The 144,179-nt window shown below is 42.2% G+C and overlaps 1 protein-coding gene, 1 long non-coding RNA gene and 1 other non-coding gene across 4 annotated transcripts; all 3 read right to left on the reverse strand.

Annotated features, from left to right (window-relative positions):
• Positions 1–1,875: 1,875 nt before the first annotated feature.
• On the reverse strand, positions 1,876–8,025 carry LOC132538171 (uncharacterized). 2 transcript variants are annotated; one of them, XR_009549633.1, is made up of 3 exons: positions 6,256–8,025; positions 4,701–5,991; positions 1,876–2,294 (listed from the first exon to the last, which is right to left on the reverse strand). It is a non-coding gene; the product is annotated as an uncharacterized LOC132538171 (long non-coding RNA). The 2 variants fall into 2 exon arrangements; XR_009549634.1 differs by lacking the exon at positions 1,876–2,294 and adding an exon at positions 3,672–3,747.
• A 1,444-nt stretch (positions 8,026–9,469) lies between these two features.
• LIN28B (lin-28 homolog B) lies at positions 9,470–96,739 on the reverse strand. The gene is made up of 4 exons (XM_007523929.2): positions 96,610–96,739; positions 95,582–95,766; positions 54,183–54,367; positions 9,470–9,984 (listed from the first exon to the last, which is right to left on the reverse strand). The coding sequence occupies exons 1-4, from the start codon at positions 96,617–96,619 to the stop codon at positions 9,609–9,611; spliced, it is 756 nt and encodes a 251-aa protein (XP_007523991.1). The 5' UTR covers positions 96,620–96,739; the 3' UTR covers positions 9,470–9,608.
• LOC132538426 (U6 spliceosomal RNA) lies at positions 73,992–74,098 on the reverse strand. The gene has a single exon (XR_009549793.1). It is a non-coding gene; the product is annotated as a U6 spliceosomal RNA (small nuclear RNA).
• Positions 96,740–144,179: the final 47,440 nt, after the last annotated feature.

Below are 144,179 nucleotides of genomic sequence, written 5' to 3' on the forward strand. Positions count from 1 at the left end.
AATAAATGAGTGTCTGTACCAGAGTACTCTCCGATGCCTCCTTTCTGAATCACGCGGTCCCTGAGAGCCAGTGAGGGAGGATCAGAGACTTAGCCCGGGGCTGGAACCACTCTGTGAGTGCCAGCAAACCTGTATCCTTTTTCATACCTAGAAAATATTCACCATGTATGTGCAATATACACCACTCCACGGTGTGTGTTCCATTCATCTGTCACTGGGCACTGGAGTTGAGTACTTCTCTTGGCTATTGTAAAGAATGCTGTAATGCACCCAAAAGTGTTTACCTAAGGTGTGCACCTAAGATAAACCTGAAGTCGCTTTTTGGACAAACATGTTGCTGATGCTTTGCAGAGAAACTTGAGTAGAACTGCTGGGTCCTGTTGTGCTTCGACTTTTTACTTTCTGAGGAATTGCCACACTGTTCCCCATAGGGGCTAAACCAATTTCCATTCCCACCAGCAGTTCATAAGCCTTTTTTCTTTTCTTTTCACCAGAGAACTGCTCAGCTCTGATTTAAGGGGGTATGGGGGACTGAACCTGGGACTTTGGAGCCTCAGACATTTTTGCATAACCATTATGCTATCTATTCCTGCCTGAATTTTTTTTTTTCTTTGCAGGTATACTTACTGGTTTTGGCCTACCTGACATAGGCTGTTCTCCCAGTTGTAAGTGGTGTCTCATTATTTGAGACTTTGTGTTTCCCTAGTGGTGAGGATGAGCATTTCTGTGTGCCTGTCAGCTACCTTGTCTGGAGCTTCTATTCACTCTTTCTCCCCACACCACCCCCTTTCTTTTGATGGGATTATTGGGATCTGCTCTCTTGCCCCCCACCAGTTATATTGAAAGTTCTTCTATAATAATCACAATACTGAGTCAACTGTGTATTCTTTTTATAAGCCTTTTTTTTTTTTTTAATTGCGATGAGTAGCAGTTTAACCTATGAGTTTGTTTTCCTTTATGTCTAGTCACTGGGCCCTGTTTAATAGCAAGTGCCATCTTTTTGACTGGATATTGGACACTATTAATGAGAACTTGTGGAGTCCAGCTGACGTGATCTTCTCTCAATGAGGTTTACTTTGTTTATTCTTAGTGCCTAGGCAAGACATCATTGCCTCTTGGAGGCAAGACAATGCCTCCCAGCTTGCATTTTAGGTTGGAGAGCCGTTTTCTTTTGATTTTGTCCCTTAGTAGGTTCACTGGGCACGAGCCTTAGTCCTTCTGGGAATCCAGACAAATATTCATGGGTCTCATCTAAACCTTTGAGACTTCCAGTTTAATCTCAACCTCTCCAGCACTAGATGGCTGAAAAATTCTCCATGAATTCCTTCAGCCTTCTACCCAGAAGCCCATTGGGGCGAGACCGAGACGATACCTAGCACAGCCCAGGCGCTGCCACCATAGTTAGAAGTGTTAGATTCTCAGGCGTGTTTCTTGAGTTTGAGTCCCTTTTACCTCCTGGCTTTGTTATTGTTGTTTGTTTTTTAATTCCCTTGAGTTTTAAGATTCTGTCAAGACTTGACATAAATCTGCATGAAGATCTTAGAGGCTTGGGGGCCAGGCTGTGGCACACCCGGTTAAGTGCACAAGGACCTGTGTAGGGATCGGGTTTTAAGTCCCGGATCCCAACATGGGGGAGGGGGATGCTTCACAAGCATCTTTCTCTTTCTCTTTCCCTCTCTATCTCCCCCTCCTCTCTCAATTTCTCTCTGTCCTATGCAATAAAATGGGAGAAATGGCCTCCAGGAGCAGTGGATTCCTAGTGCTGACACCAAGCCCCAGCGATAACCCTGGAGACAAAAAAAAGAAAAACAAAATCGAGGGTCTCTACCTCTGAGCCGTTTGTCCTTGCGCTTTCTTAGTCCGGGTTGCCCAGAGTCTGTGTCTTCTGTTCAGTAAGGCTCCTATTTCCTGTTTGGGTTCTATCACCGTGACACTCAGTGATACCTGTAGAGAAACATGCTCACTTTTTGGGTGCTTTTTCAATTCTTCAAGAGTGAAAGTTGTCACATTCCTAGCTGCAGTGGTTATCTGCCAACATGTTGTGCTTCTGTGTCTCACCCCACCACATTCAAGTCTTTCCAGACCAAACAAGCACTGCTCAGTCTCCACTCTGGCCTTTATTTAAAGTATCTCGGGTTCTGTTCTTTCAGCCATTACACTAGGCCCTGCTGCACTGAATCTCATTTCCTCAGACACGTATGTTTATTTACATGTCTTTTCTTATCCTATCTGCTCTGGGCTGACTTTTCCAGATAAGAGAATCTCCACAGCCTCAGCAGAGGCTGGATTCAAACCTGGCTGCTGCACATGGTGAAGCCGGTGCACTCTCCAGGTGAGCTAGTTTTGTTTTTTTGTTTTTGTTTTTTTTTTTTGCCGCCAGGGTTATTACTGGGGCTCGGTGCCTGCACCACGAATCCACCACTCCGGGAGGCCATTTTTCCCCCACTTTTGTTGCACTTGTTGTTGTAGCCTTGTTGTGGTTATTATTATTGTTGTTGTTGATGTCGTTCGTTGTTGGATAGGACAGAGAGAAATGGAGAGAGGAGGGGAAGACAGAGAGGGGGAGAGAAAGACAGACACCTGCAGACCTGCTTCACTGCCCGTGAAGCGACTCCCCTGCAGGTGGGGAGCCGGGTCTCCAATCGGGATCCTTACGCCGGTCCTTGTGCTTCGTGCCACCTGCACTTAACCCGCTGCGCTACCGCCCGACCCTCGAGCTAGTTTGTCAGTTGTTCTTGATCTATTTATTTCCCAGAGCACTGGCCAGCTCTGGCTATGGTGCTACCAAGGGCAGGAAAGCCTAGCATAACCTGCGGTGCTATCTTACCAACCCCTAAAATGCTTCTGAACAATTTTTAATATAGTGAAACATTTTATGATGTCAAGTTCCAAAACAAACATGATTTTATTTTTTAAATCTACATATATGCAATTTATTGAAGAAGAAACAAAGATAAAATTTAAAGTGTTATTGGCTAGAAGAAGTTAGTAAATGTCACAGTAAATTAAATTTCACTATATTAATAACACATATTACTTCCAGGTGAGGGGATTATGTACTATTTTACCTTTCTTTGAAGGTTTTCCATACGCCACAGTAAAGTAGAATGCTTCTTTTATAAGAAAAAGCCAGTCTTTTAAATAGAAACTATATATATATATATATGTGCACACACATTTCTCTTTCTCTATCCAATGATGTATGTATATATTAGACACAGAGAGGAACTGAGAGAGGAGGGGAGGTGGAGAGGGAAAGAGACAGAGACACCAGCAGCCCTGCTTCACCACTCGTGAAGCTTACCCCCTGGCTCAAGACCAAGAGCCCTAGCTCACTGTAATGTGTTGCTGAACCAAGAGCACCACCTCCTGGCCCACTTAAATAGAAATTTTCAGTGGAAATAAGGATGGTGAAATATGTATGTAGAGCTTCATGTCCTAAAGTGAATCATTCAGCAATAAATAAAAGTGTGACTACACCCTTGAAAGTAGTTAAGATCTAATTAATGTGTCCTTGCTGCCGTTTGTATAAGTAGCTTGGGCCAGAGCGGTGGTTTTCTGGAGAGGTTCGTGCCCTGCCATTATTAACACGAAGCAGGTGTGAGCCCAAGCACCGCACAGGAGGGATGACACCAGAGGAAGCTCCGGTCTGTGATGTCTCTGTCTCTCAGTCTGTGTCTGAATGGAGGTGGGGAGGAATAAAAGTGGCCTAGAGCAGTGTTATCACACATTCTTGAGGACCCAAGCCTGGGGGAAAAAAGTAAGAGTCTTAAGAGACGATTAAAAGTAAATTTGCTAGGAATACAGCAGCCATAAAAATAAGCTGAACTATGAAGCTGGGCAGTTTATAGACTGAAACGCCTCATCAAGCTTTTTTTAAGGACACATTATTGTATTCAGTTATTTTGATAAAGACAGAAGGAAACTGATGGGGAGGGTGACTCACCTAGTTGAGCGCACAGGTTACCACTTGCAAGGAGCAGGGTTCCAAGGCCCCACTCCCCACCGGCAGGGGGAAAGCTTCACGAGTGGTTTAGTAGGACTGTTTTCTCCCTCTCTATCTCCCCCTTCTCTTTCAATTTTAGCGGTCTCTCTCTTTTTTAACCAGAGCACTGATTAGCTCTGGCTTATGGTGGTGCGGGGGATTGAGCCCGGAATTTCAGAGTCTCAGGAATGACAGTCTCTTCGGATAACCATTATGCTATCTACCGCCGCCCTCTGGCTGTCCCTATCCAATAAATAAGATAACAAAATAAAAAAAATAAATAAAAAAGAAAAGAAACAGAGGGAAGACAGAGGTAGAAAGACAGACACCTGCAGCCTTGAATCACCATTTGTGATATTTCCTCCTTGTGGATAGGAATTAAACTTTTTAAAAAAAAATATGTATTGATTGGAGACAGCCAGAAATAGAGGAGACAGAGAGACACCTGCAGCACTGCTTCACCACTTGTAAAGTTTCCCCCTGCTTGAACCCTGGTCCTTACGCACTGTGACATGTGTGTTCAACCAGGTATACCACTACCCGGCCTCTGAATTAAACTATCTTTTTTAGTACATCAACACATGCACTTAATTTGAGAAATCCATATTCATATTTCAATTTTTTTTCATAGGATAACCTGGTTTCATTTCAAACATTTTAAATTTCTTAGAAAATGATTGAAGAAAATAAAATGCTTCTCTGTAAAATAGCTCACCTGGATAGTGTATTTGCTTTGCCAGGCAAACAACCCAGGACCTCCACTGGCTGCAGGAGACTTTGGTGCTGTGGTATGTTTCCCTCTGCTTCTGTTTCTCTCTGAGAAAGTCAACCTGGAATAGTGACAACCAAGAAGAAAAAAAATAGAGTGTCTCCAAAAGACGTTTTTCCTGGCCAAACGAGGCTTGCATCTTGCTTTATTCACCAAAATTTGTGCGATTCTTGGTGGTGATACAGCCTGCTTCTAATGATCACAGGACCCAGGCTTCCTCTTTATTCACCAGGCTGAATTTATTCACCACCTGCACTTTCACAAACTCCCTATTTATAAACATTTTCTCTGAAGATGCAAGTAATCTATGTTCCTGTTTGTGTAAGGGTTGCCGGGAAGGGCCTTTAAACCATTCATTTAAACCATTCACTCACCAACTGTACATATCATGAAACAGCTCCAAAACTCATTGGGTTTTCTGTATATGTTTATTTTTAATCATGTAATTTTTAAAACCTCAAAACATCCATAATTGACAGAGTAAGACATCAGGCATAGAATGAGCATATAAAACGCACAGTCTGCAAAAAGGCGAGTAGTTCCGTAGTCCATTGAGATGACTGTGTAACTGAATATGAGCAAAGTGTCATTCCAAACACCTTTTTTTTTGTCATATAAAAAAAAAGTTCAATTTTTTTTTAAATTTTGACTTGTAAACAACATTAATCAAAACGGACAAAGAGGCAATCTAAACACTATGCAGGGTAACTTGTAAAAAAACCGCTCGATGAAACACCATATTAAAGACATGGAGAAATCAGTATTCACTTTGGTCTCTGGTACAGTTAAGAGCTGATCATATCAAAAAGCAACACACATGAGTCGTTAAAGTTGGCTTGGTGGTGGATGTCCACGGTTGACAGCTGTAATAATTCAAGAGGTAGTCAACACCACCATTTTCAAGCTGGCGACTTTCCCAAGTGCTAAGCCACGGAGGTGTTCAGTATCACAACAGTTCCTCACAGTGCAGGCCTTCTGGGAGTGCTCTGGGGGTACCATACACTCGCAGTTTTGTTCCAGACATAAAATGAATCATGGGTCACCTCTCACTCTGACGGAGCAACGATAACACAGACTAGACAATCTCCACGTCTTAAAGAGGCCGCTCACGGCCATGTAAGACAGAATTTGGTGCTTTTAACACTGTTCTTTTCTACCACAAATAAATCTCATTCAGACGTTCAGAAAGATTCAAGTCGGTGCAACTGCACCTGCACATTCTCCCCAGACTTTATAACTAGAGGGGAAACACAGACATATATTTTATGATAAACATTTCTTAGAGGAAAACAGATAAATTAATTTAAATTAACTTTAAGACTTAATGAGGTTTCCCATGTCCTGTATAAGTCATTTTACAGCGAATGTTACAAAGTCTATTAACACTCTTGGGCTTCTATTAACAAACTAAATACAACCAGCAGTAACTTGGGGCCACAATGGTGCAAAATAAAACTAGGCCAAAACGTGAAAACACAAATTCACAATAAAAACATCCTACCTTTGCAGGTGGAACAGTGATGATAAGTTGATGTTTCTTGATCTTTTCTCCTACATTGTACTCCAAACCTCCAAGTTATAAGCAGGTAAAAAAATCTTTCTAATGTAAAAATACACCCAAAGGCTTCCAGTATAGACTAAAAATGCAAGTATAAACGATGTTTCTACTATAACTTGCAATGTAGCAACAAACAGCTCACAGGGCTAAGGGGCTGGTAATGCATCTTTCTTAGGAATGACACTGGTGCTGACACAGGGGTGAGTTTAAGGGACAACTAATTCACAGACCTCCTGCCCAACCCACTACAATAACCCCTGTAAACTGACGCTTGACTCAGACCCTTCCCTTCAGTAGCTAGAAGTGGCACTGCATGGCCACTGTCAGTGTATTCCTTGGTATGCCAGTACTAGTTAGTTATATGCCGAGGGCCATCATGATGCAATATGCTTGGCTTCAGGGCAGCAGACATAATGGAGACTGGCATGTTTGCTACTGTTTGCCCAGCGCGAATGTACTCAGATACCAATCTTTCCTCATGCTAACCTTTCCCACCCCCCTCCTCACTCCCACTCCTCCCACCCTGACCTCTGGGCCAAGCAGCTGTTTCCAAAATTGTAGTTTAACTTTAAAAAAAAAAAAAAGAGTGCTCATCAGTCTTTGAACTACAGTACACAGTCACTTTAAAGGGATGTTTGGAGACTTCTTTAACTAAGTGAGATGCTTCATTATTCACGTGTGTCAGAAACGGGAAGTTGTGAATTGTTGTCTATAACACAGATTAAAGGATTCTGTACCAGAGAAAAGTCAGCCATTTGGAAGGCTGGAGCAGCAAGAAGGTGTGCTATGCATCAACCATGAGGTAGCCTATTGCTGTAAACAGATTAATATTTCACCCATGTAAATGGACACTGTGCTCATATCAGTGACACTGACATTCACATATGCAAGGAATACAGGAATTCTGCTGTGGGGCACTCTCCCCATGCTTGGAAATCTCGATCTATGTCAAACTCAGAGGTAGTTACTAACATCAGTACATAATACTTATATAAAGGTCTAAGTTATTTGGCTTGTTTTGAGTAAGCAGGACTGTAGACGACTCTGTAAAGAAACATTATATGATATGTTCCCTGAGCAAAGTTCTTTATCCTGAGTATGTTATGTAACAGTGATAATATTCTCATATAAAAAATAAATCCCAACTTTTAATCCATATACTAGGTTTGGTATGTGCTCTCAGTTCAGTCTGGTAACACGCACGGAATGATTCAAATTGCACCCAGGAAGTACAGAGTTCCCAAGTGATTCTGTTATTTGCTACGGTTTCAGCTTTCCACCATTAAATACGTAAACAGGGAATGCCCAATTATCAAGTCCCTGATTTCCTATTTCTAAAGGTCAAGGAACTTTGGTTTGAATTTTCAAAGTGACTTAACGTGTTTTGTATCTTAACCATTTAACCTGCTTATACTTACTACGAATGAAGCGCTGCCACTTTGATTTGTCTACATGATTTAAATAATCCTCACGGAAGGCAAGGAAGTACTTCTCTACAACTACGGCACATTCAATATCGTCAAAGATGAGCTCTGCATTGGCGCACAACGCTCTACTAGTATATCACGTGGAGATTCTCTTACACATTGCTGCAGTATTCAAGCTGAGTCGGACAGGAATGGTGGCTGAGCCTGAGGCATTTTCTGCTGACGGACGGCTTGCTGAAGCAGCAGCGACTGTGCAAGTCTCCCATGGCAGGACAGGGGGTGCATCTTCCTTTCTCTTCTTGATTATCTGAGCTTACACGAATACTCTCATACAAAACGACATGTGTACTGACGTCAAGCATTACAGTTAATCGGTACCTTCTTGAAAATATTCCAGAAATTTGCTTAAAACATCTAAAACCAGGATGGCACTAAAATGAATCTATTTTTCATGACTGAAACCAAAAGGGCCAAATGCTGTCACGATATGATTGGTCTCTTGCCAGTCTCTTAATGCAACTGGGAGCCAATCTGATTATTTCTGTCCCCATCACTCAAAGTCCATACTGAACTGGCTTTATGGGTTACTTCAGTAAGACTAATTCAGTAACATCCATAAAGTTAATTTTATCGTATAAAACGCTTCCAGTTCCCCTGCAGGAGAGGTCTTGATACCTCTCTCCAGGTGCGTCACTCCACTCTCCCACCAAACACTGCCCTTGTAAGGCAATGCAATATGTGAGCATCTATTTAATCTTAGTCCTACTGTATTTTACTCATAGCTGTGCTGTGTTACTTGTTTACTTTAGAAATAAGTTGGTAACTCTCCAGGAGGAGAGACAGTCAACAAAATACACCAAATAATCGGTTTTCTCTAAGCAGTAATCAAGGCGGGTCTCTCCTGCACTAGTGGTGGTCACAAGGGCTGACTTGGGGAAGCCACTCTTACCACAGCCCTTAAAAACCTAACATGTACAAGAGTGCGGTGAGCTGGTATCAAAACACCACCGAAGAGAACCAACAGGTCACGACATGTATACACTGCCCTCCCCTTCATTTCTCTTACTAAGTATCTAATTTACAATCAAAACACATGATTAAAGACATCAAAATATCAGCACAGTAATTAAACATTCATAGTCTTTTCTGGAATTATGAATCCCAGATTCAAATAAACTATGGCAATCAGAGGCATGTGGCTGGGGTCGGGTGAGGGCATACTCTCTTTAAAAAAGAGATTAAAAAAAAAAAAAAAAGGCAATTCCCAACTTGATGACTTAAAAATCTTTAGTACCACAGGTTTGGCAGCTCTGTGACTGGAAGTATCCTTTGGTTCACACAAGAGTTAATAGTTGTGTTTGTATTTTTAGGCAACATGAAAGAAGGGTGTCTTAATAAAAATGGCTGGAGTTATGTTTGAAACATAACTGTCTAACATACTTGGTGTGGGTTTCAAATTCTTGGGGATGTCCAATTCTGTGAGAGGACGTGTGCTTCCAATTCCACACACGTACACATACACGCACACACACACTCACACACAGACAGACCTTCTTTATATGCAAATGCCTACATGCCTCTGTAAAGTCCTGCCGCACAGATGCAGGCTTGCTCTCTCTCAGACAAGCACATATAGACAGCCATGACATCTGCTTCTCTGAATAACAGAAAACATGACAACCTGCTCACGTGTAATTTGCTTAGAGTGATTCGTCTGTTTTCTTTAAAAAAAAAAAAAAAAAAAATCACAGTTCCTCAACAGTAGTTAAACTCCCAGGTCAGCTGTTGTTTATGAAATACTAATCCACTGTACTCGCATGAGGTAGACATCCCATTTGAGGAGAGAAGATGATACGGTCAGGAGAAGGGTTATGTCTTTTTCCTTTTTTGAATGGAAGGCCCCTTTTTGCTTTGTTCTTCTGGTGCTGCAGATGGCTTCATGGAGGAAGCTTCTTGAGGCGACCTGCCCAGCCGTTCCGAGACCTCAGGCCTGGCCTCCTGAGGAAGCAGGGCTGATGATGTACAGCCATGCCCTGCCCCCGCCTCTCTGGGGAAAGTCGAAATGCACGGCTGCAACTCTGCTTCCTGTCTTCCCTGAGAACTGACAGGCGGCGGCTGCACAGCAGTCTTATGTGGGCAGTTTGCCACCATGTGCGTGATGCTCTGACAGTAATGGCACTTCTTTGGCTGAGGAGGTAGACTACATTCCTTGGCATGATGGTCAAGGCCACCACAGTTGTAGCATCTGAAACAAGAGCATTGACACATCTTAGAACTTGGGGATACGCATCATCAAATGCACGTTATAAATTAAGAGAAAAGATAGCAAAATAAACAGTGAGGTCAGTTCATTTTTTAATGTGTCTTCTTACTGTGTATGTGACTCATTTTAACACCTGTTGCCTTAAACTCTATCATCAGCAAAGTATTCTAAGCAACTTATAAAACTAGTTGTGCTGAACACAATGGTCAGTGAAACCACATGGAAATGACTTCTTTGTAATCTTGACCTCAGGCGTATTAAAAGAACAGTTTTGTCCACTAGAGGGCAGTCAATAGGCAACAAAAACTTCATAGAGTTTAAAAAAACAACTGACATAACGTGCAACTCCACAGTTGAGAAAATTATAGGCTGAGTTAAATTTCATGAGTTTGACATGTTAATTATATTGACTGTGAAAGTAAGCAAACTGGAAGAATTTTTTCCCTTTGTACAAATCGAGTTGGTGTCGTGAAATTCGATATACAAGAACATCTTCAATGGTGGAATATGGCAAACTACCAATTCTAGAAAAATATGTTACGTCTCAGGATCAGAAGAATGCTGTAGAAAATACCTCCAGAATACTCAGACTGGACTAGTAACAGAAGCTGACTCTAGCTCATTCATGGACTAGTAACAGAAGCTGACTCTAGCTGACTCTAGCTCATTCATGGGAACATTTTACTTTCCTGTCTTTTTTTTTTTTTTTTGCCTCCAGGGTTATTGCTGGGCTCGGTGCCTGCACTGTGAACCCACCGCTCCTGGAGGCCATTTTTCCCCCTTTTGTTGCCCTTGTTGTTGTACCCTTGTTGTGGTTATTATTGTTGTTGTTGATGTTATTGTTGTTGGATAGGACAGAGAGAAATGGAGAGAGGAGGGGAAGACAGAGAGGGGGAGAGAAAGACAGACACCTGCAGACCTGCTTCACTGCCTGTGAAGCGACACCCCTGCAGGTGGGGAGCCGGGGGCTCAAACCGGGATCTTTAATGCGCCTTGCCCCATGTGCACTCAACCAGCTGCGCTACCGCTCGACACCCTTTACTTTCCTTTCTCTGTGTATCAACCTAACTTGAAAAAAAAATATTTTGTTTATTTATTAATGAGAAAGGTAGGAGGAGAGAGAGAAAGAACCAGACATCACTCTGGTACATGTGCTGCCAGGGACTGAACTCAAGACCTCATGCTTGAGAGTCCAGTGCCTTATCCACTGCGCCACCTCCAGGACCATACAAAGTAACCTTTCTTTCTTCCTTCCTTTCTTTTTCTTTCTTAAAAATATTTATTTATTTTCCTTTTTGTTGCCCTTGTTGTTTTGTTAGTGTTGCTGTGGTTATTATTATTGTTATTGATGTCTTCGTTGTTAGGACAGAGAGACATGGAGAGAGGAGGGAAAGACAGAGAGGGGGAGAGAAAGACAGACACCTGCAGACCTGCTTCACCGCCTGTAAAGTGACTCCCCTGCAGGTGGGGAGCCGGGGGCTTGAACCGGGATCCTTAGCCGATCCTTGTGCTTCAAACCACATGTGCTTAACCCGCTGTGCTACTGCCCGACTCCCACAAAGTAACTTTTCTACCAAGCAAATTCTTCTCAAGAGAAGTAATTTCGTCTTAACATTTCTCTCCTTTTTTAAATGTGAGTTCAGGGCCTTAACTATGTGCGGAACTACTACCTTGGCTCTTTTTTTCCCATTCTTTATTTTAGACAGATGGGGAGAGAGTAGACACCATTCATAGGTTTCCCCTAGTGCCGTCGACGGTCTCCCACATGGTGCTGGGACCTCTCAGAGAGCAGGGAAGGTGTTATATGCAATAAACGATCTCCTACTTTAAGCTATGTTTATTACTGATTTAATAACAATTCACAAGATCATATGATTACAACATTAAAGTTCCACATGGCACTCACCAGTATAGTTCTCTCTCCCTCCACCACCTCCTGGGTCAAGAGCTATTTTAAAATTGCTTTTCAAAAACACTGATAACTCTAATTCTCATCATGATGCACAAAATCAAAGAGAGTGATGGCATGGCTGGAGAGGTGGTACAGTGAACGGTGCAAGATTTACATGCAGTACAGTCCTGAGTGGGTGCTTAGCACATCATACACCACAGTAACGCTCGGGGCGGGGGGGGGGGGATAGTGTATCGCTCATGGAAAAGACTTGCATTCCTGAGGCTCCCATGTCCAGTTTAATCCGCAGCATCACCTGAATGAAAGATGTAGTTGAGAGAGAGAGAGGGAGAGAGGGAGAGAGAGAAGGCAGAGTGATCCTCTGGTTTTCTCTCTTGCCCTCTCTCCCAGATAAACAAGGTGAAAGGAATAATGTAACAGAGGGCTGGCTAAGAGAGACAGTTTGTCCAGCAGAGCTCACACTTTACCATATGCAAGGTGCTGGGCCCAAGCCTCCAGCACCACAGGGAACACTGCACACAAAGGGAAACATCACAAGTCGGGGAGCAGAGCTATGGTTGGTCTGTCCCTCTCTCTCTCCACTTCTATCTGTAACTGAAAGGAAGAAAAACAAGCCTACAAAAAGCTGTGGAATAGAGCTGACACAAAGTCCCAGAGGCAAAAACAAACAAAACAAAAACACAAAACAAAGAGTGATAGCGAATAGGTGGTTAACACTGAGAATCAGACCGTAAGCACTGTGACAAAATAAGTATATGTGTATAACTAGCCTCCTTGAGCAATGCAGGGAGGACATTTACTATCTTATTTTCTGACATTAATTATAGACTTTTACAAAGATTTTATTTATTATATTTATTCATGAGAAATGATAGGAGAGAGAGAAAGAAACAGACATCACTCTGGTACGTGTGCTGCCGGGGAGTGAACCCAGGACCTCCTGCTTGGGAGTCCAGTGCCTTATCTACTATGTCACCTTCCGGACCACATGAAGAGATTTTGTTCTTTCCCAGAGCTCTGCTCAGCTCTGGCTTATGGTGGTGCAGGGGACTGAACCTGGGACTCCGGAACCTCAGGCATGAGAGTCTCTTGCGTAACCATTATGCTATTTAGCCCCACTTCCCTTTCTTTCCTAAGAGCTACCAAGGGACAAATCAAAGGTTTCATGCATGCATGCACGGAGCCACCATGGTCAACTTTCTACTATATGTTTTATGGGGGGGGGTGCAGTGAGGGTGAAAACAACAAACAAAGCACGGAGTCACCATTCCTGCCCCCGTTCCTCTCATGTGGTGCCCAGGATGGAACCTAGGGTTTCCTATATGCAAGGCCGCAGATCTGCCAGGCCACCTAAATATGCTATTCTGAAGACTCAATTGCACTCTTACAGGCCAGAGCGTTCAATATTGTTTCAGTCATGTGTTTTAAGAGATAATTCAACATTAAGCAATAAAACACCTCATCAACTAATGCTTGAAAGTCGGTACCAGTAATAACACCAAAAGATGGCACCTTTAAAAAAATGTGATAGTATCTTCTCACATAGTATTTCTCTACAGTGGACACAAGAATGCTTAAGTGGGCTGTGGAAACTGGATAACAGTTATGCAAAAAAGATTCTCATTTCCACCAGCTGGGGCCCTAATCAGGGAGTCTTGAGCCTCCCAAACAGACTTGATGGGCCTAAACCTCAAATAAATCCCTCTCTCCATTGTTACTGGTCATCTCTATCAGGAACAACACAATAGACCCATTTGTGGGCCCCCATAGGACCTTGCTCTCAACTTGGATCAACAATGGTAGAGAATGTTCCATCCACCGAAGGGAGGCTGGACAACATACTCTATGCTACACCTGAGGAAGATGGGTCGATACTGAGGCAGCTTGGAATGTTCCTACTCATGACCACAGAATGTGAGCTCAGATCTGCAGGGATGCAGAGGGCACACAGGCTCCTAAGCTAATTATGGGCCCCAGATCACATCAAATCGATGGAGTTTACAGTCAACAATATTTATACACCTTTCCCATATTAAGGAGCCACTCTCTTCCCTGATCCAGCTTTCTGGTCCTTATTCCAGCCATGACATCATCTCCTCAGACAATAATTAGGATTCACCTGCATATCAAATTTCAGGCTCAGGCAAAAAAACAAAACAAAAAACCAACCAAACAAACAAACAAAAAAACAAAACACTAGTATAGCTACAGGCCCTTTGAAATATAACTAAAATATGCCAACTATCTATCTACAAAATGGAGGACCCCCCCAACACTTCATCTGCACTACTCCAGCCTTTAGGTCCATAACTGTCCAACAGTTTGTTTGGCTTTTATATTAACTCTCTTTTCAGCTACCAGGTTTCAGATGCTAGCAGGATGCGACCAGACTTCCCTGGACAGACAACCCCACCAATGTGTCTTGGAGCTCTGCTTCCCCAGAGCCCTTCCCCACTAGGGAAAGAGAGAGACAGGCTGGGAGTATGGATCTACCTGTCAACGCCCATGTCCAGTGGGGAAGCAATTACAGAAGCCAGACCTTCCACCTTCTGCACCCCACAATGACCTTGGGTCCATACTCCCAGAGGGTTAAAGAATAGGAAAGCTATCAGGGGAGGGGTTGGTATATGGAGGTCTGGGGGTGGGAATTGTGCGAAGCTCAATTGTATCCCTCTTATCCTAAGGTTTGTCAATGTTTCCTTTTTACAAATAAAAAGTAATAATAATAAAAAAAAGACTCGCATGACTGAGGCTCTGAGGTCCCAAGTTCAACCCCAGTATAACCATCGTACAGAGCTGAACAGTGCTCTGGTCTTTATGTATCTCTCATTAATATAAAATAAATAAAATATATTTTAAAAATATTGTGTTGGGAATGGGTGGTGGCACACCTGGTTGAGCGTACATGCACAAGGACCTGGGTTCAAGCCCCCAATCCCCACATGCAGGGGGAAAGTTTTGCGAGTGATGAAGCAGGGCTGCAGGTTTCTCTCTCTCTCTCTCCTCATTCCTCTCGATTTCTGGCTGTCTCTATCTAATAAATAACTAAAAATAGTAATTTTTTAATATTTAAACAATTGTGTTTAAAAAGCACAAATAAGAATGCTTAAGTGAAATTTGCTCACCCATAAAATACCTTCCTTTTTAAATTCAATTCACTTCCATGAGGAGAACATTCACTCAGGAGTTCATTCATCCAAAAAAATAGGTTAGATGCTTCAGTGACAGAACAGGCTCTCCCAGTGACACGTCAACGCCACCAGCCACCGTGGTCTATGCACCGAGTTACCCAATCCAGGGAACCATTTTGCCGCTCGCTTACCAAGCGCCTGATACCAGGACTCTACTTGCACAAATGGGGTCTTCTCTCATGTTCTGTGTGTGCACTTACGATTACATTGAGGGTTCAAAAAAAGGGATTTTAAAGATGCTGCCTAAGTTTGTTTCCCTTGCATTTCGGTCTGCAGAGTTAATTCACATCCCCAGCTCTTCAGACAGGAGCTATCATTATGCCAAACTGCCTTCCGCGCTGAAAAGACTTGCATTTAGTGGGTATGTGCTCACCCTTAAAAGGGGCAGGCGTGGTATTTATTCTGCTTTTCTACCTCATCATCCAGTGTCAATCACTCTCGCTGAGTACAGATCGCACACCATTATGAGCCTTTTCTTTTCAAGGGACTGACACTGAAATGGCAGTGCCCAGCCACCTCCAGCGCAGAGATGATACTCTGGCATGTGCCACACCAGCTCCACACGCTGCTGGCCTCCTTCATTCACTCTTCACACCTCTCTGGATCAGCTGGCTCTTAAAGGTGTCAATGGATTTCACTTTGTAAAACTGACAATTTTACACTGAGTATAGAAACGGCATGCTTTCAATAATAGAAGGACCCAGGTTCATAAGCAAAAGATTATACACATAGAAAATAGAACCATACTTTGGATGTATTACCATAGTATATATCCCCATAAAGCAATAAAAAGTAAACTTAATCATGTTAAGTTCATTATGAAATGATGAAACAATAGCATAAAGGATGCTTTTGTCACATATTAAACATAAACAGAAATTCTCACTTTAAAGCTCTTACAAAATTTATAACACTTTAATTCTTTTTTAAATGTATATTTATTTATTTATTCACTTTTGTTGCCCTTGTTATTTTATTGTTGTAGTTATTATTGTTATTGACGTCTGTCATTGTCATTGGTTAGGACAGAGAGAAATGGAGAGAGGAGGGGAAGACAGAGAGGGGGAGAGAAAGACAGACGTCTGCAGACCTGCTTCAGTGCTTGAGAAGCGACTTCCCTGCAGGTGGGGAGCCGGGGGCTCGAACCCAGATCCTTATGCTGGTCCTTGTGCTTTGCGCCACCTGCACTTAACCCGCTGCACCACCGCCCGACTCCCAACACTTTAGTTCTAATGAGCTGGTATTACAAGTATTACTCAAGTTACTTCTAACAATGGGCATAAGCAATCAAACAGAAGTTAATTTAAAAAAAATTATCATCTTTATTTATTGGGTAGAAACAGTCAGGAATCAAGAAGGAAGGAGGTGGGAGAGAGGTAGAGAGACAGAGAGACACCTGCGGCCCTGCTTTGAGCATAAGCAATCAAACAGAAGCTAATTTAAAAAAAATTATTATCTTTATTAATTGGGTAGAAACAGTCAGGAATCAAGAAGGAAGGAGGTGGGAGAGAGGTAGAGAGACAGAGAGACACCTGCGGCCCTGCTTCACCACTTGGCAAGGATCTCCCCCTGCAGGTGGGGACTGGGGGCTCAAACCTGGGTCCTTGAGCCCTGTGACATGTGCATTCAACCAGGTGCACCACCACCCAGTCCCCAGAAGTCAATTTTTCAAGACTATCAAAATAAGATAAACAATTTTAAATGAAAGGAGAATTTTTCAATGACAACATCTCAAGTGAAATAATTCAACTGCATATCCCCAGATGTCAAAAAATGATTAAAATAAAAATTGGGCAGGGGCCGGGGCAGGGGCACACCCGGTAAGCACACACAGTATTAAGTGCAAGGGCCTGAGCAAGGATTCAGGTTTGAGTCCCCTGTTCCCCAACTGCAGGGGAATGCTTCCTAAGCAGTGAAGCAGGTCTGCAGGTGTCTATCTTCTTTTTTTTTTTAGGTGTCTATCTTTCCATCTCCTCCTCCTCTCTCTCAAGTTCTCTGTCCTATCCAATAAAATGGGGGGGGGGGAGGAAGGCCACCAGGAGCAGTGGATTTGTAGTGCTGGCATCAGGCCCCAGCAATAACCCTGGAGGCAAAAACAAAAAAGAAAAACCTAGAGGAGTGATACCGCAGACGGCAGATGTGCCTGCTGAGACATCTAATTAAAGGCACACGTCACTAGGTGTGAAGACCTAGGCTCAAGCATTCGGCCTCCACTTTGAGGCAAGCTTCTCCAATGGCGGGCTGCTGCTGTAGGTGTCTCTCCTCTCTGCCTATCTTACCCTCTCTATCTCTGCCTCTATCTCTCATTCTCTATCAAATAACTAAAAGCAGAAGAAATCTTTTGCTAGGAATGGGAGAGTTGTGCAGGCACTAAGCCCTAAACCCAGTGGTGTATGTAGGGAAAGTGTAATTGAAATATAACTTAGGTGGGCCAGGCGGTAGCACATTTAGTTAAGGGCACACGGTGCGAAGTACAGCGCAGGGATCCCAGTTCGAGCCCCCAGCTCCCCACCTACAGGGGGGCTGCTTTACAAGCAGTGAAGCAGGTTTGCAGGTGTCTTTCTTTCCCCCTTTCTGTGTTCCCCATCTCTCTCAATTTCTCTCTGTCCTATCCAACAACAATGATAAACAACAAAGGGCAGCAAAGGGGAAGGGAATACCCTCCAGGAGCAGTGGGTTCATAGTACAGGTACCGAGCCCAGCAATAGCCTTGGAGGCAAAAGAAGGGGAGACAGGAAGAAAGGAAAGAAGGTAGGAAGGAAGGAATGAAGGAAAGAAGGTAGGAAGGAAGGAAGGAAGGAAGGAAAGAAAGAAGGTAGGAAGGAAGGAAGGAAGGAAAGAAGGTAGGAAGGAAGGAAGGAAGGAAGGAAAGAAGGTAGGAAGGAAGGAAGGAAGGAAGGAAAGAAGGTAGGAAGGAAGGAAGGAAAGAAAGAAGGTAGGAAGGAAGGAAGGAAGGAAGGAAAGAAGGTAGGAAGGAAGGAAGGAAGGAAAGAAGGTAGGAAGGAAGGAAGGAAGGAAAGAAAGAAGGTAGGAAGGAAGGAAGGAAGGAAAGAAGGTAGGAAGGAAGGAAGGAAAGAAGGTAGGAAGGAAGGAAGGAAGGAAGGAAAGAAGGTAGGAAGGAAGGAAGGAAGGAAGGAAAGAAGGTAGGAAGGAAGGAAGGAAGGAAGGAAGGAAAGAAAGAAGGTAGGAAGGAAGGAAGGAAAGAAGGTAGGAAGGAAGGAAGGAGGAAGGAAGGAAGGAAGGAAGGAAGGAAGGAAAGAAGGTAGGAAGGAAGGAAGGAGGAAGGAAGGAAGGAAGGAAGGAAGGAAAGAAGGTAGGAAGGAAGGAAGGAGGAAGGAAGGAAGGAAGGAAAGAAGGTAGGAAGGAAGGAAGGAAGGAAGGAAAGAAGGTAGGAAGGAAAGAAGGTAGGAAGGAAGGAAGGAAGGAAGGAAAGAAGGTAGGAAGAAAGGAAGGAAGAAGGAAGGAAGGAAGGAAGGAAAGAAGGTAGGAAGGAAGGAAGGAAGGAAGGAAAGAAGGTAGGAAGGAAGGAAGGAAGGAAGGAAAGAAGGTAGGAAGGAAGGAAGGAAGGAAGGAAAGAAGGTAGGAAGGAAGGAAGGAAGGAAGGAAAGAAGGTAGGAAGGAAGGAAGGAAGGAAAGAAGGTAGGAAGGAAGGAAGGAGGAAGGAAGGAAGGAAGGAAGGAAAGAAGGTAGGAAGGAAGGAAGGAAGGAAAGAAGGTAGGAAGGAAGGAAGGAGGAAGGAAGGAAGGAAGGAAAGAAGGTAGGAAGGAAGGAAGGAGGAAGGAAGGAAGGAAGGAAGGAAAGAAGGTAGGAAGGAAGGAAGGAAGGAAGGAAGGAAAGAAGGTAGGAAGGAAGGAAGGAAGGAAAGAAGGTAGGAAGGAAGGAAGGAAGGAAGGAAAGAAGGTAGGAAGGAAGGAAGGAGGAAGGAAGGAAGGAAGGAAGGAAAGAAGGTAGGAAGGAAGGAAGGAAGGAAGGAAGGAGGAAGGAAGGAAGGAAGGAAGGAAAGAAGGTAGGAAGGAAGGAAGGAAGGAAAGAAGGTAGGAAGGAAGGAAGGAAGGAAAGAAGGTAGGAAGGAAGGAAGGAAGGAAAGAAGGTAGGAAGGAAGGAAGGAAGGAAGGAAAGAAGGTAGGAAGGAAGGAAGGAAGGAAGGAAAGAAGGTAGGAAGGAAGGAAGGAAGGAAGGAAGGAAGGAAGGAAGGAAGGGGAAAATATAACAGGTGTGGCCAGGTGCTGGTGGTACCCACCAACCCGGACGTAAGCCCTGCTCCCCACTTGCAGGTGTCTCTCCTTCTCTCTATCTCTGTTTACTCCTCACCTTTCAACTTCTCTGGTTTCAAATAAGTGAAGGAAGAAAAGATAGAAGGATGGATGGATAGAAGGAAGGAAGGAAGGAGAGAAAGAGAGAGAATGCACCACTAGGAGTGACTGATTTACCATGGGCATGGACTCCCAAGGATAACTAATGGCAGAAAGAAAGACAGACAAAAGCAGGGGACAACGGAAAACAAAGATAACTTAGGTGTTTTGAAGTATTAAAAAATGGTGATTTAGGGAGTTGGGCAGTAGCGCAGCGGGTTAAGCGCACGTGGCGCAAAGCGCAAGGACCGGCATAAGGATCCGGGTTCGAGCCCCCGGCTCCCCACCTGCAGGGGAGTCGCTTCACAGGCGGTGAAGCAGGTCTGCAGGTGTCTGTCTTTCTCTCCCCCTCTCTGTCTTTTCTTCCTCTCTCCATTTCTCTCTGTCCTATCCAACAACGACCACATCAACAACAATAATAACTATAAAAATAAAAGACAACAAGGGCAACAAAAGGGAATAAATAAATAAATAAATAAATATCCTTATAATCACTTTAGGAAAAAAATGGTGATTTAGTAAGAATTTCTATGGATACATACCCCAATTTTAGGTGGTGTGCCATGTGTGTACCAGTAAGCTTCAAGGGAAAGGAAACACTGAAAGAGTGTAAGTCGGACACTACCAGGGAGAGGGCACAGAAGAAGCAGAAGTATAAGCTACGGGGAAGAGAAGAGATGTAAATTCAAACATTGAGAGCAAAGATTGGAGGGGCTAAAGGAACATCACAGATCTGAGAGAAGTTTAGAAATAAATATGGAGGAACAGTAACTGACTCTCTGAAGAAACTATTAAAGTTGGCCCTGACCAGTCAAATTAAATTCCAGAAATGCTACTAGTGAAATCCATCAAGTCAATAACTGGCTATTAGTAAGTCTTAACAAATGTCATCCCGACACTCAGAAGAGGCGGATCTCAGTCTCGTGATGGAAGGTGAACAGGCATAACTGTCATCAGAAAACCCAGGAGAGCCGAGGGCAAGTGGGCAACCCAGACGATAGCTTCTGATGAAGGCGGTCTACCCACGCTGCATAGGTTCTGAGTGTGAGACAGAGTGCAACAGTAATCACTTGAAGGCCCCATTTTTTTCCTGACAGTATGTTAGCATTCTAAATTTACACCTGTGTGTAGTTTATTCACTTTACAGGAACTCCTTCAGTCTGCCAAGATGAGACTTAGAAAAATCTGAAGGATTGGGATTAGGCAGTGGTGCAGCTGGTTAAGCACACACATTATAGTGAGCAAAGACCCAGGTTCAAGCCTCTGGTCCTCTTGCCTGCAGGGGAAAAGCTTCACAAGTGGTGAAGCAGGGCTGCTGGTGTCTCTCTGTTTCTCTCCCTCCCTTCTCAATTTCTGTCTTTATCCAATAATAAGTAAAAAGATAAAATAATGATAATTTAAAAAGCTGAGGGGGGCGGGTAGCAGCGCAGCGGGTTAAGCGCACGTGGCGCAAAGTGCAAGGACCGGCATAAGGATCCCGGTTCGAGCCCCCGGCTCCCCACCTGCAGGGGAGTCGCTTCACAGGTGGTGAAGCAGCTCTGCAGGTGTCTGTCTTTCTCTCCCCCTCTTATCTTCCCCTCCTCTCTCCATTTCTCTCTGTCCTATCCAACAATGATGACATCAACAACAACAACAACTACAACAACAATAAGACGACAAGGAAAAAAAGGGGAAATAAATAAAAATAAATAATAAATAATTTTAAAAAGCTGAAGCAGGGGCCAAGCAGTGGCACACCTGGTCAAGCACACACATTACAGTGTGCAAGGATCCAGGTTCAAGCCCCTGGTCCCACCTCCAGGGGGAAAGCTTCACGGGTGGTGAAGCAGTTCTGCAGGTGTCTCTCTGTCTCCCGCACTATTTCGCCCTCCCCTCACAATTTCTCTGTGTCTCTATTCAAAATAAATAAAGATTAAAAAACTATATTAAAAAAAAGCTGAAGTATTGGGAGTTGAGCAGCGGGTTAAGCGCACGTGGCGCAAAGTTCAATGACCGGCATAAGGATCCTGGTTTGAGCCCCCGGCTCCCCACCTGCAGAGGAGTCGCTTCACAGGCTGTGAAGCAGGTCTGCAGGTGTCTATCTTCCTCTCTCCCTCTCCGTCTCCCCTTCTCTCTCCATTTCTCTCTGTCCTATCCAACAGCAATGACATCAATAACAACAACAATAAAATAAGGGCAACAAAAGGGATAAAAAACAATTTAATACTTCCCCCAAAGCTAAGCTGCTACAAAAACTATATTAACTATATTGCATTAATGAAAACTTAAGAATCAAGAGAATTTACATAGAAAAACATAGGATTGAAAATAATAAGCCTTACTGGAATTCTTATTCTCTAAAAATTCCATACTCAATATTTTAAAGTCACACACACACACACACACACACACACACACACACACACACACACACGAGTGAAGTAGCCTTTTCCTGAGATTTGAGTTACCACTTTCAGGGTTCTGTGGTAAATGGAGATTTTTCTTAGACTGCTCCTGTCTCCAAATGAAAGACTGGACTCAACAAGAAAACAAATAACCCCATCCAAAAATGGGGGGAGAACATGGACAGAATATTCACCACAAAAGAGATCCAAAAGGCCAAGAAACACATGAAAAAATGCTCCAAGTCTTTGATTGTCAGAGAAATGCAAATAAAGACAACAATGAGATACCACTTCACTCCTGTGAGAATGCCATACATCAGAAAAGGTAACAGCAGCAAATGCTGGAGAGGTTGCGGGGTCAAAGGAACCCTCCTGCACTGCTGGTGGGAATGTAAATTGGTCCAACCTCTGTGGAGAACAGTCTGGAGAACTCTCAGAAGGCTAGAAGTGGACCTACCCTATGATCCTGCAATTCCTCTCCTGGGGATAGATCCTAAGAAACCCAACACATCCATCCAAAAAGATCTGTGTACACATATGTTCTTAGCAGCACAATCTGTAATAGCCAAAACCTGGAAGCAACCCAGGTGTCCAACAACAGAAGAGTGGCTGAGCAAGTTGTTTTCTATATACATAGTGAAATACTACTCAGCTATTAAAAACGGTGACTTCACGGTTTCAGCCGATCTTGGATGGAGCTTGAAGAAATCACGTTAAGTGAAATAAGTCAAAAACAGAAGGATGTTATCATCACATTATTTGGTGATTGAGTTAACTTTGGAAAGTCCCTTTGTTAGGGTTTGGGGTATAATACCCAGCATCTTGTATATAGCTGTGCTACCGGTTGCTTCTTTTCTCCCTGGTCTAGGCTTTTGAGAGAGTCAACATATCAAAGACAGCCTATGTATTAAAAAGACAGTCTGTGTTTTAAGAAGTTCTAGACATATGATCAATTTTTCCCATTGTCTTCTTGAACCCTAAGACAACAGGAACCTCACATTTCCACTATAGAGCCTATATTTCCCCCAGTCCTGGAACCTTAGTGTGGGGCCCACTTTCCTGCATGCTGCTCTCAATTCAAATCAATAATAGTGCATCCGCGGATTGCAATCTAATCAACACAACGAGTGCCACCTCAGCATGCTTCACTTCAGACTGTGTCCCGAGACTTCAGGTGTGGAATGACAACCCTTCAGCTTCATCACTCGGGTGAGACCTTTCCTTTCATAGTATTCTCTAATTCCATTCCAGGTGTTCCACTCCCCAATAAAGTTCCCAAACCCAGATATAGTCCAGGTCCCCTGAGATAGAGCATAGGTTCACACGTACCCATAAACTAGGGAAAAAATATATACCTGAAAGCAGAAGTACACAAGAGTCTGCAGTGAGTACCCCCCAACACTTCATCTGCACTATTCCAGCCTTTAGGTCTATGATTGTTCAACAATTTGTTTGGCTTTCTATGTTAATTTTTTTTTCAGCCACCAGGTTCCAGATGCCAGCAAGATGCTGACCAGATTTCCCTGGACAGACGACCCCATCAATGTGTCCTGGAGCTCCACTTCCCCAGAGCCCCACCCTACTAGGAGGCAGACTGGGAGTATGGATCGACCAGTCAATGCCCATGTTCAGCTTCAGCAGGGAAGCAATTACAGAAGCCAGACCTTCCACCTTCTGCAACCCACAACGACCCTGGATCGGACACCACCATTAATTGAGCAGTGCTTTGTTGTTTTTTTTTAAAAGGTCTAGGAAGTGGAACAGTGGATAAAGCATTGGACTGTCAAGCATGAGGTCTTGAGTTCAATCCCCTGCAGCACATGTAACAGAGTGATGTCTGGTTCTTTCTCTCTCATTCTATCTTTCTCATTAATGAATAAATAAAATCTAAAAAAAAAAATTTCCCCATATGATTAAAATATACTGGCTCTTAATTAGAAAGTCACTTTCTTTTCCTTTATTATTATTTTTTTGCCTCCAGAGTTACCCCTGGGGCTCAGTGCCTACACCAGGAACCCACTACTCCTGGCAGCCATCTTTTCTCCATTATTGTTGCTGCTGCTGCTGTTGTTGGATAGGACGGACAGAAATGGAGAGAGGAAGAGAAGACAGAGAGGGGGAGAAAAAGATAGACACCTGCAGACCTGCTTCACCACCTGTGAAGTGACCCCCCACTGCAGGTGGGGAGCCGGGGGTTTGAACGCAGATCCTTAAGCCCATCCCTGCGCTTCGTACTATGTGCACTTAAACAGCGTAGAAAGTTACTTTCTTCTTAACCCGCTGTGTAATCAATCGCCCAGGGTCAAGAGACTGGCAGACTTTAACGATGACTCTTTAGTCACTGTCAGGCCACCCCATCAGTTGGGCCCCTAGTCAGGGAGTCCTGAGATTCCCACACAGACATGATGGGCCTAGACCTCCAATAAATCCCCCTCTCCACTGTTACTGGTCATCTCAATCAGGAACAACAATGGTAGAGAAATGTTCCATCCTCTAAAGGGAGGCTAGACAACATACTCTATGCTACACCTGAGGAAGATGGGTCCTGATATTGGGGCAGCTTGGAACATTTCTACTCATGACCACAGAATGTGAGCTCAGATCTACAGGGATGCAGAGGTCTCATAGGCTCCTAAGCTGAATATGGGCCCCAGATCACATCAAATCGATGGGGTTTACAGCCAACAATATTCATACCCCCTTCCCATATTTGGGAGCACTCTTTTCCCTGATCCAGCTTTCTGGTCCTTCTGCCAGCCATGACATCATTTCCCCAGACAATAATTAGGATCCACCTGCATTATCAGATTTAAGGCTCAGGGGAAAAAAAAACTAGTATAGTCAAGGGCCCTTTGGAATATAACTAAAACAGGCCTACTAACTACAAAATGAAGACCGCCCCCCCAACTCTTCATCTGCACTACTCCTGCCTTTAGGTTCATGATTAGTCAACAATTAGTTTGGCTTTATATGTTAACTTTCTTTTCAACCACCAGGTTCCAGATGCTAGCATGATGCCAACCAGACTTTCCTGGACAGATGGCCCCACCAGTGTATCCTGGATCTCTGATACCCCAGAACCCCGCCCCACTAGGGAAAGAGAGAGGCAGGCTGGGAGTATGGATCAATCTGTCAACGCCCATGGTCAGCAGGGAAGCAATTACAGACGCCAGACCTTCCACCTTCTGCATCCCACAATGACCTTGGGTCCATACTCCCAGAAGGTTAAAGAATAGATAAGCTTTCAAGGGAGGGGATGGGATACGGAGTTCTGGTGGTAGAGACCGTGTGGAGTTGTACCCCTCTTATCCTATGGTTTTGTCAGTGTTTCCTTTTTATAAATAAATAATAAAAAAATTAGATTTTAAAAAATTAAAAAATGTTACTTGCTAGTGGATATAAATGGAACGATCGTACTCTTTAAAAAATATCAATCATATATATTTTTTCTTTGCTTTCAGGGTTCTTGCTTGGGCTCCAACTGGGGGATCTGCACACCGGTCCTTGCGCCTCATACCATGTGCGCTTAACCTGCTGCGCCACTGCCAGATACCCCAGTCATGTAACTTAAGAAACTCAAATATTTGAACTACATTTTGCCTAACAGACAGCCACTAGTACAGTAAGTACAACTTACTCTGTTTTTCTATACCTAAGGAAAAGATAGTTCATCTTAAAGTGTAGCATTTCAGTATTATTGGGGGAAAGCACCTTAAATGTAGCTTTCAATATTACTTTTACAAAGCAAGATTCTGTCAGTCTAATTACCATTCAGACCTTTTTGGTGCATAATACACGATTATTAATGGTAGGTGTTTAAATGACCCTTATGCCTCTGCTTTAGACATAGAAAATAAGCAAGGGTCAGTCTCTTGTGGAATGGAATTAATATAGTTTCAAAATACTAAACCTGCTAGCAGTGAAAAAATGAGTACTGTGGGGGCCGGGTGGTGGCGCACCGGGTTGACCAAACGTTATAATGCACAAGGACCCAGGTTCGAGGCTGGTCTGCACCTGTAGGGGAAAGCTTTTCAAGGGCTGAAACAGGGCTGCTGGTGTCTCTCTTTCTATCACCCCCTTCCCTGTCGATTTCTGTCTCTATCCAATAAATAAATAAAAGATAATTTGAAAAAAATTAAAAATGAATACTGTGTCTTCTCTTCAAGATCTCAGTTTTCAGAGCACTCAATAGACTTGGATTGACACTGAGTGCAAAGGGTTATTTTCACTTAATAGTCATAACTATTAACCCTAACCCTAACCTCTTTCTAGGTTAGATGATTCCAACCAGAATCATCTGGTTCTATGATTGGCAGTTACCTAGAACCACACCTTTTAGTGGATTCAACCGCTTATTATACTCTCACAAACATTTTTTCTTTTTATTATTATTACTATGTCCATACTGTTTCATAAATTCACATGGAAAACAGAAGACAAGATCCAAACAGTTAAGAATTTCTACTAAGTTAAGAATTTCCAATACTGTAATATACACTAACTAAATAAATGTGTATAGTTGGAAGGTAAAATTTATATATCATGTTTTATCTGATATCTTCTGGGGTTTTTGTTTTTGTTGTTTTTTGTTGGTCTTTTAAAAATATTTTTATATTTATTTATTCCCTTTTGTTGCCCTTGTTGCTTTATCGTTGTAGTTCTTATTGTTGTTATTGATGTTGTTGTTAGATAGGACAGAGAGAAATGGAGGGAGGAGGGGAAGACAGAGAAGGGGAGAGAAAGACAGACACCTGCAGACCTGCTTCACCGCCTGTGAAGTGACTCCCCTGTGGGTGGGGAGCCAGGGGCTCGAACTGGGATCCTTACGCTGGTCCTTGCATTTCGTGCCACCTGTCCTTGCATTTCGTGCCACCTGCGCTTAACCCGCTGCACTACCGCCCGACTCCGTTTTTTGTTAGTCTTTTTTTTTTTAGAGGAAGATTTATTTATTTATTACTATTTATTTATTCCCTTTGTTGCCCTTGTTGTTTTATTGTTGTAGTTATTATTGTTGTTATTGATGTCATTGTTGTTGGATTGGACAGAGAGAAATGGAGAGAGGAGGGGAAGACAAGAGAGGGAGAGAGAAAGACAGACACCCGCAGACCTGCTTCACCGCCTGTGAAGCGACTCCCCTGCAGGTGGGGAGCCGGGGGCTCGAACCAGGATCCTTACGCCTGTCCTTGCGCTTTGCGCCACATGTGCTAAACCCGCTACGCTACCGCCCAACTCCCTTTTGTTGATCTTATGCATATTAGTTTGTGAACACTGTAATTCCATGGTCTACTGCCTGCATTGTAACTCCAGCAAAAAACCGCACCAAAGTATCTCAAGAATAAGCTAAAATATAGTAACAGCTATCTACTCGCAAAGCTTTTGTCTCTTATAAAAACAAGAAGACACACCCATAAACTACTGCAAAATATATACCTGAAAGCAGAAGTACACTAGAGTTTGCAGTGAGTACCTCCCTAACACTTCCTCTCCACTATTCCAAGCTTGGGATCCATGATTGCTCAACAAATTGTTTGGCTTCGTATGTTAACTCTCTTTTCAATCACCAGGTTCCAGATGCCACCAGGATGCTGGCCAGGCTTCCCTGGATTGAAGACCCCACCAATGTGTCCTGGAGCTCCGCTTCCCCAGAGACATACCTTACTAGGGAAAGAGAGAGGCAGACTGGGAGTATGGACCGACCAGTCAACGCCCATGTTCAGCGGGGAAGCAATTACAGAAGCCAGACCTTCTACCTTCTGCAACCCTCAACGACCCTGGGTCCATGCTCCCAGAGGGCTAGAGAATGGGAAAGCTATCATGGGAGGGGGTGGGTTATGGAGATTGGGTGGTGGGAATTGTGTGGAGTTGTACCCCTCCTACCTTATGTTTTTGTTCATTAGTCCTTTCTTAAATAAAAAAATTAAAAAAAAAAAACAAGAAGATAACACAGGCGCTGTGTAGAGCAGATACATGATGAGTGGTGGCGCAAGGACTGAGAGCAGTAAGTACTGAAGGAACATGAAGCATTTTAAATGAGTCTAGGAGAAGGAAGAGGAGAGGAATCATTGCAGAAACAGGGTAAATGGCACTTTCTTCAAACAAAGGGACTTCAGTCAGGTACAATTACAAGGCAGGCATTCGGGTGTTTTATTCCATTATGCTTCAAAGTGCTCAGATCTTCCAGCAACTCCACAAAACAATACGAACCATTTGCTCCTAGTATGCCACTTTGTACTGTAATTTAAAAGGAGTATACTAATGAATTATAGGTCAGAAGTTAAAGCTTTATTTGTAATAGAAATGTTATCTCTCTTTTAGGCGACAAGTAACATCCTAGACAGGTAATCTGTTCTAGTTAATGGAAAAGATGGAGGGGGGGAAAGAGAGAGAGAGATATCTACTCAAACACAGGTAACTTACTGCTTTCCAGTTGGTTATGAAATAAGACACAATCTTACATGCATAGACACTCTGCCAGCACACTGCTTTCAAGATTCCCACAAACTAAGGAGGGATTTCCAGGTCAGGAGGGACACGGACACACACACGGACACACACACACACACGGACACACACACATGGACACACACACACACGGACACACACGGACACACACACACGGACACACACACATGGACACACACACACGGACACACACACACGGACACACACACTACATATACTTTTTGTGGTAGCAGTAATCTCTCTTTCTCTCTGCACATGCATGTTTGTAGTATTATCACTCCCCAAACTGCAGGCTTAATTAAATCCGTGCTGGCTGGACTCCAGGCCCGTTGCTATACCATACTGGCTCATTCGGCTCTCTAGCTGTGAGGGTTTGGGTTGCTTAGTGCTAAGTATCAACATGAAGAAAAAGACATTTGATATTTAACTTACAATGAAATGGTTAAAATTAGGTGTTTGTTTAAATGAAGACTCAAATTACAACGTGTGATCTGAAACTTGCTTCATTTATCTCTTACAACAGTCTTGCTAGAAACTCAGCCCACAGGACGGCTTGCTTTTCATCTCACACACACCAGGGTTAGAAGTGTGCCACATGCTGTAGACACTCATCCGCTTGAGCTGAAGAAATACAGTTTCACGGCTACCTCTTTGATAACCTTTAGAAATGATCTTCTCTTGTTCATCACATCAATTATTTTAGATGTTGGCTCTATAAATAACCTGACTTCTGACAGGTGACCTGATTTTCCAAGTCATTTTAAGGTAACATTCTTCTCTTATATGTACTCTGAAGCGTGTTCCTATTAAATGTTTGATCAGAAGGCCAGGGAATATTAAAATAATTCTATCATAATCACCTGATAAAGTGAAGCAGGAATTCATTATCTTGTGTAATGGATGTAAACATCAAAACGATATAGGAAAAATGGAGACATTTATGTGACCCTTAGGTACACACAGTAGCGATCTCCAAATAAAAAAGAGACTGCCCCTATTTTTCATATACGCTTTGGTTACCACAGAAGAGACAGTATGGGAAATGTCGAAGGAAAGGTGTATAGAAACCAGAAACCAACCTTAAAGTCTCACGGATCGCACGGAGACGGATACGCAGCTCCTGATTACAAACAATTTGCAAGCCGGAGGCTAGAGGGCTAGGTTAAAAGAAGTTAATTGTGTTTTAGTCAAGTGTTATTATTATCATGCCCAACTGCTGTTATACTGAATTATTGTTAACCATATATTGTCATATATATGACTGAATTATTAAGAACTGTGTGCAAACTTTTCGTTTTGACAGTGCTCATATGGGTAGCGTTAAACTTCTTTCTAGAGGACCCACTGCATTTCAGAGCATGACGCTTGCTGTACTCTACGGAAAATGTATCCTCAGGATTCTGTCTCATACAAGAACCGAAAGAAGACTACCAAATCACTTCTTGTTTCTATAGTTACAGCAGACTCAGAAGGAGTTAAAACTATCTTGTTGAAACCACTAAGGAAAGGCTTCTAATGATCGATAAGTTTGATCTGTTCCAGCACCAGCTACTGCTGAGGAAAATGATGAGGTACAGATGAGAAATAAATGACCTAGGTCCATTTCTGCCTCTAGCCCAATTGGCCTTCCTGTGACTAACTAGATACTGTCCTTGCCAAGAATCAGCAGTTCTAAAAATTCACCATGTAGGTAGGTAAGTGAAAATTGAACAAGCAAAATTGCTACTATGTTCAGATAACTTCCATCAACTGTGATATTATCTTCTCTCCATGCACGGATGTTGAAAATTAAACTTTGCGGTAAAGTGAGGTAAGGTATTCTTGGTCTCATGGTTACTTCTCCCCCCACCCACCCCTTACTTGATGCAGCTGCCATTCACGTCATCCATCGAGCCCCAGCAACAACACTGGTGGCCAAAAAGAATTTTTCAAATAGGGAAACTAGACTTATTAGGAGATAACTGATTAGAGAAAAGTTACAGGGCCTCCCTAGCTTGACCATCAAGCTTCAGTCACTTAAAAAGCTGGCATGACTTCACCATTCCCAACAGCCATTGTTCTCGCTATATAGATGAGAAGAAGATAGGGAGGGAGGGAGGGAAGGAGAAGGAGGGAGGGAGGAAGGAAGGAGGGAGAGAGAGAGAGAGAGCGAGAGCGACAGAGCACGCGTGTGAGGAGAGACACTTGCAGCACTGCTTCACTGCTCTGGTATCCCGGGCTCTCACACACAGTACAGTGCCCACCTTACCTACTGCAGGAGCCAACACTCAGACCCCACTCACACACTTTCAAACTGTGACCCTGTGAGTACATGGCCCAATGACAGCCGTCTATATAAGAATGGAGGTATAACTTGACGTAAGTTTGAGAAAAGCAAATAAATCACTGAACAGTGCCAGGATTGTTATAAGCATGTCTGAATACTCTCAGCAAGTATTAAACTTTAGGGTTAGAACACACACATTAAGATATTTGTATATATATTTCTATTTTTGAATATATACATTAAAATATTTATACGAGCCCCCACCCAAAGGCTTAACATAGAGATAATTCTTTAATTGTCTTAAAGAAGTTCTTAACTCCTTTGAACAGTAACCTCATGCCTGTTAGAATGACTATAATCACAAAGAGGAGAAATAACCTATTGACAAAGAAATGGAAAAAAAAAAAGTTCACTATTAGTGGGAATGAAAATTGCTGCAGTCACTATGAAGAATTGTGTGAAATCAACTCCAAATATTTCAAAATGAACTACCATCTGAGGAAAGGGAGATATGGTTCACCAGATGAGCTCATGTCCTGAGTACACGAGGCCCTGAGTCAATCCTCGGCACAAACAAGAGAGAGAGAGAGGCAAATGGGACATCATAAACAGAAACCAGCGCACTGCTCTCACCTCTGTCTCTCTCATATATACAGCCTTAAAAAAAGAGTAACAGCTATTACACAACACAACAATTCTATTTCTAGGTATACATCCAAATATATATAATTGCCACCAGAGTTATTGCTGGAGCTTGGTGTCTGCACAAAGAATCCTCTACTTCCAGGGGACATTCGCATCCCCACCTCCTTCTTTCTTTTATTTTTTCCTCTTCGATAGAGATAGAAAGAGGGAGAGAGGAAGAGACATGCCTACAGCTCTGTTATACTGCTTGTAAAACTGCCCCCCACAGGAAGGGATTAGGGGCTTGAACACAGGTCCCTGACACGGCAACATGTGTGCTCTATTGGGTGTGCCACTGCCTGGCCCCTCCCTATATTTTTAAAACTAGCCTTTCATCTGGATTTCTACTATTTTCTTTCCACTTCTGACATTATTTGCATCTTAAAACCTTTCTGCCTTAATTACTTACAAATTTACGATCTGATATCACTTATAGATACAATACAAGCCTGAACAAAATATGCATAGTATTTTTCAAGGAAACAGAATCAATGTCTATGGAACCACAAGAGGTCCTGAGTAGCCGGAACAGTTCTGAGAGGAAAGAAGAAAAATGCAGACGTCATCTTTATCCCTGGTTTCAAACTGTTTTTAGAAAGTCGTAGCAGTCATAGTGTGTTACTGGACCAACAGTGGGCCCAGAGAGCAATGAAATAGGACAGACAGCCCAGAAACAAATCCCCATTGGTATGGATATGTCTAGTTAGTGACAAAGGAGCCGAGACCGTACAGCAGATTAAAAACAAGCCCATTTAATAAACGCAACTGGGCAACGTGGGCAGCATCTCTCCCTCCCCCCGCTCACCAGCACCAGAAGAGCTAACTCCCGGAGGCCGGGAAGAGTTCACGGTAGAGTGTGAGCCTCATCAGGCGCCAGGGCCTGGTCTCAAGCTGCCGACGCCAAACAAGGACACCACAGCCCTGAATAAGCTCTTCTTTGTTCTTTTTCTTTTCCCCCTTTATTGAGGGATCAATGTTTTAGTCGACAGTAGATACAGTCGTTTGTACATGCGCGACGTTTCTCAGTTTTCCGCAGAACAATGCAACCCCCACTCAGTCCTCTGCCCTCCTCCTCTTCCGAAGACACTTCTCCAAAGAGAAGGTACACGGGGGCCTTGGAGGCAGCTTCAACAGGGAAATGCAAGGGGCGTGATGGGTCCTGGGCCTGATACTTGACACCACATGTGTGAACAGAAAGAGACAGAACACGTGAAGGATAGTGAAGGATAGTCTGTATTAGAGAAATAAAAATCGGGGTAAGGGTGGTGTGTCGGCAATATATGCATGAGGCCCCGAGTTTGATTTTCTGCACCACATTAAGAAAAAAATAAAAGGCATACAGATGACCCGTAGCGACACAGCAAATGGTCCACTATCAACTACTAATACAGAAGCACGTGAATTATCACTACAGTGGGACGTCTTCTTATGTCTACATCAGAAAGACTGGACATAACAAGTGTTGGCAAGGATGTGGAGTGTAAAGAAACAGTCGCACACTGTAAACGGGAATGTAAACCGGAGCATGCTCCAAGGAAAATGCTATTGGGCATCCTTAAAAATCGTAAATACTAGAAGATACAGCAGGACCACTCCTAGATGTTTATCCAGAGGATCTGAAAACATTGATTTTATTTATTTACTTATATATTTATATTGCCTCCAGGGTTACTGGTCGGTGCCTGCACTACAAATCCACTGCTCCTGCCACTATTTCTTTTCCCCAGTTTTTATATAGGACAGAGAAATTGAGAGAGGAGGGGAAGATAGAGAGGGAGAGAGAAACACAGACACCTGGGGGCCGGGCAGTAGCACAGCGGGTACGTGCACATGGCACGAAGTGCCAAGGACCGGCATAAGGATTCCGGTTTGAGCCCCCGGCTCCCCACCTGCAGGGGGGTCACTTCACAGGCGGTGAAGCAGGTCTGCAGGTGTCTGTCTTTCTCTCACCCTTCTGTCTTCCCCTCCTCTCTCCATTTCTCTCTGTCCTGTCCAGCAAAGATAGCAAAAGCAACGAGGGCAACAAAAGGGAAAACATGGCCTCCAGGAGCAGTGGGTTTATAATGCAGGCACCAAGCCCACCAATAACCCTGGAGGCAAAAAAAAAGAGAGAGAGAGAGAGAAAAGAAAAGAAAAAGAAAAACAGACCAGGGGTAGGGACCAGGGGTTTGAGGTAATTAGGCTCATTGAAACAAACAAACAAACAAACAAAAATATGAATGGTAATTACCAGATGCTTTACTCAGATGGGGAATATGTTAATACAGCAGATGAACTGCAAAGAAACCAACTGCATTCTTAGACGAGATAAAAACTAGGAGAATACCAACTAGCGCGAGAGGGAAAGAGATGGATGGACAACATGGACAGAGAGTTCTTTCAGGCAGTAACACCACACCTAGATGACAGATATGGTAAGACATGCTCATACACATCTATGAAATGTCAAACTATGCCTCTGAAATTCTCTAGTATTGTAAACTATTGATAAATTAATGAAAGGATGTGAACTTATGAATACCTCTCATTTCGTCTTTGCAAAAGCAACTCAGGGCTGGCAAAATCAAAATCGCTCTCCGGACAGCAAGCTGCTTTGCCATGTATGTGGCCCAAGTTATCGCCCAGCCCCCTCCACAGTGAAGGAAGCCTGGGTGCTGTGGGGGGTCTGTCTCTCTCTCTTCGGCTCTCTATTCGCTCTCTAGAGCTCTCTCCTCATCTCTATATAAAGGGAAAAAGAAAAATCAATTCATTTCCTTTAAACAGTAGGTCTTTTGAAACAAAACTCTTTCTAAAGCTACACAACATATTCTTTTGAAACTCACCAGAATATAATAGAAAAAGTCAAGAAAAATAAAGGATGCAAATAAAATTATTTCAAAGTAATTATTTGACTTAAACCATACACCAATCACGCTCCCTTCAAAGCAGCATATGAAAATACCATATGGTATACCAAATGGTCATACCAATGGAAAGAGTTAAAAATGGAGTGTGAACTTTAATTTTTGAGCGAGCTGCACTGCTAGTCAATCAAGCTAGAAAGTGAGGACTGCTTAGAAGCAACACAATGAAGTCAAATCAAGATGGGGGGGGGGGGTGGCGGTGGTGCAGATCTAAACTGTGAACTGAAACAGACACACCCAAAGGCTTTTACAGAACATGCCAACCTTAAAGTTTCCCCTTGTAAACCGATGCTCTACCAGTTGAGTCACTTCCCCAACTCAAAGTCTGACCTAGTAACGGAGATGAATGAGCTGGGGGGTCAGGAAACAAAGCCCAGGAACTGCAAGGAAGTGGCGAGTCGAAGAGGATCTTGTACTTTGCTTACAAATTGCACAGACGATGACGATGTAAAGATACATTGTAAAGAATTTTACAGGAAAAAGGGTCTGACATGGAAACTTTTATAGCCTCCACACAGTGCTAGGAAAACAAATCTCCCCTCAAGCGTAAGATGTGGAGCTCCAACTGGGATTGTCGCATAAACTGGGCATTTATTCTAAAACGGCTGCTAGTTGGCACAAGTGCCACGTGGCAAAGTGGAGGGAAATTCCCTGGGGGAAAAATACCTTTCAAGCTTGGAGCACAAGAAACTTCCTACAAGAGCAACAGCATTTTTTTGTTTGTTTGTTTGCGTCCAGGGTTACTGCTGGGGCTCGGTCCAATCCACTGCTCCTGGAGGCTATTTTTCCCTTTTGTTGCCCTTGTTTTTTTTTTGTTTTTTTTTTTTTATCGTTGTTGTGGTTATTATTGTTGTTGTTGTTGCTGTCATTGTTGGATAGGACAGAGAGAAATGGAGAGAGGAGGGGAAGACAGAGAGGGGGAGAGAAAGACAGACACCTGCAGACCTGCTTCACCGCCTGTGAGGAGACTCCCCTGCAGGTGGGGAGCCGGGGGCTCGAATCAGGATCCTTCTACTGGTCCTTGCGCTTTGCGCCATGTGTGCTTAGCCCACTGCACTACCGCCCAACCCCCAGAGCAGTAGGAGTTTTTACAGCAGATCCATTAAGTTAAATACTCCCAGATGAGATCGCAACTAATTTGCTGCTAACAAAGCACTGTGGTCAGAGCTCATAGGGAAAACAATCTCTAATTACAGTTGAATCTTAATATCTTTCCCAGTAAGTACATCAATAGAGATATAGATTTCATCAATATTATAAACTCTGGAGGTAAATTAATTAAAAGTTTCTATATGCACTTAGTTGTATAACAGATTTGTCAACTAGTAAACTGTGTAATAGTAATTTCACAAATAAAGTCCTGTCAAAATACCAATGGTTTTACTTTGGTAATGACAAGAAGATTTGACAAAGTGGTTTATTCATCTATAAATATAAACGGGAATAGCTGTGAGGGTATTTTAAGACAGTAGTAAGGGGAGAGCTGATTTTTTAGACATTCAAGGGTATTACAACTATAGAAACTTAAAAATTAAGGAGGAGGACCTACTAGGGGTTGAATTGTTATGTGGAAAACTTGGAAATGTACTTGCATGTACAAGCTACTGTATTTTACTGTCAACTGTAAACCATTAATTCCCCAATGAAGAAATTAAAAAGAAAAATAATTGATGGGTGTGGCCAGGAATGTGGTTTAACTATAGAGCCCAGGATTGGCATGTGCAAGGCCTCAACTTCAATCTCAGCACTGTATATGCTGGGTGGTTACATAACTGTTCACAATTTTTTTTTTGCCTCCAGGGTTATTGCTGGGGCTCAGTGCACCACGAATCCACTGCTCCTGGTGGCCATTTTTTCCCTTTTGTTACACTGGGTTTTTTTTCTTAAATTGTTGTTGTGATTATTATTATCATTGCTATTGATGTCATTGTTGTTGGACAGGACAGAGAGAAATGGAGAGAGGAGGGGAAGACAGAGAGGGGGAGAGAAAGACAGACACCTGCAGCCCTGCTTCACTGCCTGTGAAGCGACTCCCCTGCAGGTGGGAACCCGGGGGCTCAAACCAGGATCCTTATGCCGGTCCTAGCGCTTTGCATCACATGCGCTTAACCCTCTGCCGTACCGCCTGACCCCCTATTTTCACTTTTAATATGTAAATAAACAAATCTTTTAAAACAACTTTTTAAAAATTAGTAGGAAAGACAAAGATATAAAGCTAAAGAGGCCTGAAACATGTAACTAGAAGAAATCCTATATCACAAAAGGGGCTTCACAAATCAATGTGGATCTCTTGTACAAACAAGAGACGCTGAGTCTGAGGGAAGACAGAATAGATCTTATTCTCTACTTTCAAAATCACAGGTATTTTAAAATTAATACATTAAATAAAGTTGGTAAGGTGAGGAGTTACAAACTACACAAAGCCACTTCTATTTAGTGGGAATGGTCACCAAATAAAAGCAGAAATGAATCGTTAACAGTAAACTCACAAATAAAGGTAACAGATCTCAGAGGACGGGTCTATGTGTATTCAAATGTACTCAATATTTATATTATGCTAAATCGATAGCATTCACCTTCTCTATCTTTTACTGAGCTTTCTCCTTACATGGTTCACGGGGCTCCTTTAGTAAGCAAAACGTGTTAGTCAATGAACAAAGGGAGATAAAAGGCTTGTGGCTGTTGCTTGTTATTGCTGTTTTATTATTTTTAATCATTCATCCTTCCAACTCTCTTAGTAGAAGGTTACCGTCTGGCTGTTTATTTCCCGTCCGTTTATAAGAGCAGAAACTACCCCTGCCACAGCTGAGTTTTGCCTCTGTTCAAAAGACAGTGAAAGTCATCTCTGTATTTTGGTTAACGGGAGAAAAACTTCAGCTGGTTAAAAAGAAAAAACAAAAACAAACCTCCTCAATAGCTTGTTGGGACAAAAATAACCCAGGGAAGTAAGATACACTCTGAGAAAATATGACTCTTCCTGAAAATTTCTGAAGAAAATTTAATAAATCAACTAGTTTATAAAAGGAGGGTAAAGGGTTTTCAATAATAAAAACTACATTTTGTAATTTCAAATATTAAAACTGAATAGGGAAAAAAAAAGGTGAAAGGAGATCGGTCATGTCTGCGAACTCAGTATTCCAGACGTTTAGGAAGAGCAGTCTCTCCACAAGCAAGTTTGGAGATGAAAACAATGAGAAAGACGATAATCCTCAGAAACACCAAGTAAAAGAAGCTACAGAAAGAGTAAAGGAATCAGGGACAGAAGAATCACACACACAAGTCACGGAAGGATAGAATTAATCTTTTATACCTTGTCGGTGGGTGGGCTCACCTCACTAATTAATTCAAAGGATGGGAAAATGGCTTGTGCCTAACAAATCACATGAATCCTAGGTTTTTCTTAGCGTTCCTGTTAACTTTATCCCTCTTGCCACCTGGATAGAGCACTTAAATTCAGATGTCTCTGAAACACTCTAATTCCTAGAATTATAAATTCAGTCAGAGAAATGCCTTTTTGCCCTTCTTAAGCCAGCCAGTGGATTGCCAGCTTCGCAGTATAGCAAAATTGCCTGAAGTTGTTATTATTCTTTTTTTAACCACCCAACCAACAAGATCACTGGGCTTCATATACCAGACTAAGTCTGGGTGAAGCCTAAGAATCTGCAGTTCTAACAAGATCCCATGTAATGCTGGCACTAGGGAATTATTGCCTTAACTCATTATGAATTGGTCCAGATGACTTAACTGTGAAAGAGCAATGGCCAACATAGTTCCAGTTAAGTGATGAATGACTAAATAAAACTTGAAGCAAAGTGAAAATTAAAACTGAAATTTGAAGTCACCTGGAAAATAACTAGAAATTCATATCAAAACCTTTCTTAAAGGAAAACTTATGATCTGAAGTTATTACTTATGAGAGATTGAAAGTACTTCTAACTATTCAATTTATCACAATCAATAACAAAACTATCCAAGACTAGAACAGGTAACATCTGAGAGAGTAAAACAAAAAACCGGGGCCAGGTAGTGGCACACCTGGCTAAGTGCACTTACTACCATGAGAAAGGACCCAGGTTCAAGGCCCCAGTCCCCACCTGCTAAAAAGTGAAATATAATATATATGTGTAATAAGTAAATACATAAAAGCACGGCCACCAAGAGCAGTGGGTTCATTATGCAGTCACCTAGCACCACGATAATTTTGGCAACAATAAAAATACACACTACAAAGGAGTCGGGCCATAGTGCAGCAGGTTAAGTGCACATGGCATGAAGCTCAGGGATCCCCATTTGAGCTCAGGACTCCCCACTTGCGGGGATTTGGGGGGGTGGTGTCCCTTCATAAGCAGTGAAGCAGGTCTGCGAGTTTCTTATTTCTCTTTTGCCCTCTGTCTTCCCCTCCTCTCTCGATTGTCTCTGTTCTATCCAATGACAGCAATGATAATAATAATAATAACAACAACGATAAATAACAAGGCCAACAAAAGGGGAAAAAAAATCGCCTCCAGGAGCAGTGGATTTGTAGTGCAGGCACTGAGCCCCAGCAAAAAAAAAAAAAAAGAACAACCATAATAACCAAAGATGGTTTAGTCTTCATGGGAGAGCAAAAGTCTATTTTTAGCTTTCCTACAGATTATGAACATTTTTTATGACCATTAACTAACAATCAACAATTAAAGGGAGTTGTTTATTTGATACATGTGCCCATAGTTATAAATAATCATACAAAAGCAAGAGTAAACTTAAAGCAAAATTTAGGGTTTTTTTTTTTGTTGTTGTTGTTGTTGTTATTTGTTTGTTTTAATTTAACAGGGCATTACTCAGTTCTATTTTATAGTGGTGTGGTGCCAGGGATTGAACCTGGACCTCAAGGACTTCTTTTGCATAATCACTATATAATCACTTCTTCTTCTAGCGTTTGCCCTTCTTCCGTAGCCAGTCAATGGCTTTGAAAGTGACTGGGATCCATGTGGATTCAGTCGGCTAGGAAGGATCGTCAGTTTCCCCAATGAATGGGTACTCACGGGATGCACCACGAGAAGGTCGATCCAATGCATCTATATAATCACTGAAGCCAGGGAAATACTATATAATAAAAATGCTACATAATAAAAAATTTAATTCTGACTTGACCTTGTGGATTGCTTCAAAGAAAAACCTGGCTCACAGTATTTTCCCCTTTCCAAAACATTTTCTAAATTTAACATTTGTCTTCTGCTTGTAACCAAAGGGCTCACATTTTAAATTATCCCTTTATTATGTTTACATGTCTAAACCCAAGAAGAGACACTGAGTGGGTTACTGAGGACTGAGAGGACTAACAGGAAATACTTTAAGGACAGATTTTGGAATCCACCTAGTAGAAAAAAAGAAGCTGAATTAACAGTGAAAATACTACTATGTTTTGAGATATAGTAAAACACTAAATATAGTAAATCTACCAGCTTATATAGAAATATTATTAATAGGAATTAATAGGACTTTACAAAAATGTAACCTGCTTTACTAAATTGCCACTTACTGATGAGTACAAGCAGACTTTAACTTGTATGTTATACAGATATATATGTTCTAAGTTAGGTAGTCCTATTTGTATAACAAAAAAAAAATTCTCTATAATAGTTGAAATCACTGTTCCTATTCTGTTCATTTACCCGGTTTCAGACGAGATTGGGCGTGTTCAGGGTGGGATGGCCGTAGACAACCCAGTTTCAAAAGAGAGATTCCAGGGTAAATTTGGGAAACATCTGCATGGCTCTTCAAGTTCCCCACTCTGTGGGAATCTGGCTCATCATCTTCCTTAGGAGTAGAGCAGTCTGGAGCTAGGCTGCTAGCAATTATGCGATCCCAGTATTATTACTGAGGTCAAAGCACAGGATTTAGTGGAGGGACTTAACAGTAGAAATGTGGAAGAGTAATTGTTGGTAACTCTTCATCAAAACGAGTCTTTATGCTGTTTCTAGAGGGAGGAACAGAGTAGGCACCGAAACAGATGTAAACAGAAATTTGTATCTCAGTTTCAAAATGTCATATTTACTAAAATTAACTATTCAAGGCTAAATCAACTTTTGAAAGAATCTCGAGATGATGCAATATTTTCTAGTGTTAACAATCATTCCCTTGGACTGAAAACACAGATCAGGATTCGACCCCACTTTCACCAAGACCATAGTTAAAGGAAGAAGACCACGCAGTTACTTTTTAATCCCACAACTCCGCTGGAATCCTACTGAATTTGCTTCTGAAACATTATTTCCTAAGAGAAATTATTTTACTGTTCACTAAAATAAAACAGCAAACAGAAAATCAATGTAAACGTGATTATCTGTCAGCTGGCTGCTGACCATTCTGATCAGTCATCTTGGGAGACCTATGCAGCTCGGAAGGAAGTTCGGCCTCACAGTCTTGTGAGGGTGGTGAGAATGGCGCACTGTCTGCCTGGTCTGAGGAGACCGCACGGCAGGGAGAGCATCTGCTAAGAAAACACCAACGATGGGAACAGCTATAATCGCCTCAGTAAGAGATCTCTGATCAAATAATCACAAGAAAGGATTTGGAAAACCACCCTAAAGTCCATAAGGAGGAAAAGTCGGGATAGAATGAAAAGTGCAAAAGTCCCTTCCAAGACTTGGGCCTCTGTTAGTCTGCCTGTCTGCTTGCTTTACAGATTACCTGAGTCACGACAAGGATGAATGAAAATGCGGATGCAGCAGCTCAGCAATTCAACTCTAGCATATGCCAGTCACCATAAGGAAACAGAAGATGCAAATTCACAGCGTCCCAGGATACAAATAAATGCAGAATAAAGGCTAGTGGACATGCTTACAAGGGATCAAAACATAGGCACTAAGAAGGATTATTTACTGATCTAGGTTTTAGAATTATAACAAAAAGCACACAACACTTGAAGGGGAAAAGAAGTAAAGTTTTAAAAAGACAAAGGAGAAACGCTTGATGTGATTTCTGCCCGGTCAACTTTCTTTCTTTTATTTTCTGCCTCTACCTTTGAAATACAGATATTTTATAGTAGTCAATAGTATATTATTACAACTAAATCTTCAGTCTATTTAAATGATTAACTGTATACATTTTATTCCATATTGTTGATAAACTGAAATATCTTATAGTAAAAATTAAGATAAAAACCATCCCAATTTAAATTTAGATTAATCATCCAAGCTGGACAGGAGCTTAAAATGTATTTACATTGTGAGAGATTATCTTTTCATTTCCTGAAAGGCGGAAGTCTTCCTTTGTGAACTTAATTTTATGTAAAAATTAAAATTTACTATCATATGAATAGGACCTTGAAGTAAATTATGATTTTTTTTTTTCTGATTCCAACACACATGGTAAAATTAGCTTGTTACACCCATAAGTCAGCTTTAAAATAAGCAAACCATTCGATGACTTTGATGTTTAGCACCCAAAATGTGCTGGCTAATTTTTCCATTCCATTCACCATTCCGGTCTTTAAACTGTCCTAATCTCCTGCCCTCAGATGTTGACCTCGTCAGAATAGGGGTCATAGGTCAGAGCAGACAGAACTCAAAGGCTCTGGACCATCAATTCATGCCTGAGAGATTTTCATTTCACAATAGGAACCTACTAAACAGCAAATTCCTAAATCTAATCACACAAGTATCAGGGTGAAACAGTTATTTATTGGAATTTGGTGATTTACATTTTTCAGATATCTCGAGCACCTAAAACATTTCCCCTTTTCAGGCTAAGAAGACTTCAGTGTGTATATATTCGCATATATCTAAATACACTCACATGTATATAATAGAAATAGAATCAGTAATTTTAATAAAATCTTATTATAAATTTAAGTACACCTTTATTAACTTCAGAAATACTATACAGATTTTAAAAATTGTATAGCACTAAAATTTCAATTTGTAAAGTACTTGGTAAACTTAAAATTGTATCACAGAAATAGTAAGTGGAAGAGGTTATATAGTTGTAGAGATAAGGGGGGGAAGAGATGCCACCAGTGCATTTGCTCAAAAAGTGAACGGAGACATGAAATACTTTCTCTAATAAAGAAATGAAAATATATACCCCTCCAATGAGGAAAGTCTCACATGATGAAAACAAAAGCTTAATGATTGCCAAAGCTATATTGTAAATTAAAAAGGGGGGCTGTAAAAACAACTGTACTGTCACACATCTTCACTTTATTTTTTTTAAAAAAGAGCAAGTCAGTTCTCAGCTGAAAATGAATTAAACATCACCAGAGTTTTACTATTACTAAACTTGTTCTCCTTAGCCATAAGTAGACAATACATCATATTGTACTGTTTTAATACTTAGACATACGGAATGTCAAACATCAGTCACTTTTTAAGTCTAAATGAAGGGCATTTAAAAATGATAAACTAGTCTTTTAATATGATTAAATAAAAGGAAGTCCTTATACTTCTACACTAAAAGTAGTTTTAAAAAAAATTAGCAATGACCTTCTTTTAAAACAAACTACATTAGAAATTCCACTCATGCAGAAAGTCAAAAAAGGGGGGTCGGGCGGTGGCGCAGTGGGTTAAGCGCATGTGGCGCAAAGCGCAAGGACCAGCAAAAGGATCCCGGTTCGAGCCCCCGTCTCCCCATCTGCAGGGACCCCCGTCTCCCCATCTGCAGGGGAGTCACTTCACAGGCAGTGAAGCAGGTCTGCAGGTGTCTATCTTTCTCTCCCCCTCTCTGTCTTCCCCATCTCTCTCCATTTCTCTCTGTCCTATCAAAAAATGAACAACATCAACAATGGCAATAATAGTAACCACAACGAGGCTACAACAACAAGGGCAACAAAAGGGTGAAAAAATGGCCTCCAGGAGCGGTGGATTCATGGTGCAGCAATAACCCTGGAGGAAAAAAAAAGTCAAAAAGGGGGGGGGGGTCAGGTGGTAGCGCAGCGGGTTAAGCACAGGTGGCGCAAAGCGCAGGGACCGGTGTAAAGATCCCAGTTTGAGCCCCCGGTTCCCCACCTGCAGGGGAGTCGCTTCACAGGCGGTGAAGCAGGTCTGCAGGTGTGTCTGTCTTTCTCTCCCCCTTTGTCTTCCCCTCCTCTCTGCATCTCTCTCTGTCCTATCCAACAACAATAACAATGACAATAATAATCACAACAAGGATAAAACAAGGGCAATGAAAGAAAGAAAAAAGCCTCCAGGAGCAGTGGACTCCTGGTGCAGGCACTGAACCGCAGCAATAAGCCTGAAGGCAAAAAAAAGAAAAAAGGAAAGTCAAATAAGCTTATTTATGTTAGTGCAGTGCTGCAAATGAAGTACTCTTATGTAAGACAAGTTCTATATAAATAGTATATAAATAGTATATATAAATACTATATAAAACATGTTTTACATAAATTCTATATAATATTATATACATTATATAAACATTATATAAAACAAAAGCAGGAGAATGTTCATATTATTTTCTAAGATATTTTTAAAATCTCAAATCAGTGGTCCAGGAGGTGGCGCAGTGATAAAGCTTTGGACTCTCAAGCATGAGGTCTTGAGTTCGATCCCTGGCAACACATGTGCCAGAGTGATGTCTGGTTCTTTCTCTCTCCTCCTATCTTTCTCATTAATAAATAAATAAAATCTCTTAAAAAAGAAAAAGATAAAAAAAAAAACTCAAATCAACACTACTGAAAAAGAACTTGCATTATTATAAATATCACTTCTCTGGACTGTGTGATTAGGTCAACAGATGTGGAAGATTAAGAACAAAGAATATAGTCAAAGTGGGGGGACAAAAAGGGGGTAAAACAATAAAATAAACAATTCTATATGTATACATCCAATAAATACCTCTACCCTGTAAAGTATTTTAAATGGTTTTGTTAAAACTCATTTACATTCATTCACAAATTATTCATTTAATCTACACCGATTCTCAGACCAATTGTTTCAGTTCACTTCTGCTCTTACAAATACTATGCATTTTTAAAAAATATTTTATTTATTTATTAATGAGAAAGATAGGAGGAGAGAGAAAGAAGCAGACATCACTCTGGTACATGTGAGGCCAAGGACTGAACTCAGAAGAGCCTGCCTGAGAGTCCAGTGCTTTATCTACTGCACCACCCCCTGGACCACAAATATTATGTATTTTTTAATGTAAACTAACAATTAGACTATATAAAATTGTTCATTCTATATTGTGGGTTGATATAATTTCATACAAATACTAAAAGTCGTTAGTGACAAACAAAATAATCACAGTATCTTTAACAAATTTATTGTCAAAATTTTTTTCTCTCTAATAAACTATGCATTTACTTTAGAAAATAAAAAGGTACAAAGTATATGCCACTACTAAGAAAGGTAAGATCCTTGTTTGCTTTTCTTTTTTTTTTTTAAGGCTTCATTTTCTTATGAAGTGTTTTAGGGGTCATTAAATTATGTTTTTCTTTTGAAATAAATACAAGTAAAAGAAAAAAGCAGCTTGGGAGATGGCACAGTGAATGAAGTGTGATTCTCTCAAGCACAAATCTGGAGTCTGACCCCTATCATCCTACGTGCCAGTGTGATACTCTGGTTAGGCATCTCTCTTTCTCTAACAAATAAAAAAATTCAGATGTGAAGGATTTCAAATTAAAAAATTAAATATTGTTTTGGGAAAATAAACACTAGAAAGTAAACACTAAATTCAACAGAATTTGAGGAAAGATGAAAAATTAATCCCACTTCCTTTTGCAGACAGTTCACTCAGAATGCATAAAAATGCATTTCATGGCAAATAGTCAAACATCTTCACAAAATGTGGCTCTACAAAATTGAACAAATATGTTCTCTTGAATGACTGAACTATTTTGAATGTGTTAAATATATTAACTCTTACTGCACCAAAGTAAAAGACTCTGGGGGAAGGGTTCAAGTCCTGGAACATGATGGCAGAGGAGGACCTAGTGGGGGTTGTATTGTTATGTGGAAATGTTACACATGTACAAACTATTGTATTTTACTGTTGACTGTAAACCATTAGTCCCCAAATAAATTTTATATATATATATATTTACTCCATGTAGCAATAACTTTAAATTGTTAACCTAAACTGACAGAAATTAGTCTTTCTATTTTTAAAACATTTTATGATAATCAGTATTCTTTCAACAGATTGAACAATTCATACTATGCAATATAAGCCTCAACTAAAATCTTACAGAACTCTGAATGGATCATACATGTAACTATCAGAAGTAAAAAGTTCAAGAAAACATCAGAGAAGGAAATTTTTCTGGGGGCTGGGCAGTTGCCCACCCGCTAGAGTGCACACACTATAATGTGCGAGGACCCAGGTTCAAGCCTTACTCCCCACATGCAGGGTGGAAGCTTCACAAATAGTGAAGCAGTGCTGCAGATGTCTCTCTCTCCTTCACTTGCTATTTCATCCTTACTTCTCTATTGCTCTGTCTCTATCCTAAATAAGTAAAAAATCTTTCTGACCGGAGGCTAAACTTCGAATTCTAAATACAACATCAGGGGCTGGAAGGTGGATCACTCGGTAGAGCACACAGGTTACCACGCTCAAGGACATGGGTTCAAGCCCCAAGCAACCATAAAGCAACCCTGAGAGGAGCCGTACAAGTGGCTGAACGGTACTGTAATATCTCTGCTCTTTATGTCTCTCATCTGTCTCTTCACTCTTATCTAGAGGAAAGGAAAGGAAAGAAATAGCCACCAGGAACAGCAGAGTTATTCATTCACTTCTTCTTCTTCTTCCCAGTGATAACTCTGGTGGCATAAAATAATGAAATAAAATAAAGACAACATCAGAGAAACATGACATAAAAATAAAGGTGGTTATATTATTTTACCAAAATAGAAAAAATAATTGCTGTAAAAAATGCTTGTAAGCTTGGAAAGAAGACACAGAGTGAGTAAAAACACTGGTACATGACATAACTGACAAAGAGCTTGTATCCATAATTTATACGAACAGTTCTCAAAATGCAGTATGAATACAAATATTCCAGCAGAAAAATGGACAAAAGACTTGAACAGACACTTCAATAAATAGGATATAAGGATGACAGAATGATATAAAAAGATGTTCAGTATCAGGGAAATAATAAAGTCATGATGAGCTAGTGCTCAAAAAACACTTCCAACACCAATGACGCAGAGCAGTTGGAGCTCTCAGGCGCTACCTGCTAGGAATGTGTTTACTGTGGAAAACATGTTCATAGTTTATAAAGTTAAATGTACGTTGTACTCCTGGACCAATGAAGATGTGTGTTTATACAAGAAGACTGTGGGCAAATGACAGCAGAAGCTCTACTCATAACTGCCACAGTGGGAACTACACAGATGTCCGTCAGAAGACGAATGCAGTGGAGGCGAGGCTACGGAGGAAGAGCAGCTGCACTGGCTCTCCCACTCACTGGGAATCGCAAAGGGGATCAGCTGAGAATGCAGCACGGTAGGACTAGGGTCACTTCGGGAACCCACCGAGCCGTGAGTGAGTGCTCATGGTGCGGCTCATGGAAGAGAAGGGCTTAAGGAGAGATTCCTTGGGCAAAAAACCTGTATGTGCTTGGAGCAGCTGGTATCAGCCTGGCTGTCTGCCAGTTGACGCACCAGAAGATGAACAGCAAGACAGTGTCACAAGCCCTCGTGTGTCTTCTCAGGACCTTGGCCTCACCATAGAGCAGCGGTGGTGGGGACGGCCCCAGTCTCTGAAGGGAGGCTGGGGTCTCCTGCCCTGCCCTGCCCTGCCCTGCCCTGCCCTGCCCTGCCACTCGAGGAGGGCTGGTCCTGAAAAGGGTGTAGCCGCACCGTTCCCAGCAGTGACCATGAGCCGCGAGCTCAGATCAATAGGGACTCAGAAGCTACACAGGCTCTGGGGCTAAATGTAAATAGATACACGGGCCCTGGGTAGGGGGATGGAAGTAAATAGTTAATTCTAGCCACAGAATTTTTAAAAATTAGTATTAATATTTACTTATACATTTTCCCTTTTTGTTGCCCTTGTTGCACAGAATTTTTTTTTTCAGGAATGAGAGCTACTTTCTGCCCTAGTCCAACTTTCTAGCCCTTTTCTCTACTCTGACACCATTTTCTCAAACAATACTTTTATCCAACTTCAGGCTAGCTATCAAACTCCAGAAACTACCATAGTCATGGACCCCTAGAAGCATGCCTAAAATGGACTTCCTCCGAGCTTTCTTCCCCCTAAAATCACTAATCTCATCTGCTCTGCTCCTACTTTTTGGTTCGTCTTCATTAACCATTTTTTCTCACTTTATGCCCTGCCTTCCAGACACCAAGTTGCAGATGCTACCATGGCTCCATCCTGACTTCCCTGGGCAGATAACTTCACCATTATGTCCTGGCACCTCCCCTCTCCAGAGCTCTACCTCACTAGGGAAAGATAGAAACAGGCTGGGGGTATGGATCCACCGGCCAATGTCCATGTCCAGTGGAGAAGCAATTACAGAAGCCAGAACTCCCACCTTCTGTACTCGAAAAACAACTTTGATCCATACTCCCATTGGGGGAAAAGTGATAGGAGGAAGAGGATAAGAGGGCTCTGAACTCCAGCTCCATCACCACCCAGAGAGAAAGAGAGAGAGAGAGGAGGAGGAATAAGGTAAGGACATTTGGATGTAGTGATACAGTGATGTGTGGAAGGGGAAGAGAGGCCTGGACCTGGAAGAGAAAGGGTGCAAGTATGTACAAATGTAGCCAGATAGTTGTAGAGATGATAGTTATTAATCCATGTCTGCAGCCTGATGAGAACCACTGGGGTTTGCAATGAAGGGATCGGGATTCAGAAGTCTGGTGGTGGGAACATGTGGAATTATACCCCTGCTGACATATCATTTTGTAAATCAATATTAAATCCCTAATTAAAAAAGAAAGAAGGAGTCAGGCAGTAGCGCAGAGGGTTAAACGCACATGGCGTGAAGCGCAAGGACCAGCTTAAGGATCCCAGTTCGAGCCCCCAGCTCCCCACCTGCAAGGGAGTCCCTTCACCGGCAGTGAAGCAGGTCTGCAAGTGTCCATCTTTCTCTCCCCCCTCTGTCTTCCCCTCCTCTCTGGATTTCTCTCTGTCCTATCCAACAATGATAGCATCAATAACAACAACAATAATAAAAAACAAGGGCAACAAAAGGGAAAATAAATAAATATTAAAAAAATTAAAAGGAAGAAAAAAGAAAGAAAGAAAGGAAGGAAGAAAGAAAGAAAGGAAGGAAGGAAGAAAGGAACACACTGTTATATCTGGGTGAGCAGAACAGCTCAGGTGGACACTACTTTGCCATAAGCCCAGTCAAGGCTTGAGCCAATTCCCCACCACATCAATGGAAGCTTAGATGCTATGGTTTCTCTTCTTTCTTTCAGTGTTGCTCTTTCTTTCTCTCTCTCTTTTCAGTATTATATAGAGACAGAGAGATTTAGGAGGCAGGTGGTGGCACACCTGGTTAAGCGCACACCTTACAGTTCAAACCCCAGTCGCCCTACAGAGGGAAAATCTTCATTTGTGATGGAGAGCGGTAAAGCAAGGCTGTAGGTGTCTCTCTGTCTCTCTCCCTCTCTGTCTTCCCCTTTCCCTCTCAATTTCTCTATCTCTATCCAATAAATAAATAAATATAAATTGAGAGGTGTGTGTGTGTGTGTGTGTGTCTGTGTGTCTGTGTGTGTGTGTGTGAGAGAGAGAGAGAGAGAGAAACAGAGAGAGAGACCTAGAGCACAGCCTCACTGCTCATAAAGCTTTCCCTCTGCAAGTAGGCTGGCCAGGTTCCTGTGCACTGAATCAGGTGTGCCACCACCTAGCCCCAGTCTTGCTCTTTCTACCTGAAAAAGTTGACCCAGAGTGGTGAAGCCAGAGAGACAAGCAACACAAAGAAAAAACAATAGTATTGCACTCATAGGATGGGGTTAATACTTGGCAATCAGTATAAATTAACTCAGGATATTCTCACTGCCTACGTGAATTTCAAATGCATGATGAAGGCAACAAGCCAGTGTCAAAGACTAGAACCAAAGTCCAAGGAAAGAGTCTTTCCAAAGTCTAGGAAAGAGAGGATAAATATTTGGCAGGGGAAACGAAACAGAGACTTAAAGGCCAGCTGCTGGCACACCTTACACAGCACACATGACTGTGTACAGGCACCCATGTTCAAGGCATGTTTCACTAGAGGAGAGCAATGCTGCAGGTGTCTCTCTTTTTTCTTTCCTCTATCTGCCCCTTCCCTCTCAATTTCTGTCCCTATAAAAAAATAGTAAGATTAAAAAGAGTTGGAAAATAGAGCTGAAAGACAATAGAATAATAATAATGATAAAGGCAAGAGCTTAAGGTTTTATTTATCTACTGCAGAGCTAGGGCCTCACATACATGTATTTAAACATTCCCAGGTCAATTCTGATCTCCGTTCAGTTGTAGAGACAGAGAGGAAGAAACACCATAGCATTTGAGCTCCCCTCATTGCCAAAATACTCTCATGTGCTGTGAAGTTTCAAACATGGACAGCACATGTGCCCTGTCCAGTGAGAGATCTCACGGGCCAATGTGTGTCTCACCGTGCTCAGAGTTTTGCACATTTAGTATTCCATGACTCACCCAGTTCAGGGGAGTCCATGGTTGTTCTCACTAGCACAATCAATCCCAGACTTCCATATGCCAATTGCTTTTATAAGACAATAAATAAATTACAATAAAATATCCAAACAAACATAAATCTTCTATACAGAAAAAGAGAGGGAGAGAGAAAAATCAAGATGTGACAGTGTGGTCCGCATCAATGCATTGGACTCTCAAGCAGGAGGTACCAAGTTCGATCCCCCACAGCACATATACCAGAGTGATGTCTGGTTCTTTCTCTCTCTCCTCCTATCTTTCTCATCAGTCCATTAATAAATAAAATCTTTTAAAAAATATTTATTTATTTTCCCTTTTGTTGCTTGTTGTTTTTCATTATTGTTGTTGTTATGGATGTCGTCATTGTCAGATAGAACAGAGAGAAATGGAGAGAGGAGGGGAGAAGACAGAGAGGGGGAGAGAAAGACAGACACCTGCAGACCTGCCTCACCGCTTGTGAAGCGACTCCCCTGCAGGTGGGGAGCCAGGGCCTTGAACCGGGATCCTTTCTCAGGTCCTTGTACTTTGCGCCATGCGCACTTAACCCGCTGCGCTACCGCCCGACTCCCAATAAATAAAATCTTTAAAAAAAAGATGTGACAGTGTCATCTGAAACAATAACCGAGACAATGATTTTCTCCCTAAACTTTTAAAAGGGTTCAAAGGCTGTCCATGGCCTTACTCCTTTCTGTCATGTTTATTAGTCACATCTATTTCTTGAGACAGTTGAGTAATAAGAAAATAAGCTGTGCTTTGATTCAGATTTTCTTTTTTTTTCTTTTGCCTCCAGGGTTATCGCTGGGGCTCAGTGCCTGCACCATGAATCCAATACTCCCGGAGGTCATTTTCCTTTTGTTGCCCTTGTTGTTTATCATTGCTGTTATTGCTGCTGCTGTTGTTGGATAGGACAGAGAGAAATCGAGAGAGGAGAAGACAGGGAAGAAGAGAGAACGATAGTCACCTGCAGACCTGCTTCACTGCTTGTGAAGTGACCCCCCCTGCAGGTGGGGAGCCAGGGACCGGAACCGGGATCCTTGTGCCAGTCTTTGCACTTTGTGCCATGTATGCTTAACCCGCTGCACCACCGCTAGACCCCTGATGCAGATTTTCATGCTTACCAGTAGAACTATGTAAAGAAACAGTAAAATGACCTAAATCTCGCATTATCTGTTTTTCCACTGATGATTTTTACTACAGGGGGCTGGGAGATAGCTCACTCCACAGAGCACACATTCTACCGTGTGCGGACCTGGGCTTGAATTGGAAGTTTCTGTGTGGAAGCACTGAGCAAAGGGGAGGTTACAAGCTATGCAACAGTGTTGTGGCAACTCTGTCTCTTATCCTCTACTGAAAAATAAGCAAATAAGGAAGCAAAACAAACCATGGAAAGAGTGGAATCATACAGGCACAAAACCACAAGGACTAAAAAGAAAATCCCTGGTGGAACACCAACATTTTATTATATTTACATAGCCATTTCTTGGATCTGCTCCTATGACAGTTGGTCTGTTCTGAATGTTTTCTGTGCTTCTGCTGTGGTGTCTCTCCATTTCTCTGATTTTTCTCTCTGTCTGTTTCTCTCTCTCTCTCTTTCTCTCCCTCTCTCTCTCTCTCTCTCGATCCCAGGGCCTGTGAAGTCATGTCTGTTCAAGTTTCCAATGCACAATACAAATAAAACAGCATAAGCCTAAGTAATCGCAGCAGCTATTCACGCTCTGACCACCTCCATCACCTTCTACCATGTTTGACAATTCCTTTTAGAAGCCCAGCTGCAATTCTCTGGCTTCCTTTGTAGCCTGCACACCACAAGCCCAGAACTTGGCTAGACTGCTTTACCCACTGTATATCCTATGATCCCGCAATCCTGCTGCTCCTTCCATACATCCTTAGCGCCTCTGCTTCTCATTCTCAGCTAGGAAATGGTCAATTTGTACTAATTCATCTTTCTGCCCACTGCATGATAGTAGTCATCAAAAAAAAAAAAAATTTTTTTAAAAGCATGACTTTGTTGATGTCCACTGAGTTTTTGATATAACCTGAAAATTGATTTTTTCCACATAAGTGCTCTTTTCTTTCTTTTTAAATCTTCAAGCCTCCCGCTTTTACCATCACTCTCAGCTTATCCCCTTCAAATTTACTAAGCAACCAAGCATGACTGGTGAGAAATAGCGTCTTGCTCTATCTCCTCAGCCAACCGCTTTCATCGCCTGACTTCTCAACCTTTGCTTTCCTACCAGATTCTTCACCTTTATACACAAACATGTTCTGCTTTCTCCCTGTCAGCTACTGCTTCATTTCTCTCTTCCCCGTTGGAAAATGTCTCAAGGAGGCATCTGTCCATGGCATCTCCCTCCACCGTCTCTCCTTTACTTCTGCTTACAACACAATTCACTGGAGTTTCCAGCCCCACTAATTCAATAGACCCATCGTCAACTTTGATCTGCACACAGCAAACCGCCCAGCCTCAGTGGTGGTTCTATGGTTTCATCAGCAGCACCATGAGCACAGGAGGAAACTTTTTTGAAAGATTTCTTTTCTGGACTCTGAGAGGAAAGAAACCCTCTTGGTTGTAGTTCTTCCTCCCTCACATTCCTACTCACCCTGATCTCCAAATTCAAACTTCAGACCGTCATGTTCTTGCTGAACACTGCCCAGCTTGTATCTCCAGCCCTGAAATCCCTAGTCACTCTGACATCCTTCTACCTAATCTATATTTTTCAGTTCGCTATCTATAGTACATATCTCAAACTAAGTAGTTTCAAACCCATAATCTTAAATAGACCGAGAACTTTCAAACCAATATTAACAGGTTAGTACCTCTATAAAAATGAACAGAAAGTAAAAGACCTACAATTAATAAAAAATAACACAGAGTACACTTAGTTCCTAATTTAATCAGAGAAAGAAAAAACTTATTCAATCCATATAATTGGAAAAATGTAAAAGATGACATCATTCATTGACTGACAGCACTTTTGAAGAGGTTGTATATTGATCATTTCTGAAGAATAGTTTAAATAAAAATAGCTCTTCAATAATTCAAATGCGTAATTCTGACCCATACTCTTCACTACAATGTAATTATCATAAGAATATAATCAGATAATTTTTAAAAATAAATAAAAAAGTATTCTTACTGTGATGCTCCGATAAATTAGAAACATTGGAAGTAGTCTAGACTTAGCAATCTAAAGAACACAGCTTTGTGGGAGTCGGGTGGTAGCACAGTGGTTAAGCGCAGGTGGCGCAAAGCACAAGGACCAGCGTAAGGATCCCGGTTTGAGCCCCCCAGCTCCCTACCTGCAGGGGGGCGCTTCACAAGAGGTGAAGCAGGTCTGCCGGTGTCTATCTTTCTCTCCCCCTCTTTGTCTTCCCTTCCTCTCTCCATTTCTCTCTGTCCTATCCAAAAATGACATCAGTAACAACAACAATAATAACTACAACAACAATAAAACAACAAGGGCAACAAAAGGGAATAAATAAATATTTAAAAAACAAAACTGAAAACTTGACCATCGTATCTCATCTGAACAATTAGCCAGTGGGTGGCAGGCATTCAAGCTGTTCACTGATTAGCTAAAACGGTGTCTAAAAGTGAAATGGACCATAAAAGATACAATTAAAAAAAAAAAAGAACATAGCTTTGTTTAAATTTTAATGCATTTGGATAGTAGTAATTTATATAGTGATAGTGACTGCTAGAAAATATGCCATGATATACCAGAATGAGGACAATACATCTCCAAAATCCTGACGCGTGGGGCCAGGTGGTGGCACAGCAGGCTGGGCACATCCCACCGTGCCCTGCTCCTGGGACACCTGCAGGGGGAAGCTTCCCGGCAGTGAAGCTGCTGTAGGTCTCTCTTTCTCTCTATCCCTCCTCTCTAATTTCCATCTCTCACATCAAGTGAAAAAAAATAAAAGAAAGAAAAATGGTCACCAGGCTTGGTAGATTCTTTATCCAAATATCAATTTGGTAACTCTACTGGCTAAATAAACAAATTTGTTAATTATAATTGCTGACATGCACTATGAGTGTCAAATTAGGTTAGCATTTCTAGTAATTTTTTTTCCTGACTTCATTATTTCTATTTTCTACATGACTTAGCTTTTTAAAATAGATAAGACACACTTCTAAATGCAGATAAGACAGTAAGAGTCTAGGGGGGGGGGGCTCCTCATCATGATCTCAGAATCACCTGCTAGAAATGGCAGTTGGGGACTGAATACTGAACGCTCAATGCGGAATATTCTGAAGGTAGATCAAATCATAAGAGGCCTATATTTTTGCTAAGTTCTTCTCAAATGTAGAATGGTAGGATTTTATTTTACTTTGACTACATTAAGTGCCAAAACACAATTTTTGAAATATGTAAACCTTTAGAAATCATTTCCACATATTAAAGAAATAAATAAACTCACAAAGTAAGATGATTACCTATCTCCCTTCGGCCTTCTTTTTTGCAGTGTCTTCCCTTTGGGTCTTCTTTCACTTCCTAAACAGGGACTCCCACCGGGTCCTGTTACCCGTATTGATTCAAGGCCTTTGGAAGATTTTTTAAATGTGAATTCCACTGGTTCTCCTTCTTTTAGGCTTCTAAATCCTTCCATGAATAATTTGCTCTGTAAAGAGCAGGAGAGGGGGGAGAGAAAGAGAAAGAAACATCATGATTACCAATGCTTTACAAATTATCTCCATAATGCTAAAATCAACATAGCAAGATACTGTGCTATCCATTCCAAAGTACGAGGCTTTTTTGTTTTTAAGTTCAGTGACCATTCTAAAATTTCCTGTTGCAAAACCGACACTGAGAACAAAACAATACATTCTTAATTCAGTGTGGCGAAACATACAAAAATTAAAATGTGAGTATTTTCTGACCTAGAAATTCCACTTCAGAGAGATACAAAGGTAAAATGAAATCAACCAGAGAGCTGCTTGGCCCTGGCATGCGTGATGGGTGCTAAGGGCTGAACCTGGGGCTGCAGAGCCTCAGTCTTCTGCATGAACGTTCCGCCATCTCATCAACTGCAACTCTAATTCAAAGTCTCTCTTGTAGACATACTCCTAACAAAGGTTCAGATTGAGAGACAGAGATAGTGTGAGGGGAAGGGAGAGAGATACATTAAAATTCACTAAAGCGCTGTCTGGCAAAAAAAAAAAATTACAATTATCCTAGTGTCCAGGAATATAAAAAAGAAGTTAAATAAACTATAAAGACAAATGTTGAGTAGTATGCCAGCTCCCCCTGGCTTCTGCTTAACCAAGCACCGGTGTGCCTGTATGAGATTAGTTTGATCCCACTCAAAGCTGCGGTCTATTTACATAAATCACCTTTATATTTACATAAAGCACCATCCTCCCTCCAGGGCATTGGTGGTTCCGTAGTAGAATTCTCACCTGCTCCGCCACCTCTCCTTGTCACACCCTGATTTTCACCAGTTGCTTTTCTCTCCACCCTCTCTACGTCACATCCTGTCCACACCCTACTTGGAAAGTATATATAAGGACAGCATTGTTAGTTTTAGTTTAGTTTAGGTCGGCTTAGATTGTGCTGCGTCCTGCATGAATAAAGAGATACTGCCTACAGCTCACCCATGAGTCTGGGGTCCTCTGTCTCCCGTCAGTGAAGCTCAGCCCGACAGACAAATATAAGTTTGTTGAGTCACTAAAAGCTATACTTATGTGTATTAATGTAGGGAGGTAAATATGTAATATTACTGAACAAAATAATTATGGGAAGGGGTTCAACAGATGGTTCAGTGGGAGAAGCACATACCTTTCCATACGCGAGGCTCTGAGTTTGAGGCTAAGCCCCACACTGTGAAGAGCATGACAGGACTGAATGGAAACCAGTTTTGTAAAGTGCTGTTTATTTCTCTTTCCCAACTCATCCCACTGCCACAAAGATACAGAATAAAAATTGGGCTAAATAAAATAATAAAAAAGGTAGCTCAGTGTTATTATGTCTATGCAAGGTTCCACTAAGATCTTAAAAAAATGATAACAGAAAAGTGTTCTTAGTGTGATACCATCTAGGTAAAGTAGGAGGAGGAGGAGTTGTTGTTGTTGTTGTTGTTGTTGTCCTTCTCTTTTTTACTTTTTTAAATCTGGCTGGAGTTGGGGCTGAAGCTCCAGGGTGACTTTGTCAGATAGAGACAAAGACAGAGACAGAGCAAGGGAGAGATATCACAGCACAGCTTTCTCTAGTGTGCTGGCTGTCAGACTCAAACCTGAACTTTATGCATGGCAAAGCAAGGACACTATCTAGGTAAGTTAGCTTGCTAGCCCGAGCTTTTTAAATATGTTATTTATTTATTTATTTATTTATTTATTGGATAGAGACAGAGAAATCAGGAGAGAAGAGGCAGACAGGAAGAAAGAAAAATACAGTCTTCCCTCATTATCATGGTTAATCAATTCCAGATTCTACCTTGATACGTGAATTTCCGCAAAGTAGGGTTCTTTATAAATTGAATATCTTCATAGTTAGAGCACAGAAAACCCGTTTCTGACATTCCAGATACGGCTTTTCCCATTATGAGAGCCCTCTAGACCTGAAATGACACCCTGAGCTCTGCTTCCTTGTTGACAGACAGCAGCCCTTCACAGATGCTCATCTTTACAGATGCATGTCGGCAGACCCATGCAGGTGTTCCGGTCTCTCGAACCCAGACCCACTCCCAGAGCTTCTCCCCTGCTGATGGGCGGGGCGTCTCCCCTGCACTCAGTGTCCCGCCAGGAGGCCCAGGAGCAGCAGCAGGTGGAGGAGCAGCTGCGGGGCGCAGAGAAAAGGCCCTGGAATGGCAGACACTTCCAACTGCAAAGATGCTTCTGGTGCGCAGCCAGGGAGACGCCGTCCCGGAGCTTCCCTCCCTGATCACACACACACACATCACAAACCACACACCACACACACACACACCACACACACACACACACACCACACACACACCACACACAGCACACACACCACACACAGCACACACACACCCCACACACACCCCACACACACCCCACACACGTACACACACACCACACACACACCAGCGCACACACACGTCACACATACGCGCACACACACACCACACACACACCACACACACGCACACACTCCACACACACATACACACATGCACACACGTACACACACGTACACACATGCATACACACACACCACACACACATCCCACACACACACGCGCACACACCACACACACATGCGCACCACACACACCACACCACACACACATGCGCACCACACACACACCACATACACACACACGCCACACACACACACACACGCCACACACACCACACACACACACACCACACACACCCACACACACCACACACACCCACACACCCACACACACCACACACACCCACACACACACATACACCACACACACACACACACCACACACAGACACACACACACCAGAGTCCTGGCAGCCACAGCTGGCGGGGAAGCATCTGCGGGGAGCTGGAGCCCCGAGGCCGGCAGCGGACACGGGAGCCTTTGGATCTGAACGGTAGTGCGGGACAGGGGCGCAGAGTGGACTCACACAACCAGCGCACACTGTCCCATTTCCACTGTCCAGCAACTTTTAAATGAATAGATTTGAAAAACCGAGTTAGAGTGAAGCTGTGAAAGTCCAAATGTAAGAGGCAAGGCTGACTGTACTAGGGCTGGGCGGTGGGGTCACTTCACAAGCCGTGAAGCAGCTTTGCAGATATTTATCTTTTTTATTTATTTATTTAGTCTCTAGGGTTATTGCTGGGGCTCTGTGCTTGCACTACGAAGCCACTGCTCCTGTGTCTTTTTTTTTTTTTTTGGATAGGACAGAGAGAAACTGAGAGAGATGGGGGGAGATTATGAGGGAAAGAAAGATAAGACACTTGCACACCTGCTTCACCAACCCCCCTGCAGGTAGGTTGCCGGGGGCTCGAACCGGGATCGTAGCTCAGGTCCTCACGCTTTGTACTAATGTGCACTTAACCCCTGGGCCCCTAGATGTCTATCTTCCTCTCTCCCTTTCAACTTCTCTCTTTCCTATAAAAAAAAAAAAATGGCCACAGGAGCAGTGGATTCGTAGTGCAGGCACCAAGCCCCAGTGATCTAACTCTGGAAGCAAAAAAAGAGAGAAATACCTACAGCACTGCTTCACCCATCTCAGAGCTCCCCCAACCCCTGCAGCTGGAGGTTGGGGGCTTGAACCTGTGTTCCTGAGTACTGTAATGTATGCCCTTAACCAGGTGCAACACTGTCCAACCCCTCCTTTGGTTTTTTAAGATACACATTTATTTATGTAGAGATGGGACAAATGACAGATATGCGTAAATTGTAGCATTGGAACTTTTATAATTTGGAAGTAAACATTTTTTTTCAAATTTGAAAGATTTATTGCAAAAGAAAATTCTGACTGCATAAGTATAAACTTGCTTACAAATTTTGGCTTTACTTTTCCTGTCCACATCGTCAATTTGTCAATGCAAAACACTCTAACACTAAATTATTAGTTTTACTGCTTTCCAAAACACTTCCATATATTTAACAGATTTAACTTTTCATCATGTAGGTTTTAAAGACTTTTCCGAGTTTCGGAGTGTAAATAAATATAGGAGATACCAGGGAGTGAGAAGATTGCACAGTGGTTATGCAAAGACTTCCCTGCCTGAGGCTCTGAGGTCCCAAGTTCAATGCCCAGAACCACGATCAGCCAGAGCTGAACAATGCTCTGCTCTCTCTCTGTGTATCTTTTTCTCTGTATCTCTCTTCCAGCGCATCAATCACTAAGAATATTCCAGTGCGAATCTGGCTCTTTACTACAATGGCTATGAAGTTTAAATTGAGTCATTTTCTCCCTTTTCTGTTCATCTGTCGACTTAAGGGATTTGAATCTCCCCAAGTGTATGCAGAGGAATAATGGCCCCAGGAAAAGGCTCCATGAAATAAGAATTTTGTGAAGCTATATATTGTTTCTCCTTAGTTGAGTCCTATTAACAAATTAAGGTTTCTGAAATGTAGAATTGTATTCTCTGATCAGATAAAAATCTTGGTAAATTGTGTTTAACCCAGCAATTTCCTGATCTAATTGATCCCAGAGCCCTTTCTTTATAGGGGCAGAAGACTAGCATATTTTTGGAAATGTAGGACTAGAAAATATTAGACTGGGTGTCCGAGCGGTAGTGCAGCGGGTTAAACACACATGGCACAGAGCGCAGGGACCGGCGTAAGGATCCCCGTTGGAGCCCCCGGCTCCCCACCTGCAGGGGAGTCACTTCACAGGCGGTGACGCAGGTCTGTAGGTGTCTGTCTTTCTCTCTTCCTCTCTGTCTTCTCCTACTCCTCCCTCCATTTTTCTCTGTCCTGTCTAACAATGACATCAGTAACAACAACAATAACCACAACAACAATAAAAAAACAAGGGCAACAAAAGGGAAAATAAATAAATATGAAAAAAAATAAAAGAAATCATGTATGTGTCACAAACTGAACAGTAAAATATTAACACTCCAGAAAAAAATGAATTTTTAAGAATGCAAAGATTGACAATGTGGGAGGTAATTAAAAGGATGTGATCAACAGATAGAATTCAAGAAATTTCTAGCAGTCAAAAAGGTGAAGATACGGGAATGGCATGTGTGAGGCCCTTGGCTCAATCCTCATCTCACATTGCTGGAGAGATGTTCTGAGTTATTTCTCTTTCTAAACCTCTTTGATGAAATAAGTAAGCATTTTAAATAAGAAATTTCTAGAAAGTTAAGAGTGGTGAGTTCGAAGAACCACAGTAGAATCAAGAACCACCAACCCTAATATAGCTCCGACTGCTGGGAACACAGCACGTGCTAGCAAAGGGACGGGGCACTAGTGGGCTTAGAGACGGGTCTGTGTGTGAAGTGAGGCCTGTCATCCTTCCAACCTGCACACAGGAAGCCAGGCAAACATTACCCCCAAGAAAAAATATATAACACCATTCTTTGGAGATACTGAGAAAACTGATAGTCTTAGATTCTACACACAAACCCTACTCAATACTTGAAGTAGAAGTCTACATTTACACGGACTGTCTGCCTGGGGAAACTGGAATGACTGCTATTTACCACTGTTACATCTCCTTCACATATCTAAATGGTCAATCAAGGTCATTCAGCCTCCGGAAGAAAGACGAAGATAAATAAGGAAACAAAAGAAATCTCTACGCACTTAATGAGTTACCTCCAGAGATGCTTGAGACAATATAGTGTCACTAAAACAAGAAGAAAAAACAAGCAGAGCACTAAATGCGTCTTCTCTGAATGTTAAAAATGACAGCCAAAATGAAGTTGTTTGGAAGTAAAAGGTGAGAAAAATCTCTAAGCTGTTTGGTTAGTGAGCTAGGTCGCTTAGGAGAGCAACTGTTTCAAGTCCCTGGTACCCCATGTGAGACCACTTTGGCACTGTGGAAGCTTTGTTGCTGCGATCTGTTTCTCAAAAATAAAAAAAAATAAAAAAGAATCTGAGAGCACAGAATAAACGGACACTTTAACTGAAATACACAAATAAAAAGAATTTAAAATGATAAGCAACCAAACAAACCATTAAGAGTTTGCAGGAAAAGACAATAAAAAGAATGAAAAAAAAATTATAAAATGGCCAGTGAGTCCGGAAAGTAAGTGGCTACATAGGAGTGCTGCTAGTGGAAGCTTTCAAACATGAAGAGAAGGAGATTTTAATGGAGACTGAAGGTAGTCATCCAAATAGAGCCATAGTTACATCATATTTTTATGCAGCAAAGTATATTTTAGTTTACATATACTACTGTTAAGGAGGGGACCAAAATAAGGCTTGAAAATGAAAGCAAAAATTAGATAACGTCCTTTTTTATTATTATTATTGATACCCTAAGCAGTATATGCTGTTGACAATAAGTACCTGCTGGTGCATTTTGTTCTTTAAGTGGCAAGATATTCAAATCTGCTTTGAAATATCTAACTTCTGGGGGCTGGGTAGTAGCGCAGTGGGTTAAGAGCACATGGCATGAAGTTCAAGGACCAGTTTAAGGATCTCCGTTTGGGCCCTGGCTTTCCACCTGCAGGGGGGTTGATTTACAAGTGGTGAAGCAGGTCTGCAAGTGTCTATCTTTCTCTCCCCTTCTCTCTCGATTTCTCTTTGTCCTATCCAACAACAACAACAACAATGGCAACAATAACAACAAGGGCAACAAAATGGGAAAAATGGCCTCCAGGAGCAGTGGATTCGTAGTACAGGCACCGAGTCCCAGTGATAACCCTGGAGGCAAAAACAAACAAACAAACAAAACTACCTGGTTAACTTCTCTGGTGATAACATGGGTGTTAATAATCAGAAACAGGAAGAATGTGGACTGGGAAGTGGTGCAGTGGATAAGGCATTGGACTCTCAAGCATGAGGTCTTGAGTTCAGTCCCTGGCAGCACATGTACCAGAGTGATGTCTGGTTCTTTCTCTCTCTCCTCCTGTCTTTCTCATTAGTTAAAATATCACCTGCTATAAATTATAACTTGCCCCAAGTAATGGTGTTTTTGTAAAAATGTGCTGTGCTATTTTGTTAAATGGGAAGTGACACTGTAAGGATAATACACAAATCTTTGCAAGATTAAGTGCTTCATCAAAGAAAGGCTCTCTAAACATAGTTGCTAGGGAGAGAAGTGTAGAAAACAGGACCTGGAATTTTTTCTTTTGTTTTACAAAACAACCAATTAGTATTCTAACAGTTAACACTCTCTTGTTATAACGATAAACTTAAATGACTCTTTTCATGGTAACACAATGAGTTAAAAATGCGATAGTCCAGGGCCCACTGACTGCACACCTAGTTAACTGCATCATGTGCAAAGACTTGGGTGCAAACTCCTGGCCCCTACCTGCAGGAAGGAAGCTTCATGACTGGTGAAAGACGTGCTGCAAGTGTCTGTTCTCTCTCTCTATTTCCCTTTGTTGGAGAATCTCTGACTTCTTGACAGACCCCTGAATTGTAATGCCTGTTATTTTTCTGCTGAACTATTTTTTCTTAATTATTAATGGCTATGTATTATACCACACCCCTCTCCACATACTTTACCCTAATCACCTTTCTATCTGGCTCTCATTAGGTTAAATCTTTCTATAACAAATCAACAATCCATTAACAATAAAGTTTCACTGAATTCTGTAAACTGCTCTAGAAAATAAATTGAACTTGTTAGGGCCATTGGAACCTGTGATCTACTGCTGGTCAGTCAGCTGTACAAGTGACAATACTGACTTGTAATTAGTACGAGGAGGAGCAATTCTGAATGGTAGAATCTTTCATCTGTAGGATCTCATGTTATGTCCCAGCAGTATCAGAATTGAGCTGACCCACTGCAGACCCAGCTGGTGTTGGAAAACTATTTGCTTATATAATGAAATAAAACTGACAAATCTAAATTCAAACAGAATTTTATGGAACTAGAATTCCCTTCCTCCCTCCTTTCCTTGCTGCCGCCTTCCTTTCTCCCTTCCTTCCTTCCTTCCTTTCTTCTCATTTTTATTGGGGGATTAATGGTCTACAGCACAGTTATAAACAGACTGGTACAATTTCATGACGTACCAGAAGCCCAAATTTCTCTTCCACTCCCTCCCCTCCTTCCCCATGGAACTAGAACTTTTTTTCTTTTTTCTTTTTCTTTTTAATTTCTGTATTGGGGAATTAATGTTTTTCATTCAACAGTAAATACAATATTTTGTACATGCATGACATTTCTCAGGTTTCCATATAACAATACACCCCCACTAGGTCCGCTGTTATCCTTCTTGGATCTGTATTCTCCCTCCACCCCAGAGTCTTTTACTTTGGTGCAATATACCAATTCCAGTTCAGGTTCTACTTGTGTTTTCTCTTCTTATTTTTCAACTTCTGCCTGAGAGTGAGATCATCCCATATGCATCCCTCTGTTTTGACTTATTTCACTTAACATGAATTTTTTTAAGGTCCATCCAAGATCTGCTGAAAGCGGTGAAGTCACCATTTTTAATAGTTGAGTAGTATTGCATTGTGTATACAGACCACAACTTGCTCAGCCACTCATCTGTTGTTGGACACCTGGGTTGCTTCCAGATTTTGGCTATTACAAATTGTGCTGCTAAGAACATATGTGTACACATGTCTTTTTGGATGGGTGTGTTGAGTTCCTTACAATATATCTCCAGGAGAGGAATTGCAGGATCAAAGGATAGGTCCATTTCTAGCCTTCTGAGAGTTCTCCAGACTGTTCTCCACAGAGGTTGGACCCATTGACATTCCCACCAGCAGTGTAGGAGGGTTCCTTTGACCCCACACCCTCTCCAGCATTTGCTGCTGTCCCCTTTTCTGATGTATGATATTCTCACAGGAGTAAAGTGGTATCTCATTGTTGTTTTTATTTGCATTTCTCTGACAATCAAAGACTTGGAGCATTTCTTCATGTGTTTCTTGGCCTTTGGATTTCTTCTGTGGTGAATATTCTGTCCATGTCCTCCCCCCATTTTTGGATGGGGTTATTTGTTTTCTTGTTGTTGAGTTTGGCAAGCTCTTTATTTATTCTGGTTATTAGCCTCTTGTCTGATGTATGGCATTTAAAGATCTTCTCCCATTCTGTGAGGGGTCTCTTGGTTTGGATGGTGGTTTCTTTTGCTGTGTAGAAGCTTTGTAATTTGATGTAGAACTAGAACTTTTATACCATGTTGGCAGGGATGCAAAATTGTAGCACTACGTTGAAAAAAGTTCTAAAATGTTTTATAAAAAGATATATTTATTTTATGAGCCAGTATTTCTCTCCTAGGTATATATATATACCCAAGAGAAGTAAAAATGTATGTTTACAAAAAGATTCATGTGTGAAAGTTTATAACAGGTCTAACCATGATAGCCGGAAGAAGAACAATGTGGATACCAACAGAGCAAACAACTTCCTTATGTCATGCGGTAGAGTACTACTAGACAATAAAATGGAATGAATTATGGGTATGCGTATTGCAATTCTCATGGAGGGATGTGAAGGGGTTTTGGTTTTTGCTCAAAAGCAATTCAAATGATTAGCCTATTAGGTTATCAGATTAGCCTATTAGGTTATCATGAATGCTGACAGAGGGCATGGTGCTACACAGAGGAAATAAGGTTGGTTTATTATTCAGAGAAATAACAGTAGCCATGAGTGTCAGTATTTCTTTTTAAAAATATTTATTTTCTCTTTTATTGCCCTTGTTGTTTAACATTGTTGTGGTTATTGATGTCATTGTTGTCGGACAGGACAGAGAGAAATGAAGAGAGGAGGAGAAGACAAACAGAGGTAGAGAAAGACAGACACCTGCAGACCTGCAACCAGTATCATTACACTGGTCTTTGCACTTTGCACCACATGCACTTGACCCGCTGCGCCACTGCCCAACTCCCAAGTGTCAGTATTTCTTTTTTTTTTTTCATTTCTTTATTGGGGAATTAATGTTTTACATTCGACAGCAAATACAATAGTTTGTCCATGCATAACATTCCCCAGTTTCCCATATAACAATACAACCCCCACTAGGTCCTCTGTCATCCTTTTTGGACCTGTATTCTCCCCCACCCACCCACCCCAGAGTTTTTACTTTGGTGCAATACGCCAATTCCAGTTCAGGTTCTATTTGTGTTTTCTCTTCTGATCTTGTTTTTCAACTTCTGCCGGAGAGTGAGCTCATCCCATACTCATCCTTCTGTTTCTGACTTATTTCACTCAACATGATTTCTTCAAGCTCCATCCAAGATCGAGACAATTTTGTTCTGGTTGAAACTGAATGAAATTGTGCTCAGTTTCTTTCTTCCACAGAGATCCTCAAAGCACCTCCAAGGAAATCTAGGACATTTCTGACTACAGTTTAACAATCTAAGTATGGAAACATCATGACATAAAACCGGCTAAACAGTACATGAACATTAATAATTCAATCACTTGATGGGAGATATGTTGCTTCTGTAATAGTGAAAATTTCTTACTGCACAGAGGCAAAAGCAGTTTATAACATTACAGTATAAAGATATCTTGGTAATTCACGAAAAGCTTTGTATCCTTGGATTTAAAATAGGCTATGCATAGGAACAGAGAAATTCACAAAAGTTTAACTATAGAAAGATTGACAAGGTCTTTTTTTATCTTGAAAGATTTTTAAAATTTTTATTACTGATTTAATATTGATTTGCAAAGTTACATGTTCCACACTATTCCAGCCATCAGAGTTATTATGAATCCCCAATCCCTCCATTGCAAACCACCGTGATTCTTCTAAGGCTGCAGACATGGGTTAACTGTCAATTCTATAATGATCTGACTACATTTGTACATGTTGCCCCCTTTCTCCTCAAGGTCCTGTCCTCTCTTAGCCTTCAAGCCACACATGACCCTATTACTACATCCAAATATTTCTCCCCTCTTCCTCCTCCCTCTGTGGGTCCTTGAGTGAGCTGGAGTTCAGAGCCCTCTTATCCTCCTCTTCCTATCACTTCTCCACCACTGGGAGTACGGATCAAAATTGGCTTTGGGCATGCTTCAGAAGCCTAGAGTTCTGGCTTCTGTAATTGCTTTCCCGCTGGACATGGGTGTTGGCAGACTGACCCATACCCCCAGAGTAGGCATTATATTCCAACTTGCAAGTTACTTTGTAGGAAGAACTGTGATGGGTGTTACATGTATTTGCTGATACTGTGTTACAAAACAACATTCATCTGTGAAACTATGACATCAGTAAAGTTCAGTCTTGTAATGGCAGGGCTCATAATATTCTATTCTTTTTTGTTGTTCCTGATTGTTGTTAATGTTTTTGGGGCGCCAGCAGGCCAGGCTAGCGTCGCGGCAGTAGACAGAAACAGACTCGGGGACGGACACACGGCTGGGCTAAGAATCTGCAGTTTAATCTTTATTCACGAACGGGCAAATCACCACACCATGTGCTTCTCCATCATTTTCCCCCTGCTGCTGCTGCTGGGACTCTGGGCGTCCTTAGTATAGGGGGCGGGGAGAAAGCGGGCGCGAAGCTAGCAAGGACCAAACCATTTCTCTCAGAGGTCGGGGGAAGGAGACCAAACCAACACGAAGAATGCCAACATCTGATATAGATGACCAGTAACAATGGAGAGAGGGATTTATTCGAGGTCTGTTTGGGAATCTCAGGACTCCACGACTAGGGCCCCAGCTGAGGGGGTGGCCTTATTCAGCTTTTGCTTGTGCTTTGCACCATGTGCGCTTAACCTACTTTGATACCACCGCTCCCCCATTTTCTTTATTTCACTGTATGTGCATCACTGCCTGACCCCTCCCCCCCATTTTGTTTCACAGGACAGAGAAAAACTGAGAGAGGAAGAGGGAGATAGAGAGAGATAGAAAGATATACACCTGCAGACCTGCTTCACTGCTTGTGAAGCTTCCCCCTTGCAGGTGGGGAGCAGGGGGCTTGAACCTGGGTCCTGCCCATACTACTATGTGTGCTTAACCAGGTGCACAACCACCCATCCCTTTCCCAGTATATTCCTGTTTATTATTATTATCATTGCCATTGCTGTTGTTGTTGGATAGGACAGAGAAAAATCGGTAGAGGAGGAGAAACACATAGATGCTAAAATATTGAACATAATTCTAGCCAACCGGATACAGCAGTATATTAAAAAGATTGTTCATCATGACCAAGTGGGGTTTAATCCCAGGGAGGCAAAGTTGGTTTAATATACGCAAATCAATGAATGTGATCCACCATGTCAACAAAAGCAAAACCAAAAACCACATGGTCGTATCAATAGATGCAGAGAAAGCCTTTGACAAAATACAACATCCCTTTATGATCAAAACACTACAAAAAAATGGGAATAGATGGAAAATACCCGAAGACAGTGGAGTCTATATATAGCAAACCTACAGTCAACATCATACTCAGTGGTGAAAACTGGAAGCATTTCCCCTCAGATCAGGGACTAGACAGGGCTGCCCACTATCACCATTACTATTCAACATAGTGTTGGAAGTTCTTGCCATAGCAATCAGGCAGGAGCAAGGAATTAAAGGCCTACAGATTGGAAGAGAAGAAGTCAAACTCTCCCTATTTGCAGATGACATGATAGTATACATAGAAAAACCTAAAGGATTCAGCAGGAAGCTTTTGGAAGCTTTTGGAAATCATCAGGCAATACAGCACGGTGTTAGGTGACAAAATTAACATTTAAAAGTCATGGGTTGGAAGAATTATCATCATCAAAATGAATATACTACCCAGAGCCATATACAAATTTAATGCTATCCCCATCAAGATCCCAACCACATTTTTTTGGAGAATAAAACAAATGCTACAAAGGTTTATCTGGAACCAGAAAAACCTAGAATTGCCAAATGCAGGCATCACACTCCCAGATCTCAAATCATATTATAGGGCCATTGTCATCAAAACTGCTTGGTATTGAAACATGAAGAGATATACTGACCAGTGGAATAGAATTGAGAGCCCAGAAGTGAGCCCCCAAACCTACAGACATCTAATCTTTGACAAAGGTGTCAGACTATTAAATGGGGAAAGCAGAGTCTCTTCAACAAATGGTGTTGGAAACAATGGGTTGAAACATGCAGAAGAATGAAACTGAACCACTATATTTCACCAAATATAAAAGTAATTTCTAAGTGGATCAAGGACTTGGATGTTAGACCACAAACTATCAGATACTTAGAGGAAAATATTGGCAGAACTCTTTTCCACATAATTTTAAAGACATCTTCAATGAAACGAATCCAATTATAAAGAAGACTAAGACAAGCATAAACCTATGGGACTACATCAAATTAAAAAGCTTCTGTACAGCAAAAGAAACCACTACCCAAACCAAGAGACCCCTCATAAAATGGGATGCCATACATGAGACAAGAGGCTAATAACCAAAATATATAAAGAGCTTGCCAAACTCAACAAAAAGAAAAAGTGGGGGGAGGACATGGACAGAATATTCACCACAGAAAAGATCCAAAAGGCCGAGAAACACATGCTCCAAGTCTTTGAGTGTCAGAGAAATGCAAATAAAGACATCAATGAGATACTGCTTCACTCCTGTGAGAATGGCACACATCAGAAAAAGTAACAGCAGCAAATGCTGGAGAGGTTGTGGGCTCAAAGGAACCCCCCTGCACTGCTGGTGGGAATGTCAATTGGTCCAACCTCTGTGGAGAACAGTCTGGAGAACTCTCAGAAGGCTAGAAATGGACCTACCCTATGATCCTGCAATTCCTCTCCTGGGGATATATCCTAAGGAACCCAACACACCCATCCAAAAAGACATGTGTACACATATGTTCTTAGCAGCACAATTTGTAATAACCAAAACCTGGAAGCAACCCAGGTGTCCAACAACAGATGAGTGGCTGAGCAAGTTGTGGTCTATATACACAATGGAATACTACTCAACTATAAAAATGGTGACTTCATCCTTTTCAACCAATCTTGGATAGACCTTGAAAAAATTCATGTTAAGTGAAATAAGTCAAAACAGAAGGATGAATATGGGATGATCTCACTCTCAGGCAGAAGTTGAAAAACAAGATCAGAAGAGAAAACACAAGTAGAACCTGAACTGGAATTGGCGTATTGCATCAAAGTAAAAGACTCTGGGGTGGGTGCGTGTGGGGAGAATACAGGTCCAAGAAGGATGACAGAGGACCTGGGGGGGGGGGGGTTGTATTGTTATATGGGAAACAGGGAAATGTTATGCATGTACAAACTATTGTATTTTATGTCAAATGTAAAACATTAATTCCCCAACAAAGAAATTAAAAAGAAAAAAAGCTGAAGGTCTGGCCTTGCTAACTTGAAAATGGAAGGTCCGCACGTGAATGTAAACATCTGAGCCGAGAGTGGTGTCTTCATGCTGATTAATGAAAACCGAAAGTTTTAGTCCTATCACTACAAGAAACTGTTTTGTACTAGCAACGGGAATGAAGTGGAAAAGAGACCCGTATGACAGAGATTCAAACAAACAAATAACCAGCTGGTTGACATGCAGACTTTCTTCAGTATTTTGCTTCGAAGCAGAGAACCCAACTACTGTGTCAGATGACTTCTATCCTATATACTAATAAATGAATGCTATTTTAAGCTACTGTGTGTGAGGTAGTAAAAAACGAATCCTATATTGAAGTGGGAGGAAGGAAAAGAGGGGAGAAATCTTTTCCTAACAGTATGCCTCATAGAATGCAGGAAGCCGTGCACAAGACAATGTTCAAGGACTGTCCTACAGCTCAGAAATAACAATCCAAGAGTAAAAATATCTCTTACACAGCAACTACCTATCAGTGTGATATGAAAGGTTAAAAAAAATGAACAAGAGTCTAAGTCTTATACAAGTCCTGCTCATGGCCTCTGTGCTGTCTTCCCATGGTCTACACTCCTTGTCTGAACGTCCCTCTCTAGCCTTACAGATAAAAAGTTCTCAAGGGAAACTGATGCATTATCAGAACAGAAAATCATCCAGGAGCTTAGTCACTAGACTTAAAGGGAAATCAGACCAAATCTTATTACTGTACGGGGGGGGGGGGGTTCTTAAACAGCAGTGTGAAAGATCATCACAAGATCCAGACACTTCATTTCAAAAATGTAAAAATAGGAATCCTGTGAAATGGAGCCCTTGCACACAGCTACGTGTATGCTGTGCATGGAGCACCACCATCTGACCACAAGGGTCTTTTGTTTGTTTTTTCTTTTATTTATTTATTTTCCCTTCTGTTGCCCTTGTTTTTTTTTTTTTTTATTGTTGTTGCAGTTATTACAGTTGTTGTTGATGTTGTCGTTGTTAGATAGGACAGAGAGAAATAGAGAGAGGAGGGGAAAACAGAGAGGGGGAGAAAGACACCTGCAGACCTGCTTCACCCGCCTGTGAAGCGACCCCCCTGCAGGTGGGGAGCCGGGAGCTTGAACCAGGATCCTTACACTTCCAACTTTTTTTTTTTAAGTAAAGTGCCAATGTTAAACAAGTATAGAAAGTAGTGATTTCTACAGGTAAGTCTTTCTTTTTTTTTTTTTTTTTCCTACCTTCAGGGTTGTTGCTGGGGTCAGTGCCACTGCTCCTGGTGGCCTTTTATTTTTTTTTTCCATTTTGTTATTGTTGCTGCTACTATTGTTGGATAGGACAGAAAGAAATCGAGAAAGAAAGGGAAGACAGAGGCGGGTAGAGAAAGACAGACACCTGCAGACCTGCTTCACCTCTAGTGAAGCCACCCCCTCCCCCCCGCTCCCACAGGAGGGGAGCTCAGGCTAGAAGTGTGATCCTTGCATGTTCGCTGCACTTTGCACAATGTGTGCTTAACCCGGTGTGCCACTGGTCGGCTCCCTACACATCAGTCTTAGATTGGTAACATATAGTGCAGTAAAGAATTTGTCAGTTTTCTCACTAGATCTTATAGCCTGATTTTTAGGCTGGCTTGTAACAAGCTCTAACTTGCTCATGACCCAAAGACAAATTCTCTTATCTCTTAAATATAGCAGTACTTGACTTGTTCTTTTTTAAATATTCCCACAAAAAGGGCAATATTGTAACTCTCACTAGTTTTTCTGGATTTATTTGCATTAATTTCGATGGCAGCATGATTTCCTCTTAAAAATCTTTGATTCTGTTTTTATTGAATTGGTGATAGTTGAAAATTCAAAAAGAATGCACTCATTTTGAATTGCAATACCTGTTATTTGAGTAAGACGTAGCTTTGTAAGTTATATTATTTAAGTATTAGAATTAACTTTCATCAGTTACCTGCTTGAAGACAGTGAATTATATGAACTTGCTTCTTCACTCTTGAACACAAATAAAGAAACAAAGCCAAGACTTAGAAATTTATAAGAAAAAGGTAAGATGATAGACAGTGAATTATATGAACTTGCTTCTTCACTCTTGAACACAAATAAAGAAACAAAGCCAAGACTTAGAAATTTATAAGAAAAAGGTAAGATGATATACGCAGAAGAGCTAGGCTAGGCATCGACAAATGACTGAAATCTCAAACTAGTTTTCTTTGGTTAATAGAGGCTTCTTCAGTAAAGAAAAATTGATTAATCAGAAAAACTGACAAGGATCACAGGAACCTGATCAATTTCTCTTAGCAGCCAGCTCCATGTGTTAAAGACTTTGAAGCTGAAACGATTATCAATTTCCCACAGAAGCTCATTATTATACCAGGAAAAGTGGGGGTAGAAGTTAAGAAAGAAGGGGGAAAATATGCATTAACTGGTGAGAGGAGCAAAAGACCTAAAAATAGCAGTTTTAGAAAAATATGGAAAATAACAGCCCAAGAAAAGACTAAGGTAAATGGATAGTCTTGAGAAGAAATGTCCTTTATGATGCTGTATTTTTGCTAGCTAAAACAAGATGTCCCAGAACCTATTATAGTGCACAAGCTCAACTGTGCTTAATATTATCTTAAGAACATACCAACTGGCATAAGGATCCCAGTTCGAGCCCTGACTCCCCACCTGTGGGGAGTCGCTTCACAAGCGGTGAAGCAGGTGAAGCAGGTGTCTGTTTTTCTCTCCCCATCTCTGTCTTCCTCCTCCTCTCTCCATTTCTCTCTGTCCTATCCAACAAAGATGGCAACAATAATAACTACAACTATAAAACCAGGGCAACAAAAGGGAATAAACAAATTAAATATTTTTTAAAAAGAACAGACCAAATACTCAGGTGACAGGAGAAAATGTACAGCATGAAATATTTAGTAGAAAATGATAAGCACACATTTTTGTATTAGTGATTTAATAATGATGAACAAGACTGTAAGATAACAAGGGTACAATTCCACACAGTTCCCACCCGAGTTCTGCATTCCATCCCCTCTACTGGAAGCTTCCCTATTCTTTATCCCTCTGGGAATATGGACCAAAATACTTTATGGGGTACAGAAGGTGGAACGTCTGGATAAGAACACATTTTAATATAAAGTAAGAATATAATTAGTACAAGTAGATGAAGGATGTGTGTTCCTACTGGTTGTAGAGAGAAAATGAATAGGATAGTAGCAACTTAAGTCAAGATGACATGAAAAGGTTAATTGTGAAGGCAGGGAGAATTTCAAAGTACAGAGAAGACACATGATGACAAGTGAAATAAATAAGTGGGTGAGTGGATAATGAATCAATACTGCTGAGAAGACAACATTGAAAGAGGATACAAAAGCAATCTCCTTTCATAGTCAATGAAATTGCTTCAATTAACATAGGTTCTAAACTTCTGTAATATAGGACAGAACCTCAAGTAGTTTACTTGCCACTTAAATTCAGTCAGTAGATAATCTTCAGGGCACAAAAAACAGTATCTGTATTTTCGCATCCACGAAATCAATTTGGGATTTAAAATTAACAGGTTTCTGGGAAGTCTCTGTGTCATATAAATTAATTCTTCTAGCGTCTAGCACCCTCAGCTCTGCCCAGAAAGGTTTTCATCCTTACTTCATGGTCAAATATCCTCCTTTCTCAAAGAAATACAATTTACCTTCTTGCAACAGGAAAAGACACTAACATGGTAACTGATTCACCTTGGTAGTAAATACAGATTTTTCAAAACTTGTGTGAACCTGTACATAGCAGTAGTTATTTCAAAAGCATTCTATTAAATTTAAGACAACTATATTACAGTTTTAAGTAAAATATTTTAGATGTGAAGGTCATCTCTGAATAAAGGTATCAGAACTGAATTCCCTACCAATTTAGAGAAAACCTACTAACTTGCTTATAAAACATGAAAACTTAACAACATGAGCATTTGCATTTTTACACAGTGGCCAATGAAGTGGCTCTGAGGGTAAAACACAGGACTTGCTTTCATGAGGCCTCCAGTTCGATCCCCAGCATCACATTTATATATGAAGAGGACTTTGGTCTCCTTCTTGCTCTCTCATACACACAAAAAATACATCATTTGAAATGCATTTTGTATAAAACACAAATTCTCTCTGCATTTTAAATACAGAAATACAATACTGACATATGCTAACATAATTCTGTTTGTCCCCCATATTGCTCAGGTCATAAAATTTCTAAAAAGATTTACATTTTCAAAATAAATGCTTCTGACTATCAAGACAGCTCACCTGGAAGGGTGTCTGCGTTGCCCTGTGAGAGAGCCAGGTTCTATCCTGGCCACCTCCGCACTGGGGAAACTTCCTACTGTGGTGACTTCCCTCTCTCCTTCTGCTTCTGCTACTATCTGAAAAAGTCCAGAGTATTGGAGCCCCAGGGATGGAAAAAGAAACCAACAAACAAACCATGCAAAGAAACGACTTGTTTAGTCAGGTTTGTGAAATTTTTAGTGCACTCAAGTAAGAAGTGACACACAGGATTTCAGGTTTACTGTGTCTCCCTCTTCTTCTTTAATCTGTTACCAGGGCTATCACTGGGGTTCCATGTATGGACAGCTGCACCACACATGGCAGACCCTTTTTTAAACAAGTAACAAAGAGACGGAGGGAAGGAGAGAGAGGCAAAGCCAGGACAGATAGCAAAGCACTGCTCCACTGGCTGTGAAGCTTCTCCCCCATGCAGGAGTTCCGAGGTGGTGGTCAGGGGCTCAAATGTAGATCCTCTCACCAGGTGAAGAACACGCTCCACCTACTGGGCTACTGTCCAGTCCCAAGCTCATTCCTACTTTTAAAAATGCACACTTACGGTGGGGGAGATAGCATATTGGTTATGCAATGAGACTCCTGTGCCTGATGCTACAAAGTCCCAGTTTAGCCCACCCCATCCCTCCACACATGCATAAGCTAGAGCTGAACAATGCTCCAGTAAAAAAAAAAAAAAAAAAAAAAAATCATCATCGGGAGCCGGGCGGTGGCGCAGCGGGTTAAGCGCACGTGGTGCAAAGCGCAAGAACCGGCATAAGGATCCCAGTTCGAGCCCCCGGCTCCCCACCTGCAGGGGGGTTGCTTCTCAAGCACTGAAGCAGATCTGCAGACGTCTGTCTTACTCTCCCCCTCTCTGTCTTCCCCTCCTCTCTCCATTTCTCTGTCCTATCCAACAATGACGACATCAATAACAACAATAATTACTACAACAACAAAATAACAAGGGCAACAAAAGGGAATAAATAATAAAATAAATATTTAAAAAGAAAAAGTACTCATCATCAACAAAGTAAGCATTTTCATTAATTAGCATCAGCTGCACAAATAGATAGTATACACATTTCTCTACACCTTTGCTGAACTTTCTTTTAAAAAAAAAAAATATATATATATATATACACATCGACCGCTCTTCATGAATTTGCGTGTTATCCTTGTGCTGGGGCCATGTTAATCTTCTCTGTATCTTTCCAATTTTAGTGTATGTGCTGCTGAAGCGAGCACTCAACTTTCAAACTAATTAGCAGATCTTTGTTTTTCCTATTATATTTAGTTTTAAACTTTCTAAATTATAGTTGGCAATAAGGGAATGAAGTAACAAAGTTAATTAAAGGATTTTTGTCCATTTCTTTTTTTTAAGTTATTATGTTTATTTATTTATTGGATAGAGACAGTCAGAAATTGAGAGGAAAGGGGAGACAGAGAAGGAAAGAGACAGGAAGACACCACCGCTGAAAAGGCACGCGACTAGCATCTAGTGAGCTCAGATACACTGCTAACATCCCACGCCACTAGCATCTAGTGAGCTCAGATACACTGCTAACATCCCACGCCACTAGCATCTAGTGAGCTCAGATACACTGCTAACATCCCACGCCACTAGCATCTAGTGAGCTCAGATACACTGCTAACATCCCACGCCACTAGCATCTAGTGAGCTCAGATACACTGCTAACATCCCACACCGCACATTATAGCCTCTCACAACAAGGGAAGATTTGGCTCCAGGTTTAACCTGAGCCAACATTCCATGGTTCAGAAGTTCTGCTGTCGATGATTAACCTCTACTGTAACTCTCTCAATTAGCAGTTACTATAGATAACCTAAAAGAATATTTTTACAGTGCAATAGCATGTAAACTTAGAGTTGTTTCAAGATATTATTGTTTTATTCCCTTCCTTTACTCCCCCAAAAATCTTGCTTTTATGTTATATTCTTTCATGCTATATTCTGATCTTCTAGATTGAGTTCCAGAGTTCAAACATTAATAAGACTGAAAATGTTAAAATGCTTCATTTTTCACTGAATCACAATAGGTGACGTTCTTATGTTCTTTTTTTTCCCTCCAGGGTTATTGCTGGGCTCGGTGCCTGCACCATGAATCCACCGCTCCTGGAGGCCATTTTTCCCCCTTTTGTTGCCCTTGTTGTTGTAGCCTCCTTGTGGTTATTATTATTACCATCATTGATGTTGTTCGTTGTTGGATAGGACAGAGAGAAATGGAGAGAGGAGGGGAAGACAGAGAGGGGGAGAGAAAGACAGACACCTGCAGACCTGCTTCACTGCCTGTGAAGCGACTCCCCTGCAGGTGGGGAGCCGGGGGCTCGAACCGAGATCCTTATGCGGGTCCTTGCGCTTTGCGCCACGTGCGCTTAACCCACTGTGCCACCGCCCGACCCCCGTTCTTATGTTCTTAAGTGGAGACAGGGGACACAGGAAATGAGAGACTGGAGGTTGGGACAAGGCAGCAGGTAGTCTCAAACTTTTGTTTTGCTGTTTGTATACCTTACCCGTTAAGGAGTAAATAAATAATCAATTGTTGAATCAACTGATGGAGTTAAGTCTTGATAAAGACTTTCTACCACCAGATTCCCTGAAAAACCAAATGATCTGGGACCAGGAAAAACAGCTCACAAAGATGGTGTGTGTAAAGTAACTCCACTCAGATTTTACAATTTAGGAGAAGAAAATAATATGTAATAGAGGACGAGTTGTCCATTATTTATAAAGAATTTTGGGGTTGCTGGAATGAAGTAAGCAGCTCTACCTCAAGGAAAGAAGGGCATGAGTTTAGGACTAGATCTGCAAGATGACAGGGATTCCAGAAGCACATGACGGAAGGAATTTGGGAGAGAATGTGCAGAGGGGAAAGACAACAAAACTTATAAAAATGAAAGATTCTACTTGGCAGAGCAAACAATTTATTTATTTCTAACATTTCATTAGTGATTTAATAATGATTAACAAGACTGTAAGATAACAGGTATAATTCTGCCGGGATAGCCTGAGGGTGCTTCTTCCTGAGCTAGTGCTCTCTGGGTTGGAGAGAACTCAACTGGAGCTGATCTAGGCTGCTGTGTGGGAGAGGGATCAGGAACTTGTGCCGCACTAACTTCGCAGGAGATACACTCTGGAACTCTCGGAGCTGGAAAGCAATTTCCAAGTGTGTTTAATCAGAAGAGCAGCTGTTTTTATACTCTCCAAGTAGGGTAGAAACAGGATGTGACATAGAGTGGGTGGAGCAAAAAGTGACTGGTGGAAGATCAGGGTGTGACAAGGAGAGGATCAGGGTGTGACAAGGAGAGGATCAGGGTGTGACAAGGAGAGGGGGCAAAGCAGGTGAGAATTCTACCACTAAACCACTAATGCCCTGGAGGGAGTGTGGTGCTTTATGTAAATGTAAAAGTGATTTATGTAAATAGACCGTTTTGAATGGGATCAACCCAATCCCTTATACAGGCATACTGGTGCTTGGTTAAGCAGAAGCCAGGGGGAGCTGGCATACTACCCAACATAATTCCATATAGTCCCCACCACCACAGTTCCAAAGCAAACAATTTAAATAAGGAATATGGGAAGAGAGAATGGAATAGTAAGGTACATGATACACCCACAAACAAAAATATTTTTGTCAGGTTTAAAAAGTGTGGATACCTTGGTAAAATGTCAAAAATTTTATTCAGAAAATGATCAGTGAAGTCTTTCAGGGTATATGTACTTTAAGGAAATTCACAAATAGCAATATTTAGGACAAAGAGCAAAGAAGAATCAATCCACTTGACCCCAAGCCCAGTCTTGGCTTGGCTTCCTCTTCCACCATTTCTTTACCACCCTCCTTCACGACTTCTTCCACCAATCAAGTACCTGGTACCCTCACTATACCCTGGTCTCACCCAGATGGCCTTTCACTTGAACATTTACAGTATGAAGTATATTCTCAGTCTGGCATATTCCTAGGTATTTCCTTCCCCATTACTAGAAGAAGGGGCCATTTTGGCCGAGTTACGCTGTTCTCTTAGCACTTAACACTATGGCGGTTGTTTGATGGGGGGAAGTGGAGGACCAGCACATCCCTTGCAAGTTTCTTAGAGATGAGAATTACACCAAGGAGGAATCTCAGAGTGAATGGGCTTCTACTTCTGAAATTTATTGCCACTCACTAAGGATGAAACTGATCTGAGATCTGCAGATACATTCTGAATCTATTCAGCAAATTTCTCTAAGACTAGTGCACTGGCCCCGTGCTTCATTAAAGACTGGTCCTAATACTGAGGCTATTGAAAGGGTAGGAAAAATCAAGGATCTTCAAAATAAAATGGAAGTTAACATAAAATTTCTTTACAGAAAAAACGCGGGAGCTGGGTGTTACTGATATTGATAATCCTAGTACATTATTTAAAACTGCCAACAATAAAATTTCATTTTCTCTCTTGACTCTCTAGACACGCATCTTCCTCTGTTGGAACATGCTGCTGTTGATGTTGTTTTTATTGGATACTTATTCTTCATCACAAACTTATGTCTCCAAAGAAACTTTCTTAAACTCAAGACTAAGACAGCAAGCTCATGGTTTATACTCACAGAACCATTTACCTTTTATTCATTGAAATTCACAACAGCTTTTACTTTCAATTATGCAATGACTGTGTCCTCCCGTGCTGAGCACATAACATTAAACTTTGAAGTTCAACATGTTGTAACCCTATGCTCCTCTGAATCTCTTTCTGCTTTTCACTTACAATTGACTGTCCAGCATATAGCATCACATGAACACACTGATACAAAGCTGAAACTGCTAGATGTTGCTGGACTCAGCACTGCTCTGGAGTCCTGCTGCTGGTTTCACAAAGAAATTACTTAAATTGTCACTCCAAGATCATTTTCATATTTCACAGCTGTGAACATCTAATGTGCTGAGCACAGTTATTGGCACGTGAGGCAGTCTCTCATCTAAATGACACTGCAGTTTGGGAAGCGGCACGGTGAATAAAGTATGGAACTCTCAAGTAGCAAATTTAAATTCAATCCCTGGTATTACATGCACCAGAATGCCTGTCTGTCTGTCTCTGTCTCTCTCTCTCATAAATAAATAAGTCTTAAAAAAAATAAATAAATAAAACCTAGGATTGCCAAAACAATCCTGACAAAAAAGGAACATAATGGGAGGTTCTTCCTGACTTCAAAACATGCTACAAAGCTACTATAATCAAAACTACCTTCATATATTCTATCCATTTCAAAAAGTATTTCTCAATTATTATTCAGTTTATTTATGAGGAGAAAATAAAGAAATCAAACTATCACCAACCACAGTCTAACATTAACCCACAGGAAAAGCAAGCGACAACACCACACCGTAGGTGTCACTCCCCACAAATGGTCGTGAGCATTTCCTTTTGTCACCAGGGTTACCTTTGAGATTTGCTGCCTGTACAACTCCACCACTCCCCAAAGCCACCCTCACATATTCCTTCCTTAGAATATTGATTAAATAGACAAATTTCACTCTGAAGGGAGAAAACATGTGAATGAATACTGATAGTCTTAATTTGGTGATTTAGCAAGATGTTATAAATAAATACTGTAATCAAGTATTTCATCTTTTCAAGTTTACATAGTATTCCCAAAAGGCAGCCAGGGAACTGGGCCCAGGTCCTGGTACATGATAAAGTCTATGCTTTACTAGATGAGCTATCTTTTGTCCCGAATTTATTGATTTTCTATTTATTGTTCAAATTGTCACTAAAGCTGATTTTTTTTTGTAAAATTCGAGGATTTGTGATCCTCCTGCACTTACCATTCAGAACACCACCAGTGTGTTATCATTTCACTGTAGTGCTGAGACTTTATGTGAGATTACTGTTATTTAAATCACATGCTATTTAAATCAGTAGTCTAAGACCTGGATATTGTCTCCAAAAAAGTGAGTAAGTTGGTACAACTTATTATGGGGAGCTGAGACTGAAGGGGAGCAAAAAGAAACACATTCGGTGAGCACAGATCTACAGGGATGCAGAGGTCACATAGGCTCCTAAGCTGATTATAGGCCCCAGATCAGATCAAATCAATGGGGTTTACAGTCAACAGTATTTATACCCCTTCCCCATATTAGGGAGCTACTCTCTTCCCTGATCCAGCTTTCTGGTCCTTTTCCCAGCCATGACACCATCTCCCCAGACAATAACTTGGATCCACCAGTGTAACAGATTTCAGGCTCAGGAGCAAAAAGGAAAAACAAAACAAAACAAAACCAAAAAAACCTAGTATAGCCACAGGCCCTTTGGAATTTAACTTCTTCTTCTTCTAGCATTTGCCCTTCTTCCATAGCCAGTCAACAGCGTCAGGTTGAGCCTGATGTCAAGTTTCGAGACCTCCTTTGAATCTGGAGAGGTGGCAGTCGTTGACTATGTGGGTCATAGTCTGTCTGGAGCCGCAGGGGCAGTTCGGGTCATCTCTGGCTCCCCAGCGGTGGAACATAGCGGCGCACCGGCCATGGCCTGTTCGATAGCGACTGAGGAGGGCCCGATCATAACGTGCCAGGTCAAAGCCGGGTTGACGCTCGCAGGGGTCTGTGATGAGGTGTTTGTTCTTTACCTCAGGTGACTGCCAGCTCTGTTTCCAAGCGTCTGGAACAGAGAAGTTCAGTGTAGGCGTAGGGGACCAGATTGGGTGACGAGACGTCAAGCGTTGGACAGGGTGGGCGAAGATAATCCGCGTATATTGGCAGGTCTGGTTGAGCGTAGACGTGGGAAATGAACTTAGATGATGCCGCATCCCGACGAATATCTGGCGGGGCGATGTTGCTAAGAACTGGCAGCCACGGAACCGGGGTGGAACGGATGGTTCCAGAAATTATCCTCATGGAGGAATATAATTTGGAGTCGACCAAGTGGACATGGGGGCTACGGAACCATCCTGGGGCACAGTATTCTGCAGTGGAATAGCATAATGCCAGGGATGATTAATTTAACTAAAATATGCCTACTAGCTATCTAAAAATGGAAGACCCCCCCCCCCACACTCTCCATCTGCACTATTCCAGCCTTTAGGTCCATGATTGGTCAACAATTTGTTTGGATTTGTATGTTAACTCTCTTGTCAACCACCAGGTTCCAGATGCCAGCATGATGTTGACCAGACTTCCCTGGACAGACAACCCCACCAATGTGTCCTGGAGCCCTGCTTCCCCAGAGCCCTTCCCCACTAGGGAAAGAGAGAGGCAGGCTGGGAGTATGGAGCCACCTGTCAACACCCATGTTCAGCGGGGAAGCAATTACAGAAGCCAGACCTTCCACCTTCTGCATCCCACAATGACCCTGGGTCCATGCTCCTAGAGGGATAAAGAACAGGAAAGCTATCAGGGGAGGGGATGGGATACGGAGTTCTGGTGGTGGGAATTGTGTGGAGCTGTACTCCTCTAATCCTATGGTTTTGTCAATGTTTCCTTTTTATAAATAAAAATAAAGCAACACATTCAACCAATTCTTTTTTTAATCTTTTTTCCTACCCGTAATTTTTTCTTGCTGAAATCACTCAGCCACTGCCCTGCTTTCTTTATTACACTGCTGTTAACTGAGAAATAAGCTACAGCTCAGAAACCCCAAGCGATACCCAAGTGCTAGGAAGTACTAAGGATCTATCGTGATGTAATGTACCAGTATGTCTCTTAAATATGTATTTTTTACTTTCAAAACCAAGCATGAAGGTGTGAAGTATTCAAACTATTCAAAGTAAACACTTTAATGCACAGAACCTAAATGAAGAGACACAGTGCGTTATGTATTTCATAAAAACACACCAGTCCTAACAGCTGACTTGCTTGGCGATTCACTTGGACCCTGTCTGTAACCAACCAAAAGGGAAGTCACATGACTTACACAATGAAAGAAAACAGTTTTCTTTCCTTTCCTTACTACATGAAGAAACAAAAAGCCTGGTATTAGCTATCCAAGGCCAATGGGTGGGGCCTGCAAGCCAAACAGCTATAATGGATTGAGGTTAACTCTAACAGGGGCTGACTTTAACCTTTAGCAAGCCTAAGAAACAAAACAGAAAAACATGGAAAACTGCAAGCTGCACTTGCATAAAAATAACAAGCATTTAATGTAAACTGCAAGTCTGGCTTTACAACTAGAAAATTCTGCAGGGACACAATAAACAAATGGTGGTGCTTCTGTCAGGCTAAAAGCACCTAGCTGATGCCCCGCACAGATAGGCACACCATCCCCCACTGGCACACAGATACTTCACAAGCTTCTTGAACAAATAGAAGTATCCGATGTCCAGGGTGATGGGTGGTCCTGAGGTCCTGAACCAGAGCTGTGTACTTTTAAGGGATGCTGAGATAAGAACAAAGTGTTTTGTGTTTGTTTAAACCTAGGTTTATATTTAAAGTCTTTCTACCGCTATTGTTATAGTCATAAACTTGTGCCGTAACTGATTCAGACAAGTTTTACATTTCAGTATAAATGTTAGAAGTTATATGAATCCAAACAAAATACGCTGGAGCTTCTAATAGATGTAATTAACTAATTCAATTTACTTAAAAGTAATCAATTCATTTCCAAGGTGTAAAATGTCAACCTGAGAGAGACCATCACATCATCACACTTTTTGCTACAAAATAAACAGAATGTTTTTTATTATATCTTATAAAGTAACATCTGTGTAAATAAAATTTATGTTCATCAAATAAGATGCAGTGCGATTAAAAACTTCAACATGCGAGACCATCAAATAACAACCATATGCTCAATCTTCCACTGTAGAAAGTTTTCTTAGATGTCTAGTATAATAAGAATGTTTTAAAAATAATAATAATAATAATAAAAGAAAATGTTTCGTAGAGCAGGAAGGCAGGATTTACAAGGAGCCCAAGGAAAAGATAAGCAATGAATAGCTCTGACTCTGGCTTCTCTGGCTTCAAGAGGACCTGCAACCTGAACCAAAGGGTGCAAATTCCTCACTATTCAAAGTTCTTCAATGGCTGGGGGAGGAAGCAATGAAAGGGGAAGCATGTAAATTCGACTGTCTTAGATCTAGTATTCAATTAATTCTAATTTGAGTGGAAAAAAAATTGAAGCCAATACTGTGATTAAATATTCAACTCCGAATTTAATCCATTCTAAAATTAATCCTTTTTTTGTTAAAAATGAAAAGCATTCATCTATCTTTTTAGCTGTATGGCTTAAAACTTAACTGCTTGCTGTGTTCTCTAACTTTATCTAAAGAAAAGTAAAACCATGCTTCAGTATTTATGTGATGTAAAAAGAATCACGTGTTTTTAGGGAAAACATTGATAGAATTCATTTCAAACTTTTTAGCAATGACCTATTGAGTGTTTAAAATGATGCAAGTAATCTGTAGTCAGGTTTCTATTACAGACTGAATTAAGGATATAATTAATAGGAATGCAAAATTCTTAAAAAGAATTCAGACATGAAAGTATCTGCAAATGTTCTAACTACTATCAGTAATGGCTAAGGAAATTTAGCCTTCAAAGTGATGAAAGGAAAGAATGATTATTAGCATGTTATGATCAAATAAAATTATTTTGAAATTTATAGTTTAATATATAGCACAATGAAAATAAAAACATGAAGCTTTTAGCAAGTTACATTTAATTTAATTTTTTTTTTTTTTGCCTCCAGGGTTATTACTGGAGCTCGGTGCCTGCACTACAAATCCACTGCTCCCGGAGGCCATTTATTTTCTCTTTTCTTGCAGTTATTATTGTTGTTACTGATGTCATTGTTGTTGGATAGGACAGAGAGAAACTGAGAGAGGAGGGAAAGACGGGGGTGGGGGGTGGGGAGTCGGGGGGAGACACCTGCAGACCTGCTTCACTTGCTTGCCAAGCAACACCCCTGCAGGTGGGGAACCAGGGGCCCCTGCAGGTGGGGAACCAGGGGCTCAAACCAGGGTTCTTACACTGGTCCTTGTGCTTAGCGCCATGTGCGCTTAACCCACTGCGCTACCACCCAACTCCCACCCAACATTTAAAAGATACTAAAACAGAGGCCTATCTTAAGCTTAACAAATGAATAAATTTAAGGCAGTTTTTATTTTAAAAAGCATATTTATAACAGATTTGAAGATGTAAAATTAAATACATAATTAATGGCAAAGTAAAATAACATTCCAAGTGTTGGTAAACATAATTTGTAGACATAAAATCAGAAAACTCTGAAGATGGGAAATCACGATATTTAGCTCAAAATTTTAAACTAACACTTTAAAAAATCATAGCTTCCCTCAGATTGAATGAGAGAAGCTGAATAAAATTAAACTTTGTACTAAGAATGAGAATTCATGACCAAAAAAAAGAGATAATTTTCTTTTACACCTTGTATTGAAAAAACACACTTTGGCAACGCAGGAGGTGACACCAGGAAGGCAGTGGACTCTCAGAGCACTCGGTCTGGAGGTGGATCCCCTACATCCCATTTCCCAGAGTGACAGAGTGATGCTGGGTTCTTGTTACCCCTCCTCCTCACATAAGTAAACAAATAAATACATATTTTTAAATGAGAATGGAAAGCTCTCATCTAAGTCTGCTAAGAAGAAAGCAGCAAGACCATGTAGCTCTAAGAAGCAGCACTCTTTAATTTTATTTATACCTTTACTGGATAGAGACAGAGAAACCTTGAGGCAAGGGGGTGGGGGAGAGAGGGAGAGAGACATCTGCAGCACTGCTTCAACATTCATGAAGCGGGAAGTCCCCCCTGCAGTGGGAAGTGGGAGGCAAAGCCTGCACCTTGCCCACAGAACTGAGTATACTGCATCAGGTGCGCTAGCACCTGGACCCCAGAAGCACAACTCTCAAATCTAACATCTAAGCATGTTTGATACTTAGTATGTGATTGTTTAAAACGAAAGCTGAGTTTAATTCATGACTTAAACACACACATTACAGTGCACAAGGACCCAAGTTCAAGCCCCTTGTCCCAGCTGTAGGGAGAAAGCTTCATGAGTAAAGAAGAGCAGTGCTGCAAGGAGTTCTTCTCTCTATCTACCCCTTCCCTCTCAATTCTTCTGTCTCTATCCAAAATAAATAAATATTAGAAAAATAAATAAAACTGACTAGCTAAATAATTGAACCAGATATTTTTAATAACTATTATCTTAAAGATAATACTTTTTAAAAAATGAGTAATATAATCCTAGTTATGGCCTTTGGGTTAAATTATGAGTTTATATTATATGAAAAAGTACCATAAGGTTAAATGAAATCAAGATTGAAGATCAGACCCAAGGAAATAGCTCAGCCTGTTAGAGCGCCGACTTGCATTCCTGGTCAGTGCTGGTTCTACCTCTTCTTGAATAATAAATAAATAAGATTAGTTAAATGTATACGAATTAATCTCAGCTTCATGGCATTGAAATTTCTGCTATATAAAGGTTTCCAAGCAGCCATAACAAAAGAGAAGCAAATAACCTGATAATATGTGGCTGTATAGTGGGCTGTGCTTATGTCTACAGACACAAAGCTGAAAGGAACCAGAACCAGACCAATTAACATAACATATCAACAATAATACGGGACAAGTGCACAATTTTTTAAAAATTTTGTTTATTTATTTTTTGGTCTCCAGGGTTATTGCTGGAGCTAGGGTCGGCACAGGAATCCTGTGGCCATTTTTTTCTTTCGATTTTTTAGATAGGGCAGAGAAATTGAGAGGGGAGGGAAATACAGAGAGGGAGAGGGAAAGACAGACAGCTGCAGACCTTCTTCATGGCTTGTAAAGCTTCCCCCGCTGCAGGTGGGGAGGCAGGGGCTGGAACCTGGATCCTTGCGCTAGTTAGCTTGTGCTTCGTGCCATGAGCACTTATCCCAAAGCTCCAGCGCCCGGCACCCCCCTCATTCTTTTCTTTTAGGCTGGTGGAACAATCCATATCCTCTACTGTCAAATATTCTACTGACAATAACACTGAGGAGCTACTGTCTCCCTTGCTTGACATGTATGAGAGCATTTAATTCCCGTAACATATGTGATGGATTTTTTTTTTTTTGGGAATGCCAAAGTATTGAGAGGATTTATAGGATACTGACAACTTAATTCTCCTACAGGTAAATAGTAAAATGGGGTTTCAATATTGACTGATAGTATCTGACCAGATTGTAGATCATTCTACTACTAAAGTGGGAGACACATCATTGAAAACAAGCATTTCCCATTGTTACCATGCACAGAATCTGGGCTCAAGCCTCAGACCCTGCCTATAGGGGATGTTCAATGAGCAGTGAAGCAGGGCTGCAGGTGGCTCTCACTCTCACTCCGTCTTCTCCTGCCCCCTTGATTTCTCTATGTCCTGTTAGATAAAAGAAAGGGAAAGAAAAGAAAAAAAAAATGCCACTGGGAGTGGGAGTATGTTGTATAGGCACCTAGCCCTAGAGATAAGCCTAGTGGCAATTAAAAAAACAACTGTGTGTGCCTGCATCTGCACAACAGAAAGTCAATAGAAGTTGACTACATAAATGAATGATCTATAGAAGAAAATAAAAAACACCATTTTCCACTGGGATTACACTGAATAATACACAAAGTATTATTATACAAAGTAGATATTTACACCTAGATCCAGTAGAATTTCATGCAGCAATGAACACAAATACGTGCAGAACAAAATTATTTCCAAAAATACCCTGATATATGAACAGTAAGGAAAAATATTCTATTCCACAAAATTATAGTTTACAACAATGGAAGTTACTAGTATATGACACATTTTCTAGAAGTACATAAGACACCAACATACTTTCCCATAATGAATAGATACCCCTGACTATAACTGATTTTATTGTGGGAAAAGACAAGCTTATATTGGGCTGATAGAAAAATCATTAAGTATTTTTTGTTTTGCTATGTAAAAATCACCATGACTGTACTGACAACACAATATTTGGCTTATTTATTCAAGACATATTTGCCAAGCAATTTATGTATCAGTATCTCTACTTGTCACACTTGAAAGTTAGGTAGTATTACTCCAATTTGCAACTGGTTATAAAAAGAAAAATGAGCTAAGCTATCAAATGTTCAGATATTGGAGGGCAGGAGCAATCATCAAATTATCTTCAAACAGATTATCAGAAATAAGATATGATTGATCCAACTCTGTCTAGATACAAGGTAACATCTGTTATTGCATTGGCAAAAACACTAAAGGATCATTTCTGAATATATACCACTTATCTGCAATATGCTTTTCTTTTTTTTATATTTATTTTATTTATTTATTCCCTTTTGTTGCCCTTATTGTTTTATTGTTGTAGTTATTATTGTTGTTGTCATTGTTGTTGGATAGGACAGAGAGAAATGGAGAGAGGAGGGGAGGACAGAGAGGAGGAGAGAAAGCTAGACACCTGCAGACCTGCTTCACCGCCTGTGAAGCGACTCCCCTGCAGGTGGGGAGCCGGGGTTCGAACCGGGATCCTTAAGCCGGTCCTTGTGCTTTGCGCCACCTGCGCTTAACCGGCTGTGCTACAGCCCGACTCCCTGCAATATACTTTTCTTGAACATTATTAGCCTCAATTTTTCTGATATAAGCAGATGCTATAAGCAAATTATTTTGGAACTGGTATGGCTATAAATTAGTTTTAGGTTTCTACCAACTATGCACAATGTGTCTACAATGTGTAGTGACTATACATAGTTAGGGAGCAGAATTTCCTGCTACTTAAAATTCAGAGAAATTCTCAATGTGTGAAGAATTGACAAGGTATTTATTTATACCATATTTAATTCCCAAACAAGCATACAGATGATCACATTTTAAATAATAAATTTCAGGTCAGAAAGATAGCTCAGCCTCTTAAGAAGACAGAACTTGTATGCCTGAGGCACCAGAGGTCATAGGTTCAATCCCCAGCACCAGCCTATGTCATAGGGAAGACTCTGGTCTCTTTAGTATAAATAATCCTTTGAAACTAAATAAAAGTTATTAATTTCCAGTTTCGTTAATAATATATAACCTCACCTTATTTACTTATGTTATATAATCCGATCAGAAATAAAACCGGTGTATCTTTAACTAGTAAATTATTTTTGACTTCTAGATTAGTCTCATCAACAAGTGATATATACAAACTAAGCCTGAAGACCATACAGCAGTAATGCTAGAATTTCATTTCTGAGGCTCCGGAGATTACAGGTCCAACCACATGGCCCAGCTAAGCAGTACTCTCACACTTGGCTTTTTCTCTCTCACTTTCTCGTGAAAATACATAAGTAAGGTATTTTACAGGGTTTTTTTTTTTTTTAGAAAAATATACAAAATATCTCTAACACCTATGTTCAGAACAGGCAGAATTCAAATTTAAATAATAAAGGTCCAAAGGCCAGCAAGATAGCTCCCGTTACAATGCGCAAGGACCCGGGTTCAAACCCCCGCCCCCACCTGCAAGGGAAAAGCTTTGCAAGTGGTGAAGCAGTGCTGTAGGTGTCTCTCTGTCTCTCTCCCTCTCTATCACCCACTTCCCTCTCGATTTCTGGCTGTCTCTATCCAGTAAACAAATAAAGATAATTTTTAAAAATTAAATGCATTTTAAAAAAAGAAAGGGAGAGAAGGACAGATGTCTGCAGACCTGCTTTCGCCACTTGTGAAGCGACCCCCCTGGGGTAGGGGGTAGGGGGAAGCTTGAACCCAGATCCTTGTGCGGGTCCTTGCGCTTAGTACTATGTGCCCTGAACCTGGTGCGCCACCGCCCCAACCCCCTTTCCTCTCTCCGTCTGCTCCTTATCTCTGTTTTTCTCCATCAGGAAAAAAAAAAAAGTTGGCTCAAAGCTGCGAAGTGCCAATAATGATACAAGAAAAGCGCATTTCAAATAGTACGGGCTCGCTGCTACCATAAGCGGTCAGGCCCACGGGAAGGAGTCACTTCCTAATGTGCCAGACTGGGTGCAGGTAACAAATGCTCACTCAGATTCTCAGGACACTCCAGAAATCAGATGGGTGAGAGAGAAGCTGAAAGTGGCCAGGTGACTCAGCCAATAGATGGCACATACTACGATGCACAAGGACCAGGGTTCAAATCTCTGGACCCCACACAGGAATGCCTACAAGGTTTCACTAGCGGTGGAGTAGTGCTACAGTGCCTCTCCTCTCTCCACCCCTCTCTACCTCTGTCTTCCTGTCTTTCACTTGCTATCTAAAAAAGAAAGAAAAAATAATTTAAAAGCCCACCAGGAGCAGAGAAGTGTGGTGGCAAAAAGACAGATAGGCTTATGATGTTCTTCTTTGTAAGTACTTTTTATCATTTACGTATTTCTTCTTGCCAATTTAATGTATTGTCTTAATTTGTTGCAAATCATCTTTAAAAAGATGTGAGGAACCCAGGTTCCAGGCTGGCCCCAAATACACCGAAGGAAATTTCCATGCAGTGGTCTCTTTCTCTTTCACTCCATCTCCCTACCTCTCTGCCACTGTCAAAACACAAGCAAAAACAAATGAAATGAAAGAAGATGTATCTATGAGTTGCATCATTTTTTGTTTGCTTGCTTTTAACCAGAACCCTACTCAGATCTGACCATAGCAGGTACCAGGAATTGGCAGGCAAGTCTTCTGAATGACTACTGTGTTCTTATATGCTTGCTGACACCAATAACATTAGAACAAAGAAGACCGGCTTTGTTTGTTTTTCTGACAGGACTTGGATGGGACTTCATGCCAGCCTCATTCCACCGGGGGAGGTCGCACAACATGTTCTTTCCTTTTTCCAGATGTAGGGAAGACAGAGAAGCATAGAGCCAGTGAAAAAGGAGGAAACCGCAGCACTACTCCGCCACTAGAAGGTTCCCCTTTATGCCGGCTTCCCCTTTCTGTGCCATGTGGTGGCTAGCGGGCCTGAACAGAGGCCCTCACACATGATAAAGTGCACACTCAAGTGGATAAGCTATTTCCTTTTGCCTGGAAAACTATATCCTAAGTAAGTACATGATCAATATTTCATGTACAAATTGAAGAAGAATGAAATTTATTCTCTTTTTTTATGATTTTTTATGGATTTAATAATGATCAACAAGACTGTGGGATACGAGAGGTACAATTCCCACCACCAGAGTTCCACAGCCCATCCCGAGGTTTATTTGTTTTCAGGAGAGAGACAGAGACACTCCTCAGTTCTGCATGTGAAGAGCCTGCCAGCTCTCTTCCTCCCTCAGGCCGCATGCAGATAATCTCCTGCTGAATGGCTGCACTATCTCTGGTCCTTAGTGAGAAGGAGAAACCCTGTTAGCAGTCTGGGAAGTGACACAGGAGACCAAGCTTTAGACTCACAAGCAAGAATTCCTGTGTTTGCTCCCCCAGCACCATAAATGCTTACTGATAGTCACATTAGTAAATACATCTCTTAAACAGAAACTGTTAGAAGTATAAAAACACCAGTTCGAGCCCCCGGCTCCCCACCTGCAGGGGAGCCCCTTCAGGTGGTGAAGCTGGTCTGCAGGTGTCTGTCTTTCTCTCCCCCTCTCTGTCTTCCCCTCCTCCCGATTTCTCTCTGTCCTATCCAACAACATCAATAATAACTACAACAATAAAACAGCAAGGGCAACAAAAGGGAATAAATAAATAATTAAAAAATATATATATAAATAAATTTAAAAAAAAAGAAGTATAAAAACACAAGAGGCCAGTATCTGAATATCAGAAGGAAAGTATCTAGGATAGTGTATTTTACAAGGTAACTGCATTTTAAAATGTTTATTTAAATGCCTAAGCATGTGAGCTTGTCATTAAAATGTTTTAAAGCATTACATTTAGAAAACTATCAAATTAATCAACTGGGTAACTTATCTTGAAAATTTGGCAGACATAGGAAGGAACCACTCTCAAAATACAGAAAAGCATCACACATTAGCAAGTGAGTTACGACTGTTGTGCAAAGACATCATTAAACTTCCACTTCATCTAAATAGTTGTTTTGATTCACATTTTCAACAAACTTTAGAATAATAATTACACCTATTCTTTCTTAAAAAACATTTTCAGGGGAGTCGGGTAGTAGCGCAGCGGGTTAAGCGCACATGGAGTGAAGCGCAAGGAACAGCGTAAGGATCCCGGTTCGAACCCCGGCTCCCCACCTGCAGGGGAGTCGCTTCACAGCCGGTGAAGCGGGTCTGCAGGTGTCTCTTTCTCTCCCCCTCCTCTCTCCATTTCTCTCTGTCCTATCCAAAAATGACGACATCACTAATAACAACAATAGTAACTACAACAATAAAAACAAGAACAACAAAAGGGAATAAATAAATGTTTTAAATTTTTTTCAGGGGAGGTGGGTGGTGGTGAACCCGGTTGAGCACACGTTACTAAGCTCAAGGACCGGTTCCCACCTGCAGGGGGGAGGTCCACAAGCAGGAAAGCAGAGCTGCAGCTGTAGTGATGACTGAGATGTCCTTCTGGTAAAAAAAAAAAAAACTTAAATAAAATGATGAAGTATGTGGAATACATATATGTTTAAAACTCTTTGTATCATATTTGATGGCAAATAATTCTAAACATAAGTTCCCAAGAGAAAGAAAATATTCTGAGGAACTGAGCAGAATGTAATAAGGAAAACAAATCCTCCCCAAACAAAACAGTTTTTTAAATATTTTATTTATTTATTATTGGATCTAGACTGAGGGGAATTGAGAGCTAACCAGAGAGAGACAGACAGACAGACATGTGCAGCACTGCTTTAGCACTCGTGAAGCTTTCCCCCTGCAGATGGGGACCAGGGGCTTGAACCTTGGGTCCTCGTGCACTGTGATGTGTGTGCTTAACCAGGTGTGCCACTGCTTGGCCCCAAAATAAAATTTAAAATGATTATCTTGTTAGGAAGGTAATAATATTGGAAATCAAAATCTTTGTAAAACACTTAAATGATAGTATATGTCAGCAGGTAATATTAATATTTAATTATTCAAAAGCTTAAAATTCAGGCCAGAGATAACGTAATAGATAAGCAAAAAATTTTCATGAGCTCCCAGGTTCAGTCCCCAGCACAACCTTACGCCAGAGCTGAGCAAGAGTGTTGTTAAAAAGAAAAAAAGAAAAAAAAAGATAAATAAAGCTTAAATTTCAAAAAGTGAAGCTTTGCAAAATAATTTCAACGTATCATTTTAGTTTCTGTTTGTCTTATTTGTTTTTGTTTTAACTAGAGAACTACTTAGCTCTGGCTTATGGTGGTGTAGGGGATTGAACCTGGAACTTTGGAGCCTCAGGCAGGAGAGTCTCTTTCATAACCATATGCTATCTACTCCTTTCCTCAACATACCATCTTACAGTCTAACTATGGATACAATTTTTAACACATTAATAAGAATAAACTGAGAAGAGTATTAACTGTATTCTAATTGATAAAATTCCACTTAGTAGCTTGCAAAAATTACATTCTGATATGTGGAACTTAAGAAACAAGAAAAAGAGAGGAAACCCTTCCATAAACTCTGCAGTGAAGTCAAGGACTGGCAGGGAGGAGGGCAGGTGATAAGAGGCAACTGAACGTATTTTGAGAGCCCAGTGCAAGATGGTCAAGGATGACTTACGTTGGTGGTCAGAGTGTTCTACTGGCATTTATCATTGGGAAATAAGAAACTGTATTCCTGTGACAACTCTCTTGTATATTATTTCCTCAATAAAACTTTTTTAAAAAAAATCCATATTAGCTATGTAAACTTTTATTTCAACTAAGACATGTCTGGTTTTTTTTTTTTTTAGTTTTCTTTTTTTTAATTATTATTTATTTATTCTTTTTGTTGCCCTTGTTGCTTTATTGTTGTAATTATTAATTGTTGTCTGTCTTCGTTGTTGGATAGGACAGAGAGAAATGTAGAGAGGAGGGGAAGACAGAGAAGAGGCGAGAAAGATAGACACCTGCAGGCCTACTTCAGGGTTTGTGAAGCAACTCCCCTGCAGGTGGGGAACCAACCGGGGTCTCAAACCGGGATCCTTACAGGGGTCCTTGCGCTTTGCGCAACGTGCGCTTAAGCCGCTGCATTACCGCCCAACTCTGACATGTCTGTTTTTTATAGAATTTTTTTTTTTAGAATTCTTGAGAAATCCCTATCAAGTTATCCTACTGACAAAAGTCTATTGTCAAACTTCTCAAATATTTTAAACACTGCACATTTTAGCTAATACCTCAGAAACAACAATGAGTGATAAATTCATTAGTTTATACGTACATAATTTACATGTTAATAAATACATAACATCTAACACATACACACTAGAAAATAAAATATTCACACTAAACAATATCACTTTCAGTTTTAGTGTGTCAGAAAAACATATACCCATTACCATCCATAAAAAAGATCACTTAGATTACAAGCTAACAAGAGGATGTCAAATAAAGGCTGTCTAGCTCCCCAGTGGTCACACACCATTCTCAAGCAACAGACAGCACCTAAGTCATGTGTTTCTTCTGAGGAGTGACATTACAGAAATTAAAAGAATGTTTCAATTATTGTAAAGAGCATTAAATAGGATCATGTATGTATGAAACTACAGCTCTGTTTTAAATACATATATGTTCTGTTCATGTTACAGCGAGCAAATTACTCTTGATGTTCAGTTCCTTGCAGTCAATATTTGTAAAAGAGAATCTGGTTGCCTTGACATAAATTATTATTATTATTTTATGAGACAGAGATAAGAGAGAAACTGAAAGGGAAGGAAGAGATAAGAGAAGGAGAGGGAGGGGGAATAGAGGGGGAGGGAAGGACAGAACTGCCTGCAGGACAGCCTCACCATTCCCAGAACTTTCCCCCTGCAGGTAAGTGCTGGTGGCTTGAACCAGGGTCCCTGTGGTAGAGTGTGTGCTCAACTGAGTATGCTACTACACAACCCCAGCATTATTATTATTATTATTATTATATTTTAACTAGAGAACTGCCCAGCTCTGGCATATGGTGGTACAGGGGACTGAACCTGGGACTTTGGAGCCTCAGGCATGAGAGTCTCTTTGCATAACCATTATGCTATTAACTACAAAATAATATATTATTGAGTATTATTTTGAAGAAACTGAAATCACTTTTATAGCACCAAATGTGTACTATGAAAGTTTTAGAATACTTTTTTTTAGGTTCTAATAATAAAAATATATGCAATTCATCAGTAAGGACATTTAAAAGTCAAATGACAGGTGTATTTCTGAACACTCAAAACAAACTTACATATTTTAAATGATGACTAAATGATGCCCAGTTAGACATTTAAAATTTCTAATTTTGGTACCTATTCTTTTATAACATGGTAGCATATAGAGATAATGAGAAATAAATCAAATTTTCATAAAACCTGTAGGCCTTCTAAATATCCTCATATAGTAAAAATTGGCAGCTAAAATAATAAAAATATTTTTAGCAATTTTTCTAAAAATTGTTCTGAACCATAATCTGATTACATACAGGCAAACATCATTTATGACTATCTAATTATTACTTACAGTTGCCTGCCTAAAGTTAGTACAATTCCTGCTTTCTTCTAAATACTTTATTCACATGATTTATGTACAATCTACTACGTAAGTCTCAATATAAGCTTGAATTTCTTTGCATAGGAACCAAGGCAAAAAAGACCAAATAATGTCTATGTGATTTTTTCTGAAAATAAACTGAGCAATATTTCAAAAAATAAATACTATACCATTCCCAAATTCCCTAAAATGTTACCTTCTAATTTTAAAATTAAAGATTATCAGGTCTCTGGCTTTTCACATCAGAAAATGTAAGATTTACTGACTTTTTACATACTTCTTCCAAAGATGTGTGTTTATATTCTTCTGAGATTATAAATTTGCATATTTCAAGATAAATTTTATCATAAGCATCATTTTAACACTGTTTTCACATATATGTAACAGAGCATTAAAGCAAGTACAACATTAATAATCAGTGTTTTGTATCTGATAAGCTACTTGCTATCTACAAATAAACATTTACAGTGGTATAGTATTTAATTCAGTGTATATTAAATGTTTGTCAACATATAACCACTAACTAGTTTTGAGGTGTTTTATGTTTCTATGTACTAACAATGATTAAAAGAATTATCTTAATATCTGAATGTATTAAAAGGCAAAGAATATCAAATTTAGCAAGGTATAATCAGACAAAGAAGAAAAAGGTTATTTTTTTCATTTTCATCTATAAAACAAATTTATGAGGCTGTAAAGAACAACATAATAACTAGAAAGGCTTAAAGTGGGGAAATCCAGATACTGAGAGAAAATGGATTAGTCAGTGTTTTCAGTCATTCAGTCTAGGGAGGAAAAAGTATATATATAAAACATGACTTCTTTCTGCAGTATCATACAGAAGGCATAAAACCAGTAGCCTGCCTGTGGTGCTCTACTCATACATTTAAGCCCAGTTTCAAGTCACAGATGATGATGCTGTTCCTTCCACATGTAAACATCCAGTAATGGTGGCTAGGTCTTTAGGAAAGGAGAGCACACCATCCAGCGAGGTCAGGGCTACCAAGCACCACAGAACAAACCAAAACCGGTTTCATATGTTTACACTGTTTATATACTTGATTTGAGGATGATATTACTTGGGCAGCAGGGGGAGGTTGTAAATATTATCCAGAGCACGCAATCGAATATCAAATAAAACATGCAGGTTCCATGTGCACACACGCTAAGCATTCCTTGTGCTTACCTGTCAGGCAACTTGTAGCACTGATCGCCACTCTCATTTTTTTCAACTTAGACCCTAAGCCAAAATAAAGCTCTAGTTTTAAATCCCTCTCCTTCTATGAATTCCCCACAGTGAATTTATATTTCTTTAACTTTTCAATGAAACAGTCAGACGTGCAAACCACAAACACGTTTTGCTGGTTGAAAGATCAAGCAACAGGCTGGGTAAATGAAAGGGAGCATGGCATAGTATATACTGTTTCTTGGTGAATTTCTCCAAGTGAGAAGAAATGGCATTCTATTTAGCAGCTTAGCATTTTAAAAAAAATTACAACGCAATATAAACAATGCTGAAAATATATCCCAAGTAGCAGACTAGCACATTTAAAATACATCAACTACAGCTGTTTGGGCCACGTTTTTTTTTTTTTTTTTTGAAAACCAGTCTCTTAAAGAGACAGTAACCTTGGACCTGTTCGCTACATGAAGCACATTTCTCCTTTAAAATATTTTATTAGCATGCATTCCTTCTTAGATTCTTTCAAATCCATATTAGGTGAAAGATAACCTATCTAATTTTACCATGAAATTTAAATAAACATATTTGAATCTACAAATGACCACCGCAGGCAGAGATAAGCCAAGACTAGAGCTGTCTAAAGTAAGAAGACCAGTCTATCTTTAAAAAAGCAATTTTTTAAACTCAAAACATCTCTGTTCAGTCATTTTTTTGTACTCCTGCACTAGATATAGGCAACATGATACACTGTAACCGACAGCACCGGAAGCTACAACTACCGCAATTTCACTGTCCAATGAAGACAGAAACTCTCAAATCCGCTCAAACAACACCCAAAGCAGTGAAATTTCGAATTTTTCATTTCTGTTTCAGTAAACAAACCCAGGAAGAAACCCATGAGGGGAAGGGAGTTTTTTTGTTTGTTGTTGTTGTTGTTTTGGTCTTCCAGTATACCTAAGTATACCACATTAAGTCCACTGACATAACTACTCACCGAGTTTTACCCCACGTGGAAAAGGTGAAGGGCGGGGTGGGGAGGAAGGGGCAGAGTTTGGCTTACTTGGTGCACAAACACATCGACTGGCAGGTCCAAGGGGTTTCCCTCTCGGCTGGTCATGGAGATGAATCCAAATCCCATGCGCACATTGAACCACTTACAGTGGCCAGTCCCGTGCAGAACCCGGGAGTCCTCCTCGGCCAGCTCAGGCAGCTTCCCTGGCTCGTCACCACCTTTGCTTGCCCCGCCTGGCATAGAACAGGGGGAAAAAAACAGTTAGTTTGTATTCCAAAACTATTCATCTAAACTGAAAACCAGTGCGAGCTTGGGGCAAGGGGGGGAGACGGGAGGAAAGAATAAAGAAACCAAACGCCAGTTATGTCCGATCCCTTTACAGAAAGAAGAGGAAGGGCTGAGAAAAGGGGGGGGGGGGGACACATACTTTGGTGGATCCTCTCAACTCCCACATTTCGGTAAGGACGTGTGCTCAACCGGCAAATGCTGCTTTTCAGCCATCTATTCGAGTGCAGCCTGAATTGCTTTACTTGCACATTTCTGCCTGAACACTGCTCCCATTTACAAAGAGAAGTGTCCGGGAACCGTCTCTCTGGCAGGCATGAGGAGAACAGAGAACTCCGGGACACGGTTACAACTCGGGAGAGTTAAAGCCATGCGGCAGCAGACTGCGTTATTTGCGATCTGCATTCCCCTCCCCCCACCACCCATAACTTTCAATTAAAGTTGGGGTTGGAGTGGGGGAGGGGGCAGGTGTATAAAAGTTTTGGGGGCTCACCAACTGAAACTGCGCTTCACCACACTCTTAACAATTCGAACAATAGCTCCCTGAAACCTTTTCAAGTTGTGAATCGGTGTGGGCGGTACAAGACAATTTTGGAGAGCTGTAACAATAGGTTGCAGGGAGCCCCATTGCGTGATGGGGACGAGGGTGATGCCCAGTATTGCGGGGAAAAGATCATGGGGTGGGGGGTATGGGGGTAGGCAAAGGAGGGTGGGAGAGAAGACTGGGGGGGGGATGGGGAGAAGAAAGATGAGAGAAAAATCAAAGTAAAACAATAGAAAAGAAAATTAACCTTCGGCCATGTTGCCCCACCGGGCCTCTGCTCCAAACTCGTGAGATGAAAACTTTCCCTTTGGAACGAAGTGATCTTCTGCATCAATCTAACATCTTGATTTTGTGCGATCACAAATTTAGCTCGCATGGTCTAATGTGCTTTCCCTCTTTTGATTTTTTTTTTCCGTCTTCCTCCTCCTCCTCCCTCCTCTCTCTCCAGTTTCTGGCCCCCTGAGCACACGTGACTTTGTCAATTACATGCTTTCTTGCTACTAATTTCACTTCGGATCCTTAAGGGGCTGGCAAGAGGAATAGATAACCAATCGCCATTTCATTTATGCTGACATCAAAATAATTTATGAATGAACACGGAAAAACGCAAGCATGGTATCTCAAAGACAATTTGGGACGCTTCTTTACTACAAACCAGAATGCTGATTTCGTGCTTCGCTTTAAAACACAATGGAGGGTCCTTGTGAGTCATCGATTTAGAAAGAAACCGGCAGTCATTCATACCCGTGCACACGCGTGCCTTACTCACAAGCCTGTCTAAATAATCTCGTTTAGGGTTTTCCTATTTAAGTAGCTTTTGCTACTTAAATAAAGCAACCAACATTATGCTTTTTTTTTTTTTCCTTTTCACCTTATGAATTCAGATGCTAGATCGCAGCAAACCTGCTTAGGAATCCCAATTTTAGACTTAATTCAATTCTTACAGGAAAATATTTAATTTGCAAAAGACAGGCTTAAACCGAATCACCATCCCATGAAACTTTGGATAATGGTAACGTACACCTAGAATAAGACAAAAGCGCACCACTGTCTTGACTGGTGTCCTGGAAAAAAAATTTTTTTTTCAAACTTTAAAATAAAATCCTACAAGGGAAAAAAAAAAAAACACGTTATCACCTGCAAGCAGTCAAACTGTGCTTAGGTTTTGTCATTTCAGAAGGCTTCGGAGATGGAAAGGAATTGTACTTCACAGGTTTCCCTGCCTTCTCTTTTCCGGGGGAGGAGATGTGATTAATGACTTCCTAAATAACAGCCCAGTTTTCCAGCCTCACATAGAGCGAACCTCAATCAGTGGCGATTGTTCCCCAAGAGCAAAAGACGGCGGAGCGGGCAGGGGAGAGGGGGAGGGCAGGGGAGAGGGGGAGGGGAGGGGAGGGGAGGGGGGAGGGCAGGGGAGAGGGGGAGGGGAGGGGAGGGGAGGGGGGAGGGCAGGGGAGAGGGGGAGGGGAGGGGAGGGGGCCTCCGGCAGAGCCAGAGGAAGCGGTGGGGAGAAGAGCTGCGGGGAGAGGGGCGGGCAGAGGTCAGATTCCTCCTCGCGTGGAGTGGGCGCTACCATTTTACAAGTCCGCTGCTGGTGGACAGAAGAGCCAAGTGAGCGAGACATTTCATAACGGATTAGGTTCCTATCAGCCCTGCCTCGGTCCGCCCCCGGTCTCTAAAATACGTATCCTTGACCTTTCAAATTGCTTCAAAGGATTAATGCTGACACCGATCATGCCGTCCTCCTGGGCGACGACGATAAATACTACAAATCAGCTAGAAATGCTTCATTTCCCCACCAATGTAAAAATCTCTCGGACTTCCGAAACAACTGCAACAGACAACCACGTCCTGCCCACCCCACCCCCATTTTCTTAGCGAGCAGCTTAGGGACAAAGTGCGCAGACACCCAGCACTTCCCTTCCGCGGCGCCCCGCGGGCCCCCAGCAAGCCCCCTCCCCGCCGCGACCAGCAAGTCCGAACGAACGCCTGCCCACCTCGACCAGGGCGACACAAATGAAAATGGAGGGGTTCTAACTCTAAAGCTAGTGAAACACCCGCAGACTGCAGTTGTTACGTGTCCTCCTCATATTAGATTAAATATGAGTCTATACCGCTGGAGGCTAATATACCCCGTTCTGAAATAACTGCATGCACACAGATGCTTCTTGTGACCCATTATTTGGGTAAAAGGGATTAACCAAGACTGATGAACGTGGAACTTTTTGCTTCCTTCTTTGTTGTTTTTCAGGAATGAGGGCAAAGCTTTCCTCACTATTACAGGCAATGTTTGCATTTTACAAATTTCTATAAATGCAAATATTCAAGTGATTTTGTAAGAGAATGCCTCAAAGCTCTCAAAAAATCACTAAGAAAACGGTTAACAGACATTATTTGAGCAGTATAACTCAATTGATTTCACTAGCATATAATAAAATAATTTAATAACTAAGGCAGAACAGGCTAAATATGTAACATAATATGAAATGAAAAACTAAAGTCAGTGTTGGTTAAAATTTAAATAAAAGATTTTTAAATCAACATTAGATACGAAAATTCATCTGAAAAAAGTAATGTAAGTTAAAGGGAAGTGCTACTATTTGTGTAAAGGTGCTGACCATAAAATTCACAAGCCCTACAGCTTGGTTTTGTTAGTGACACTCATTTACGGTAAGCAGTGCTTTATCTAGGATTGTTTCTAATCAGTGAGTAAACAGCAGAAACAATATGATGGAGTCTGAATCCTTTTTTATTATTATTGTTAAAGTTGACGAAATTCAAACCCATTAAGACATAGGGGCAAAAAGTGAAAAAGCGTAACTGAACCACATTGGCTGGGACGGTTATGAGATTCATAGTTCTGCATGGCTGGGAGCCTCCAGTATTAGTGGAATTAAGGTAGGGTTCACCGGACTGGTCACCAGTGTCAGAGGTTATCGACTCATTCATTTCCTGAGAGGGACATCAGCCTTTCAAGTTGTTTAGAAGGCTTTTTCCAACTGGGAACTCTGAGAAGCTCAAAAAAATCATTCCCAAAGAATTGAAGGCAAAGACATTTAAATACCTGGAGGTGGAGGAGGACAAGGGAAAGGGAAGAGGTTAGAAGAGGAAAGATAAAAGGATAGAGGAAGGAGAAAGGAGAACAGTGAAGAAAGACAGATACCAAATAAAATTCACTAATTCAAGGTGTGATTTTGAATTTTCTGCCTCCAATCTTTTGAACCGAAGAGCTTTCTTTTTTTTGTTACTAAAATGAACATGATTTTTTAAAGATCATGAAGTGTTTCTTTCACATCAAAGTCCTGTGTGCCTTGTAGAATACTTTCCAATTTGTCACCTCCCTGAAGTCTTCTGGCTTTAATCTTTTTCTCATTTCCTACTTGTTCTTAGTGCCAGAAAGACCAGTACTTGAGTCAAAACGCATGCTTTATACTTGTGAAAGCCAAATGTTTTAGTAGCTTGATTTATCATAGTTCTTTCAAAGTTTCCTTTAAATGAGTTTAAGTAGCTACTAAATTGTCAAAGCACTTGGGTGAGGGGGTTTTAAGGAGATAATTTACATGCAAGTTGGTTATGACAATCTAAGGTTTCTCCATTAAAAAAAAAAAACAACGAAATACCCATTTTCCCGGGCATTTTGGGGTTTCTTTTATTTCAACACTCCACCCCGCAAGGACTAGAAAAAGGTACCAGAGCCCACCCGCCGTTGTTTTCAACTCCAAGCAAAGAGTGACTTTTATTAAATCGCAAACAATGCTCCGGTTCATCTTAAAATCAGGAGGAGGGGCTGCGACACCCAGGGAGACCCCACCCGCGCTCTCCCGCAAGCAAAGCTCGGGGCGCCCTGCCTTGCAAGCCCCTCATTTCTAGAGACTTGTGCCTCAGAGAAGCGACAAGAAAGAAAGAACGAAAACAAACAAACAAACAAACAAAAAAAAAAACACAAACTGGCCAGTATATCTTCCTCTTCTCCTCTGGACCCTGCAACTTGGCCCCTCTCCCCACTAACCTCTCCTTTAGCCCACGGTTCCTTTAGCTGAGCGGTTCTCAAGAAGGCTGAGCTTTCTCACTAATTGAGGACTTGGTATATTTGTCGTTGCGTCCCCAAGAAAACCAAACAAAAGACACCATTGCTTCCATCACTATGGAAGAGAAACACTTAGCATAAGCTGCTGTTACTCCATTTCTGGACATGTATCATTTATTATTTGATTTTTATCTGTGAAATGGCAGTCTCTGAAACCTAAGAGAAGCCGGTGGGGAGGGGGAAATAGGCAAAGCCTCCAGGATTAAAACACACCACACACACACACACACCACACACACACCCCTCCACCAGCCTATGCCTAAAATGGAGCAGACCCCTGGCGCCATCCTTTTGGGAAGCCAGGGAAAGCCTTCATTCCGTGCTTCTTTAGAGGATCAGAAAAAGCCTTTGAGTAGAAAAGGGGTGTCAGGGAAGCAGCAGCGGTTTTCGGGAGCCGGCTTATTTGCCTAGGGGTGAAGTTTCCCGCCTAAAAGCTGCCAGACCTGCATGCCAGAAAACTGTCTTGATCCTTCCCACTGTCTTTCAGTAAACTGCTTGGCAAATAACAATCTTGAAATTTTCACACTGTGAGTCAAATGAAAGAAGTACTGCCTATGTTGGTTTTATGGTAGAGGGACTTCAAAATATGAGACTTTTTTTTCCTTTTAAAAAAATCCATTATCAATTTACTTCTATAGAATCAAACTGCAATTTACTTCTATAGAATTAAACTGCCCTGGTTTAACAGAACTCTTTCAATTTGGAAATTTTTACAGGGTACAGCAAGATACATACAAGAAAGGATACATGCAAAATAACTCTTAAAATATGACTCATGATCTCAACATATTTGCCCAGACATAACTAAATAAAATCTTGGAAATATAGAAATCAACTAGCATAAATTTTATGCTTAACATATTGTTTCATATAAAAATTGCACATGTTTCCTTCTTTTTGGCTTTCATTAAAGTGTTTAGAGCAACAAAATTAAGAGGAGCATTATTCTGTAGATAGTTTCTTTAGAAAATACCTAGGATAACAAGAAATCTTATTCTAATAACATACTTTTCTCCCAATGAAGAGGAAAACTAAGGACTATACTATTACTCCCTCCCAAATACTTTCCTGTGCTAGACAAATATTTTCAATGAATACGATAGAAAACAATAATGGGGGAAAACATCATTACTTTGCACAGAATAGCACAAAAGGTTGCTTCACATTTTATTTGGAAGTAAAATCAGAACTTTAGGTAAAGCAGTATTTTCACCTGTACAATCTAAATATGTATGCTTCATCATTTAAAAATCTTTTTGCAGGAAATATTTTGACCCTGCAGACATTGCATTAAGTAACATAAAAACCATTATTTGCTTCTCCCTCAAAAGAAACAGATCAAACTTGATTCTTCAAAATGTAAATCTTCCCCCAAATAAATAATCAATTGAAATAAGTGTTTGGACTATCCCCCTGGCTTTTCGAATATTTTCATTTCAGGTCTAGTTGATAGCCTACTATAGACAGACAGAAAACAGGAAGGAATAGAACAGTGTGAGCGATGAGACACGAGAAAATAAAGATGCTTGGCTCAAACAAGTCTGTGAGAGAAAAGGTACCCAAGTAACTGACACTGGGGACTGAGAGTTCTGGTTCAATTTATTAACCTTGTCCTAATCATTAAGGTTTTCTGAGGTCTCAGTTTCAATATGTGCAAAAGGAGGAAACTGGATATACCGAGTCTTTCAGCTTATGTGTAGTCTCTGGAAATAACCTTTTATTTATGAAAAGGTGAAAGTGGGACCCCTTCTTAATCACAAGGAAACACAGGCACGAAACTTTATTGCAGTCACTTAACACACTGGTGTTAACATAATTTCCAAAAGAAAAGGAAGAGCTCTCTAGAGTGCCTCCAACTTGCCCCCAGAGAAAAAACACCATCAAAGTGAAGGGAATATTACTTGGTATTAAAATATTGTAACAACTTTTCAGAATCTTCTTTTTCTAGCCTTTCATAAGAGCATCTCTATGTCAAAGAATCCACTCTAGAAAAAAAAGTCTTTGTGAAACAGCAATACCTATCATCAGTTTTCTTGTTAAACCTTTCGGTGCCTACTACTTTTATCTTGCTGCCTATAATTACATACCTGATGAGTCTGACAGTAGTCTTTTTATTTGAACTTGTTAATGCCCATAACATTTTGTTATACTCCACAGCTATCATGTACATTTTCAAAGTATTAACAGTATTAATGAAGAATAGAGCCAAGACATTAAACTCATGAGAGCAGGAGTCAGGGTACCAAGTCACTACCAAAGCAAATAGTTACCAAAATAATAATGTTATAACTTACTAAATTCATTTCTGTAATATAAGAAACATTTCCGTAACATGTCTATATTTAATTTTGGTTTAGACCTAAGTAAATGAAAGCATGTGTATGTAAGTCCAAGTTTAAGGTGTTGAAATTTTTAAGTGAGTCATTTTTATAGTACAGTTAAGAACAAAGTCAACACATGTTTATGAAAAGCACAGTAACTGAAGCTTTGCTAGATTAGGAAAATTCCTGAATTCTCTGAAAAATGTCTAACATAATGTGCTGCTTTTGTGATAGCAAAATATTTGAAAACAGCAACAAGTCTCTGTCTTTACATTAATTCAACAGGTGAGTGCCTACTTTGCTCTGGGAGTTATCAAAATTAAGAAATCACGAACACCTTTCATTCAATTCAGTAAGCATTTAAATAAACTTATTTTGCCTGAGTTATAGAAAATGGAATCACAAAATCCAATATGACTAAAATCAGAGGAGGAAGGGAGTTAATTGAAAGATTTCATTTAGGCAATTCTGATAGAAATATCAGTTTATTACAAAAATGTTCTGGAGAAGAGCAAATTATGTTATCTACCTTGCCAAAGTCTTCATGTGTGTTCTCAAAATTCCTCATAGACCTCCAGTGATGTTTTTAAACGCAAACTAAAATGTTTAATTTAAAAAAAAAAAGAAAGACTAACCTGGAGCTGATGGGACCTGGTTGAATGACCTCATCCTCTTCTGAAGAACCTAAAATCAGAGAGGTCAAGTCAGTACTACGTTCATTGCCTATTAAATTGCCTCTTTTTCAACATAATGGCTCAACAGAAAGCAATAAAATGCTTCGGTTTTTAACTCTGTGAAATGACCTATAAACCTTTTTTTCCCCTCAATTTAAGACTCACCTGCCAAAATTAGGTAACCGAGTGGCATAAACTTGTCCTTTATTCCTATTAATGGTCAGTGTGTGTTGTGTTTTCAGCTGCAGTATCTTATTAAGGAATGTTGATTTACAGGATTATTGTTGTTACAATGGTTCATGTTCCCAAGATAGGTGTGAGAACATTTCATTCTCAACCAAACCACCCACCACAGGGACGAAGGTCCCCCTACCTCCGCGTAACTGCTCTGCCTTCCCCCCAAATCTGCTACAGCAGACTATAGTCTATTGAGGATTCAACCTGTATTGTCCTTTGCTTAGTTTGTACAGCCCACCTGTGAGTTAGATTCAGACAGTGGTTTTATAAACATTTTAAGTAAGACCATAAAGATGCAGTCAAACATACTGATCTTATCAATTAATGTACGCTATAATTTAAAAGTTCTATTTTTATTTTTATTTATTTTCCCTTTTGTTGCCCTTGGTTTTTTTATTGTTATAGTTATTATTGTTGTTGTTATTGATGTCTGTCGTCATTGTTAGACAGGACAGAGGGGAATGGAGAGAGGAGGGGAAGACAGAGAGGAGGAGAGAAAGGCAGACTCCTGCAGACCTGCTTCACCGCCTGTGGAGCTACTCCCCTGCAGATGGGGAGCCCGGGGCTTGAACAAAGTTCTTTTTTTTTTTTTATTTATTCCTTTTTGTTGCCCTTGTTGTTTTTATTGTTGTAGTTATTATTGATGTCGTTGTTGTGGGATAGGACAGAGAGAAATGGAGAGAGGAGGGGAAGACAGAGAGGGGGAGAGAAAGACAGACACCTGCAGACCTGCTTCACCGCCTGTGAAGGGACCTGCCTGCAGGTGGGGAGCCGGGGGCTCGAACTGGGATCCTGACGCCAGTCCTTGAGCTTAGCGCCACCTGCGCTTAACCTGCTGCGCTACAGCCCGACTCCCCAAAGTTCTATTTTTTAAAACGGCAGTTGAAAACCAAGCTAGCTGTGGCCCTGGAGGTAGCACAGTGGATAAAGCATCAGATTCTCAAGCAGGAGGTCTTGAGTTCTACCTATCTCCACCATCACATGTGCCAGATTATTGCTCTGGTTCTCTCTCTCCCTTATGTATCTGTATATGCACGTGTGTGTGTGTGTGTGTGTGTGTGTGTGTGTGTGTGTGTGTGTGCGCGCGCGCGCGCGCGCTTGTGTATATGTATTGGGTTGCTGAGAAAGTCAGGACCCATTTTCACATAGAAAAACAGAAAAATAGATCCTGACTTTTCCAATATATGTAATTTCTTTCTTCTGGGAGCTGGGTGGTAGCGCAGGGAGTTAAGCACACATGGCAGGAAGCACATGGTAAGGATCCTGGTTCGAGCCCTCCCCCCCACACACACACACCACCTGCAGGGGGTCACTTCACAAGGTGAAGCATGTCTGCAGGTGTTCGATTTCTCTCCGTCCTATCCAAAAATAACAAGGGCAACAAAATGGAAATGTCCTCCTCCAGGAGCAGTGGATTCATAGTGCAGGCGCGCTCACAACAGCGAAAACCCTGGAGGCAATATATATATTTCTTTTTTTTTTCATATGTTGCTTATAGCGATGCTTGAGAATGAACTAGTGACCACAGAACTTCAGGCATGAAGTTATTATGCTGTCTCCCCAGCTGTTTATATGCCAGAGTCAAGCAGTACTCTGATAATAAGTAAATAAAATTCAAAAAGCAAGCATTTTATGAAATCAACCAAACCTACAATATTGTGTCTTAAACATTTTGACTGGTCTCTTCTGACTTACTTTAGAAGATAAATCATGTGACTCTAACTGCAGTACTGTATCATTGATGCTGGAGCTCTTGTTACATTCACATACTTTTTCAGAAAAAAATTAATGCTAATACATTTAAACCTTAAGACATCTAATCTGCATCAACCCAGATTTTTAAAAGTAAACAAAAACAAAAAAGCTTGCACTTTAAAATCATGAATGAGTACACAACATAATAAACTTGCAATGAAGTGGTAATGACATGAAGCATTCAGAAGAGAAAAATCCTGATAGCCATTGAATCATCACTTTATCTTCATTCGGGTTTGAAGATTTGATTGGTTTGACCATATACACACTCACTTGATGCCACTCAGGGTTGTCTTTCTCCCTTAACTATGTTTAATATACTTTGTCCACTGTAGCAACTCATGAAAAATAAACCACTATACATAAATAAGTCGGGATCTGATTTTCTTCTCAGAAGAGAAGTTTTACTGAATGTTGACTTAGTTTTCTTCTTACAAAGGATGAAAATGCCACTGACCGACATTTGAGAAGGAGAGGAAGAATGAACAAGGCACTTGAGCCTCTGTACATGAATGATCCCCCTCAGCGATCCCCTGTTTACAGCCAATGACAGAAGAGATACTAACACTAATAGAATTTATTACTAAAACTTACTGAAATGATTTTCCTTTACGTTGAACTTACAGTAAGTCTTTTCACATTTAGTTACGTGAGGAATATATTTAAATAATTACACAATCTGAAAAAAGCTTGTGTCTATTTGAATAACTCAAAGCCCATTTATCTTCTTACTTGTATAAGAAAAGCTCAAGCCAATATATCTTAAAAATATGTAAAAGCAATCAGTAAGATTTGGGGTTTTTTGTTTGTTTGTTGCCTCCAGGGTTATCGCTGGGGCTCAGTGCTCGCACTACACACCCACTGATCCTGACAGCCAATTTTTCATTTTTATTGGATAGGACAAAGAAGAATTGAGAGGAGGGGAGATAGAGAGGGAGAGAGAGAGAGACAGACACCTGCAGACCTGCTTCACTGCTCGTGAAGCGGCCCCCCTGAAGGTGGGGTGCCAGGGGTTCAAAACTGGATCCTTGCACGAGTTACTGCGCTTAACCCAATGTGCCACCTTTGGCTCCCAATCAGTAAGATTTGTAAAGAAAGAAAGAAAGAGAGGGAGGGAGAGAAAGGGAGGGAGGGACGGAGAGGGAGGGAGAGGGAGAGAGAGGGAAGGAGGGAGAGGGTGGGAGACAGAAAGAGAAGGAGGGAGGGAGAGGGAGGTAGAGGGAGAGAGAGAGGGAAAAGGAGAGAGAGGGAGAGAGAGGGAGAGGGAGGGAGAGAGAGGGAGAGAGAGGGAGAGGGAGGGAGAGGGAGAGAGAGGGAAGGAGGGAGAGGGTGGGAGACAGAAAGAGAAGGAGGGAGGGAGAGGGAGGTAGAGGGAGAGAGAGAGGGAAAAGGAGAGAGAGGGAGAGAGAGGGAGAGGGAGGGAGAGAGAGGGAGAGAGAGGGAGAGGGAGGGAGAGGGAGGGAGAGAGAGGGAGAGAGAGGGAGAGGGAGGGAGAGGGAGGGAGAGGGAGGGAGAGGGAGGTAGAGGGAGAGAGAGAGGGAAAAGGAGAGAGAGGGAGAGAGAGGGAGAGGGAGGGAGAGAGAGGGAGAGAGAGGGAGAGGGAGGGAGAGGGAGGGAGAGAGAGGGAGAGAGAGGGAGAGGGAGGGAGAGGGAGGGAGAGGGAGGGAGAGGGAGGGAGAGGGAGGGAGAGAGAGGGAGAGAGAGGGAGAGGGAGGGAGAGGGAGGGAGAGAGAGGGAGAGGGAGGGAGAGGGAGGGAGAGAGAGGGAGAGAGAGGGAGAGAGAGGGAGAGGGAGGGAGAGGGAGGGAGAGGGAGGGAGAGGGAGGGAGAAGGAGAAAGAGGGAGAGAGAGAAAGAGAAAGAAAGAAAACAAAGGGAGAGAAATACACACTTCAAGTAATTTAGGCTACAAGTGATTATAAATTTAGTAACGTGAAAATCAAATTACTCAAGCTAGCTAGGGCCCAACAGTGGCACACCTGGTAGAGAGCAGACATTACCACAAACAAAGAACCAGGTTCATGCCTGTGGTCCCCACCTGCACAGGCAGTGAAGCAGTACTGTGAATGTCTCTCCCCCCACCCCCCCGTTTCATTTTTCTATATTAAAAAAAAAAAAAGCCGCTGGAAGCAGTGGTTTCCTCATGCAGGCAGGCAGGCAGGGAGTTCCAACAATATCCCTGGTGACATTACAAAAAATAAAGGAGCTGGGCGGTGGCGTACCCAGTAAGCACACATAGTCCATGGCAAGGACCAGCACAATGATCCATGTCTGAGCTCCGGCTCCCCACTGCAGGGTGGTGACATAAGTCTGCAGGGGGCTTCTTCTCTCTCCCTCTTTGTCTCCCTGTCCTCCCTCAATTTCTCTTTGTCCTATCGAATAAAATGAAAATGGGGGGGGGGGGTAAGGATAGCCATTAGGAGCTGTGGATTGGTAGTGCTGGCACCAAGCTCCAATGGTAACCCTGGAGACAAAATTATAATAACCAAAAATAATAATAAAGCAGGCCTAATAATGCTTTTAAGAGTTCTGTTTTGTCAGTTCAAAGACAGATCTTAGTGATGAAGATGTCCAGATCATTCACTGCTGGAACACACATTTCTTTGTTATTGATATTATCACTTCATTCAAAAGAGCTAATATGAGGCTAGCGGGTGGTGATGAGATAAAGCATATACACTAGTATGAGTGAGGCTAGCTGGTGGTGTATAAGATAAAGCATATACACTAGTATGCGTGAGGCTAGCTGGTGGTGATGAGATAAAGCATACACACTAGTATGTGTGAGGCTAGCTGGTGGTGATGAGATAAAGCATATACACTACTAGTATGTGTGAGGCTAGCTGGTGGTGCATGAGATAAAGCATATACACTAGTATGTGTGAGGCTAGCTAGTGGTGTATGAGATAAAGCATATACACTAGTATGCGTGAGGCTAGCTGGTGGTGCATGAGATAAAGCATATACACTAGTACGCGTGAGGCTAGCTGGTGGTGCATGAGATAAAGCATATACACTAGCATGCATGAGGCTAGCTGGTGGTGCATGATAAAGCATATACACTAGTATGTGTGAAGCTAGCTGGTGGTGTATGAGATAAAGCATATACACTAGTATGCGTGAGGCTAGCTGGTGGTGCATGAGGTAAAGCATATACACTAGTATGCGTGAGGCTAGCTGGTGGTGCATGAGATAAAGCATATACACTAGTATGCGTGAGGCTAGCTGGTGGTGATGAGATAAATCATATACACTTGTATGTGTGAGACAAGCTGGTGGTGATGAGATAAATCATATACACTAGTATGTGTGAGGCTTCCTCTTAAAAAAAAAAAAACAAACATCTGGACCCCTGCACACCCTGACATCACCCACTAGATGGCACGACTACAGTGGCACACCCCCCGAAACCCTAGATGTCACCTGACACGATCTGAAGAACCTGATTCAAAGACTCCAAGGACAGAACTTTTTTACTGTCTGTCTGCCTTTCCTGCTTTTACTTTGACCTGTCACGTTTTGGTGGGTCCAGCTCACTTTCTACAGAAAAGCAGAATTCCAGAGGCTGAGCTTCCTCATGCAGCATTTCATCCCCTGCCATTTCTCCCCCTAGTCGCCTACTTTGGACTGAGACTTCTATCGGACTTGCTGGTATACCCTTTGGACACTTTAGACAATTTTACAGCAGCTTTCTTCCCTTCACGTTGCTGGTTTTTCATAGACTGACCCTGAGTAGTTCACAGACTTTACACACTGTTGCCCTGGGCATTAAGATAAAAGGAAAGGGGGAGATGCTGGGAAATTGTGCAGATGCATTCACATCTGCCATGTTTTCCCCTCAGGCTACTAGTTCCCGTGAGAGTTGGGACATTCTGGGAGTGCCTGTTCTGCCATGTTATGCCCTCAGGACATTGTCTATATCCCCGTGTTATCTGGAGTGCTTTGGTTACTCCTCCCCCCTCCCATTCTCACGAGAGTTATCATCCTATCCTGGAGAGCTATGGTTACTCCTCCCCCTTCCCATTCTCCTATAAAAACCCTTCGTTTTCCCACCTCGCTCTCTTGCCAGCGCTTCACTCTGGTGTTCAGACGCAGGAAAGGTTACTGCGTGAGGCGGCCATTTTCGCTACCTCCACGTGGCCCAACCTGCTTCTCTAGCACCCAACTCTGAGGTGCCAGCGCGAATAAAGATTTGTGTTTCCTCTTCGCTCCAGACCCCCTCCGCTCCGTGGCCCGCGCACAACAACATCTGGCTCAACAACAAGGCTAGCTGGTGGTGCATGAGATAAAGCATATACACTAGTATGCGTGAGGCGAGCTGGTGGTGATGAGATAAAGCATATACACTAGTATGCGTGAGGCTAGCTGGTGGTGCATGAGATAAAGCATATACACTAGTATGCGTGAGGCTAGCTGGTGGTGCATGAGATAAAGCATATACACCAGTACGCGTGAGGCGAGCTGGTGGTGATGAGATAAAGCATATACACCAGTACGCGTGAGGCTAGCTGGTGGTGTATGAGATAAAGCATATACACCAGTACGCGTGAGGCGAGCTGGTGGTGCATGAGATAAAGCATATACACCAGTACGCGTGAGGCGAGCTGGTGGTGCATGAGATAAAGCATATACACCAGTACGCGTGAGGCGAGCTGGTGGTGCATGAGATAAAGCATATACACCAGTACGCGTGAGGCGAGCTGGTGGTGCATGAGATAAAGCATATACACCAGTACGCGTGAGGCGAGCTGGTGGTGCATGAGATAAAGCATATACACCAGTACGCGTGAGGCGAGCTGGTGGTGCATGAGATAAAGCATATACACCAGTACGCGTGAGGCGAGCTGGTGGTGCATGAGATAAAGCATATACACCAGTACGCGTGAGGCGAGCTGGTGGTGCATGAGATAAAGCATATACACCAGTACGCGTGAGGCGAGCTGGTGGTGCATGAGATAAAGCATATACACCAGTACGCGTGAGGCGAGCTGGTGGTGCATGAGATAAAGCATATACACCAGTACGCGTGAGGCGAGCTGGTGGTGCATGAGATAAAGCATATACACCAGTACGCGTGAGGCGAGCTGGTGGTGCATGAGATAAAGCATATACACTAGTACGCGTGAGGCTAGCTGGTGGTGCATGAGATAAAGCATATACACTAGTATGCGTGAGGTCCAGGGTTCAAGTCCCTGTAGAGGGAAGAAGTTTCAGTTTCGAGAGCAGTGAAGCAATGCTGTAGGTTATCTCTCATTGTCTTTTTGTTTGTTTAAATAAAAACCATTTTATGGAGCTGGGTGGTGGCGTACCTGGTTGAGCACACATGCTACACTGCACAAGGGCCCAGGTTCAAGCCCCTGGCCCCCACTTGCAGTGGGAAAGCTATGTGAGTGGTGAAGCTGGGCTGCAGGTGTCTGTCTCTCTTTCTATCACCCCCTTCCCTCTCGATTTCTGGCTGTCTCCACCAAATGAATCAACAAAGGTTAAAAAAATAAAAAAACAAAAACAAATGCTTGAAAATGACATTTTATTAGAGATTTACAAGATAAGATAATTGGGGTGGGTCCAGGTGGTGCCACTTGTTTGACCGCACACATTACAGTGTGCAGACTCGAGTTCAAGTCCTGACCCCTACCTGAAGATGGGAGCTTCATGAGTGGCACAGCAGGTCTGCAGGTGCCTCTCTCCCTCTCAACTTCTGTCTCTATTAAATGTATCTAATCGGGATACAAACCTACACCACTTTCACCATCAAATATCTGTGTCCCCCCACTAATGATAATCACCAGAGTTCTCCCAAGGTTGTCTCTGTCTTTCTCGCTTTCTCCCCCTCAACTTCTATACCAAAATAAAGGGAAAAAAGTGGCCCCTAGGAGTGGTGGAGTCATCCATCAGGCACCAAGCCCCAGGGAAACCCTAGTGACAAATAAAATAATACAATTAAATGAGATAAGATTAATTTTTATGAGACACACTGATATATTTAACTGATGTCTAGTAATCAGAAATAATTTTTTTTTTTTTTACCTCCAGGGTTATTGCTGGGGCTCTGTGCCTGCACTATGAATCCACTGCTCCTGGAGACCATTTTTTCTCTTTTATTGCCCTTGTTGTTTATCACTGTTGTTGTTATTCTTATTGTTGTTATTGCTGTTGGATAAGACAGAGAGAAATCGAGAGAGGAGGGGGAGACAGAGAAGGGGAAAGACAGACACTTGCTGACCTGCTCCACCGCCTGTGAAGCAACCCCCCTGCAGGTGGGGAGCCGGGGGCTCAATTGGAGTCCTTTCTCCCATCTTTGCACTTTGTTCCATGTGCACTTAACTGGCTGTGCTACCGCCCAGCCCCCCAGAAATAATTCTTAAGACTTTTGAATACTTAGGCAAGGAGATAACTCACTCCATGGATTGCACAAATTTTTGGGAACAAATATACATATATTATTATTATTATTACCAAAACTCTGTTCAGCTCTTGTATATGATGGTGTGGGGGACTGAACCTGGGATCTGGGAGCCTCATGTATGAGAGTCTGTTTTCATAACCATTATGTTATCTCCCCCACCATAGATTGCACAATGTTACCATGTACAAGGACACAGGTTCAATTCCCTGACACTACACCAGGGGAAGCCCTAAGCAAAAAGCCAAGAAAGGAAGGAAGGAGGGAGGGAGGGAGGGAGGGGAGGGGAGGGGAGGGAAGGGAAAAGAAGCCTAGGGAAGGGGAAGAAGGGGGAGAAAGGGAAGAAGGGGAAAGGGGAAGAGAGGGAAGGGAAGGAAGGAAGAAAACGGGAGCCAGGGTGTAGCTCATATACGCGGCCTTCGGCTCTAGCCTCAGTAGAGGGGGGGGGAATTAAGTTTAAGCATGAATATTATAATCTGTCCACCACATGCTTATGAGACCACTGTAGTAGAAATGAGGTAAGTAAATTTAATATAAAATATTTACAATATTAAATTTTCATAGTCTTACTACTGGTGGCCATTGTAAAAATAAAAGTGATAATAATGAAAATTGAGATGGGGGTCCTGGCAGGTGGCTCACCCAGTAGAGTGTACCCTTTGCCTTGTGCAAAAAGCCAGGTGCAACCTCAGAGCCACCACGTGGAAGCACCTGCAGAGGGAAGTTTCAGGACTCGCAGTGTGGCACTGCACTGCCTCCCTGCTTTCTCCCTCTCTAGCCCTCCCCCTCTATGCTGAGGAGCGTAAAGAAAAAAACGGCTGAAATTCAGTGATAACCTGGGTGGAAAGGAATCAGAAAGGGAAGGGAGGGGAGGGAAGAGGGGAGGAGAGCAGGGATATTTGAAACAATTCTTTAGAGACACTTGAGCTGTCTCAGTGGTAAACCTCAGGACGGAAAATGTCAGGGCAGAGCCCCAAAATACATATGACAGAGTGATATTCTAGTTCTCTGAAGCTTTTGAGGGTTTTGTTTTTCAACCCAATATTTTACTTACTGGATAGAGACAAAAAAAAAAATCAAGAGGAAAGAGGGATGTAGAGGGAGAGAGCCCTGCAGCACTTCTCCCCTCTGCAGGTGGGGACCAGGGACTTACACCTGGATCCATACACATTTTCTCCCCTCTGCAGGCGGGGACCAGGGACTTACACCTGGATCCTTACACATTTTCTCCCCTCTGCAGGCGGGGACCAGGGACTTACACCTGGATCCTTACACATTTTCTCCCCTCTGCAGGCGGGGACCAGGGACTTACACCTGGATCCTTACACATTTTCTCCCCTCTGCAGGCGGGGACCAGGGACTTACACCTGGATCCTTACACATTTTCTCCCCTCTGCAGGCGGGGACCAGGGACTTACACCTGGATCCTTACACATTTTCTCCCCTCTGCAGGCGGGGACCAGGGACTTACACCTGGATCCTTACACATTTTCTCCCCTCTGCAGGCGGGGACCAGGGACTTACACCTGGATCCGTACACATTTTAACATTTGTGCTTTTATCAGTCTCTGAAAGTTTTGAAGAAAAAAATCCTTGAGGAGTGAATACTCCAGAAATGTTATCATTTTACACATAAGTTATTTTCATTTAGTACAATATTGCATAAACACCAGGGGGGGGGGACATCTGTGATTACTCTACTCTGCTTCTTAACTGGAATAGCCCATTCATCATTTTTATGTGCACTTAGATATGTCTTACTGTTACCTACAGAGTACAACACCTGTCAGGGCACCCTGCATTGCAGCTGACCATAAAGTAGCAACCCATAAAGATGTACTCTCCCAATGTAACTTACAGGATGGGCTGTGTTGCAGCCAAGGCACTGTGTATATTTAGCTCAGCACCTGTAGCTTAATATCCTTTAGTATTTATTCCACATGTGCTTTTTGTAATAAATCGACCAACAGAAAAACCTGATTGTGTTCCATGAATGTGTATATAAAATTTTCTTTAAACATCATTTTTTATTTATTCCCTTTTTGTTTTTTTATTGTTGTAGCTATTGTTGATGTTGTTGTTGTTGGATAGGACAGAGAGAAATGGAGTGAAGAGGGGAAGACAGAGAGGGGGAGAGAAAGATAGACATCTGCAGACCTGCTTCACCGCCTGTGAAGCGACTCTCCTGCAGGTGGGGAGCCGGGGTTTGAACCGGGATCCTTATGCTGGTCCCTGCGCTTTACGCCACCTGCGCTGAACCCGCTGCGCCACCGCCCGACTCCCACATCATTTTTTTAAAGGGAATGCAACAGGCAACTGAGTACTACAAATAAAAATATGCACATGTAGTGAGATTTTGATTTTATTTCAAAGAGGCTTACTGCTATAAAACTGCCTAGCAAACATTATCCGTTACACTTAGATTTCCTATTTCCTCCTACTGAGACATGTAACGATGATCATCTCAAGCTCTTCGCCCACTACTGCTAATCCACTCCTGCAGCTACACATCCGCATATAGGAAAATGACACAAACTACACACTAACTGGGCTATAATTTGTTTCATCTTGTCAAACTGCTAATCCCAGAGAATGAGAATAAGACCGCACACATTACTCAGAATCACGCTTCAATTCCTCATACTGATTTTTACCCCTAACTTTAAGAGTGCGAGCATAGCAGTGTGATGTTAGAGGACAGATTACTTGACTTGCATTTCTCAGGTCCCAAGTTTGATTGATGCCTTGCACTGCATATGATGGGCGATATGTTCTAGTCTCTTTCTTATTAAAAAAAAAAAAAGTTAATAGAGGTTTAAAAAGTAATGTATATTATAGCCTACTAAATAAAATATTCATCTCAAGTTAGTTATAAATTTAACTTTAAATTATTTTTTGAAATAACTTTTTTTTTTAGATTTTATTTACTAATGAGAAAGAGAGGAGAAGAGAGATCACTCTGGTACATGTGCAGCTGGGGATTGAACTCAGGACCTCATGATTGAGAGTACAGTGCTTTATCCACTGTGCCACCTCCAGGACCACTAAACTTCAAATTATTATAGATGCAACTGATTTTTTTCTTGAGACACTGGCATCATTTTGCATGTGTTATTCCACCATTACTGGGCTGGTTTTTTCATTCTTTGTATTTTGGACATCACCACTCCATTCCCTGTGGAAATCTTCCAGCACTGGGAATCTCCTACATGGTGCCAGGGCTCCAACCCGGGCACTCGCCCGTCCATGGTAAAGCATATGCTTTGCAGGGTAAGCGATCGATCTTCAAGACCCCATTTAATTTTTTCTTGTCATTAATTTAACACAGATTTACACTGTTCTATAACTGTCGGTACAGTGTCACGTCACTTATGTGTCTTAGATTCACCACAAGCAGGCTGGGGAGATAACATCAGTTGGAGTACACCAGTGTTAGAAAGAAAGAAAGAAAGAAAGAAAGAAAGGAGGGAGGGAGGGAGGGAGGGAGGGAAGGAAGGAGGGAGCAGCTTTATTTTTTTTAAAGAATTTATTCATTTATTCATGAGAAAGGAGGAGAGAAAGAAACAGACATCACTCTGGTACATGTGCTGCCGGGGACTGAACTCGGGGCCTTATGGTTGAGAGTCCAGTGCTTTATCCACTGCGCCACCTCCAGGACCACTTAAAGATTTATTTATTAAAGAGAGAAAAGTGGAGAGAGAGAGAGCAAACTAGAGCACTGATCTGGCATCTACAACGCCAGGAATCAAACTCTGTACTTGTTGAGTTTAAGTCCAAGGTCCTGGTCACAGCAGCTGTTTATGCCTGAGCTTTATGCAGGGGTCTCCTCAGGTTCAATCCCTAATACCACAAAAAGCCAGAGCTGAGTGGTGCTCTGGCGGTAAAGCAAATATGAGCACCACGCCCACCAACAAAGGTGCAGTGCTACTGCACCAAAGACCCCCCTAAATGATTTCTTGGGGGAAGCAGAGTAAGCCAGTGTGGCTTTCTTAAACGACAACAAAGAGACAGTTGGAAGAACTTATTATTGGATAGAGACGGAGAAACTGAGACGGGGGAGACAGAGACAGAGAGACCCCTGCAGCTCGACCTCACCACTCAGGAAGCTTCCCCCTGCAGGTGGGGACCAATGGCTTGAACCTGGGTCCTTGCGCACTGTAATGTGGGCGCTTAACCAGGTGCCCTTCACTTGGCCCCACTGGGAGAAATTTTAAATGATTATTTCTACAATGATGTAGCTAATAATCTACAAAAACACGGAAGTAAGTGTACTGATTTCCATTTACAATATACATCTACTACATATACAAATAATCACGAACAAGACAGTAAATGTGTAAGCTCATAGCTGAAGAGCACAGCTTTCTTACACTGTTCTTTTATGTTTAATATGGTTCTTGCTTTTTGTTTTTAACCAAAGCACTGCTCAGCTTTGGCTGATGGTGATGCGGGGGATTGAACCTGGGACTTGGGAGCCTCAGGCATGAGAGTCTCTTTGCATAACCATTATGCTATCTACCCCCTCTTACGTTTACTATGTATTAAACTGATTTATTATAATTTTTTGGCAGATTAGCTGACAGACTAAATTCAAATGTTCTCTAAGTAAAATCAGGATAAATTGTCTTGTCATTTAACTAAACATCCTCCTGCAATTTTAGATATAGCTGAAAGCAATGTACTTCAACTTGTACAAGATTAGAAAACAAGCTAATACTTAAAGACCAGGACAAAAATCTACATGTGACTACACAGTTGGAAAATTACAAGTACTGTAGTGCTAAAAAAAAAAAAAAAAAAAAAGCATGGTACATCTGGTACAATATTTTGAACACTGTCTTGTAAAAATGGGAAAATATGTATTACCTTAAGAAAGCATTTCAAATTTGCATAATTTCCCACATTTATGAAGTAAACTGCACATTTTATTTGTAACACTATGTAAATACTAAACCTTCAAAGGCTTATATTGATAATATTGCTGAATCACAGATGAATTCAACTTTCTTTTTTTTTTTTTTTTTTTTTTTACCAGAGCACTGCTCATCTCTGGCTTATGATGGTGCAGGGGATTGAACATGGGACTTTGGAGCCTCAAGCATGAGAGTCTCTTTGCATAGCCATTATGCTATCTACTCCTTCTCAAATTCAACTTTCTTAACCACTTTACAAACTGAAATTTTATTGGTGTCACATAAACAGTTCTAGCATTCTCATCAAACACTGTAAGTAAAATATAATTTATTCTAGAAATAAAGGGCCTTCTGATTTATTTCAGTCAAGTGGATTGTTACCAAGATTGTCCAGTCATTGGTTATGGCACAAATGCTAAGAAGTAAATACAATTCTTTAACTTGAATATAAATGTGACAATCGAACCACAATGCAGTTGTTAATGCAAATTTCAATTATATTTATATTTCCTATCATATGAACAGCAGTTTTATATAATAAAGCTCATAAATGAGTCACTGAGGTTACATTGGATAAGAAATAAATAAAACCATTGTGGCTTTAATTAAAAAGTACAAGTATTGGTAGAATTCCTGTCTTAAAGTCAATCGTGTATTTTGAAGATATAACATTAACCATATAAAAACACTAGTTTCTTGATGTGATAAAAATATTCTACTTAACATCACACCAAAAAATAAATAAAATTGGGGCCAGGTGGTGGCGTACCTGGTTGAGCGCACGTATTGCATGGACTGGGGTTTGAGCCCCTGGTTCCCACCTGCAGGGGGAAAGTTTTACGAGTGGTGAAGCAGGGCTCCAGGTGTCAATCTGTCTCTCTCAATCTCTATCAACCCCCTGCCTCTGGATTTCTGGCTGTCTCTATCCAATAAATAAAGATCATAAATAAAGTTTTAAAAAAAGAAAGAGAAGGCAGGGCCACAAAAATAAATAAATAAAATCAAAACCTTTTAATTAGTGAATATAAGTTTTTATTTCAATACGTATTATACTGTAATATACAATGTTAACTGATTAAAAATAAACCACAAGAATAACAACTAAGGAAAACTTTAAATGCTCTTTTAAGTTTCAATAAAACCTTTTAATATAATAAAGATCCAGGTGCTTTAGGGGCTGCTGACTTTTACATAATTTCCAGAGGCCAAATGGTATAACAAATGTAAAACTGAATTCAAGTAATAGGATTTTTAACTAGCAGAGAAGATCATACTCAGAGGATAATGTAAAGAGATAAAACCGATTTTTTCCCCTAAAATATTAAGCTATCGGAAAGTAAAGTTTGTTTTTCATCTACACTGTGTATTTTAGTTTAAAATGTTTGTGTATAGTCTGAGAAAAATGGGACAACAAATCTGTAAGAGAAAAAACTGGTATGAAATTATCTAGAAAATTTAAAATGTGTTTCAACCACTAGAATTGTTCCTTCGATAATAAGTTCTTTTATTTTATCCATATAATTATGCTTTTGTTCAGTCAAGAGAAAACAGAAACTGATTGCTTGAAAATGAGCTGCACACTCTTTGTCCTGCTTTGCCACCTTTGACCCTTAATTGGGTGATACAGCGTATCAATCCTTTCTATTTTTAGGGAAATAATGTCAAAGTCCTTCGCCTAAAATAGTACTTTCTCCTGACAGGCTAAATATATTACAACACTCTGTTTCAGGTGATTACCACAACGGTTTCATACCAGTATTGATTACATAAAATATAAAACACAGCATTTTATAAACAATGTTAGCCTGGTATTTGAGTTGCTTCAAACAGAATATGTACCTATGGTGTTAGGTCAAATCTAATTGTTAGCTTCCAAACGTATAGTTTTCTTGCTATTCAGAAAACAGCTTATATTAATGTTGTTTCCAAGTAGAGTTTATTTCATGGGTAGCTTCTAATTAGATAAATTTTATAATCACATTTTTGATATTACTTTTGATAATGCCAGGAACTAAACCTGAATGAAAAATCAGAAACATAAACTTAAGACACAACCTTGCCGTAGTGTCAACTAAAATTCTAGTTTTTGAGAGAATTTGTCAGTTGGTCCTCATCTTGTCCTCATCCAGAAATGGCAGCTTTCAAAGAAAAATTTCCAGCATTGATTCCATTGATTTTACTGATATTGTTCAAATTCAATGTAGTACAGTAAATCATTCTTCAAGGGTAAATTTTCTCTATAACACATTTTAGTTACTTGATTTTAATGCAGCAGGGTAAAAAAAAAAAAGTACATTAAAAGTACCCGTGAGATGGATGGATGGATGGATTTGCTACACATGGTTTGTGTGTGCAGATCAGCCGCGTTCAGCACTGACCAACATGGCTGTCAGGGTTCAGCACTGTGGTCAGCGACTGGAGAACATCTTTGTGCCCAGACATCCAGGACAGTGCACATGGACGCTGTGGGCGCGCTTTTCAAACCAGGGTAAATCAGTATTTCGTGTACCTCAAATTAGTTTCATGTAAATCCATCCTAAGTGTTCTAACTTTAAAAAAATGTTTCCATTATTCTGCCAAGTAAGCTAGAAACTGTTTCACAGATCATGAAAAGCGATACAGGTTTATAATAAAAACATATATATTGTCCTTAAGCAATTTAAGACCAGGGACTAGTTTTAAAGCATTTAAACAGATAAATCTCAGGCATTTGTGGATCACAGAATGTTAAAAGAAAGTAAGAGTCTACTATGAATTCCCAGATGAGAACACTTTTTAGCTGACCACAAAGGTACAATGCCTTTTTTTTTACTTTTAAATCAATTTACCCCTGAAACCCCACTTTCATTTTTCTAAATCAACTAAACTATGTATGCAGGTAACCGGCCAATCTCCTACTGTACCTCCAAATGTGCTGGTTATGGAGACACCGACTCTAAATAAGACCGCCAGGCAAATGTGTTTTATTCAGCCGTCCTCTCTTCATCGTGACTTGTAAGGCACAGTAATGCGTCTTTACAAATACCCAGAAGAAGTCACAAAACATTACTGAACTATCAGCCAGGTGAGATCGGGGTACACAGGGCGGGCGGGGAAATCCTTGTATTGACTTCAATGTCACCGGTGTCTGGAACTGGCATCTGCAACACACTCACATCATTCTCCAGACGACCTTTCAGCACTCTCTTAGCAAAACTCCATCTGCCTGGTTTAGGAAATGTAAACGAGACCACTCCCCAAATAAGACCACTTCACTCAAACCCGGGTCAGTTTCATGACAGTTTCTTGTTTGCTCCTGGAAGGAGTCTGCCATAGCCACAGCCCATGGCATGTGACACAGGTCAGTGAGCCCTCATCTCTTAGCAAGCGGGTCCCAGGCCGACCGAGCAGCACCCACACTCGGCTCTGACCACCAGGCACGGCGAGCAGCACCCACACTCGGCTCTGACCACCAGGCCGACCGAGCAGCACCCACACTCGGCTCTGACCACCAGGCACAGTGAGCGGCACCCACACTCGGCTCTGACCACCAGGCACAGCGAGCAGCACCCACACTCGGCTCTGACCACCAGGCCGACCGAGCAGCACCCACACTCGGCTCTGACCACCAGGCACAGTGAGCGGCACCCACACTCGGCTCTGACCACCAGGCACAGCGAGCGGCACCCACACTCGGCTCTGACCACCAGGCATAGTGAGCAGCACCCACACTCGGCTCTGACCACCAGGCACAGCGAGCAGCACCCACACTCGGCTCTGACCACCAGGCACAGTGAGCAGCACCCACACTCGGCTCTGACCACCAGGCCGACCGAGCAGCACCCACACTCGGCTCTGACCACCAGGCACAGCGAGCGGCACCCACACTCGGCTCCGACCACCAGGCCGACCGAGCAGCACCCACACTCGGCTCTGACCACCAGTCTGCATTACAAACGGATTCAGTTCTTCACGTCTTAGGACACAATGATGTCAAAAGCAGTTGATTGAGAAGCGATTCCTAGCGCTGACCCGATGTGTAAAATGAGCAACAAAAAAAAAAAAAAAAAAAAAAATCACACACAGCACCTAGTGGCCGCCCCCCAAGTACTGAGCGCGCAGTCAGTTCATCGCCAGGACGTGCAGACCCTGGGCGGCGCCCACACCCAGACACTCGAGCCCCGAAGGTGCAGAGCTGGGAGCGGCGCGAATACCGGCCCGAGTCTCCCCCGGCGGGTCTCCCGGGAAAACAGACACAGCGGACGGGGCGGAACGTTTCTCTGCCTGACCGACAGACGCATTTGCAACCCGCGCTGCTCCCTGCCCCGGGGTCACTCTCGAGTCAAAGGCTTCTCTTTCCCCGCCCTCTAGAACCTACGTCCCGGATGCTTCTGCTCGGTGGCATGTGTGCAAGAAATCAGAAATAATGACAAGAACAAAGAAGAAAAAATAATATACAAGAAAGCAAGAGCGAGATCTTTTCATTCTTTCTCTCCCTTCCTTCCTCCCTCCCTCCCTTCCTCCCCCTTCCTTCCTCCCTCCCCCCCTTGCACGAAACAATGGCGAGTCCGGGTCCCGCCGCAGGACCCCGCGTGTCCCCCGGCCGCCGCCGCCGCCGCCGCAGCAAACACGCAAGATGGCGGCGGCGATGGGCCGCTGCGGACACGCCGCCCGCTGTCCGTCGACAGCACAGTTGCCAGCGTGCAGCTTAAGAATAAAAAATTAAAAAAAAAAAAATCAAGAAAGAAGTTTTTGTTTGTTTGTTTGTTTTCCTGTCCGGGTGGGGAGGACAAGTCCCGGGGGAGGCGCCCGCCGCCAGGGTCGCGGCCGGGAGAGCCGGCGGCCGTTCCCGCACACGCAGCGCCTCTCCCCGGGCCCCGCGCCCGCGCCCTCGCGCTCATGCCCGGCTCCGCGCAGCGACAACCGGCGCGCCGGCTCCCCGACGCCCGCCCCGTCCCCCGCCCGGCAGCGGCGCGACCCCGGCCGGCGGCCCGGCAGGTGAGGGCGCCCCCTGGCGGCGCGGCCCCGACCCCCGCCCCGCCCCGCAGCCGGGACCCCCCCAGCCCCGCCCCGCCCCGCCCCGCGCCCCGCAGCCGGGACCCCCCCAGCCCCGCCCCGCCCCGTCGCGCCCCCCGGGCCCCCCCGCCCTCGCGCGCTGTCCCTCCGCGACCGCCCCGCGCGCCCGGCGGGAACCGCGGCGACCCCCGGCGACCCCCGGCCGTCACGCGGGCGACACGGCGCGGCGCGAGCAGAGGTGTGAACCCGGAAGCACATCGCGGGGGCCGCGCGTGCAGACCCGCCGGACACGGGCGCTGCGCTGCGCTCCCGAGCGGCCACGGCTGCCCGGCGGCCCCGCGCCTCCCCCCGCGCCCCGCCCCGCCCCGCCCCGCCCCCGGCGCCGGGCTCCCCTCGACGTGGCCCACGTCCCGGCCCCGCCACCCTCGCTCGGCCCCGCGCGGCCCGGGGGCTGCTTACCTCCGGGGCGTCATGGTCGCGTCGCCAGCCCGGGCGGGCGCGGGGCGGGGCGGGTGTGAGTGTGTGCGGGGCGCGCACGGGGCCTGGGGTCCTGTCACTTCCTGAGGGGACGCCCGCCCGCCCGCCCGCCCGGCGCGGAATCCGCTGTGGCCGCCTCAGCCCTGCGGGCGGCGGGCGGCGGGAGGAAGCGGAGGGGCCGGGCCGGGCGGGCTCGGGGGGGCGCGGCGGCGGCTCGACTCCAGCCCTGCGTCAGGCGGCGGCACGCGCACACCTGCCCGCCGCTGCTCGGGGCCGCGCCATTGGCCGCCCGCGGCGGGAGCGCGAGATTGAACTTTCCGTTCCCGCGGCGGCGGCGGCGGCGGCGCGACGTTCCCGTGGGCTCGCGGGCGCGCGCCGCGCTCCCCCCCCCACCCGAGGGCGCGTTCCCGCGAGAGCCGCGGGCGCGCGCGGCGCCGTCAGCGGAGCCCGGGAGCGCGGAGGCCTGGCTGTCAATCAAGCGCCGCCGCGAGGGGCGTGAGACCCGGGAGCAGCCTGGGCTCGCGGTCCCTGGGGCGCTCCTGGCGCGGACGCAGGACCACGACCACCTTCTCCCAAACCGAGGTCTTTATGATTCCGGAACAGTCAATGTTTGGGAGCTGCTACGAGATCGTTCAGGCTAGACTGCAATTAAAAGGAGCAATCTGGTGGTCCTGGAGGTGGTGCAGTGGAGAAAGCATTGGACTCTCAAGCATGAGGTCCTGAGTTCAATCCCCGGCAGCACATGTCCCAGAGTGATGTCTGGTTCTTTCTCTCTCCTCCTATCTTTCTCATGAATAAATAAATAAAATATTTTTTTTAAAAAGTAACGATTTGGGGGCCGGGCGGGAGCACAGCGGGTTTAGCGGTTTAGCGCACTTGCCGGAAGGATCCGGGTTCCAGATTCTCGGCTCCCCACTTGCAGGGGAGTCCCTTCACAGGCGGTGAGGCAGGTCTGCAGGTGTGCATCTTTCTCGCCCCTCTCTCTGTCTTCCTGTCCAGCAACAACAGCAATGGCAACAATAACAACAACAAGGGCAACAAAATGGGAAAAAATGGGAAAAATGGCCTCCAGGAGCAGTGGATTCCTAGTGCGGCCACCGAGCCCCAGCGATAACCCTGGAGGCAAAAAAAAAGGAACAATTATTGTCGTATGCTTTACATTGGTTTGTTCTAGCCCTCCCCCGTCAAGAGAATTGGATCAGTCCAGTTAATTTCGTAGGCCCGCTTGGCCCCGCCCCAAGGAACCCAGGGAGAGGGTTCCTGAGTTCCAGAGTGCCAGAGTTGCAGAGGGCTCCCCAGTAAGAGAGTTCCAGAGTGACAGAGTTAGAGAGTCCCAGAGTTGGAGAGAGTTCCTGAGTTCCAAAAAAAGAAAGAGTGCTTGGGCCGCCGCAAAGAGACAGCAGAGTTCTGTTTGGTGATTAGTTTGTCTTAGTTTATGAATCGTTGTTCCTGAATAAAGAAATACAGCTTCCCTGCCCAGCCGTTGTCTCCGCGTCTCTGTTACCCGCTGTGAAGCCAGCCAACCCGGCCAGCCAGAGCCCTCCGAAAATTTTAACAACAAATTATGGAGGGATGGAGAGCATAATGCAGAGACTCTCAAGCCTGAGGCTTCAAAGTCCAGGGTTCAGTCCCCCTCCACCACCAGAAGCCCTTAGCAGTGCTCTTCTAGAAATAATAAACACATAATGCTCTAGCACCTGGGTTCCTGACCCTGGTCCCCACCTACAAGGAGAAAGCTTCTTGAATGGTGAAGCAGGGATTTGGGTATCTGTCTCCCTTGCTCTAGCCCTTTTTTTTTTTTTTTTTCCTTTTTGCCTCCCGGGTTATCGTTGGAGCTCAGTGGCTGCACTGCTATTTTTCCTTTTGTTGCCCTTGTGGATGTTGTCATTGCTCTTGTTGTTGTTGGATAGGACAGAGAGAAATGGAGAGAGGAGGGGAAGATAAAAAGGGGGAGAGAAAGAGAGACACCTGCAGACCTGCTTCACCGCCTGTGAAGCGACGCCCCTGCAGGTGGGGAGCCGGGGCTTGAACAGGGATCCTTAAGCATATCCTTGAGCTTTGCACCACGTGCCTTTAACCCCCCTCCCCTATGCTACTGCCCAACCGTCACTCTAGCCCTTCCCTCTCTAATAAACAACAATCAAATATTTTTTAAAAGAAAGATTTCATTCTGCAAGCATATCACTTGTGAGTTCCATTCATAAATTAGTATGCTTTTAAGTCATAACATATGATATTTCAATATGATATATAATTAATTGCTCTGTTTTTCACTTTAAAACTTGTTTGTGATTTTTTTTCTTGCCATGCAGGCTTTTTAAAAATTATTATTATCTAGGTATCCAACAAAAGATGAGTGGCTATGCAGTTGTGGTCTATATAAACAATGGAATACTACTCAGGTATTAAAAATGGTGATTTCACCATTTTCAGCCCATCTTGGATGGAGCTTGAAGAAATCATGTTAAGTGAAATAAGTCAAAAACAGAAAAATGAATATGGGATGATCTCACTCTTAGGCAGAAGTTGAAAAACAAGATCAGAAGAGAAAACACAAGTAGAACCTGAACTGGAGTTGGTGTATTGCACCAAAGTAAAAGACTCTGGGGTGGGGGTGGGGGGAGGAAGGTTCAGGCCCCGGGACAGGATGACAGAGGACCTAGTGAGGGCTGTTATTGTTATGTGGAAAAGTGAGAAATGTATGTACAAACTGTGTATTTACTGTTGAATGTAAAACATTAGTCCCCCAATAAAGGAAAAAAAATATTATAATCTTTATTTATTGGCTAGAGACAGCCAGAAATTGAGAGGGAATGGGGGTGATAGAGAGGGAGAGAGACAGACACCTGCAGCCCTGCTTCACCACTCATGAAGTTTTCCCTCTGCAGGTGGGGACTCGGGGCTCCAAGTGGGGTCCTTGTGCATTGTGACAGGTGCTCATCAAAGTGCGCCACCAGCCAGCCCCTTGTTTTAAAACTTGACTGATTTATGTCAGCGCACTGCTCAGCTTTGACTTACAAGGATGCTGGGGGTAGAGCCTGAGTCCTTCTGGTTCTATGCCTTCCTGGCCCTGTTTCCTGGCCCTGGTTTTCATTTGTAGTGGGCAGTAACTGCAGCCTTACCCACTAAATTCTATTTGGAATCATAGTGTAAAGTATGTAGGATTATAACAAATCAGCCACCATTGATTGACAAAAACGTTATAACGAAGAATTGTATCCAAAAGAATTGACCTTGCGTAACTCAGAAAGTCAAGTAGAAATATAGATGCCAAGGAAAAGCTGCCTTTATAGTAAGCCACAAAGTGCATCGTCTCAAGGGGAAGTTGGGCAGCCAGTCATCAGGGAAATGTGCCAAATAATGTCAAAGCAGAAAATTCTTAGAGAATTGCGATGCAATTAGAGGTGCCTCATTAGCACAATAGGTAGCGAGTCAGTCTCGTACAATGGAATTAGAAAAAAATGATTTATTTTCTTTTGGATAGAAGGTGAGAGACAGAGTAGAGTTCTATATATATATATATACATATATATATTTTTTGTTTTTACTATTTTTTATAATTTTTTATTATCTTTATTTACTGGATAGAGACAGCCAGAAATCAAGAGGAAAGGGGGTGATAGAGAAGGAGAGAGACAGAGAGACACCTGTAGCCCTGCTTCACCACTCATGAAGCTTTCCCTCTGCAGGTGGGGATCGGGGACTTGAATCCGGGTCCTTACGCATTGTAATACATGCGCTCAACCAGGTGCGCCACCACCCGGCCCCAGAGAGTAGAGTTGTAAGAAAAACCTGCAGCACCGCCCCACCATTCATGAAGCTTCCCCTCCCCACTCCCAGATGCTCCTATATAGCAGCCAGGACCTCAGACTTGGGTCACCACACATGATAATGTGTTTGCTCTGCTCAGTAAGTCACCATCTCATCCCCAAAGTGGGCAGACTGCTTCACCTTGTGGAGTTCACACTGTGCCACGTGCAAGGACTGGATTCATACCCTTTGTCACCACGTGCACGCAGAAAGATTCAAGAACAGTAGAGGAGTGCTTTGGTACCTCTACCTAAAACAAACACTGAACAAATGACTAAATAGATAGATATAATCAAACAAAAAAGAGCTTGCTAGGAGCCGAAGAAACGGGCAGGCACAGTCTCAGTGACAGCCTTGGTGGCAAAGGGGAAAATATGATGGGGCAGAAAAGAAGCATGTGGCAGATACCTTCATTTTCACTGTTACTATAGGACAGGATGTAATGGCTGCTGCCTTGGGGCAGTGGACAGGCCACTACGATCACTTAGCAAAGCTATTCAGAAGTCAATGGCGCTGCACATCTGCATGTGTTTATTGCGGTCTGAAAGTAAGCAAGAAATAGACTATCCTGTAGCACTTTTACTTTTCTCACATAGGAGAGCATAACTTCTAAAATAGAAATTACTGGGTTCAGGGTCAAGAGGTAGGTGTGTTGAGCCTTAACTAAGTGCATTTATGCACACCCCCTATTTATTGTTTCCACAGGAAAACCTAGCAAGTGAGCATAATCCTTTCTATCTACTGGAAAGGAATTTAAGGCTACTCACTTTGCTTCTCTCAGGGTATTCCACAAATTACCCACACCAAGATCACCTAGACAGTACAGAAGAAGCTTAAATTCCTGGACCTTAACCCACATTCCCTTATTTTATAGCTTCTTAGCCACTATCAAGAAAACCAATGAACAAAATTATACAAGACAACATGTATAAACGTTTTCTCTTTGGATAAGAAAGTATTAAAGTCATCTGTTCATGACAACATTCTTTTTTTTTTTTTGCCTCCAGAGTTATTGCAGGGGCTCTGCACTCCAAATCCACTGCTCCTGGTGGCCATTATCTCTCCATTGTTGTTGCTGCTGCTGTTGTTGGATAGGACAGAGAGAAATGGAGAGAGGAGGGGAAGACAGAGGGGGAGAGAAAGACAGACACCTGCAGACCTGCTTCACCGCCTGTAAAGTGACCCCCCCTGCAGGTGGGGAGCCAGGGCTGGAACAGGGATCTTTGCTTGAGTTCCTGTGCTCTGCACTATATGTGCTTAACCCTGTGCCTACCGCCCGGCCCCCATGACAACATTCTTTAAGTGGCCTGTATTTACAATTATATTTCTGCTACGGATGATTAATCACTAACTTTGAAAGAAATATTTATTTATTCCCTTTTGTTGCCCTTGTTGTTGTAGTTATTATTCTTGTTGTCATTGTTGGATAGGACAGAGAGAAATGGAGAGAGGAGGGGAAGACAGAGAGGGGGAGAGAAAGACAGACACCTGCAGACCTGCTTCTCCGCCTGTGAAGCGACTCCCCTACAGGTGGGGAGCCGGGGGCTCGAACCAGGATCCTTATGTTGGTCCTTGCGCTTTGCACCACGTGCGCTTAACCCGCTGAGCTACCGCCCGACTCCCCTCATCACCAACTTTTATCTGCGATTAAAGACAGCATAATAAATGAGACAGTGTTTAGCAGTTTAGACGTTGTGTCTTCTTAGTCTTTTCCCCAGTAGACAATCAGGAATGGGATAAAAAGCAATTATTTATGCCATTCTTACCACATGTAGTTATTTTTTAATTATCTTCTGTTTCGTTATTTATTGTTGGATAGACACAGAGGGAAATTGAAAGGAGACAGAGAAAAAGACAAAGAGGCAGCTCAGCCCTGCGTCACCACTTGCGAAGCTTTCCCCCTCCAGGCAGGGACCAGGAACTTGATAAATTACCTTTTCTTTTTTATATTACTTATTTGTTGTTTTCTTATTTATTTGTTTGTTCTGGATAGAGATAGAAATTGAAAAGGGAGGGGGAAGGAGAGAGACAGGGAGTCACCTGCAGCCCTACTTCACCACGCCTGAAGCTTTCCTCCTGCAGGTGGCATCAGGGGCTTGAACCTGGGTCCTTGTGTTCTGTTATTTGTGCACATAACCAGGTGCACCACTGCCTGGCCCCAGTGAATTATCTTTTCTATGTAATTTCAATTCCAACCATTTTTTCCTACCTATTCCTTTGTTCTATATCGATTTTTCTTTACCCCTTACTAGGCTTTGGGATTGTTACTAGTTTCCAGTGATATTTAATAAGGCTTTAAGTAGTACTCCTACTTCTATTCCCTAGTTTTGAACCAGTTAAGATGGGTTCAGAAAAGTAAGAGATTAAAACAAAAGGCTAGTTTGGAAATAAGGACTGTGATGCATCCAGTAGACTGCATATAACACCATGAACAAGGAACAGAGTTCAAACCTCCCAGACCCCACCTGCAGGGGAAAAACCTGCAAATCAGTGAAGTAGTACTGGAAATGTCTCTTTTTTCCCTTCCCTATCAATTTCTGTCTCTATCAACAAAACACAAAAGAAAGGAAAAGAATGTGGCTGGGAGTGGAGCCCTCCTGGTACCAAGCCCCAGCATTAATCCTGGTGATAATTAAAAAGGAAAGAAGAAGAGGGGAGGGGAGGGGAAGAGAGGGTAGCTAGGGAAGGAAATCAGTCAATCCTGTTAGTTCTTACCAAGACCAGATCTTGAAATGACCACTTACCTGCAACTCCTGCTTCAGACCTGTCAAATCCAGAGAGCAGTAGGAGAGACAAGTATGCAGCCGCTAAAATAATAAACTGTATCACAACTTTTATTTTTTAGGCAGAATATGTCCAGCTTGTTACTGAACTCCGAATGAGGAGAGCCGTTCAGCCTCAGATCAATGCCTTTTTACAGGGTTTTCATAGGCTCCCTCCTTGATTCAACTTTTTGATGAATATGAGTTGGTAAGAAAATACATCAGTTGGGGGTCAGGCGGTAGCACAGCGGGTTAAGCGCACATGGCGAGAAGAACAAGGACCAGCAAAATGATCCCGGTTTGAGCCCCTGGCTCCCCACCTGCCTGGGAGTTGCCTCACAGGCGGTGAAGCAGGTCTACAGGTGTCTGTCTTTCTCTCCCTCTCTCTGTCTTCCCCTCCTCTCTCCATTTCTCTCTGTCCTGTCCAACAACAATGACATCAATAACAACAGCGACAACAACCATGAACAACAAGGCAACAAAAGGGAAAAGGTGGCCTCCAGGAGCAGTGGATTCATAGTGCAGGCACAGAGCCCCAGCAATAACCCTGGAAGCAAAAAAAAAAGTCATGGTATATAGACACAATGGAGTGCTTCTAAGATGTTAAAAATGATGAAGGCATCTCCTTTTCCTCATCTTGGATGGAACTTGAAGGAATCATGCTAAGTGAGACAAGAAGAGAGATAGAGAGATAGATATAGAGATAGATAGATAGATAGATAGATAGATAGATAGATAGATAGATAGAGACCAGAGGGTCATACTGAGGAGTGAAACTTAAGTAACAACAACAGAAAAGGCAAACACAAAGTGAAGGGAGTCGGGCGGTAGCTCAGCGGGTTAAACGCACATGGCCCAAGGTGCAAAGACAGGCATAAGGATCCCCAGTTAAAGCCCCCAGCTCTCCACCTGCAGGGAGGTCGCTTCACAGGTGGTGAAGCAGGTCTGCAGGTGTCTGTCTTTCTCTCCCCCTCTCTGTCTTCCCCTCCTCTCTCCATTTCTCTCTGTCCTATCCAACAACGACAATAATAATAACTACAACAATCAAACAACAAGGGCAACAAAAGGGAAGAAATACATAAGTATTAGAAGAAAAACAAAACACAAAGTGAAATTTACACCACAGCAGCAATATCTGGGAGGTGTCCACAAGAGAAGGGATAGAGAACTGGGGAGCACTGGGACCCTGATGAACGGTGGAGGCAAAGGAGTTAAGCTGGGGGTGACAGTGTTCTTCAGGCAACCTATCATAGAGATGGTACAGGGGCTGGGTTGTGGCACACCTGGCTAAGTACACGTGCTACAATGTGCAAAGACCTGGGTTCAAATCCCACTCCCCACCTGCAGGAGGAAAGCTTCACAAGTGGTGAAGCAGGGCTGCAGGTGGCTGTCTCTCTCCCTCTCCATCTCCCCCTTCCTCTCAATTTCTGGCTGTCTCTACCCAATAAATAAGTAAAGATAATAAAAGCAAGTAGAAGAGAGGTAGAGACGGTACTCATATATCAACAACTGAACTGTAGACCACTAGCCCCCCCCCCATTTTTTAAAGTTCTTATTATTTTAATGTTTTAAATACTGGCCTGTTCTCATAGAATGTATAAGTCAGTAGATAAAGGAAATTGGGACAACTTATTTTGGTATTAGAAACCAAAGAGTGATAATAACCAAGATTTCTCAAGGGCCTACTATATGCCAGGGGCCGAGCTACACTTCATCATCACCACAGAACCGTGACTGACATCTGTGCTAGTGAGGTCCATCATTCCTTCATTCATTCATTCATTCATTCATTTTTAACTTTTTTTTGCCTGCAATATGAAGTCTGTGTGACAGGCAGGAAATTCATTCTTTTAAAATATGTATCTATTTATTATTGGATAGAGACAGAAGGAAATTAAGAGGGAAAGGGAAATAGAGAAGGAAAGAGAGAGAGAGAGAGAGAGAGACCTGCAGCCCTGCTTCACCACTCATGAAGCTTTCCCGCTGCAGGTGGGGACCAAGGGCTTGAACCTGTGTCCTTACACACCGTAGTGTGAGTTTAGTAGGTGTGTCACTGCCTGACCCCATCCTTGCTTTATTTTATTTTATTTTATTTTATCTTATTTTATTTTTTGCCTCCAGGGTTATTGCCTACATTACGAATCCACTGCTCCAGAGGCCTTTTTTTCCCACTATATTGCCGTTGTTGCCTTGTTGTTGTTGTTACCATCCTTACTTTATAAATGGAATCAATAAGATCTAAGTAAAAAAAATCTAAGGATTTTTTATTTATTTTTTATTTATTTATTTTTCCTTTTGTTGTCCTTGTTGTTTTTATTGATGTTGTAGTTATTACTGTTGTTGTTATTGATGTCGTCGTTGTTAGATAGGACAGAGAGAAATGGAGAGAGGAGGGGAAGACAGAGAGGGGGAGAGAAAGACAGACACCTGCAGACCTGCTTCACCGCCTGTGAAGTGACTCCCCTGCAGGTGGGGAGCCGGGAGCTCAAACCAGAATCCTTACGCCAGACGTTGAGCTTTATGCCAGGTGTGCTTAACCCACTGCACTACTGCCCAATTCCCAGAAAATAATTTCTTAAGCTTGGATTGAAACTCAGGGGAAAATAATAAGCAAGGTATTTAGAACACAAAAATCCAATAGAGACTTCACCGAGGAAATGTTTGTGTGTGATTGCTGAGAGACAAGAGACCTTACCTAGAGCACTGTAACGTTTGCTGGTTTGTGAGTCTGAGAACAGCCATGAGAAACATATGTCTTCTCAGAGGAAGGGAGGAGCAGGAGTCTCACTTGTGACTGGTGATTGGAGTCCATGCTTTCTTCTGCTATTGTCCTATTCTGAAGAGAAAGACAAGGAAGAGGCACTAGCAGCCAAGCTTCAGAGCAAAGAGGAGCCAAATTTGACAGGTGAGAGAAGTGCCAAGAGTTTTGGCTTCAGAGATTATGGTGGATTTAGGCATAGAAGGCCAGAGCAATTAATTGCTAAATGCAAGCAATTAGCCAGAGCTAATTAATTAACAACAGACTTCCAGTCTAAGCTCTGAAAACCTAGTTACAAAGCAGCCAGGAAAACCGAAAGATATTAGATGTTGGAACTGTTTCCAAAATAGAATATGCAAATTGAGGCAGCAAACATAATTGTGAACAGCTAAAAACACCAGAAGTTAAGATTTTCTCTGAAGGGAAGGTTACTTGTACACTAAAAATGTTATGATGTTATGTTATGTTTGTTATGTTATGTTATTTATTTTTATCAGAGCACTACTCAGCTCTGGTTTATGGTGGTGCGTGAAATTGAACCTGGGACTTTGGAGCCTCAGGCATGAGAATTTCTTTGCATGACCATTATACTGTCTACATCCACCCAAGTTTGTTTGTTTTTCTTTCTTTCTTTCTTTCTTTTTTTCTTTCTTTCTTTCTTTTTTTCTTTCTTTATTCATTCCCTTTTGTTGCCCTTGTTGTTATATTGTTGTAGTTATTATTGTTGTTGTCATTGTTGGATAGGACAGAGAGAAATGGAGAGAGGAGGGGAAGACAGAGAGGGGGAGAGAAAGATAGACACCTGCAGACCTGCTTCACCGCCTGTGAAGCGACTCCCCTGCAGGTGGGGAGCTGGGGGCTCGAACCCATATCCTTGTGCTTTACACCACGTGCACTTAACCCGCTGCGCTACCGCCCAGAATATATACCCCATATATATATTCTTTTTAATTTTCAATCTGGCATGTTAATCACGATGAAAAACAGGAGACTAAAGGAAAGGAGATTCTGTTTTAGAAACTAAATTTGCAACAAAAACCTGAAAATAATTGGAAAGTGATGAAAGCACATTCAAAAAGGAAAAAGGGAAGGAAGGAAGGAAGGAAGGATAGTGGTTGAATTGTGTGGCACCACAGAACCTGGTTGTTTTTTTTGTCTGGGAAGTTGGTCTCTGTCACCATCTCTGTCTAAAAACATCAACTCAGGGGGCTGGGCAGTGGGACACCTGACTAAGTGTTCATGTTACCATGTGCAAGGACCTGTGTTCAAGCCCCAGATCCCCACCAACAGGAAGGAAGCTTCATGAGCAGTGAAACAGTGATGCAAGTGTCTCTCTGTTTCTCTTCTCCTCTCTTTCCCCCTCCCTCTCAATTTCTCTCTGCCCTATCAAATAAAATGTTAAAATAAAGGCAGTCGGGTGGTAGTGCAGCGGGGTAAATGCAGGTGTCACAAAGTGCAAGGACCGGCGTAAGGATTCCAGTTCGAGCCTGCAACTTCCCACCTGCAGGGGAGTCACTTTAGAGGCGGTGAAGCCGGTCTGCAGGTGTCTAACTTTCTCTCCCTCCCTCTGTCTTCCCCTCCTCTCTCCATTTCTCTCTGTCCTATCCAACAACGATGACAACAATAATAACTACAACAATAAAACAACAAGGGCAATAAAAGGGAATAAATAAGTAAACACTAAAAAAAAGAAAAGCATCCAAATGAAGCCTCTAGTTCATACTCATAGTCAGATTCAAGCTGTACCCAAAAAAACAGGAAAGGCGCTAAGATAATTCCACAACAAAATAGTTGGGGGTGGGAGGAAGCAAACTATAATAGAAACACCCACAAGGGACTTGCTTAGAAATGCTGAGGGAAAAATGACAGAATGGAATGAAGGATGTGAGCGATAGATAAAGAGCACACTTAGAAGACAACTTTACGTAATTATTTTGATTCTCAAACAGAATAAAGACAATAGACTATAAATTAAGAAAGACAATGTCAGATAACACTAACTCTGTCTCTAACACCTTGTAGTACACTTTACTAAGAACAAACACAAAAAGACTTCAAGAGTTTTCTTTCTTTTTTAAAAAATATATTTTATTGATTGATTGAATAGAGACAGTGAGAAATTGAGAGGGAAGGATATATACTCCTTATACAGAGGAGAGTGGGGCCAGGCAGTGGTAGCCCTGATCAAGTGCACATGTTACAGTGATGAACCCAGGTTCAAGTCCCCGGTCCCCATCTGCAGGGGGAAAGCTTCATGAGCAGGGCTGCAGGTGTCTCTCTGTCTCTCTCTCCCTCTCTATCTCCACCTTCCCTCTCAATTTCTCTCTGTCTCTACCCAATAATAAATAAATTAAATAAAAATTTAAAAAATAAAGATTAAAAAAGAGGAGAGAGACACCTGCAGCCCTGCTTCACCATTTGTGAAGCCTCCCCCGCCCCCGCAGGTGGGTAGCTAGGACTTGAACCTGGGTCCTTGTACATGGTAGCATGTGCACTCAACCAGATGTACCACCTCTGGGTCTCCAAGAGTTTTCTTTTTTTTTATTATCTTTATTTTTTGGATAGAGATAGCCAGAAATCAAGAGGGAGCGGGGGGGATAGAGAGGAAGAGAGACAGAGAAACACCTGCAGCCCTGCTCCACCACTCGTGAAGCTTCCCCTCCTCCCCCCACAGATGGGGACTGAGGACTCGAACCTGAGTCCTTGCACATTGTAAAATGTGTGCTCAACCAGGTGCGCAACCACCCGGCCCCGCCCAAGGGTTTTCTATATCTCTGTGTTTATCGATCTATACAAGGGGGAGAGCCAGAGTATCACTTTGGCTCAATTGATGCTGGGGAGTGAACTCTGGACTCCATGCACCACCGTCTGGGACCCTATTCCTTGCATCAGCTGCCAGGTTGCATTTCTTCATAAAAAATTAAAATAAAAATAAAAGAGAGTATGCAGCTATCAAGAACAATGAACCCACCTTCTCTGACCCATCTTGGACAGAGCTAGAAGGAATTATGTTAAGTGAACTAAGTCAGAAAGATAAAGATGAGTATGGGGTGATCCCACTCATCAACAGAAGTTGAGGAAGAAGATCTGAAAGGGAAACTAAAAGCAGGACCTGACCAAATTGTAAGTAGGGCACCAAAGTAAAAACCCAGTGGTGAGGGGTAGACATGCAGCTTCCTGGGCCAGTGGGGGGTAGGAGTGGGTGGGAGGGATGGGTCACAGTCTTTTGGTGGTGGGAATGGTGTTTATGTACACTCCTAGCAAAATGTAGACATATGAATCACTAGTTAATTAATATGATAGGGGGAAAATCAGTTGTATGTCTCAAAGTTTCTCAAAACACAAACTGAATCTTTTTAATATATAGGCTGTGTATTTGATATGCAGACTCTCTCAAAAGCCTAGACCAAGTAGATTAGAAGCATCCAATAGCACAGCTATGTACAAGATACTGGGTACTGTACAACAAACCATAACAAAACGACTTTTCAAAGTTAACCCAATTACCAAATAATGTGATGATAACATTAACTATCGATTGTCTTTTTGAACCCTAAGACAGCAGGAACCTCACATCTCCACTATAGAGCCCCTACTTCCCCCAGTCCTGGAACCCTTGTATAGGGCCCACTTTCCCGTATGCATCTCCCAATCCAAACCAAATAATATTGCATCCACTGATCACAACCTAACCAACGCAACGATTGCCACCTCAACATGCTTCACCTCAGACTATGTCCAGAGACTTCACGTGTGGAATGACAACCCTTCAGCTTCATTACTTGGGTGAGACCTTTCCTTTTATAGTACACTCTAATTTCATCTCAGGTAGTTCACTTTCTAATAAAGTCCCATAACCTAGATATACACCAGTTTCTGTGAGAGAGAGTTTATGTGCACACGTATCCATAAACTACTGCAAAATATATACCTGAAAGCAGAAGTACACTAGAGTTTGCAGTGAGTACCTCCCTAACACTTCCTCTCCACTATTCCAAGCTTGGGATCCATGATTGCTCAACAAATTGTTTGCCTTCGTATGTTAACTCTCTTTTCAATCACCAGGTTCCAGATGCCACCAGGATGCTGGCCAGGCTTCCCTGGATTGAAGACCCCACCAATGTGTCCTGGAGCTCAGCTTCCCCAGAGACCCACCCTACTAGGGAAAGAGAGAGGCAGACTGGGGGTATGGACCGACCAGTCAACGCCCATGTTCAGCGGGGAAGCAATTACAGAAGCCAGACCTTCTACCTTCTGCAACCCTCAACGACCCTGGGTCCATGCTCCCAGAGGGCTAGAGAATGGGAAAGCTATTATGGGAGGGGGTGGGTTATGGGGATTGGGTGGTGGGAATTGTGTGGAGTTGTACCCCTCCTACCTTATGTTTTTGTTCATTAATCCTTTCTTAAATAAAAAATTTAAAAAATAATAAAATAAATAAAAGAGAGTTGGGCAGTAGCACAGCGGGTTAAGCGCACATGACGCAAAGTGCAAGGACGAGTGTAAGGATCCCAGTTCAAGCCCCCGTCTCCCCACCTGCAGGGGAGTCGCTTCACAGGCGGTGAAGCAGGTCTGCAGGTGTCTGTCTTTCTCTCCCCCTCTCTGTCTTCCCGTCCTCTCTCCATTTCTCTCTGTCTTATCCAATGACAGTAATAACAACAAAGGCAACAAAACCGAATAAAGAAATGCATATTTTTAAAGAATTAAAATAAATAAAAAATAAACTAAGGGGCCAGGTATGGCACATCTGTTTGATAACACACATAGTACCGTGCACGAGGACTTAGGTTTGAACTTCTGATCTCTACCCGAAGGAGGAATGCTTCTCAAGCAATGAAACAAGTCTTGCATATGTTTCTTTTTCTCTCTCTCTCTATCTCCCCTCCCGTCTCAATTTCTCTCTGTCCTCTGGGGGAATGAAAGGCCACCAAGAGCAGTGGGTTCATCTTGCAGGTACTGATCCCAGAGATAACCCTGGTGGCTATTAAAAAACAAACAAACAAACAATCCTAAATGAGAAGATGATCAGAGGACATTGGAAAAGTCTAGTGTACACTTGAACCCACCTAAATATAGAACTGAACCTAGTTGTACACATTGAAACCATTTCAACACAAAAATAAGCTTAGTAACACTGGAAATTGTGTTAGAAAGTGTAATTTGGGTGGGGGAGATAGCATAATGTTTATGCAAACCGACTCTCATGCCTGAGGCTTCCAGGTCCCAGGTTCAATCCCCTGCATCACCGTATGCCACAGCTGAGCAGTGCTCTGGCAAAATAATAATAGTAATTATGATTATTATTATTTAAATATGTAATTGGAGGCAGGAGGTGGTGCACCAGGTTAATCACATACAATGACCCACACAAGAATCTGGGTTCAAGCCCCTGGCTCTCCACCTGTAAGGGCTGGGGGTCACTTCACAAGAAGTGAAGCAGGTTGGCTGGTGTCTTTCTCTCCCTCTTTCTATGTTCCCCTCCCCTCTCTGTCCTATCCAAAAAAATCAAAACAATAGTTAAAGGAGCAGTGGATTCTCCATAGTTCAAGCCCCAGCTATAAGCCTGGAGGCAAAAACAAACAAACAACTGATGTTTGTTGAAGGAGACAGTATATAATAATGCCACATAAGGGTCCAGGCAGCGGCCTGGACACTGGGTTAAGTGAACATAGTACAAAGTGCAGGGACCGGCACAAGGATGCCAGTTTGAGCCCCCGGCTCCCCACCTGCAGGAGGGTCACTTCACAAGCAGTGAAGCAGGTCTGCAGGTGTCTGTCTTTCTCTCCCCCTCTCTGTCTTCCCCTTCTCTCTCCATTTCTCTCTGTCCTATCCAATGGAAAAAAATAGCCACTAGGAGCAGTGGATTCATAGAGCCAGACCAAGCTCCAGCAATAATCCTGGAGGAAATAATAATAATAAAACAATAACAACAATAATTTAATGCCACTTTATATTAGCCTACAACAAAATTCTCAGAATACGTAGACAAAAAATTGAAGCAAAGAAAAATGTTATTAGGATGATAATGTATTATTTTATTTCTCCGTTACAATATACAGTAATATTAACTCTGTGGTGTGATTTTGCAGGGTTTTTATTTTAAAATAAGTATAAACTCCATTTTCATAGTCAGTGCTGTTTGTACAAGAAATATGGAATTTAAATAGCCCTTTGTCCTGTAGACCCTCCTGAGAGAGATTTCAGATTATTTGTGGAAGTACCCATCTAATGACCTAACACATTCTACTGTTTCTTTGCGGACTCAGATCAAAATGATGCCAGTCAGCTGAGCCAAGTGTGTACAGTTGTTACTCAAGCCCAGAGAGCTAATAATGGCTCACCAAGCAGTTAATTAGACTCTCCTTCCTCTCAGCCACAGCTTACAGCCCCCACCCAGAGGGCATGACTTCAGCATACTCCTTGTTCTGGCTGCATCTGCTTTTTTTTTTTTTTTCTAATTTATTTACAAAAAGGAAACATTGACAAAACCATAGGATAAGAGGGGTACAACTCCACACAATTCCCACCACCAGAACTCCGTATCCCTTCCCTCCCCTGATAGCTGTCTTATTCTTTAATCCTCTGGGAGTATGGACCCAAGGTCATTGTGGGATGCAGAAGGTGGAAGGTCTGGCTTCTGTAACTGCTTCCCTGCTGAACATGGGCGTTGACAGGTAGATCCATACTCCCAGCCTGTCTCTCTCTTTTCCTAGTGGCACAGAGCTCTGGGGAATCAGAGCTCCAGGACACACGGGTGATGTTGTCTGTCCAGGAAAGAAAGGTCGGCATCATACTAGCATCTGGAACCTGGTGGCTGAAAAGAGAGTTAAAAGCCAAACAAATTGTTGATCAGTCATGAACCTAAAGGCTGGAATAGTGCAGGTGAAGAGTTGGGAGGGGGTCCTCCATTTTGTAGATAGTTGTAGGCATATTTTAGTTATATTTCAAAGGGCCTGTGGTTATACTAGGTTTTTTTCCCTCTTTTTCTTTTCTTTCTTTCTTTTTCTTTTTTTCTTTTTATTCCCCTGAGCCTGAAATCTGATATGCCGGTGGATCCAAGTTATTGTCTGAGGAGATGATGTCATGGCTGGAAAAAGGATCAGAAAGCTGGATCAGGGAAGAGAGTAGCTCTCAAATATGGGAAAGGTGTATAAATATTGTTGACTGTAAACCCCATCGATTTGATCTGATCTGGGGCCCATATTCAGCTTAGGAGCCTGTGTGCCCTCTGCATCACATTCTGTGGTTTTGAGTAGGAACATTCCAAGCTGCCCCAATATCGACCCATCTTCCTCATGTGTAGCATAGCGTAGTTCCTCCGAAGGAAGGATGGAACATTCTCTACCATTGTTGATCCAAGTTGAGGGCAAGGTCCGATAGGGGCCCACAAAGGGGTCTGTTTTGTTGTTCCTGATAGAAATGACCGGCAACAATGGAGGGAGGGATTTATTTAAGGTCTAGGCCCATCGTGTCTGTTTGGGAATCTCAGGACTCCCAGATTAGGGCCCCAGCTGATGGGGTGGCCTGAAGGTGACTAAAGAGTCATCATTAAAGTATGGCAATCTCTTGCCCTTATTCAGCTTTTGCAGTCCTTGCTTTGATAAGGATAGCTTGGGAGTGAGTGAGGGAAGTATAACAGGAAATAGGTGAGGAGGGTATCTAAGTAGACACTATTTCATTATGAACTTGTTACTGACTCACTGCGGATTATTGTGTACTTTTGCTTTCAGGTATATATTTTGCTCTAATTTATGGATACATGTGAACATTTGCTCTATCTCATGGGACCTGGTCTATATCTAGGTTTTGGGACTTTGTTAGGAAGTGAATCACCTGGAATGGAATTAGAGAATCCTATGAAAGGAAACGTCTTAGAATATTCTAGAGAATCCTATGAAAGGAAACGTCTTAGAATATTCTAGAGAATCCTATGAAAGGAAAGGTCTCAGAATATTCTAGAGAATACTATGAAAGGAAAGGGTGAAGGGCTGACATTCCATGCCTGACATCTCTGGACACAGTCTAAAGTGAATCATGCCGAGGTGGTACTCTGTTGTTTTCTCCGGGCTGGCTTCATGGGCGGGTAACCGACGACCAGAAACTTGTGGCTGAGCTGAGTAGTATTTCTTTATTCATGAGCAAACGATTCAAAAAACTAATCTAAACTAATCACCACACCAATCTGTCCTGCATTTTTCTCCTCCAGTGGCAGAGAGGAACTCAGGAAGTACATAGGATAGGGGGCAGGGAGAAGGAAGAAGCATGGAATTAGCAAGGGCTAAACCAAATCTCCGGGAGGTGGGGGGAGTGAGACCAAACCAATGTAACAGAAAAGACCATGTAAATAGACCACAATGTCAAGCAGTGTAACAGAAACAGAACTAGATCCCAGAAACAGAACTAGAAGCATACCAACAGTACTCATTGCATTGATTAAGTTGGGATTGGCGGATGCAATATCATTTGGTAAGAATTGAGAGAAGCATACAGGAAAGTGAGCCCCACACTAGAGGTTCCAGGACTAGGGGAAATACAGGCTCTATAGAGGAAGCGGGAGGATCCTGCTGTCTTAGGGTTAAGAAGACACTAGATAGTCACTGCTATAATCACATTATTTGGCAACTGGGTTCACTTTGAAATATCCCCGTTAGGATTTGCTGTATCATACACAACATCACCATAATTTATGTCCTTTGACATTATTTGTATATAGCTGTGGGTGCATCTGATTTTGTTTTGCTCTTCAGAAGGTAGCCCAACAAGGATTCTCATGCTCTAGGAAGAGGGGAAAAAAAACACTTATTTTAAGGGGCCCGTAAGTACACTGGTTTCCATATGTTGTGTACACTTTACAAGAAGAGCACTGGTAATTTCATGTGCCTGTGGCTTAGGTGTAAAAGGAGAGAAACAAAGAAACAAATAAAAAAGGAGAGAAACTGAAAACAGTTGCTGGATGAGAGGCACACAGCCATGTAAGGATCACTTGTGCAGGAACACCATACCATTCATTGGTGAAAAATACTTGCTTTCTATGGCAGGAGGTGGCATACCCGGCAGAGTGCACATGTCACTATGTGCAAGGACTTGGGTTCAGGTCCCCAGCCCCCACTAGCAGAGCAGAAGTCTCACAGATGGTGAAGCAATGTCTGTCTGTCTCTCTCTCCCAGAGAGCATTTATTAGCTCTGGTTTATGGTGGTGTGGGGGATTGAACCTGATACTTTGGAGCCTCAGGCATGAGAGTTTCTTTGCATAACCATTATGCTATCTACCTCCCCTCCCCCCTTCTCCCTCTCCTATCTTAATCTCTGTCCTGTCAAATAAAATATAAGAAGGGAGGGGAGGGAAGGGCGAGGGAGGGGAAGAGAGGAAAGGGAAGGGAGAGAGGGAAAGGGACAGAAAAAAAAGGCTGTAGGGAGTGGTAAATTTCTACTATATGCACCAGACCCCGACAATAATCCCAGTGGCAATAAAAGGAGGAGGACAATAAACAGAACAGGAAGACAAGAAGGATGAGGAGGAGAAGGGGAAGAAGGAAAGAGAGGAGGAAGAGAAGACTTGCTTTCTATTTGAAAATCCCAAACACAAGGTCCGGGACTTAGCTCTGTTGTAGTAAGAATGCTTTACATGTATGACCCCTGCTTTTGAACACCACCACCACTTACCACCTCTCTCTCTTAAAAAAAAAAAAAAATCCAGAAGGCATAGATTCAAAGTCTCTTTGTTTTTTGAGATAATAGAGTACTTCCATAGACAATAATTGCTGCATCATTCAGTGTTAGTGGCTGAAAGCTAGCTCACCTAGGAAGGTGTGTACTTCACCTTGCAGAAGGTCCTAGGTTTGAGCTTTGCATCACATAGGAAAACCAAAGATGGTACTGTTGGTCTGCTTCTAAATTCTGCTTATAATTCTGCCTTTTGTTTTGATCATCACATTAGGTTCGCTTGTATTACTTACAGTGTGGTCTATTTACATCATCACTGTTTTACCTGGGTCCTGCCCTGCCTGCAGGGTATTGGTTTCATTCCCCCACTGGTTAGATGGAAGCTTTCTATGTTCTGTTCATGCTCTTTTTTTGCTCCGCCCCCTCTCCTAGTCATTTCCTTTCCCTTGCCACTTCCCGTGAAGAGATGCATAAAAGGCGATGTATCTGATTAATAAAGGAGATGCTGCTTCCCAGCTCAGCCATGAGTCCCTGGTCATCTCTCTACCGCCCATGATGCCAGCCCAGCCCGGCAATGGTACCACACAGGAGTAATATCGGTGACACCAGAGGCACTCCATGGAGGGTGGCTCAGTGTTGTGGTGACTGTCACCTACTGCTCTCATTCTGTCTCAGCCACTCTCTCTAGGGAATATAATGGTGATCCGGGAGGTGGCGCAGTGGATAAAACACTGAACTCTCAAGCCTGAGGCTCTGGGTTCGATTCCCAACAGCACATGTACTGGAGTGGTGGGTGGTTCTTTCTCTTTCTCTCCCCCATCTTTCTAATTAATAAACAGAAATTTTCAAAAATCTTTCTAGTTTCTTTCTTTTTAAAACTTTATTTGTTTATTAATTAGAAAGGTAGGAGGAGAGAGAACCAGATATCACTCTGGTACGTGTGCTGCCGGGAATTAAACTCGGGACCTCATGCTTCAGAGCCCGATGCTTTATCCACTGCGCCACCTCCCGGACCACTAAATAAAATATTTAAAAAATATATATATAATGGAATAATTGCTCCATAGAAAGGTGCTGAGTGGTGATATTTCCCGTATACATGAAACTCCGGCGGTACAGGAGAGAAGGGGGCTTGGAGAGAGAGAAGGGAGGAAGTGAACCATCTGGAACACACACTGTACAATGTACAAGGACCTGAGTTAAACTCAGGTACCACCACATGGGGTACCTGCCAACTGCCTGGGGAAAGCTACCAGAGTAGTGGAACAGTTCTGTGTTGTCTCTCCTCTCTCTGTCTTTCTATACTTCACTCTCTCTCCAAGAGTCTACTGGGAGCCGTGAAATGGTGCAGTGATAATCCTAGTAGCAAAAAAAAAAGTATTTAAAAAATGTATCGAATTTTTTTTTTTATTAAAATCAGTTCACAGAGTGTAAGGATTTGCAGAATGATCATCTAGTTTGTGATTTCAAAATGTGTGCTACTGAACTGTAAGCTCAACTTAGTTTACACTGTTGTTTTATAACATTGTTATATATAAATATATAAGTATTTTATATATGTTCCCAAATATTTTTAATCTCAAATTGTAATCTTGAAAATTAAAGCAACATTAAATGCACACTGCAGACTTGGTTGGATTATCGTTCCTAAGTGCTGACATCTAGTGGTTGTAGATATACTTTGATAAATCCTACTATCCAGGTAGACAGTCTTTTCTGAGGATTTTATCATAAGTGGCTTTGAAAATACTTATATTAGAGGTTAAGTAATGGTCTATCTCCTTATAGAAATTCTCTGGGTACCAAACATCTTGGTTAAGAGAATTCATTCTGAAATCTTGATATTAAACACAGGATTTCCAAACTTTTTCTTTCCCCTATGAGTATGTTATTCATAAGAACAGTACTTTCAGGAGTTGGGCGGTAGCACAGCGGGTTAAGCGCACCTGGTGCAAAGCGCAAGGACCAGCATAAGGATCCAGGTTCGAGCCCCGGCTCCCCAACTGCAGGGGAGTCACTTCACAGACGGTGAAGCAGGTCTGCAGGAGTCTGTCTTTGTCTCCTCCTCTGTCTTCCCCTCCTCTCTCCATTTCTCTTGTCCTATCCAACAATGACAACATCAACAACAATAAAAAAAAATCATAAGCACTTCCTGGAATCATAGTTTCATGCTTTTTAGAGATCACAGAGGAACAGATAGAATGAAAACTTGGACTTATTAGTTATTAGACATGTGCTGTTTCCAGATTTGCCCTAGGGAAGTGAAATAAATCAATGTGGACTTTGAGAAATTTAAGGCAAGAAAAAAGTATCATTGTTACAATTATAATTACTTGAACTTTTGATAAAGATTGAAAGACACGGTTGGGCAGGTGGTTCAGCCACAGAATACAGGTCAAGACTTGCTTGAGGCATTGGGCTCACTGCAAATAACAGAGCCACAATATGCTCTGCAGATTCTCACTAATAAAAATAGTCAAACTAAATATATATTTTTAAAATTTTGCCAGAGCAGTGCTCAGCTCTGGCTTGTGGATGATGTTTAAAGTTGAGCGTGGGACTCTGAGGGTTTCAGACGTGAAAGTCTGCTTTGTCAACCACTGTGCTATTTCTCCAGTCCTAAAGTAAATGTTTTTTTAAATGATTGAAGGGCAGAAAGGAAAAACTATTGGTAAGATTTTTTTTTAAGCCTTAAGTGTTATTTCTAAACTCAGTTTTGAAAATTATTTTTTCTTTCTTCCTTCATTCCTTTCTTTTCCTTTCTTGGTGCAGGCACTGCCAGGCAAGCTGCCTGAGATGGCACCAGCTTCTCAGCGAGTTCAGCATGGCTGGACTCTCCAGGCGAAACTGAAAACATCTCTCCTTTTGCCATGTGTAAGGCTTGGGATTAAGCTCTGTGTGCTCTTAATAATATTTACCTATAGCCAGGCTCAGAGTCTGACCAATGACAAAAGTAATGACAAG

Source organism: Erinaceus europaeus, chromosome 4 (assembly GCF_950295315.1).
Source record: "Erinaceus europaeus chromosome 4, mEriEur2.1, whole genome shotgun sequence".
In the NCBI taxonomy this organism is placed as follows: Eukaryota; Metazoa; Chordata; class Mammalia; order Eulipotyphla; family Erinaceidae; genus Erinaceus; species Erinaceus europaeus.

Bases quoted from the DNA above. Each gene is read 5' to 3' on its own strand.
- LIN28B (XM_007523929.2), bottom strand. The intron at 54,368-95,581 runs GTAAGCCAAACT...TGCTCTTTACAG, and splicing joins TCGATGTGTTTGTGCACCAA to AGCAAATTATTCATGGAAGG. The intron at 9,985-54,182 runs GTAATCATCTTA...CTCTTGTTTCAG, and splicing joins AGAAGGCCGAAGGGAGATAG to ATGCTACAACTGTGGTGGCC.